Here is a 144,179-nt window from a genome sequence, read left to right as displayed (position 1 = left end):
GTATTCTCCACCTCGATCCGATCAAAGTGTTTTAATACTTTTACCTAGCTTGTTTTCTACTTCAGCCTTGAATTCTTTGAACTTTTCAAATGCTTCAGACTTATATTTCATTAAATATAAATACCCATACCTTGAATAATCGTCAGTAAATGTAATGAAGTAGGTGTGGCCATATTGAGTCCCAACTCTAAATGGTCCACAAACATCTGTATGGATCAAATCCAACAGATTTTGACTACGCTCAGGCTTCCCCTTAAAAGGAGATTTAGTCATTTTCCCTTTTAGACAGGATTCACAAGTAGGTAGAGAGTTAATATCAGACATATCAAACATGCCCTCTCCCACTAGCTTGTTCATCCTCCTTGAGGAAATATGACCTAGCCTAGCATGCCAAAGGTTCGCCGGGTTTTGACTATCGATTTTTCTTTTGTTTGTTGTCGCCGGTTTATCAATATAATTTATTGGAACGTCTTTCAGTTTTAAGTTGTATAGATCGTTTTCAAGTTGTCCATTTCCAATCAAACATTCATTCTTGTAAATATTGCAAATCCCATTCACAAAATTGCAAGAATAACCATCTCTATCTAGCATAGAAACAGAAATAATGTTTTTAATTAAATCCGGAACAAATAAAACATCTCTTAAAAATAACTTAAAACCGTTCTGCAAAATTAAACAAACATCTCCAATGGCTGTAGCTTCAACTCTGGAACCATTTCCGAGCCTCAGCTGGGTCTCACCCATTCTAAGCCTGCGACTTCTTGTCATCACCTGCAAATCATTGCAAATGTGAGATCCACATCCGGTATCCAATACCCAAGAAGTAGTATTAAGTGAAATGTTTATTTCAATATAGAACATACCCTTTGCAGTTCCCAACTGCTCTAGATATTCCTTGCAGTTGCGCTTCCAATGACCGGGCTTCTTGCAGTAATGGCAAACATCCTTGGATTTTCCATTGTTTGAAGCCTTTGTCTTGTGCTTCTTCTCGGGCTCGACTTTCTTGGGTGGGGCAGAACGTTTCTTGCCCTTCGTACTTGGCCCCTTCTTAGTAGAAGATGAGGAGCCCACCAAGAAAGCTGGTTTATCCTTCTTTAGTGTGGATTCATATGTCACAAGCATATTGACCATCTCTTCAAGGGTGGCCTCTATCTTGTTCATATTAAAATTTACCACAAATCCGTCAAACGAAGAAGGAAGAGACAGAAGCAGTAAATCCACGTTGAGTTCATGCTCCAACACCAAATCAAGGGTCGCTAACTTTTGTATGAGCCAAATCACTCGTACCCCATGATCACGGACCGAAGTCCCTTCACGCATGCGACACGTCATTAGCTCCTTAACAGTAGCGAACCTTTCAGCCCTCGATTGAGCCCCAAAAAGTTCCTTGAGTTGAGCGTGAATGTCAGCAGCATTCACGGTGTCCTCAAATCGCCTCTGGAGTTCATCAGACATCGAGGCTTGCATATAGCATTTGATCTTGATGTCATGGTCCCACCATGCATCAAGTTTGGCCAATTCCTCCGGACTTACGTCAGCTGGTGCTTCCTTCGGAGGTGATTTCTCTAACACGTAGAGCATCTTCTCCGAAGTCAAGACAATCTTCAACTTCCGGAACCATTCCGTATAGTTTGCGCCAGTTAACTTGTTTTGTTCGAGGATCGAGATTAAAGGATTACGCGAATTCATCGTATGAAATACTGAAAAGAAAAACAGACATATATCAATGATTGTTTAAGCAATTTACTAAGACATAAAATAGGCGAAATTTAATTTTATGAATCTCACTCCTACTATTTTAACGATTTCACTACCCTCTAGTGAAAATGGGAAACTTTTCCTTAGTGAGAACATGGAGTCCAATTGACAAACTTATGGTCCCGAATAATATCAGCCAACCATAATTCTCAAAAGGTAGAGCCCAATTGCTTCCAAAGCAACCCCCATGTATTTACCTCATGTCCAATAAGGGCCCAATAATATGACGCCGTTTAAAGTGACATGTCAAGATGACCCATCAATATTAAGTTGTGATGGACGGTCGCCATGTGGATCCCCCAATAATATGAGCCGATCCCATGGGAGTTCCACCCAACTTACAACATTTGTCGATCCAATGTACAGCTTTCCGACGGACGGGCCCCCCCAATAATATGAGCCGGACCGTATCCGCGGGTAGCATCACATACATTGATCGTTGATGGAAGGTAGAAACATTTAAACAAATTTAAATTTCCTTTATTTATCTTGATATCAATTTTAAATCATATTTAAAATGAGGGATTTTTAATTATAAAAATATTTGTCTCATCATATTCAATTTATTACATGCTTGCCGGATTCACGCAATTATGTCTAAACATGCATACAATTATAATATCATATATTATTTAGGATGATCGATTCCATTTCTAATTGACCTGTGGTTGCCAATCACGAGTCTTAGTCCAATCCTAGGTAATATGCAGTATGCAATGCAATCCTATTACATGTGCTTCCAATTTACATTTCTTCAGTCTTTATTGTCTGCTGGGCCCACCATCTTCAAATCTTGATCTCCCACTAAATCTAATGTATTTACAATAAATAGCAATGACAAGTAGGGGATACATTTTTAGGGGTGGGAACGGGCCATAAACCAAGCCCACTTTTGTTACATATGACATTCATACTGGGCCATAAACCAGGCCCATTAATAAAACCAACAACAATAAAAACAAATGTAAATTCCTAACATACACCTACAAAATTGGTCATGGCAATCGATCATCCTTATCCAATAACATATTGAAAATTAATTTATTGGATAACATGCAGTGGCAATTCAAATTTAAACAGGATAAAATCATATTTTATATATAAAATCTCATTTTACATATAAAATCATATTTTATCTCTTTATCAAATAAAATCATATTTTATCTACAAAATCCAATTTTATGGATAAAATCATATTTTACTCAATATATTCATAAAATCAAATCTTATCATCAATTGTACCAAAAATAATTGATTTCAAAATTCAATTTAAGGATAAAATATTAAAATTTTCCAAAAATTCAAATTTATCCAAAAATCAATTTTAAAGTTTACGGACTCGAACAATTCGATCCGAAATCTCGTGAACCAATCAAAAACAATTTTTGACCGGACCAAAAATAAAATTTTAACACATTAAAACTAATTTTAAATAAAAATTTAATTTTTCCCGCGGGCCGCTCGGGACACTCCCGGGCCGGCCCGCACACGTGGGCGCGGGCCGGGGCAGCCCGGCTGCCCCTTTAGGGCAGCAACAGTTGCTGCCCTGGCGGCGCCTGGCGCCGCCCCTGGGCGGTGCCGCGCGTCGCCCATGGGCGGCGCCGTGCGCCGCCCTGGGCAGCGCCGAGCGCTGCCCTGGCGGCGCTGAGCGCCGTGCGCCGCCCGGGGCAGCAACAATTGCTGCCCAACCGGGCAGCGATCCAATCGCTGCCCGGGTTTTGCCCCGAAAATTTTTTTTTTTATTTTTATTTAAAAATATTTATTTTGTTTCAAAAACCGAGACTCAAAAATTTTTTTTGTACAATCGATTAATTTAATCGTTTGATCTGAGCAACCTGGCTCTGATACCACTGTTGGAAAACTGGCGTTCAGATCAATCACGATTGATACCCGGTGCAGCGGAAGTTTAAAAATTTTATTATGGAACAATTCCATATTGTGGGTATCAACCGTTCAACGATTAAATTATATTGTGTGTGTAAAATTCAAATAACAATTAATTAAATTTTACCTTCAATCTCGAAGCGAGATTATTGGACACCAACAGAATTAATCTGCTCTTGTTGTCTCTCCCAGGAACTGATGAACTCCTTCAATCAGGTCCACGAATGGGGTTTAAATCCCTCTGATAGATTGCACTAGAAAATCTATCAGAAGTTTTTCTGCGAAGAGATTAAACGAATCTGATTCGTTATTCCTGACTGCAATTCAAAATCACAGACCGGAATTTCTCTGACAGAGAGGGAGGGGTTCGGCCGAAATATGTTTGAGAGAGAGAGGAGGGTTTCGAAAATCCTGTCTCAAAAATAATGACCTGTTGTGTGTAATTTCTGTACTGTAATAACTTATTTATAATGCAGGCCACTAACACCTTAGGGCCCATTAGTCATAAGTTGAGGCCCGACAAGCAAAGCCCGCATGTTCAGAAATTAATATAAAATTCATCGTGACTCCGATTGATAAACCGATTTTACCAATGTGCACAGAAACCATTTCTGCACATTTTAAAGTCAAGATAAATTTTCCTGAATCCGAATTCAGTGGTTTCCAAAAATGTACATCCCTATGTCATTTTAGGAAATCCTACTCCCTTACTCTTATTTAAGAAGTTCAACTTCTTTATTCATTAAATTTAACTCTTTAAATTTAACTATCTCAACGGGGATTAAAACTCCATTACACTGTGTGACCCTCAATGGTTCAGGGATACAGCTAGCCGTGGGCTCACAACTCCTTGTGACTCGGAACAACGATTTCCGACTTGCCCAACGAATCATGGTAAAGCGCCTAGCAACATCGCCCCATGATTCCCTAGGTATCACTGATAGTGCCTACAAGAACCAGTAGATTTTGGTTAGCGTACAGTACGGTCCCTTCATCCATATATCCCGATCGAATCAACAACCATTGGTATATCGAGAGTCGCTCAAGATTCGATAACTATGCAATACATCTTGAAGATCAAATTAGTGACATCGCATGTGCTACTAAGAAACCATTTCTTAAATCACATCAAGTACTCTGGCCAGAGATTCGTCACACTAATATCTCCTCAGATCGCATAGGATATCCACACTCGCAAGTATGTGGTGAATCCTTGACAACAATGCATCGACTCCTATATGTGTTGTAACTGTACCCAATCCCGACACCTGATGACCCCCATAGAGTCGGTAAACGAGTCAAAGCACAGTACTAGCATATAGAGTCTCCATGATGTTTCAAGTAGTAAGGACTAATGGTGTACAACCAAAACCGCGGACTTTATCCACTCGATAAGTGATAACCACTTGGAAAGTCCGGATAGGGTAGTTCGATTATTCATCCTATGAATATCCATTTGCATGCTTCGAACATCTCCATGTTCCCTACCAATGAAACGTGGTACTCCGCATCGCAAATGCTAGTCTCAAACTCGAGCGATCCTTATCCTTATTATCGGACGGCTCAATTGACTAGGAACAGTTTAGAATATACAGTGACTATAAGATGTATTTCATGATAGACATCCCCATGTTCTACCACATCTTACATACACTATAGTATATTCAAGGTCTTTATCAAAACAATAATAGTATATCACAATATAACAATATGAAGAAAGATAAAGTCATTGCCATTAATAAAAGTGTAAATTATATTAAACAAAAGATCGTTTGTACAAAGAGTCATCAAAGCCCATAGCCACAAGTTGGCTCACTGGGCACCCACTCTTTCAGAGAGTTGGTGTTGAGACTGAACGATGAACAAGTAGTTTTTACTATGTCTAAGTCGGCTACTGAGAGCCCAATTTTGAAAGCTTGTTCTGTTATTCATTTGATTGATATGCTTGATGTTGTTGGTGATGCATGTCAGCAAGTGCAGTTGTCTGCAGGAATTGGTCCAATGCATAAAATTTTTAATGATGTAGCATGCAAGTGCAGGACTGATTCGAGTTTTTCACAGACGGTGGATAAACCACCTTGAATTTTTCCACTCAAGAGAGGAGTATAGTCGGGCTATAGACTATAAATTTAGCGCTGACTGGGAGACAACCCAATGTTTTTGCTTTTGTTTTTTATTTTGTTTTTGTTTTGTTTTTATTTGAGTTTTGTTTTTTGTCCTATGCCAGTTGGTCGTGCCTGTCGATATTCTAGAATGCTGATACCGTCCCGAAGGATTCTGTCAAGAAGGAAGAGAATGAATCGAAAACCAAGGGAGTGTTATTTTTGTTTTCTTTGTGTTTTTGTTTTTCATTGCATTGCGTGTTTGTTTGCATTCTGTTCATTGTTCTGGAGCATTGAGGGCAATGCTTTGGATAGGTATGGGGGGGGGGGGGGGGGGGCAGACTAGTTTTGCATTTGTGTGTTTGTTTTGCATCTGTCATGTTCATGTTTGTTTTCATATTGTTTATTTTTGTTTGTTTGTGTTGTCTTGCATGAGTGAGATGAGTCATAATAGCCAATGATGATGAAGTTTATGTTGAAAAAAATTTATTTTTGAAAATTTTTTTTCTTGACTTGACATGAGAAACTGTAGGTTGAATCATGAATATTTATAAGTACTAATGTTAGACCAGTGAATTGTAACGAAAGATTTGATGAAGTTTTTGTCTGTTTGACCATTGCACGGCAATAGGTGGTTTGTGGATCTTAATTGTGTTCAATGAATTTTGATGAGGCTCTAGTAAGACACTTATGATCTTGGGCGCACCTAGAAAAAAAATTATTCAATTCCATCCGGGCTTTTAAAGGATTAAAATCCTATAAAAAAATTAAATTTAAGGCTAAGTATGCGGATTAAATTGGATTGATGCTCCATCCGGGCTATAGACGAGGGGATTAGAAAGAAAAAATAGAATGATTTTTCGCATTCTATCCAGTTATAGCTAAGTCAGCGGGTAATTATTGGGGCTAAAGCAATACCGGGTGCAAAATCCGGAGGTGTGTAATTCATTATCTCAAGAGAGGTGGGTATGTATAGAGGTAGTTGGAAGGAGTGGACACTTGAAAAGTAAAACTTGCACTAAATTGTCATAGGTTGTTAAGCAGTTTTGAAACGAATTCGGTCTAAGTTGTATGAAACTGGAATGACATTTCACACACGCACGTTCACGTTAAACCGAAAGTATATTATGAAAAGTTGAGAGCATGTATGTATTTTTGGTTTTGTGATTGAACTTCTCGGAGGCTGTGCACATTTATGAATCATCCTTACTTATGTTTTTGTGTGCATTTTGTTTTGCATGTCTTGCTCGAGGGCGAGCAAGAGTTAAGTATGAGGGTGTTGATAAGTGAATTTTGCATGCATTAGTTCGTGATATTTTTATGTTTATTTTGTGTGCATTCATATTGTTTTTATGTATTTTTATGTGTTTTAAGTGCATGTGTGTGTATTTCACTTCTCGGGTTGATTTTGTAGGAAAATGGATTTTTAAAGAGTTAATTATGGAGCAGCCTTGATCTAAAAATCATATTTAATTTTAAAAAGATCCAAATCCGATCTCCACAGATCAGAATTAAGTTCAAGATGTTTTGAAGCTGATGTCCAAATTTTAGCTCGATCCGACGGCTAGAACTCAAGATATGAATTTTTCAAAATTATCGCTTGGAGCAGGTTAAAAGTTGCGCTGATGGTGAGTGTGTAGCGCGTTTGCCCTTGTGTTTGGCGCTAACAAGAAATGGTGGAGGCGCTATCGCGCTAAGGAAAGGGAGTTTAGCGCATGAATGAGTGCTAACGCGCAAGAGGAAGAAGGGAACCGCGCATGAAGTCTGTGCGTGAGTTTTTCTCGGGCAGAAAATGTCACGCTCGAGCGAGAGTTGATGCTCGCTCGAGCGAGCGAGACGTGATTTCAAATCCTCGGAGCAGAAGAGTGTTCGCTCGAGCGAGACCCTATTCTCGCTCGAGCGAGCCGCGGGACCAGAGTTTTATTTTTGGAAAATTCTTGCTCGGGAAGGATTTTATCTTTTTAATATTCGGGACCTATAAATATATTTTTTAGCATGAGAATAAGGGTTCCAGTTCCAGATTTTCAGAGGCGGCTATAGGCTAAACGCTTGGGAGAAGATTTCTTATTCTTTCTTTTATTTTATTTTTACTTTTCATGATTAAAAACCTTGCTTGATCATGAATTTATTTATTGAGTAGTTTTCTCTTTCGATCAAGGCCACGTGATTGGGCCAGACAATTTATGTATAAAACTCGTTTGTTTATTTGATATTTCAGACTTGATTGATTTTATTGATTATCGAATTTATATTTGTCTTACAAATTTCTTGGCCAGTTATTTTTTTGCTTGTTAATCGATTCCAAGTCGACAGAGGAGGTTTCGAATTCGATCACTTTGATTTTCAACATAGTGTAAAACTGACTAGAAATAGAATTCAGTTTCATTATGCGGTTTAGGTGTTTACTGAATTTTCACAGTTCGTTATGCATTCAAATTTGATTAGAATTACGAAAGATTAGTTCATCAATATTTGAATAGGTTTGATTGTTCTAGAAATAGTCCTTTGAACAAATTAGGAAAATTCCCGTGAATTAAGATTAAGTCTGATGTCTTAGATCGATTGCTTGTTATATGAATTTTATGGTACCTACGTGAGTCCTTGATCGAACTTTTACCAAATTTGAGAATTTAATTTTATTTGCAATTTTATTTGTTAGTTTATTTTCCAAATTTTCCAACTCCTTTTTAGTTTATTTAATTTTATTTGCAATTTTATTTGTTAGTTAAAAATCTGAAATCATCTTTTTAATTAGTCTAGATTAGGTAGAAATAAATATATTTTGGTAATCATTTTTATACAGTCCCTGTGGGTTCGACACTTGGACCTTTGTCCACTATATTATTACTTGACCTGGTACGCTTGCCAGTTGAATTTATTCACAACGATTAACGCGGTCAGTGATAATCCGACATCTTATGAGACTTTGGTGAACCGTTGCCGTCAAGTGGAGAACAGCAATAGGCGGGCACTGTTGATGATGCCAGGACAGCCTAGTGGATCTCTTGGGCCTAGGGCTCAATCTGTTGTGCAACCTGGACCTATGTCTGCTTCTACTAATACTTCGTCTGGTTCTCATGGTTCACGAGGTACTTTCCGTTTTGGGAAGAAGAAGAAGAAGGAGGAGTTTTGCAGTCACTGTGGTGGGAAGCATCCTGCAGCTTCGTGTCGGAAAGCTACTGGTGCTTGTTATATTTGTGGTGAGCAGGGACATCTGCGGAGATATTGTCCTCAGCGCATGGGTTCTGCTAGTGGATCGGGATCACAGGTTGGATCTCAGGCTTCTACTTTTCCACGTCAGCAGACACCACCACAGAGTTCTTATGGTTACCGTCCACAGACTCAAGGGAAGGTATTTGCTCTGTCTCAGGAGCTGGCTACTGAGGGAAGTGATCGCATGTTGGCAGGTACCTTTTTGTTATGTGGTATTCCTGCACTTGTTTTAATTGATAATGGAGCATCGCATTCCTTTATTTCTAGTCGCTTTGTTAAGAGACATAGATTACTTTATGTATCATTAGATGTGGATTTAGTTGTATCTACTCCGCTGGAGCAGGAGGTAGTAACTAAGCGTCTAGTGATGGGTTGCCTTCTAGAGTTTGAGGGTAATGTGTTATCGGCTAATTTGATGATATTAGCGATGACACATTTTGATTGTATTTTAGGAATAGATATGCTGACTTTGTATCATGCTACTGTGGATTGTTATCAACGTATGGTACAGTTTCATCCGAATGAGGGTGATAGCTGGTATTTTTATGGTGAGGGTGCGCGACCTCCAATGCCACTTGTATCATCTCTGAAGGCATGTCATGTCTTGGAGTCAGGTGGGGAGGGCTACCTCATTTATGAAGTTGATATGTCCACGAGTAGTTCGAGTATTGATCAGCTACCGATTGTCAGCGAGTTTCCTGACGTATTCCCTGATGAGATTCCTGGTTTTCCTCTAGTTCGAGAGGTTGAATTTGGTATTGATCTAGTACTAGGAACGATGCCTATATCCCGAGTACCTTATCGTCTGGCACCGATAGAGATAAGGGAATTGAAACAGCAGTTGCATGATCTGCTAGATAAGGGATATATTCGTTCGAGTGTTTCTCCGTGGGGAGCACCTGTGTTATTTGTCAAGAAGAAGGATGGATCGATGCGATTATGTATTGATTACAGGCAGCTGAATCGTGTCACCATCAAGAATAAGTATCCTTTGTCGCGGATTGATGATCTGTTCGATCAATTACAGGGTACTTCTGTCTACTCTAAGATAGATCTGAGATCTGGATACCACTAGATGCGGGTACGAGACTCAGATATTTCTACGACTGCTTTCAAGACCAGATACGACCATTATGAATTTTTGGTTATGCCATTTGGTTTGATGAATGCACCGGAAGTCTTTATGAATCTGATGAATCAGGTATTTCGAGAATATCTGCATAGATTTGTCATCGTCTTCATTGATGATATTCTTGTCTACTCTCATGACAAGAACGAGCATGCACAACATCTGAGAATTGTTTTACAGATGTTACGAGATAAGCAGCTGTATGCGAAATTGAGAAAGTGTGAATTCTAGCTTGATCGGGTAGTGTTTATCGGTCATGTGATTTCTAGTGAAGGAATATCTGTTGATCCAATTAAGATAGATGCAATTCTGAACTGGTCTCGTCAGACGACGGTTGCTGAGATTTGAAGTATCTTGGGTCTAGCGGGTTATTACCATCGGTTCATCGAGAATTTTGCACAGTTGGCCAGGCCTTTGACACAGCTTACATGGAAAGATGTTTCCTGCATATGGTCCTCGGATTGTGAGGAGTCATTTCACAAGCTGCGTAGACGTCTTACTACTGCACCTGTGCTAGCTCTACCTTCTAGATCAGGAGGTTATGTTGTCTATACTGATTCCTCTGGTCAGGGGTTAGGATGTGTTCTTACACAACATGGACATGTTATTGCCTATGCTTCTGGACAGTTGAAGACGCATGAGAATAATTATCCAGTACATGATCTCGATTTAGCCTCCATTGTATTTGATTTCAAAAATTGGAGGCATTATCTTTATGGCGAGAAATTTGAGATATTCATGGATCACAAGAGTTTGAAGTATTTATTCACTCAGGCGGAGTTGAATATGCGACAAAGACGCTGGATGGATCTTTTGAAGGATTATGATTGTGAAATCAAATATCATCCAGGTTCTGCTAATCTTACTGCTGATGCCTTGAGTCGGCAGGTGAGACTTTATGCACTTCAGACTAGTGAAATATCTCATTTGGTTCAAGAGTGTTGTTCATTGATTTTTACACTCAAGCACAAGAAAGGAAGAAATGGAATTCGTTTGTATACTATATTATCTGAGCCAGCATTGTATTCTCGGATCAGAGATGCTCAGATATCTGATATTAAGACTCAGCGTTTGGCACGTCTAGCCAATGGGGGTAATACATCTGGATTCCATTTTCAAGCAAATGTTTTATTGTGCTTATCAAATTGAGTGGTTGTACTTGATGTTACGGAGCTCAGGAATGATATTCTATGTCAAGCTCACAGGAGTCGATTTTCTGTTCATCCTGGAAGCATGAAAATGTATAAGGACTTGAGAACCAGATTCTGGTGGAAAGGGATGAAACGGAGTGTATATCAATTTGTTTCAAGATGTTTGGTTTGTCAACAGGTCAAGGCTGAACACCGACTACCAGGTGGATTACTGCAGAATCTTGAGATTCCCGAATGAAAGTGGGAGCATGTGACTATGGATTTTGTCACCCACTTGCCTATGACTTCACGTCAGTGTGATGCTATCTGGATCGTTGTTGACCGTTTGACGAAATCAGCACACTTTATTCCTTAAAACCGGGATTATTCTTATGATCGCATGGCACGCTTATATATCCAGGAGATAGTGCGATTACATGGGATTCCAGTGATCATAGTTAGTGATAGAGATCCGCAATTTACCTCACGTTTCTGGGGTAGTTTTCAGCAGGCGTTGGGTACCATTCTGAGTTTGAGCACTGCATATCATCCGGAGACTGACGAGCAGTCAGAGTGGACGATTCGTATGTTGGAAGATATGCTACGTTCTTCTGTCATGGATTTTTTCTTATCTTGGCAGGATCAGTTACCTTTGATCGAACTTGCCTACAATAACAGTTATCATCGTAGTATTGATATGGCACCTTTCGAGGCATTGTATGGTCGACGATGTCGTACTCCGTTATTTTGGGATGAAGTCAGGGAACGACAAGTCGGAGGTCCTGAGCTGGTGCAGCAGATTGTAGACAAGGTAGATTTGATCAAGCGAATGATCAAAGCTTCTCAAGATAGACAATCCAGTTATGCTAATATTCATCGCAGACCATTGCAGTTTGAGCCTGGTGAGTATGTATTCTTACGAGTATCACCTTTCAGGAAGGTGATGAGGTTCGGTGTGAAAGGCAAGTTATCACCTCGTTTAATTGGGCCTTTCCAGATACTGGATAAGATTGGAGATGTTGCATATCGTTTGGCGTTACCGCCATCTCTTTCCAGTATACATAATTCTTTTCATGTGTCGTTACTTCGACAGTACATAGCTGATGAATCTCATATTATCCAGCATACTGATATTCAGCTAGAACCAAATCTGTCTTTTGTTGAATGACCACTCCGTATCCTAGACAAGAAGGAGAAAATTCTTCGGAACAAGACTATACCACTTGTGATGGTACAGTGGCAGCGCCGAGGCGTTGAAGAAGCAACTTGGGAAACCGAGAGCTATATGCGGGATGAATATCCTGAGTTGTTTGTTTTTTACTTTTGATTACCATGTAAAGATGTAATTACAGTTGTTGTAATAAAACATGGTTTGATATTTCATATTGTTATCTTGATTTGTCTTTATATTTTATTTCGCGAACAAAATATCTAAAGGTGGGGAGAATGTAGTAACCCAGATTCCATTTTAAAATAATAATATGTTAAACATGATTTAGGGTTGATAATTAACCAATTCCGGGGCTTAATCAGACTTCAGAATCAAGAATTGGATTTTCTTTTCTGAGCCAGTTCGGACGGTCCGAACTCAGCACACCGGGGGCTTCGAAGGTGAGCTTATTGAATTCTGAGTTAAGGCAAGTTCGGACGATCCGAAGTAGGATCGGACGGCCCGTACTTCACCTGTGCCATGTAGGCAGGATTACTCAGCCATGTTTTTGACAAGTGTCAAATTTAGGACAATTCGAACGACCTGAAGTGGTGATCGGACGGTCCGAACTCGACGTGTCTCGCATGCAGGCAGTGAGTTGGATTGTACGATCCGAACCCCAGTTCGGAGGGCCAGAACTCGACTAGAAATTTTCCTATAAATAGGACTCGTTAGATTTCAATTTGAATTACAAATTTCCGAGTTTCCTTCTACAGTTATATAGTGTGAGTTATACACTTGAGGGCCCTATCGGTTATAATCGAGGTTCTGGAATAACCAAGGTGTGGTTATAGTCATCCGGGACCAGCGACTCCAAAGGGCTATCTACGGACGAAGGTATGGTCCTGGAATCTATTTAAGTTTTTGGAGTACTTATTAGCTTAGTTAAGGCTTATAGAACTTATGTAGTGATACGGTGAATTTTTTAATATAGGCTTGGAACCTAGAATCTACTATACTTGAACTAGCCTAGAGGTACGTACACATTGACTGAGATTGCCAGCGAGTATACATGTTTATATGTTGCATTTATTTGGCATTATTATATGGCATGATATATGATTTATAGTTTTCCATATTCATATGCCTTTCTCCTTGCATAGCTTGACAAACTTATCTGATAAGTATTCCAGCCCATTATCTGTTCTCAAGTGTTTAACTCTTCGATCACTCTTGTTCTCAACTGCCAGCAGCCATTCTCTAAACTTGTCATATGCTGCATCCTTTGTCTTTAAAATGAATATCCATACTCTCCTTGAGTAATCATCTATCAAAGACATGAAGTATCTGCCTCCACCACGAGTTTCTGTCCGAGAAGGACCCCATAGATCTGAATGAATGTAGGCCAATGGTTGCTCAGTTGTGTGACTTCCTTGACCAAACGATAGTCTTTTTGATTTCCCAAGAGCACAACTATCACACAGCTTAAGTGATTCGATCTTATCTCCACCTAACAGACCCTGTTTAGACAGCTCATGTAATCCCTTCTCACTTACATGTCCAAGCCTCAGATGCCATAGCTTGGTTCTGTCTTGCTGTTCCTGAATACTTGCTGTACTTCCAATAATCGTTTCACCTTGTAGTACATACAGGAGGTTCCTCTTGACAGCCTTCATAACTACTAGAGATCCTTTAGACACTAAGATACTGCCTGCTCCTAATTTGAAGGAATATCCCTGAGCATAAAGTGTCCCCAATGATATCAAGTTTCTCTTCAACTCGGGCACATACCTCACCTTGGTCAGTACTCTGTCGATCCCATCATGCATCCTTATTCTGATATTTCCAGAGCCCTTTATTCTGCATGATTGATTATTCCCCAACAGTACTGTGAGACCTCGTTTCTAATCAACTAATATCAGACAACAAGCGATACATAAGCAAGAACCCAAAATATTTTTTTTAAAAAAAGGAGGCTCGTGCGCCCGTGCCGAAGCCAGCGCGCCCGCGCCCTCGCCTTGCCAAAACCAGCGCGCCCGCGCCCTTACCTCGCCAAAAGGCCGCGCACCCGCACCAATATCCACGCGCCCACGCCGTCCTCTCGCCCAAAAATTCAAGGCACCGAAAATAAATCCAACCAAACCTAAACACTTGCATTTAAAGTATCTGAAAAGCCAATAACAATACAAGAAAAGTTTAGGGAAGAAAAACATCCGATTCGGTAGTACCTACATCGATACTTTCTTACAATACAAAACGAGAAGTTCGAATGACAAAACATGTTCGCAAAACATAAACTAGATTGACATGCTGATTCGACTTCTAAACGAGTCTCACTTCTATCTCTTGCTCTTGACGTTAACCAGGTCTACTCTGACTCGGTCCTGCCCCACCTGTTGCCAAGTACACATATAAACACAGACAACAGCCGAATAATCCGGTGAGAATACAATCCCCAGTAAAAGAGACAAATATGCATATCAAATAATATATCAAAACATGATACATATAAACAAGACAAGTAAATTCCAAAAATCATCTCAAAACTTAATTCAAATGCATAATGCAATGCATGTCTTTAAATGTGGGATTATCAAGTCCGGATAATCAAGAAATTGCTGCTTTTGCTCTTGGGGATCCCGAGGATGAGATCACGTAAACAACTCACCGACTCTCCCGATCGAGGTGGTGCTACGTATCTTCATCCTCTAAACTTTGGTGCGACTATAAGGAGTATGCTAACACTAGGTGAAACGGCTACACCCAGGCCACTCGCAATATAGCCCCCAAAACGTCTAACATAAAAGGGCCATCCTGCCCGATAAAATCAAGGATTCTTAGCTCAAGATGAATGCAATGCAAACATAACTCAATCAACTAAATTCGAGTAAAAGCAAATAACATGCAAGTATGTGATTCCTCGGAACACTCGAATCAAGTCGGATTCGAGTCACACGTTCCATTTCAGTCTAAGTCATCTTATACCTCTTTCAAACGTCGATGCTCCAACCTGGAAACAACAACAATTCCTCAATCAAGATTCAATCAAACTTCCTCAATCGATAATAAGAAATCGATAATATACCGGCTACAATCTTCAAAGAGATACAACTCTTGCAATCTAGCAACTCAACGACCTTCAAACAAATCTGTCAAAAGAAGAAATAAAGGCTCGAGATCAAAATACAACTCAATCAAAGACTAGGCTCAAACACTACAAACCGATTGACAAATCCAAAACTCAAACCGGCGGTATAACGGCTGTATTCTGATCAAACCAGAAACGCAGACAGTATAATATCAATCCAAACAACTCTTATCAATCAACATTCTACCATAACAATTCAATCCCAACAAATCATAAAAACTCAACATTTCGAAAATCCCTTCAAAAATCATAACAAATCCGAACGACTCTCTATTTCGAAACCGACAGATAATAAACGATCAGAACTCTGCCAAGAAAAATATACTAGCAACTCAATCGATTCTAACAACATTCCAAAAACGAAACGTATCTGATCGGAGAAATACTTGCGATAGAATGAAGCTCTCTCAGCTGGGATCGCTAATCTGCCTTCTGAAATAAATTCCAACGGACGGATCGAGCTCGGGAAGAAATCTGAAAGCTTGAAGGACATGTTGGGCGCCTTCAATGGAGGGAGAAACATTGGAGGAGAAGAATAAATGAAGGAGAAAGAGTCAACCAAGCCTAAATATCTAATTAAGTCCAAAATTACATTTTAGTCCCTAAAAATTCCGAAATTTGCAAAAAGGACCCTGATCAAAATCAAGTCGGCTCTTGAACTCTGGAATCTCCGATTATCTCAAATAAAGTCAATTAAGATAAAATCGGGGCGTTACAATTCTCCCCCTCTAAGAAAAGATTTCGTCCTCGAAATCAAACACGGTTCCAACGCGAACTGTGTCTCTCAAATACTCCTTCAAGTCCGCCAATCAAAAGTCGACTCATTCTCGTCAGCATAATCCTCATCTGCTCAGTCACAATCCAATCATCTCTGGTTCCAACTCAAATCATAACATCTAAGTTCGACTCGTCTGATCTGGCTGTCTGTCGTTCTGAGGATATCGAACTAAATAAGTTGAAATCAGACAACAAAATCTCATCAAAGTCCTTGCCGAAAGAACGAGTGCATCAAGGATCTCCAACTAAACTAACAGACTTCGGCAAAAACATGACATCTGACGACCTCTGACAAGATATCAATCCTCTAGCCTTGACTGAAAGTCATTCTGTACAGAAAATGGTAGCCGATTCCAATAATCGGTCAATCGAAGTTAGATAGTAGATAAAATAAGAACAGCTCAAAACATCAGTTGCTGCATACAATTCCTCAGATAAAGATTCGCAGTCAGAAATCTCAAACGATCTAATCCTCTTTTCTGCCTCCAAATCAGCTCCAACTATGAAAACAATTACTCCAACTCCCAAATCATAAAAAAGATCACGGAAATCTCTTCATAAGAAAAAAAAAGATAACAGATCCCCAATCAATAAGATCGCTGCGAGCTCGAAGTCCAGATTCAGGCATTGAGTCTCGAGCGTCTTCAGCTGTCTCGATGTCTAGATTATAGCGCGATTCCTCTGAATAAGAATACATCCCAAAATCTCGATAAGAAAAGATCGCTGATCGGCATAAATTCCATCATCAAATCATATAATCGAAGAAGACCATTCGATCCAAAAGAATTCAGACATCGAAGAAAACATACAACTGCTCGGCACAAACATCTGCTATACGATTCTCAAAAGCTCTGAAAGATCAGTACAATTCTCATTCCAAAAAGATAAGAAATGAACGATAAGAATTCCTAGTCTCAACTAATTCTTCTAAAAGTACCGGTTAACAGAAGTTAACAACACTATTGGAGTATTCATCAATTCGAACGATTCAACAATTTAAAAGAGGCACGTTAAACATATACAGCTTCTTCAATAAGAAGGCAAGAGATTCGCCAGTATCTAACAGTCCAATAAGAATAGGAAACTCAATATCGAACATTACCTGATCTGTCATTATCGGGTGCAGCCTGAGTCTGCGGATCCTCAGACATAGCAAAAACTCGTGCCTGCTGTCTGGGAGGCTGGCTTGCATACTGAATACCTTCCTGCACATTCTGTTGTTGAGGTTGGAAAGAGTGGACAGTAGGTGCTTGCTGTTGAGGCTGAGCTGTCTGTCTCGGGAAAATTCCACTCTGAGCTTGCTGAGGAACACGCTGAGGACACGTTCTCGCAAAATGCCCCGCCTGGTTACAAATATGACAACTTCCAAAAATACCTCTACACTGATCACTGGAGTGACGACCTCCGCAGTTGGCACAAGACATGCCTGACTGTCCCGAACTCTGTCCCGATCCATACTGCCTCGAACCACTAGAGCTCGAAGAACTGGTTCCGTGCTTCTTAAACTGCTTTCCTTTCGGATGATAGTAATCCTTGTTGGAAAACTGGCGAGTTCCCAGACCAATTACGATTGATACCCGGTGCAGCGGAAGTTTAAAAATTTTTTCATGGAACGTTTCCATGGTATGGGTATCAACCGTTCATCGATTGAATTACGTGTGTGTGTAAAATTTAAATAACAATTAAATAAATTTTACCTCAAATCTCGCAACGAGATTAATGGACACCAACAGAACAATTCTGCTCTTGTTGTCTCTCCCTGGAACCGATGAACGCCTTCAATCAGGTCCACGAACAGAGGTTTAATCCCTCTGATAGATTGCACTAGAAAATCTATCAGAAGTTTTCTGCGAAGAGAATACACGAATTTGATTCGTTATTCCTTACTGCGATTCAAAATCACAGACCGGAATTTTCTCGGGCAGAGCAAGGGGGCGGCCGAAAACGTTTTTGAGAGGGGCTAGGGTTTCGAAAATCCTGTCTCAAAAATTATGACCTCTTGTGTGTAATTTCTGTACTGAAATAACTTATTTATAATGCAGGCCACTAACACCTTAGGGCCCATTAGTCATAAGCTGGGGCCCGACAAGCAAAGCCCGCTCGTTCAGAAATTAATATAAAATTCATCGTGACTCCGATTGATGAAACGATTTCACCAATGTGCACAGAAACCATTTCTGCACGTTTTAAAGTCAAAATAAATTTTCCTGAATCCGAATTCAGTGGTTTCCAAAAATGTCCATCCCTATGTCATTTTAGGAAATCCTACTCCCTTACTCTTATTTAAGAAGTCCAACTCCTTAGTTCATTAAATTTAACTCTTTAAATTTAACTATCTCAACGGGGATTAAAACTCCATTACACTGTGTGACCCTCAATGGTTCAGGGATACAGCTAGCCGTGGGCTCACAACTCCTTGTGACTCGGAACAACACTTTCCGACTTGCCCAACGAATCATGGTAAAGCGCCTAGCAACATCGCCCCATGATTCCCTAGGTATCACTGATAGTGCCTACAAGAACCAGTAGATTTTGGTTAGCGTACAGTACGGTCCCTTCATCCAAATATCCCGATCGAATCAACAACCATTGGTATATCGAGAGTCGCTCAAGATTCGATAACTATGCAATGCATCTTGAAGATCAAATTAGTGACATCGCATGTGCTACTAAGAAACCATTTCTTAAATCACATCAAGTACTCTGGCCAGAGATTTGTCACACTAATATCTCCTCAGATCGCATAGGATATCCACACTCGCAAGTATGTGGTGAATCCTTGACAACAATGCATTGACTCCTATATGTGTCGTAACTGTACCCAATCTCGACACCTGATGACCCCCTCAGAGTCGGTAAACGAGTCAAAGCACAGTACTAGCATATAGAGTCTCCATGATGTTTCAAGTCGTAAGGACTAATGGTGTACAACCAAAACCGCGGACTTTATCCACTCGATAAGTGATAACCACTTGGAAAGTCCGGATAGGGTAGTTCGATTATTCATCCTATGAAAATCCATTTGCATGCTTCGAACATCTCCATGTTCCCTACCAATGAAACGTGGTACTCCGCATCGCAAATGCTAGTCTCAAACTCGAGCGATCCTTATCCTTATTTTCGGACGGCTCAATCGACTAGGAACGGTTTTAGAATATACAGTGACTATAAGATGTATTTCATGATAGACATCTCCATGTTCTACCACATCTTACATACACTATAGTATATTCAAGGTCTTTATCAAAACAACAATAGTATATCACAATATAACAATATGAAGTAATATAAAGTCATTGCCATAAAAGTGTAAATAATATTAAACAAAAGATTGTTTATACAAAGAGTCAACAAAGCCCATAGCCACACAGTTGGCTCACTGGGCACCCACTCTTACAATCCTTCTTATTACCTCCACTGCTACCACCTTCAGAACTCGGTGGTTGATTCTGAAACTGAGATGGTTGGTTCTGGTATTGGTACGGTTGTGCCTGAAACTGTCCTTGCTGTTGCTGCGGCACAAACTGACCTCCACTGTGTCTCCACAAACCTGCTTCTGCTCCTTTTGCGTGATTCATGACATCCGCAAAATTAGCTGGCCTAACAGTGTTTACCAGCGTGAAGATGTTAGGGTTCAAGCCATTAATGAAATGGTCGGCTTAGCTTCCTCATCACCGGCAATTAGCGGTGCAAAATGCAACAGACTATCAAACTTGGATACGCACTCTTCAATGTTCAGATTCCCTTGCCTCAGATTGGCAAACTCAGCTCCCTTATCCTTACGGTACGAGATAGGGAAAAACCGCTTATAAAATTCAGATTTGAAAAGAGTCCAAGTAACCTCCGTACCTCTACTCTCTATTGCTTTCTTTGTCATGATCCACCAGCTCTTAGCACCACCACGCAGCTGATGAATTACTAACCTGATTCGGCGGTCATCGGTGTAGTCAATGGAATCAAACAACTGATCCATATCATCCAACCAACTCTCACAGTCAACTGGATTTTCTGAACCCATCAACAACGGCGGATTGAACGACTGAAACCTCTTCAGCAAGGTTTCCATAGGAGTCGCTGAAGCATCCAACTGATCAACTTCAGTGCTAGCTTGCTCAGTCATAGGAATAACTGGCGGGGTGTTTCTGTTTATCACTCGACGAGGACCCATCTGATAATCAAAGGTTAGGACACGAGATATCTCAATCGCTACAATCAGTGCCCTTACAACCGCTTGGAATACCGGATACCAGTTGATAACAGAAACAATTATATCTCAAGTAGATCATGCTTTATAAATTAAATCACATAACCATGTAATTCAATAATTCTCAATAATAAAGCATGCTCGCATGGTATTTAAACAAATCAATTTAAATAACTCAATCACATGCGAGAATTCAATTCATACGGACTCGATCTACCCCGCTCACTTCTAAATTCAGTCCAAGAATCTTATCTCTCTGATACCACTTAATGTGAGACCTCGTTTCTAATCAACTAATATCAGAAAACAAGCGATATGTAAGCAAGAACCCAAAATATTTTTTTTTTTAAAAAGGATTCTCGCGCGCCCGCGCCTCGCCAAAACCAGCGTGCCCGCACTCTCAGAACGCGCGCCCGCACCCTTACCTCGCCAAAAGGCCGCGCTCCCACGCCGTCCTCTCTCCCAGAAATTCAAGGCACCGAAAATAAATCCAACCAAACCTAAACACTTGCATTTAAAGTATCTGAAAAGCCAATAACAATACAAGAAAAGTTTAGGGAAGAAAAACATCCGATTCGGTAGTACCTACATCGATACTTGCTTACAATACAAAACGAGAAGTTCGAATGAAAAAACTTGTTCGCAAAACATAAACTAGATTGACATGCTGATTCGATTTCTAAACGAGTCTCACTTCTATCTCTTGCTCTTGACGTTAACCAGGTCTACTCTGACTCGGTCCTGCCCCACCTGTTGCCAAGTACACATACAAACAAAGACAACAGCTAGATAATCTGGTGAGAATACAATCCCCAGTAAAAGAGACAAACATGCATATCAAATAATATATCAAAACATGATACATATAAACAAGACAAGTAAATTCCAAAAATCATCTCAAAACTTAATTCAAATGCATAATGCAATGCATGTATTTAAATGTGGAATTATCAAGTCCGGATAATCAAGAAATTGCTGCTTTTGCTCTTGGGGATCCCGAGGATGAGATCATGTAAACAACTCACCGACTCTCCCGATCGAGGTGGTGCTACGTATCTTCATCCTCTAGACTTTGGTGCGACTATAAGGAGTATGCTAGCACTAGGTGAAACGGCTACACCCAGGCCACTCGCAATATAGCCCCCAAAACGTCTAACATAAAAGGGCCGTCCTGCCCGATAAAATCAAGGATTCTTAGCTCAAGTTGAATGCAATGCAAACATAACTCAATCAACTAAATTCGAGTAAAAGCAAATAACATGCAAGTATGTGATTCCTCGGAATACTCGAATCAAGTCGGATTCGAGTCACACGTTCCATTCCAGTCTAAGTCATCTTATACCTCTTTCATACGTCGATGCTCCAACCTGGAAACAACAACAATTCCTCAATCAAGATTCAATCAAACTTCCTCAATCGATAATAAGAAATCGATACTATACCAGCTACAATCTTCAAAGCGATACAACTCTTGCAATCTAGCAACTCAACGGCCTTCAAACGAATCTGTCAAAAGAAGAAATAAAGGCTCGAGATCAAAATACAACTCAATCAAAGACTAGGCTCAAACACTACAAACCGATTGACAAATCCAAAACTCAAACCGGCGGCATAACGGCTGTATTCTGATCAAATCGGAAACGCAGACAGTATAATATCAATCCAAACAACTCTTATCATTCAAAATTCAAACATAACAATCCAATCCCAACAAATAATAAAAACTCAACATTTCAAAAATCCCTTCAAAAATCATAATAAATCCGAACGACGCTCTATTTCAAAACCGACAGATAATAAACGATCAGAACTCTGCCAAGAACAACATACTAGCAACTCAATCAATTCTAACGACATCCCAAAAACGAAACGTATCTGATCGAAGAAATACTTACGATAGAACGAAGCTCTCTTAGCCGGGATCGCTAATCTGCCTTCAGAAATAAATTCCAATGGACGGATCGAGCTCGGGAAGAAATCTGAAAGCTTGAAGGACACGTTGGGCGCCTTCAATGGAGGGAGAAATGTTGGAGGAGAAGAATGAATGAAGGAGAAAGAGTCAACCAAGCCTAAATATCTAATTAAGTCCAAAATTGCATTTTAGTCCCTGAAAATTCCGAAATTTGCAAAAAGGACCCTGATCAAAATCAAGTCGGCTCTTGAACTTTGGAATCTCCGATTATCTCAAATAAAGTCAATTAAGATAAAATCGGGGCGTTACAAGTACCATTCCCTGATCCGATTCCTCCAATTTTTCAAACTAAGATCTTATAGGACACATGTGAAAGGAGCATCCTGAATCCAGTATCCACTCGTGGTTCTGATCACCTTTAGAAACCACCAATACTTCTGCTGAGTCATATCTATCTGTAGCTATGGCTAGAGTACCATCTTCTTTCAGTTTTTCCTGCTGCTTCCCTTTCCTTTCCGGGCAATCTCTTCGCAGATGTCCAACCTTCTGACAAGCATAGCACTTCATATTACCCAAGTTTCTGTTCTGGTATCTTCCTTGACTCTTCGATCTGGACTTTGTCTTGTATTTCCCACTGGATTTCCTCTTATCACTTATGCCCCTCGCCCTAAGACCTTCTCCATGTGATTCAGTGTTTATGTTTGATTTTCTTTGAATTTTCTTGGATTGAATAGCAGACATAACTTCTTCCAAGGTTATTGTCTGTTCTCTTCCATATAGCAAAGCATCTCTGAAATTTTCATATGCTTTTGGAAGAGCATTCAGAAGTATCAAAGCCCAATCTTCATCCTCAAGCTTTACATCAATATTCTCCAAGTCATCCAATATCTTGGTGAATTTTTCGATCTGGTCTTCAAGGTTCTTCTCATCCTTGATCACAAAGGAATACAATCTATGTTTCATGTACAGATGGTTAGCCAGGGATTTCGTCATGTATAGATTCTAAAGTTTAAGCCATACAGCCGCTGCAAATTCTTCTTTGGCCACCTCCCGAAGAGGTCTATCACCTAGACAGAGAATAATTGCACTGTGTGCTTTCTCGAGCAATTCATCCTTGTTCTTTATCTCATCGGACATCTCTTCCTTCTTCTTAAGAGCTTCCACCAATCCTTGTTGTATCAAGATTGCACGCATCTTAATTCTCCAGAGCGAGAAATCGTTCTTGCCCGTAAAATTCTCAATATCAAACTTCATTGATCCCACCATCTTTGCTTAGTTTACCACAGACGGCGCCACTTGTTAGGAATCAATCCGAACTTTGGTTATCGAGAATTCACCAAGCAAACGAAACACACAGATAAGAACAATAATCTAAAAAAGCAGATAAAACCAACGCACACAGATCAATCAACCAACTCACGCGAAAGCGATTAAACGACGCAAGTATTTACGTAGTTCGGCAATGAATTTGCCTACGTCCACGAGAGAGCAACACAACACTTTTATTAATCACCAACAGAACAACCCAAGCTCAAGAACAGATCTTATTACAGAGATGGACTCAGACAAACTATCAAGATAGATACAGACATGATTCAAGCTATTGATACTTGAATCTTCCCGTTACAATCTACCCTTAGTTTTCTCCTCCGAAATCTCTTCTTCTTCTCTCTCAATATATTCTGAAGAATTTAGATTTTTTGTTATTCTCGTTGCGGCCAGCTTCCATCTGCTTATATAGAGAATTAGACCGACTTTCATCTTGGGCTTTAGGTCAGCAGTAACTTACGACCCAAATATAAAGTCAACCTGCTCCAGCCCGATAAGCCTTCATTCATCAGTCTGATCTGCCCTCGTATTTCGATCTGCATCGTTCTGCCTGCAAGCTTACAGCTTTACGAAAACTTCATCTGACTTCTAACCAAGTCACAATACTCGAGCAATATATCTGCATGAACTCATCCGAAGACTCATCTGACCATCACATCGATCTGATCCCAGTATACGATCTGGGCCATGAACTCATCTGAACACCGAGCTCATCTGATCTGGACTATTCGATCCGATCTCTTATCTATTCCCATTCAATATGATTGAAGCATACTTCAACAATAATCTTGCAAGAGACAGAACCAGAAGGGAGATCAGAGCTCCTAAGAGGTTTGGTGAAGCTAATTTGGCTTGGTATGCACTTACAGTAGCTGAGGAGATGGAGTACTCAGAGCCGAATACATATGATGAAGCTATGGCAAGTAAATACAAGGACAAGTGGACAAAAGCTATGAATGAAGATATGAAATCACTTGAGAAGAATCAAACCTGGACGTTAGTAGACAGATCGAAGCATCAGAAGACATTGGGATGCAAGTGGATCTATTAACAGAAGGAAGGAATTTCTGTTACAGATCAGATCAAGTATAAAGCGAGATTGGTTGCAAATGGTTTTGGTCAGGTAGAAGGGATAGATTTTAATGAGGTCTATTCTCCAATGATCAAACATTGTTCCATCTAGATTATTTTAGCACTGGTGAACCAGCTCAATTTGGAGCTTGAGCAGATGGATGTGAAAATTGCTTTCCTACACAGTGACCTGGAAGAAACTATCTATATGGAACAACATAAGGGCTTCATACATCAGAAAACACATAATAAGGTCTGCTTACGGAGGAAATCATTGTATGGGCTTAAGAAGAGTCCGAGAAAGTGGAACAGGAGGTTTAATGAGTTCATGATTGTTATTGGTTTTCTGAGAAGCCATGACAGATGTGTCTATCTGAAGAAGGATGAAAGGCAGTTTATCTTGTACCTACTGATTTACGTTGATGATATTTTGATTGCAAGTAAAATTAGGGCAGATATATCATCCTTGAAGCAACAGCTCAACTCAGAGTTTGAGATGAAATACTTATTAGAAGCAAAAAGAATTTTGGGGATGGATATAATGAGAAACAGAAAAAGGCAGGAGATTCATCTGAGTAAGAAGAATTATTTGAGGAAGGTAGTTCTGAAGTATAACATGAATCAAGAAAAATCTGTGTTGACCTCTCCGGGACAGCATTTGAAGCTATCTGCGAGTCAGTCACCTAAAAGTGAGGAAGACAAGATGAAGATGGTTGGTATTCCATATGCTAGTGGAGTTGGGAGTCTCATATATGACATGGTGTGTAGTAGGCCTGATCTGGCATATGCAATCAGTTTTGTGTCAAGATTTATGGCTAATCCAGGTACATATCATTGGAAAACTCTGAAATGGATTCTCAGATATCTCATAAACACAACTGGGCAGGGGTTGAAGTTTGAGAAACAACAAGATGAAACTGATCCGGTGGTTGGATATGTGGATTCAAATTTTGCTGGGAACTTAGACAAGAGAAAGTCATTGATTGGATTTGTGTTAATCTTTTATGGCACAACGATCACTTGGAAGTCTAATCTACATTCAGTGGTTGCCCTTTCTACCACTGAGGCAGAATTCATAGTTGTCACTGAGGCCATAAAAGAAGGATTGTGGTTAAAAGGATGATAGCAGAGCTTGATATGAAACAAGATCAAGTTGTAGTACACTGTGACAATCAAATTGAAATACACTTGACGAAACACCAAGTATATCATGAGAGATCTAAACTCATAGATGTGAAGATGCATTTCGTCAGAGATATAATTGAAAAAGGAGATGTGATCCTTGTGAATATAGCATCAGAATAAAACCCTACCGATGTTATGACGAAGTCACTACCATATGCTAAGTTCAAGAAATGTTTGGACTTAGTTAATGCGATGATTGGAGATTAGCCTATGGAGGCTAGATTGGAGAGGAACATTCAATCTGAAAGAATCAAGGTGGAGATTGTTAAGTTGGGCTTCTATCAGCTTGAATGGGAAAGAAGATAAGATCAGATCCAAGAGTACAGATCAGTTGAGTTAAGTGATCACATGAGTTCATGGTCAGATCAAGTACTGGGATCAGATAGAAGTCTTTGGGCAGATGAGTGCTTCGGATGAGTTAAGGCAGATCGATTGCTCGAGTACTGGGACTTGGTTAGGAGTGAGTTGAATTGTCTGTGAAGCTGTAAGCTTGAAGGCAGATCAAAGTACAAGAGCAGATCAGACTAATGTGAGATGACTTATCGGGTTGAACCATGTTGACTTTAAGATTGGGCCGAAGGAAGTTGTTGATCTAAAGCCCAAGAAGAAAAGTCGGTGTATTTTTTCTGTATAAGCATATGGAAGCTGACCGTAACCAAAATAACAAAAAATTAAATTCTTCAATATTCAGAAAAGAGAAGACATAATTCAGAGGAGAGAACTGGGGCGCAGATGGTTACGGAAAAAATTCAAGGATTTAAATCATGAATTGAGTTTGTATCTAGCGTTAGAGTTTTTCTAGTCTGGATTGTAATAAGCTTTGGTTTGAGCTTAGATTTTTTATCTTGTTCGTGATTAATAAAGTGGTTGTGTTTCTCTCCCGTGGACGTAGGTAAATTCCTTGACGAACCACGTAAATACTTGTGTCGTTTATTTGTTTTCGCGTGAGTTGGTGTTTGATCTGCGTGTCTTGGGTTTTATTTGTTTCTAGGATTGTGTTCTTATTGTTGCTGTGTATGTGTTTGTCTGGTAAATATTCTAGGAATATTAAGTTTGTTCTGTTTGATTCCTAACAATAACATTATCTAGTTAAATTTAATAACAATATTGGACTTAAAAGAAATTGAAGCAAAGTGAAAAATTGACTTTTGAGTTTGATTATATACAAATAAATTTCTTTTCAATAGTTCATGTACCAATTTGATATTTTATAATAGTTCATATACCAAAATAATATTTACTTTTGGAATTATTCACGAAAATCAAACGGATTTTCTAGATCAATATAAACAAAAGTTCTGATAATTCAACATGAGCGTTGCTCTGATACCACTCGTTAGAGATTTAATATAAATCATGTGATTGAATAAATATCACAACAACTAAGAATTATATCAAATTAAAAGAAAATAAATAACTGTAAACACATGCATGAATCCATATTGCCTGATCTAGTGTGAGAGTTATGAATCTTCCAAGACAACAGAGAATCGACCACCTTATTATTTCCTGAGATGAGAACCAGGATAGAGATCTAAAATATGTGTGTCGTATATATTTTATATTGTTCTCCGCGTCTCAGGAACTATAACCATATATATAACCTAAGCAGTCTTCCACCTATCATAGAAGACCTAATTGAACTGAGTTCTACATATAAGGTGGACCATACCAATTTATTTAATACATTAAAAATCCATAATTAATTAGATCATCTTATTGGGTTCTTTATTATATAGCAGCCTATGTACAATTAATTAATTTATGTGAGCTCACAAAAATACTTCCAACATTGAGAACACATATTTATGAAAACATGCATACACATGCGCTGAATGTTTAATTATATGAAGATGCATATGTTCAAAATTTGAAAACATATATTTTTAATAGATAATTTTTTTCACGACGGGTTTTTTATAATATCATGATTTCACATAATTTATGGATTCAATTTTTTAAAAAAGTGTACCAAAATGGATGGACGGTAAAAATCCCACGTATCAACATTTACTTGCACATGTTTTTCTTTTCTTTGGGTTTCGTGTGCATGTTCAGATTTATTTACACATGGATGGTAGCTAATTTATTTTTTTACATAGTTTTTTTTTTTAAAATTAATACATCATTCTCACATAGAAATACATCACAATTCATTTATTATCATTTGTACCGTCATTAAGATTAATTGCTCACCCCATTAGTCGTAAGAACATGCGAGTGGGGACAAAAATCTAACGTATTCGATTTCCACCACCAACATAATTTCGGTCTCATAATGCTTATCTAGTGTTGTTCATCCGAGCAACGTGATTTGCACGCCATTGTATTAAGTCTAAAGATTAACAAAGTGTGCAAGTGAAAGATAACAACAACAAATTATTCTCATAAAATAAAGTGTAGATTAACTAATTTTTCACAAAAAAATCTTATGAAATTATTGTAGGGTTCAATTTTATAAAATAAACCTCCGACATAACTCAAAGTCATGGAAAAAAAAAATTCACTTTTCAAGTCCAAGTATTACTTTTCTTAACAATATTATCTAAGCCTTCCCGAAAAAAAAGAAAAACAATATTATCGAGTTTGCCTACTAAAATAATGCACAAATTAAAACACCACACCGCATGATCTCCAAGAAGCTGCTACAACTAGCTAGCTCCTCGTTAAAAAATGGCCGGCAATCCCACCGGAGACCAACCGGATTACGACCGATCCCAAGAACTGAAAGCTTTCGACGAGAGAAAACCGGCGTCAAAGGTTTAGCCGACGGAGGCATCACCAAAATCCCAAGAATCTTCATCCAACGTCCTCCGGATCAATATTCTCCAAACCCGGCGACTCAAAACCCCATTTTCCCACTAATAAATCTGGAATCCATCCGCGAAGATCCCGTCAAACGCAAGAAGGTGATCGAAGAAGTCCGAGTGGCATCGGAGACGTGGGGTTTCTTTCAGGTGATCAACCATGGGATCTGCCATGGAATTTCGCATGAAATGCTCGATGGAGTGCGCAGATTTTACGAGCAAGATGATGAAGTGAAGAAGGAGTGGTATACGAGGGATTTGAGCAAAAAGGTAATTTACAACAGTAATTTTGATCTCTTCAGCGCTCCTTCAGCTAATTGGAGGGACACTGTTTACTGTCAAATGGCTCCCAATGCTCCTAAACATGAGGAATTGCCCCAGGTTTGCAGGTAATTTTTTAAAATGCTTTCATTTTAAAAATAAAATAAAATAATCGACAATGAATAAAGGTTGAAAAATATATATATTTTTTAAAATTTTAAATAGAAACACGTTAAAATAACCAAATTTCTAATATCTATAAGAACAATTGAATGAGTGTTTTCTTAAAAATTGTATCAGTAACCAACTCTATATATATATCTTTAGAGAAACATTTTTCTTCGATTGAATAATTCAACTAAGGCAAACACTTGTATGAGACTGTTCTACGGGTCATGTTTGTGCAACGGATCCGGGTCGGATTAACCCATGTTTTAAACCCGTGAGATTCAAGTCTTATTATTTACTCTATTTTCTCCCAATTTTTCGTGTCGGCTTTCATGATTTTGAGATTCCGCATTTGCCTACTTTCAATCGTCAAGATCGCTGCTATTTTCCCATCTCAGCTTCTCAATCGCATGTTTTTGATACGATGTCACTGCAATCTCTACTCTGAATTCGCAGTCGCACCGAGGAAATTTTGATCGATCACTTGGCAGCCGAAAGGAGATCGAATCTATTTTGCTTTCGTGTTGGGGATTTTGATCCGACCATCCTTCATCAAGCCATGAGTTAGTTGTCGTCTGTCGAGCGGTGATAGTTTCTGCTACTTTTTTCGTGCAATCATATGAATTTTTACTAATTTGCCTTTAAATTGTTTCCCACTGGGATGATCTTGAAGACTTGAACTGCATTATGATTTTCATATGAATAGTCAAGTTTAACAATTAACATTACTGTAGCCAATCGTATGCCCTTTCTCTTGACAACTAATGAGTTTTTTTTGGGTTTTCTTTTGCTTTGTTAGTCTTTGATTGTTTGATTCATTCAAAGAAGTGTGCGAGAATGGGCTATGCATTTGTTCTTCTTGATGAAACATCTAAGAAAATATTGGTTTGCTAACCTTTAGCTTATGACCTGTTTTGATACTCCTTAGAGATTCTTCTCCTATTCTGTTTGTGGCCTTCACTTCTATATGCTACATTTCTCTCAATGAGTCCAACTATCTACTAACAGGTTCGCAAATTTACCCTCATCATGCCAACATAAAATGCAGCCACCGTTGATTATTGCAGGTTAAAAATCATTCAAACATGAGATTGAAACTCATTAATCATAAATTCTCAGAAACTATAAATGGAATGAACATCATAGATAACTTAATCTAAAAGAGAGAATATCTGAACAGAAATAAGCTACATATGCCCGTGAAGATAGTAGCAGAGGCAAATGGAATGAACATCATAGATAACTATAAGTGGCTGGATTTTACTTATTGTTTTAAAATATGTCATGAGACTGCACATGTTTTTATTTTCCTTTTGTTTCTGTTGTATGCTTCTATTATTTGTATTTCTCGGATTGTGTTTGTGTGGTTATGTAGATTCTCATTTGTTTTTGTGCCACATCACAGCGTGTGTTTTTCTATTTTACTTTTTTGCACCAGATCCTCCTATTTTGATTGAAAATCCAAGCAGTTAACTGCAGGTACCACCAGTCCTTGCTTTTCAGAAATTCTGCCGTTTATGTTCAAAATGAAAGTGATTTTTATCCTTCTTGTTTCCTTTCCTGGTTGATTTGGTTGGAAATGATCTTTTTTCAGATTGATTGCACAAAGAAAATTTTGGTTGATTTGTTTCTATGTCATTAGAAAGGGCTAGATCATCTCAGCGGCTGTCATACTTTTTCTAGTTTTCTTGTTGGATAATTAAATTCGGATATGGAGAATGAAGCTGAAACTCATAATCAAGAAGGTAATTTTTTTTCATTTTAACAAACTATTTAACTTTTTTAAATACAAATGTTTTTGTTTATATTGAAAATTTGTTACTTTCATTTGTTGTAAAGAATTGAATTATGTTTCCAGAGCATCATTTTATTTTAGTTTACACAAACATTGCACAAAAAACATTACCTTTTAAATTATATTTTAATGCTATTTTTTTAATTATTTTGTCATTGTAGGTCAAAATTTAAATTCTATTGTCGTTGTTTCTAGCGATGAAAATGAGACAGACATAAATAAAGGTAAGGTTGACATAACTTATGTGAGACCTCGATTCTAATCGGCTAATAACGAATAATTAAACGTCATTAATCAAGAGCCAAAAGAAAAAGAAGGAAGAATTTTATTTTTTAAACGGATGAATAGGCTTTATTTGAGATAATCAGAGATTTCCGAAAATTGTAAAATAGTCCCTGATAAAAAACGAATCGGCCCTCAACTTCTAAAATCTCTTATTATCTCAAATAAAGTCCATTAAGAAAATTTTGGGGCGTTACAACTTACGAAGTGTATTATGTTTATCAAAAAAAATAAAATAGATTTTCATTTTAGTTGTTTCTTGTAATAATATTTGACACTTGTTTGAATTTAATGTAAATGAAGATGTTGATCCGGCAGCTAGTAGTGAACAAAATATGATTCCAGCCAGTGAAGGTAACATTTCTCAAATTAATGAGAAATATTTGGTTTTGGTTAAAACGTATTAGTTTTTATTAATGCTAGATATATGTTTTGAAATTATTACAGATGACAATACATATTCTGTTGATATAACTGGTTCTCTGATTGGTTTGACGAAAAAAACAATTGATGAAATGTATCAATTGTATTCTAACCATGCAAGGGCCATTGGTTTTAGTGTTCGTAAATCAACCACGAGGTACTGTAACAATCAAAAAGTTGTAATAGAGAAATATTTTCTCTGCTCTTGTTCTGGAACGAAGAAAATAGAAGATTCAAATCCAGATAACTTAAGTGGTGGATCAGTGGGAAAGATAGGAAAAAGATCTTGTCTGACACGAACATGATGTAAAGCTTTATTGAGAGTTAAATTGAATGACGAATGCCTTTATGAAGTTGTGTCCCATGTGATGATACATAATCATGCATTCACTAGGATAGAATGGAGTCATCATCATCGATCAGAAAGGAGAATTTCAAATGTGAAGGGTAAAGCTATTGAAGATATGATATCTTCTGGGATGAGAGCTACTGATTCTTATCGTTATATGGTACATGAAGCTGGTGGAGAGGAAAACGTTGGTCATACTTTGATGGATCACATGAATTTTGTGAACCGTTGGAAAATGAATGCAATAGAAGGAGGAGATGCACAGAAAGTAATTGAAATGTTACAACAAGAAGATGCTAAAGATAATGACTTTTTTTCAGAGTCAAATTAGATGATGATGGGAGATTGTGTAATGTATTTTGGAGGGACTCGATGATGAAAGAGGATTATGACATATTTGGTGATGTAATGGTTTTTGACACAACTTATCGCACTAATAAGTACAATTTGATTTGTGCTCCTTTCGTGGGTATCAATCATCATTGGAAAAATGTGATGTTTGGTTGTGCATTTTTATCTGACGAGAAGGTCGAATAATTTCAATGGCTCTTTGAAGTTTTTAAGAAATCGATGGGAGGGAAATGTCCTGTCAGTTTGTTCACCGACCAAGATCAAGCAATTTCAAATGCAATAGAAAAGGTCAATAAATTTTGAAATATATTTGTTGAATTTTTATTTTGATGTAGGTTTTTTATGTGAATTACACATGTGAATATAACAAGTATTTCTTATTTTGATGTAGGTTTTTCCGGAAACAAGACATAGGCTATGTCTTTGGCACCTTCATCAAAATGCTGTAAGTAGGTTTGCAAAGTTGAGAAGTCAAAATTCTTTTAAAGATGCATTTAAGAAATGCTTGTCAGGTTGTGTTGATGAAAATGAATTTGAAAGCTGTTGGAGTTCTATGATTTCAGACTACAAACTAGAGAATCATCCTTGGTTTAATCGTTTGTATGGATTAAAGGAAAAATGGTGCACTGCATTGAGCAAGGATTTATTCTCTGCTGGAATTCTGTCTTCCCAAAGAAGTGAAAGCACTAACCATGCCATTGGATTCAGTGCAAAGAAAAACACAAGCTTGACTGACTTTTTTGGAATTTTCAAGGAAATGTTAAAGAATTGGAGGAACAAAAAACAAAAAGATGAATTCCAATGTTCAAGATCAATACCTGAATCTGCCTTACCATTGACTGGGATGTTGAAGCATGCTTCTGAGGTATACACATTGACACTTTTTAGAGATTTTGAGGCTGAATTTTTAAAATCAATCTCTAGTTCTTCTACTCTTATTCTAGTTGAAGACAGAATGATGGTTTATAATGTTTCATCACATGATAATGACGGGCTATCTCATCGTGTCATATTTGATTGTTTGAGTAATCTAATCACGTGCTCTTGCAAGAAATTTGAAGAGTGTGGCTTCTTGTGCTATCATTGCTTAAGGGTCCTTCATATAAATTCGATAGTTTCCATACCAGAGTCTTATATTAAGAAAAGATGGACAAAGTTTGCTAAATCAGAAATTTGGGACAAGTTCAATAGTACAGTTGGGAGGTCAGAGAAGTTTAGGGATTGCATCCCTTGGCGTCATGAAATGGCACGCAAGTATTATAATTTGGTGTTGCAATGTCAAGAAAATAAGGAGGCTCGGATGATTGTTGAAGAAGGATACAACAGAGATTCTGTAGCTATTAATGCTCTGATGAGTTCATTGACTATTACAGAGCAGTCAGATACTTCCATTCATTCAAATTCTTCTCATATTGTTCAAGATCCTACTCATTCTGTTACAAAAGGAAGAAGTCAAAGGATAAAAGGACACTTTCAGAAAAGCAAGAAGAAGAAAATTGATGCATCAAATTCAATTCAAGCGAAGGAATTTGGTTCCAAGACTCCAAATATTCATTTATTATAGTGAGATTTTTTTTGGTCACATACTTTCATAGATACTATTAAAGTTTACATGAATGAAGTTTACGAAGTTTAATTTTTACTAACATTTTTTTTTTGTCACATACTTTAGAAAAACAATTGTGTCTTGCTAAAAAGGGTTTTATTTATAAATGTTGATCTAAAAAAAATTATTTATAAATATTTCCTGAACCATATTGATTTATTTTTTGAAAAGTGAATTGTTTTTAGGTAGTGTTTGCAAACCTCTAAAAATTAGTGATTATGAATTTTTTTTTTAAAATTATTTATAAATATTTCCTGAACCATATTGATTTATTTTTTGAAAAGTGAATTTTTTTTATTAACAATTTGTCAAAAAAAAGTCCATAATTTTGAATAAAGTCTATACAATAGTGTGTATTGATTTTACCTTAATAAATCATAATTAAGAGCACTTAACAATTTAAGAACCGGGACCAAATTATAATGCAACATATAATATTTAATAAAATCAATACATGAATGTGTAAAATCCCCCTTTGTGGATGGGAAGATGCACCATATAATTTTAAATAAAAGCAATACAATAATGTGAAAAATCCCCACTTTGTGGATGGGAAGATGTCACTGCAAAAGCAAGAGACATTGCTACAAATTAACATAATATATTTAACACCACACCATTTATTATCTAACTAAGCCATGAAAGAAAAACAATTGATGAAACTTTATTTGAATTAAAATAAAAGTAATTGAGTACTAAAATTCTTCAAACCCAAACAACTAAGCTAACTAACTTGCGAATGGATATTAAATTCGACATAAATCTAAACTGCTGCAAATGAAATCTGTTCCACAATGAAGGAGCTTAATCAAAATAGTCATAAAAACAAACTAGTTCATTTCTTTTGTTTTTTTCTCCTCATATTTTCTGCTCCATCTCTCTTCAAATCTGAAACCTTGGCTTGAAGTTCAGGCTTTTTTAGTAGAAATCAAACAACAAATTTCCAAGCCACCATTTTTTGCCGATTCTTTTCTTGTCTTTAACTGAATAAACAACAAGAAGTAACATTAGTTCCTGTCAGCTCACATGCAGTGTATCTGCTATGATTAAAAGCAACATAGCATAGTTTTTAAAATTAAAAACAAAAGGTTTTCCACCATAATCAATATTCACTAAAGCAAGAAATCTACTCATCACACAAAATTATAACTACATCAAACAAATACTTGGTCGTGTCGTGTATCCCAAATCGGTTTCACAACAAAAACTAGAGTGACTAATAAGCTTAAAAAACTCTCCCAACTAAAAAGGCAGGATTTTTTGTACTTGAATCAGAAGAGAACACCATCGCTCCATGAGTCATATGTCTCATGTTGACATTACATGCTGAACAGAGTGCATATGCTGAACACTGAGCTGAGTAAAAAACCATCTAGAACGGCTAATGGGCGTGAGGATTCAACCAAAAGTCTACTCTGTGGGCTTAATACAGACTCTAGTCCTTATAGTTCTATTCCACTTCCCTACATATACGGTGGCATAAAAAGATTTCATTAAAACATTACACCAAACAGTTTATCGTCCCCACATACATTCTCCAAGTTCGGCTTCTAAACCATGCAAGAAATTGTAAAAAAAAAAAAAAAAACCCATGTCAAATGGGCACGCAGGAGCGAATCCTTGTACATTAATCTACCGACACTTGGCAGAACAAGTGCGTACTTTTAAAATAATAACTAATATTTATCACATAAAATCTAATACCTATTACATAAAAACTAATACTTATCACATAAACTCTAATCCTTTTCACATAAAAACACATTCCACAAATAATTTTTTCAAAAAAAGATTTTATTTATTACAAATTAGCAAACAAAGGAACTAATACTTTTAATATGATAACTAATACGTATCACATAAAAACTAATACTTATCATATAAAAACTAATACGGTTAACAGAAAAACCATTCCACAAATAACTTTTTTCAAAAAAATATTTTACTTAACAGAAAGATTTTTTAACAGAAAAAACTAATACTTTTTATCGAAAGAGTAACACTTTTTACAGAAAAAGTAATACAAACACTTTTTAACAGTTTGATCAAATCCAACTGGTATGTCCCGATAGGTGTGATATTCAATCAATTCTAGTCTTTGAACTACACACACATAAGAAATTTGTAGAACCACGAGAGAAGGTTAAAAAAAATATAAAAATTTATAGGGGTTCACAAACTTTTCTCCACAACCCACAAAGTAGTATGCCACCAACATATTTGGGCACTAGCAATAGCAAATTATCTTAATCTTAAACAATAAATTCATGGTGAATAATAGATAGGCAGGAGAAACAAAAATATAACAACAAAGCCATCAGGATTTGTCAATCACTAGAAAAAGTACAGTTGCATCCAAGAAGCACTAAAAATTATGGGGAAAGGAGAAAGAACATAGGGCTTACGATCATGGACACCGCGAACTAGTTCATTTATTTTGTTTCTTCATCCTCCTATTTTCTGCTCCATCTCTCTTCAAATCTGAAATCTTGGCTTGTAGTTCAGGCTTTTTTTTTGTAGAAATCAAACACTTTGCTCAGCACCTCCAGCCTCAAATTATTGACCTTACTAAGCACAATGGTTGCACAGATTTCATCTCTAATTACTCGTCTTACAACAGCCTAGAGTCAATAAAACAAAAAAAAAATAATTATAACTCAGGATTTATAAAGAGAAATTTATTTTACAATCTCATTCAAAATTTCATACCTTTGACAAATCTGGAGATGAGTATACTATACCCTCAAAATACTTCATATGATGCATCAAGTACACACCCCCATCAACATCTCTCTTTCTTGTTTGCCAACTTAAAGCAACATTTTCAAACTCATACATCAAAACCTCATCTGCTTTCACATGCTTTTTTTCTTTCAAAAACTTGGACATTTGATTATGCTACAAATTGAAAACATACAAGACAATGAAAACGTAAAAGAGATATTTTAGATTTATTAAAATTATATTAGATACTTTACCACTATTTGGGCAGCATGAAAGAAAGAATTTTCACCATCCTTATACTTCCTGTTATTCAAATATTGAATTTTTCCTTGGTCCAAGTTTATAACAACAGAAGCAAAGTGATCATCTAAATGGAGTGGCACAAAAATCTATGTTTCCAAAAAATAAGATAACTTCCAATTAGTGAAACATTATTATTTAATTATATTAAATTTCAAATAAAATTTAATTCTTTTTACCATGTCCACAAAGCTCAAATCACCACCATGTTCACTCAACCATGAACTCCAAATATTTCTCATAGCAGCTTCATTGGTTTGCAAATCAGAATCATCATGAAGCAGCTTATGTAAATAAGTCTATTGGAAAGCAAAAAATATACTATAAGATTAACAATAACATATTAAAATCAAGAATCAAATTAAAAATATTAAAAACTTACAGAATGTGCGAGGTTGAAACAAAAACACATATGCTGTGTGTTTTTTGTTTTTTCTTCTTGATTGATTAAGAGACACCATGCATCAATGATAGAAACATATATGTTTGAAAAACTCAATGAAATGATGTCCTTCCTTTGAATAGGACACATAAGATGATGGTGAAACAAAATCTCCCTAATTGTAGCAGAAAGAAGAAAATCAAATCATCAAAAGAGAGACAAACTAAATTCAGATATAAAAATATAATATGAATTATGGTTCATAAACACTTACTCTTGATTCAAAGCTTCATAAACAAAGAAACAGTAATCTATGATCTCTTTGTGTTTTTGATCCATATCAAAGACAATGTCCTTGTTTGCCTTCATGAAGTCCGACACATATCCCATTTCTTCATCAAGCCGCCAATATTCATTTGATAAAATAGCTTTACTTACTTCTTGGTCAGACAAGACATCATTAGACCTCTCTTCATTATTTTCTGCAAGGACATTTCTTTGTTCCGGTGTCAAAAGATCAAAAGAAGGAAACTCTTCAGCCAACTTTTTCATAGCCAAAAAATTATCAACCACATCATCTATATACTTCTGAATTTTTGGCTCACAAAAGAATTTCTGACTCTCCGATAAATCAGGAGAAGCTGCAGCACGTTTCTCTTCCATTTTTTTCTTCATTTTCAACAACCTCTTCATGTGATGATTGGACACTACAGAGATATCCCTCTTAAACAACAAGAGTGTTTCATGTACATCCTAAAAATTATGAGATAAATTAAAGAAATATAATGATTAGTGACTTTACACATCGTAAAAATAAATACTATTGAAGAATATGGACAAAGTAACTTACATCTTCTGTCATCTTCTATATATCTGAATCAGTAGGTTCGCTATCAGGCAACTTATATCTGATATACCTTGAAGTTTCATGCACTGCATCAAAACTTAATTCATTCTTCTCTACACTTTGATTTTCTTCTTCTTCATATTTTTCTCCCACCATTGTCCTATCATTCAAACCAGTTGGATAGATCCCGACAACCCATTCCCCTTGTCCATAATCCCCAGCTTCTCTCTCTTCTCTAATTCTTGTTCGGATCCTCTCACTTGTCCAATGTTGAATCAAAGGTGGCATACATGGTTCAACAATATCATGCCACTTCAGCCTATGGAAGTATATAATTTGCAACAACAAGACACACCCACTAACATTCTTCAACTTTAAATTGGAATTATATTTTTTCACAGCTTTACAAAGCTTGTTTAGGACATAACTACACCAATCATACTTTGATATCTTATCAACTTCAACTAACGATTTTAAGGTAATAAGATCAATCAAACGATTTGAAGTTGGAGTTAAAAATGATGACAAACTATAAATAACAAATAGTATTTTGAAATCATTTTCTCCATCTATCAACTTTGTGAGAAAAAGGTCCTTCAAAGAACTCAATGTTGAATTGTAGTCAATATCATAATCATTTTTCAGTTTTTCCAGCAAACAAAGAGTAGTTTCATCACATACCAACTTTAACTCATTCCCATCATTTCTTGGAAGTGGAAACACATCCCTAACATCGTCTGAAGTTATGACAAAGCTTTTGTTGTTGTTAACTATAAACATTTGACTTGCTCCATTGAAGTTTTTCACCAACCATCTCAACATCGTATTTGGTAAAGATGTAACACGCAGATGGAGCAAGCCACCAAAACCAATGCTTCTAACTGCCTGCTTTTGTTGTTCATTCAATTGTTCCACAAGTCTACACAGACCTTGTGGTCTACATTGGGTAACGAACCCTCTAACTTCACTACAAAAAATAAAATATATATTTATATATGAAATAACCCAAAATTTAAATTTAATTGCATGTTACATTAACATCAAAAAACAATTAAGACATTGACAAGATAATACAAAATATAATACCATTGACAAGAAAAGCAATACTTTTTTTTGTCAAATTAGCACACTTTAGAAAAAAAAAATTTTAACAGAAAAAACTAATACAAAAGATCACAAAAGTAACACTTTTCACAGAAAAAATAATACGAAATTATATAAAAAAAGACTAAGAACGTAATACATTTTGTCACATTAGCATACATTAGAACTAATACTTTCCCCTACACAACTAATACTTTTTATTGAAAATGTAATACTTTTCATGGGAAAAGTAATACCTTTTAAAACAATAACAAAGAAACTAATACTTTTAAAATAACAAAAGAACTGATACTTTTAAAATAATAACTAATACTTATCATATAAACTCTAATCCTTTTCACATAAAAACACATTCCACAAATACTTTTTCAAAAAAAGATTTTATTTATTACAAATTAGCAAACAAAGGAACTAATACTTTTAATATGATAACTAATACGTATCACATAAAATCTAATAGTTATCACATAAAAACTAATATTGTTAACAGAAAAACCCATTCCACTAATAGCAAATAAAGGAACAAATACTTTTAAAATGATAACTAATACTTATCACAAAAAAATTAATACTTATCACATAAAAACTAATATCTTTTTACATAAAAACTCATTCCACAAATAACTTTTTTCAAAAAAATATTTTACTTAACAGAAAGACTTTTTAACAGTAAAAACTAATACTTTTTATCGAAAGAGTAACACTTTTTACAGAAAAAGTAATACAAACATATATAAAAAAATAAATGCACATATTATCATCAGCATAATTCTATTCATTGAATCAAAGTTCAACAAACTAACCATATTCCTTGTTAGTTTGTTTTTCTGCTTCAACATTTTTAATAATATTAGCAAGCTGTTTTCCTTTATCTTTATCTTTCTCCTTTTCCTTCATCTTTATTTTTCCTCCCTTATTTTTCTTTTCAGGAGGCTTCCCGGAAGTTCCCTCATTCTCCTCCAGGGAAATAGTCCTCTTTTTTCGAACCGGCTCTTTCTCCTTCATACTTGTATCCGCCTATAAATTTTCAATCATTTTTAACACTAAACAACCATATATTTCATTTTTAACAGTAAAACAACCATGTTATTAAAATCTGTAATTAAGATGGAAACTTGTAGAATTGGCCCACATTATTATCTAAACCATATTAGTTTGCAGTTAATGATTCTCACATTCTTGAAAGGGTTAAAACTTAAATGAGATAGATGCTAAAGTAGATTTTTGAAACAATAAGAACAGATAGATTTTTTTAACCAAAATCTATAGGACCCCATGAAATTGACAAAACAGAAGCTTCGTGTTTCTAAGCTTTATTTACAAACTGTGTCCCCAAATACGTAAGAATAAACAAATTCAGAAGATAAACTTGTTCACCTGTCAAATGATAAAAACCAGAACACAAAAGTTTATAAATGTATTCCAGATTCCAGAAAGCAAATTACTCAATGAAAGATTAAAGAACAGAAAACCAACGAAACTAAGAACATGGTGGATTGGTATTTCGTTCATGAATTCCTTCGAAATTAATCAATTTTTTTACGATTCGAATACAAAAAACACAAACCAGCGAAACCGAAATCAAGAGAACTCTGAACTTTCACCTTATTTTGCATGAAAAATTTGTGGAAACGTAGTAACAGCTACGATATATAACTCAAAACTCTGAAATCGAATTTGAAACTAACCGGAGAAGAAGCTACCAATATCAGTCGCGACAACACTTCGATCGAACGGAAATGCCTCAAATCAGTAGATCTTTGGCTCAAAACGAAGACTCTTTTGTGTGGAACAAAACCTATAAACAGATTTGTTGGATTCGTCGGATAATGAAATATCGAAGAACCCTAGTAAACCGAACTTTGTTGAGTTTAAGCCCAATTAAAGAATCCGCCCAATAACAAGGATCCGATTGCTAGCTTGGGTATTTGAATTTAAAAATTGGGTTGACCCGTCTCCTGTGAGACAGTCTCACAGGAGAGTTACTTTTCAACTAAACGCACCCGATGAAATAAAATTGTTTTACATGTTCAGTCTTCTAAAAAATAAAATAAAATTATAAGACAATTAATATTTTAATGTGTGGATGCAAATTAAAGTTTTAATGTTTAGATATTAGAATGGAGGGATATGGAAATCTGATCCAAACAAGGTGAGTGGTATGGTACCTATTCACTAGCTAGATTCGTGTTGGCTTGTTGACCTTAGGGATGTAAATATGTAGATTCCATTTGAGACATTAAAAACTGGTTGGTACAATATTGAATTTAAGATTTTATTTAAGAATAATAGGAATAAATATTGCAATCAGAAAATTTGAACCTGGTCTAATACCTAATTAAAGTCAGATCAAAGGGATCGTCTTTATAAGACATATGGGGTTCATGTATTTTTATAGCAGACCCATGTATATTTTGCATATGATGACGTCATATTCACACATACATATATACATATACATATACATATACATATATATATATACATATACATATACATATACATATATATATATATATATATATAATCTCAGTTGTCTGTTACATTTTAAATGTCTGTTATCGTTTTCATGAGATGTCAACCCAAACATCTTGTGAGAAATACAAATTTTTGTGACATGTTTGCACGAACGAACATCTCATCAACCTCATGACATATTAAGGGTCATGAGCAAATTTAGCTGTGGAATAAAAACCAAGTGGTGAAATTTAAATTACAACTTTACAAAGCATTCACAATTCATATTATATTTGTATATTTTAAAAACATCTAAACATTTCTAGAAAAAGTTTACTTATTTATTTATTTTATCCTGAGAAAATTGAATTTTGAAAGAGTACTTATTGAAGGCTTGATATATGAACGGCTTTATGCTTCTCTTGCATTACTACGAAAAAACATGCATCCTATTATGAGAATGTTCAGTGCATGGGAATAATAATCATCTCTGTTCTGAGGGCGATCAAACAAACATGGTGCATAAGATATGAGTTATATGCATCAAATTTTTTTTTCTGAAATATAAAAAATGTATATTTGACGAAAATTAAATAGGTGTCTTAATCTTTGACTTTTTATAAAAATGACACGATTTACCCTTGTTAATTCAATTTTTGAATATGTGTCTATGTTACGGCTAAAAATAAAAAATTTGAATATCAGGTTGAATGCAATGTTCTAGAAAGCGGTGGGTGGTAGGCAGACGGTCACCCACCGCCTAGCGCCTAGACTCTTAGGCGGCCGACTCGACGAGATTAGACACTTTTTTCTTTTTTATCCTGAATATCTAATTATTCTTGTCCAATCTATTAATATTTCTCCAATAATTCTGTTTTATCTAATTTATCTGCCTAAGTGGTGTTTTTTAAGGTCTAAATATCTAATTATTCTTGTTCATCTTAATATTTCTCCAATAATTATCGTTATCGAATTCAACTTGAAATACATGACATATTTCTCGTTTGTCCGATACAAATTGATGGAAAAATATGTCAAATAATTTTTTTTTAAAAAAATTAAAATTAAGAAAATATAAAATATTATATGTTAATCTAGGCGGATTTTGAGGCGTCTAGGCGATGATTAGGCGAATTAGATGGTCAATTAATGTAATAACTCCCAAAAACTTCAATTGTCTAAAAATCAATGCGATGGGCAATCGCCTTGCGTCTAAGCGCCACCTAGGCTGTCCTAGGCATTGCCTTTTCAAATACTGGTTGAATGTGATCAGGGTTGGTTAACATAATAGTACTAAACGACAAGTGAATTGTGTGTATCAGATATTGATGTGTTGTATGCGATGTTGTAACATCTACGACAACATGAAGCGGAATAAATAATTTAACACACAAAATACTTTACGTAAATAAACTAGGACACGAATGATCATGCACTAGCATGTAACATTTGTGTGATGTCTTAGAGCAAAATATTTTTTAGAAAATATATTAAGTTTACGCAAAAATGAATACTAGTGGAAGACTAAAAACTAACTTCCTTAACAAGTTAAGAAAGTATATTGCATTCTAAAATTAAAGCAGCAAAAATAACCAAATAGAAACTACACATGCAAATTATGAGTAAAACCAAAATTAAGATCCACGAGCAACTCTTCAAACAAAACTTTATAAAAGTGTTGTCTTTGAGCGTCTTCAGCACTTCACGAAAATGGAACAAAAACATTGATACTCGACCACTCGAGTTCTTTAGAATAATCTTCACGCTTCTGATCCCTCTTTCTCCGTTTATGCAGCATCTACTCTTTAATATATATAGCCTTGTTTTGACCTAGAATGTATTCCTTGAATAGATACCTACAAAACAAAGGAAAGAAGAGTTTCATAGAAAATAAATTCTTTTAAATATAAGAGATCAAATATTGAGTTAATAATATTAAAATTATAGAAAGGCAAAAATCTTATGCAAAATCTTATCAAAAAAGAAAAGAATTTAAGAGATAAATGATGTCTTGCATGCCAAGATACGTTTTCTTTTAATCTCCCCCTTTTGCCTTTCTATACAAAATAAGCACAAACATGTCCATGCATCCCCCCTAGTTAAAGGCACATCTCTCCTCGATTTTGACCATGTTAGATACGATGTTGCTAGCATTGTCATCAAAACAAGTAGAAAAACATTCATCATTTAATAACTAACAAAACATGAAACATTCTGTTCAAAAAAAAAAAAAAAAAAACAAAACATGAAACATTACCAGCAACATCATACTAGTAAATTAGACAAACTAAAAAAAACTAAGGAGTATCACCAATCACTGTCAGTGTGAGCATCTTTTTCCTCAGTATCTTGAGCATCTTCTTCCTCGGTATATCCTTAGGACAACCACATTCAGAAGTAGTCTATACTCAAACACTTGGGCTTTATAGTGAGTAATTAAGTCCTTGGCTTGCAAAATCTGTTTAAGCACGAAATCAATTTGCACTTGCAGAGCTGGAGGGTTGATCTGAATAAATTTAGAAGAGGAGGACATGTTTCCATTTGTGATATAGGATGAAAAATATTTGTGAGATATTTTTAACACCACTAAACCATTAGAGATAATAATTATTAGAACTTTGGCAAATAGGTTTCTCCATGTGTTATTGATGACAAACTTATAGCACCCTAAGCAAGAGAGATTCACAATATGATTTACATGAAAACCATAATGATGCGTAAAACATAATATAACATTTAGAGAATGAGAACAAAACGAATAACATGTGATCATATTGTGAGGTGTTTGTCATTGATGTTGGAAACATCTTCCAGCAACACTTCCATTACTGAAATATATTTTGAGAGATTTTCTCTTGCACACTAATAAACCACTTAAATTGCATTATTACTTAGAAGTGACAGCTCACACACTAGAAGAATGGTCTTCAACGAACTTTTCTAGGTAGATTTTTTCATTTCTTTTGATTTATTTTTGGATTGAAATTATTGACAGATTGGCCAATTAAGCTTCTCATATCATACTTTGCTTAGATTTTTCTAAGTCACTTTCAGATAGGTTAAGACCATGAAATATACGAACATCCTTCAACTACTTTGTGACTTAATTAGAGCATATACAGTGGCCAAGTGCATTGATTGAAATTTAATGAAAAACTAAAAGTACACTAGGTGATAGCCAACACAGAACAAACATCACACTAGACAAAATAGATGAATAAATGCAAGATGTCTTATCTCCTACAAATGCATATGCATGATGGGTGTTGTGCTTTCAACATCTAAGACAACATGCGTTAGTGATCAGAATGCACACATGCTAACAGACTTCGTAAGAATGGAGAATCTCTCTAAATTTAATGTCTTTGTGAAAATATCCATCAATTGCTTATTAGTCCCAACAAATTCCTTTTGGATTAGCCTTTTTTTCTACCAAGTCTCGTATAAAATGATGTCTAATTTCATTGTGTTTTATGCAAAAGTGTTGTACTGGGTTTTTTGAGATGTCAATTCTCTAATTATCACGGTATACGATGAGTCTCAGTCTGAAAGCCATAATCCCATACCATTTGGTTCATCCACAAAAGTTGTGAGAAACAACTCCTAGCTGCCACATATTCAGATTCAGCAGTTGAGACTGATACACAATTTTTCTTCCTGCTATACCATGATACAAAGTTATTTCCAAGATAGAAACATCATCCTGTAGTACTTTTTCTATCATCTAAATCTCAAGCCCAATAAGCATATCTAACCCCACCAAATTGGTATTAGTTTCCTTAGTGTATCATAATCCTAGATCTAGAATTCCTACTATGTATCGTAAGATACATTTCACAACCTTCAAGTGAGTGATCTTAGGATTAGCTTGATACCTCGCACACAAACATACACTAAATATAATGTCAAGATGACTTGAAATCAAATACAAAAGACTACCAATTATTATGCGATATAGGGTGCTGTCAACACCTTAAGCAACATCATCCTTGCACATTTTTTCACTAGACCCTAATGAAGTTTTCATGTGCTTAGTTCATTGCAGAGTTTTTTAACTAAATTTTTTTCATATTTACTTTGAAATAGGAAGATACAATCATGCAGTTGCTTAATATTCTATCCAAGAAATAAAGTCAACTCACCTACCATACTTATTTCAAATGTGGAAAACATGCATTAAACAAAATTATCAAAATGTTTTTGCGAAGAAGCATCCAAAAATAATATCATCCACATAAATTTGGCATATGAGTATACCATTTTTCAACCTTTGAATAAAAATGGTTTTGTTAACCTCATTTCGTTTGAATCCAATTTTGAACAGATAGTCAGTTAACCTACAATACTATGCACGTGGGGTTTGCTTCAATCCGTAAAGTGCCTTATTAAATTTTTAGACATTGTCCAAGTGACGTGGATCTTCAAATCTTTTTGCTTGTTTCACATACATTTTCTCACTTAAAATGATAATTAAAAAAATACTTTTCACATCCATTTGATAATTTTAATCCTCATATATGCAATGGCTAGCAGAAGCCACACTGACTCAATGCAGGCTACAAGAGAAAATCTTTTATCGAAATCAACCTTCTCAACTAGTGTATGCCCTTGAGAAACCAACCATGATTTATTCCTAACAATATTTCCCGACTCATCAGTTTTGTTCTTAAAAATCCATTTGGTTCCAATCACATTAACATGTTCAGGTGTTGGAACTAGATACTACACTTCATTCCACACAAATTGTTCAAGTTCATCATGCATATCATTGATCGAGAATTATTCTTTCAAGGCTTCATTAATGTTTTTCGGCTCAATGTTGGAAACAAAACATGAGTGTCTTACCCAAGAGTATACATAACTCATGCATACTAACCCAACCATCTTTCTATTGATCAAATTTTCCTTCCATCGCATTTGCACGTCTCCGTGTGCATCTCCTATGATTTGAGATGAGGGGTGGTCCTTTTGGATTTTGTTGAGAATTCATTCCATTATTGTTCACACTATCATCATTTAATGTATGATCACTTCTTTGATCATCCTCATATATGTCAATCTCAGTGGAAATTTTGTGCTAGGTGTGACAAAATCTGGTACAACACTTGAATTTTCAAATGGTATGGAAACTTCCAACAGATCATCTACGTCATATTCGATCGTTTTTCTTCCAATATCTGCAAGGTCATCAAACACAACACTAATAGATTCCATGATTGTCCTAGTCCTTATATTAAACATTCTATAAACATGTATGTTAGTTGAGCATCCAATGAATATGAACTTATCACTCTTAGTCTCAAACTTGGCTAGGTAATATCGGCTATTCAACACAGAACATTCATCCAAAAACAAGAAAATATTTTAGGTTTGGACTCTTTCCCATGATAATCTCATTGGACGTCATAGTTGAACCACTCCTTAAATATATACTATTTGAAATATAACAAGCTATGTTTATGGACTCATCCCAAATGCGTTTTGAGATATTTTTGAACTTAACATCACCCGAGCCATCCCCTGCAAAGTTCGGTTCTTCCTTTCGGAAATACCTTTTGTTGAGGGGTTTTTGAGGCAGAGAAGTCATGAGTTATATCTTTTTTACGACACAAAGATAAAAAGTGAGAGTTCTTAAACTCGTTACCGTGGTCAGTTTTTATTTTCAACCCTAAAATTGTGCATATTGGTAATATTGACAAGTAATTTCTTAAATGCATCAAAATTATCTGACTTTTCTATAACAAAACTAACACATTCAAATCGTGAAAAGTCATCAGCACATACAAATGAGTATTTTTTACCTCCAATTTTTTTCACTTTCATTGGACCCATAAGATCCATATGTAATAGTTCAAGGCAACATGTTTCTCCAAAGTGCTGTAACACTTTATGTGACAGACAAGTTTTCTTACCTTTGTGACATGCTACACAAACATATGGTGTTCCTGAGGTTAGATTAGGCATACCTCGCATAGTATCATATTTTACCAGATTTTTTAGTGCCTTGGAGTAGGCATGTCCCAAATTTTGATGCCATAAATCCAGTTCACTCACTTTTTTATGTGTGCAGGCATGATCCTCTCCTAGTTGATAGCGGTTGTTGGTAGATCTTGTACTTACCATAACACGTGCATTATTTTTATCAAAAACTTCACAATATTTTTATTTATCAAACTTAACATGCAAGTCATCATCACATAATTGACTAATTTTTACTAAGTTTGAGTTGAGTGCCTCGATATGTAGCATTTTGTGTATCATATGGTGTCATTCCACATATCTTGATGTTGAAGCGTTCTGGGGTGATCTTAAAACTTTGCTAGCCAATTTCTCATTTGAGATCGATAACCAAGACTTTATGCTTCATTAGCAATTTCACGTAGATGGTTATCATAAGGAAGTAATGGTCTTTGTCTCTTCCATTCTCAAATTTTCAAATTCGGTGGTTAGCATCCTTACCTTGGTTTTTCGTACACTCATAGATCATTCACAATGTTTTTGAATGATTTAACATGCATATTTTGCAGAGACACATGTTAAGATCGAATAGTGTGTAGAGGTTGGGGGTGAATATACCACTATAAATTTTCTTCGACTTTACAGATAAGTTCAGTCGTGATCACAATTTAACTACTTGCTTCTTTCTTGGTTTTCGATGTTAATTAACCAACAGATAATATGTGCGTAATGAGGAAAATTGACATATTGAATACTAATGCAGAAACTGGACTGAAATAAGAATGACTGTTGCGTGTTTTTCACTCGCAAGCGTACAATGTCAAGTTTTAATGCAGAAAATGAGTCCAAGTCGATCCCACAGAAAATGAAAAAAATGATATTATATTAAATACTTGCAACTAATAAAATCCTAATCCTATGTAGAGCTACGAATATGGTTTGGGTTTAATAAAACTAAAATGTTGCAAGAAATAAAATTTAAATAACAACGAATTTTCAAGATGAAAATTCAATAAGAGATGAATGCTAGAGGTTCGACTTCATTTGACTGTCCACCATAATTTATTTATAATGATTGTTTAATTATAAATTTTTCTAGTTTATTAGTCAATAATCCCTATTATTTTCTACTACCTCTGTGACGCCCGGGGCTGAGGAGGCGGGGAGTGATCGCCGGTGCCAAGAGGTTGCATGGACAATGAGCGGCTCCTGAAAGGCTTCTAGACGGAGGGAGACATGAATGAACCGATTCTGCCGGAATGAGAGGGATTCTGAGACTGTGTAGGTATGGGACTGCATAGTTGAGGAGAGCTTAAAAGATTTCATATGTGCTACTCATATCAAGAAGGTGCATCTTCTTTTCGGAAGCTCATCACATTAGAACTCCAAAGTTAAGCATGCTTGACTTGGGAAAATTATAGGATGGGTGACCCCCTAGAAAATTTCTCAGGGTGCGTGTGAGTGAGGACAAAAGCACGCTGAAAAGACCCGTCTTGATACAGTGGGTCGTTTCAAATGGTATCAAAGCCGATCTCTCTTAGTACGGTATGGTTCGGGGACGAACCAAGCGGAAGCTGGTGGGCATGTGACGCCCGGGGCTGAGGAGGCGAGGAGTGATCGCGATGCCAAGAGGTTGCGCGGACAATGAGCGGCTCCTGAAAGGCTTCTAGGCGGAGGGAGACATGAATGAACCGATTCTGTCGGAATGAGAGGGATTCTGAGACTGTGTAGGTATGGAACTGCATAGTTGAGGAGAGCTTAAAAGATTTCATATGTGCTACTCATATCAAGAAGGTGCATCTTCTTTTCGGAAGCTCATCACATAAGAACTCCAAAGTTAAGCGTGCTTGACTTGGGGAAATTATAGGATGGGTGACCCCCTAGGAAGTTTCTCAGGGTGCGTGTGAGTGAGGACAAAAGCACGCTGAAAAGACCCGTCTTGATATAGTGGGTCGTTTCAACCTCTCTCAAGTGTCAAGCAGAAATTCGTATTCAATAGCAAACTCAATATCTCTATCTAAGCTCAACAATTAAATCTGCTAAATCACACAATGATTCTTCTAACGAATTTTATGGAGTTATATGCCTCTCGAACAATATAAACACCAAAGATATATTTTTCTATGTCGTATTCAAAATCCCCTCTCTCGAGTGATCGATTCCAAATAAAATATCATTCAATCTATGGCCAGTAAATTGAAAGAATTAAAATAAGGAAAACACAAATAAACTGTGCGAAGAATTCAGATATATAAATCAAAATATCCAAATCATGTTTTTCAGTCAAGATCCGTCTACCTCTAGACTAAGAAATTAGTCCATGATAAACTTAAAGATCAAATAAAACATGTTTTTCAAGCATTCCATCAAACTAGAAAAATAGAGTTTCAAAGAGAAACTAGAACGAAGTAGAATTAAGCTTCTCCCTCGCCGGATGCCGCCGTCTTCTTTCTTCGTACCGAGTTCTTGAGCTCTTGTGCACTCCAAAACTCTCAACAGCCGTTCTTTTCTTTAGAGAAAGTCTCTAAACCCTCGTAACACCTCAATCAAGTCAAGAAATCTCCTTAAAAATCCTTCTAAAAAACTTTCCAATTTTAACACACAAGACAGCGCGGGTGCGCTGTGGACACGGCGCAGGAGCGCCTATCGATGCATAAATTCTTCGGAAATGTACTACAGGGCGTGGGTGCGTCTGGATTAAATTCATCTTTTCTTGTTTCAATTCCTTATTCCTTCATTTTTGCTTCATTTTCTGAAGAAATTGATTGTTACCTAGATTCCTGAAACTACACAAACAACAAGAAAATATGCATAATATCGCTCGATACATAACAAAAGCCAAGTCAAATCTTATAAAATATAAGTGCAAAATTTGCACTTATTAAATCCCCTCAAACTTAATATTTTGCTAGTCCCGAACAAAACAAAACAATTAAACAAATAAAGAACTAAACAACACACAAGAAAGGAATAAGACTTTAATAAATCAACCGGCCTCAGATGTTCAACAATTAATCTATGTGTAGCTAATTTTCTCAAGAGTTCTCGTGTGTGTATGATTAGCCAATCTTATCTATCTACCTAACTTTCGATCAAATTGTGCAACCAGTAAGCCTTAAAGAGTCATTAACCCCGCCTTCTAGTTTCAAAATACTCTCCACCATGTTCGACTTCTACTTACTAAGATCAAAATGACTTTTTTTACTTATCACAGCTTTTTCATAAAACCACCGGATTTTTCATCCGATTTTTATTTAGCCCCATAAATTACCTGCAGACTTAGCTATAACTAAAGATAGGATTCGGATTTCAATCCCCTCGTCTATATCCTGAATGGAGCATCAACCCAATTTATCCGCATACTTAGCCAAGGATTGGTGATTAGGATTTCAATCCATTTTCCAGGCCCGGATGAAGTAGTAAAAAAAAATTCTTTTTCTTTTGAAACTTTTTAGTTACTCATTTTTTTTCAATAAAATTTCCTAAATCATTTCTATGCTTGTATTAGTCTACCTTGGTCTTGAGTATATATTACTAAAGTCAAGAGTCAAATTATCCAATCCACTTACAAAATCCTCATAAATTTTTCTACTTGTCAGGAGTATCGACAGTCAAGGCTATAGTGCATAAAATGTGAGAACTCAAGGTACAATGTCGCCAACACTAGATTATATTCGCTTCTCTTTTTCCAACTTGTAATGCCCCGATTTTATTATAATTGAGTTTAATCGAGATAATCAGGGTTTTCAGTGATTGAGGATTGTTTTGTTATTTAGCAGGGGGTTACTTTGTAAGATTGGAGAAATAAAGGACTGAAATGCAAAAGTGGGATTTTTATATATTATCCTTGCAAGTTGCCTTTTCCCCCCATCACTTCACTCTCCATCCCTCTCCCTCCTCCTCCCATTTTGTACGTACTGAAGAAGCCATGGGAAACGCCATTTCAAGCTTTCTCTCCGCTCGATTCGCTCGATCCGACCGTTAGATTTCATTTCCGAGTTGAGATTCGCGATCACCGCGACGAGGGCTCCGTTTAGACGTAAGTTTTGCTTCGATCTCTCGAACTTCGATTTTGTTGAGTTGTTAGATTTTGATAATACTCGAGTATGTTGAGATTGGAAGTCGGTATATCGTGTATTCGAAGTCGGTTCGGAGTTTGGAAGTCGTTTGAATTTTATATGATTTTTGGAGTTAAATTCGAAAATGGGGTTGTGAGATTTTGTTGGATTTTGATGGTTTTTGTTTTGTTTTGTTGATTGAGGAGTTGTTTTGGATGATTTGGGATTGTTGGTTGTTATCAGAGATTTTTGGTTTGACCGATTATAGCCGTTATGCCGTCGGAATCGAGTTTGGATTATTGGTCGTTTTGTTTCGGTTTGACTTTCGGGTTTGATTGAATTGTTAGATTGTTACCGAATCCGTATATTCTTCATTTTCAGATTGGATTGGAGTCTTGGAATTGGATTGAACTTGGAAGTTGAGTCGTGTCGAGAATTGAAGACGGTATATTGATTGAATTTCCTTGTTATGAAGTTTTGTGATTCGATTGATTATTTATTTGAGTTCGTTATTATTTTCAGATTTGAATCTTCGACGGACTCGAAAGGTAAAAGATGACTTTGAATTGAATGGGGTTGAATACTCGAGTTCGATTGATTCTCGAGCCCCGAAAATCACATACTACATGTTTATTTGCTTGTGTGAACTTGTTTGAGTATCTTGTTACACTTGTATTCATATTGAGCCGATTATTCAATTCGTTTGAATTTAGACGATTTAGAGAGCTATATTGAAGTGGGCTTAGATTTCGAGTTTTTCTAAGTACCAGAATACTTCTTATAGTTGCTCTGAAGTCTAGGGGTTGAGTTGAGCGACATTCACCCCGAATGGGTGTGTCGGTGAGTTGTTGTGAATACTTAGCCCCGGGATCCCAACCGAGTATCGATTGACATTTCGATTATCTGATTTGATAGTCCCAAGTTTTAAAGTCATGCATACATCCCTTTTCTTTGAAGTTGTTGATGTTTGTGGATTTTGATACGAGGTGTTTATTTGATATTGCATGCCTGTCTCTTTTACTTAGAAATTATATTTCTAACCGGATTATTCCGGCTGTTGTCTTTGTTTTGTATGTGTAACTTGGCAACAGGAGGATCAGGAGCTGGACCGAGTCGTCTTGGTTAGCTTGAGGTGAGATGGATAGAAGTGAGACTCCGCGTCGTAGGGTCGAGTCTTTTGAAATTGTATTAGTTTTGTTGAGTCGTTGGAACTCTGATTTTAGAACTCGACTTGTTTTGTATTGCGGGAAGGATTTAAAACTTGTGGTACGTTCTGATTTCATGTTGTATTGTATGTTAAAGCTTGTATTTGATTTGATTCGTGTTTGGCTTGATTTTCTCCAGGTTCCCCTGTTTTCTGTCCGTTTGGCCTGCGCGCGGGCGAGGCTTGTCCTCGCGCGCGCGCGAGCTTCCTGGAGTGGTTCGGGTATTTTTGCCCGCGCGCGCGCGAGCCCCTTCCTCGCGCGGGCGCAAGCTTCCCTCGAGGCCACTGGCCCTTTTGCCTGCGCACGCGCGAGGCGATAGCTCGCGCGGGCGCGAGGCTTGTATTTTAAAAAAAAAAAAAAAAAATTCTGATTTGTTCCCGCGACTTACCGTGTTCGATTATGTTTAATTATTTCGAGTTTAGAATCGGGGTCTCACATTAAGTGGTATCAGAGCGATAAGATTCTTGGAGTCGAACTAGAGTGAGCGGGGTAGATCGAGTCCGCATGAATTGAATTCTCGCATGTGTTTGATTTATATAAATGATTATTTTAAATACGTGCGAGCATGCTTTATCGATTCTTGAATTAATTAAAATTACATGAGTTGTGATTAAGTTATAAAGCATGAATTTCATGAGAAATATTTGTCCTTGTGCTATTATCCGTTTTCGAATATTGTTGAGATTCTTGGGTACTCAGAGCAGAGTTTTGGACACCGAGGTTATGTGTTTGAGATTGTGTTTGAGATTTTGTGTCCTAACCCTTTGGTATCAGATGGCACCTCGACGATCTTTGAGAAGGAACCAACCACCTTTGACTCCTCCTTCGACTGAGAATCCGCCGCCAGTGATAACTCCTCCGAATGATCAGGACAGTACAGGAATGGATGAGTTTGATGCTACTGCAACCCCGATGGAGACTCTTTTGAAAAGATTCCGATCGTTTCGACCGCCTACCTTGACTGGTACCGAGAACTCCATCGACTGTGAGAGTTGGCTAGATGACATGGATGAACTCTTCGATTCTCTTGACTACAACGATGACCGCAGAATCAGGTTAGTAAGTCATCAGTTGCAGGGTGTTGCCAAGAAATGGTGGACTACGAACAAGAGGGCGAACGAGAACCGAGGCACCGTGATTACTTGGGGTGTATTCAAGACTGAGTTCTACAAGCGGTTCTTTCCTGTCTCGTATCGTAAGGAGAAAGGTGCCGAATTTTCGAATCTGAAGCAAGGAAATTTGAGCATCGAGGACTATGTGAGCAAGTTTGACAGCCTTTTGAGGTTCGCACCTCATGTCGCCAATAACGAGGAAGCCAAAGCCGACCATTTCATTAATGGCTTGAACCCGGAGATCTTTACCTTAGTCAATACCGGGAGACCCAACAACTTTGCAGATGCCATGGATCAGGCGAAGGGAGCCGAAGTTGGGATTTTGATGCAACGAGGAAATCAGGCAACTCCTCAGCAGCAGCAGAGATCTTTTCAGAATCCGCCTGTTCAGTTTCAGCCTCAACAGTCTCAGTATCAGTACCAACCTCCTCCGCAACCGAATCAGTCTCAGAGGGTTGATGGGGGTAGCAGTGGCAGAAACCGGCGAGATCAGTATCGACCGAAGGGGAAGACTTTTAAGAAGTCTGGGAACAGTTCCTCGAGTTCCAGTGGTTCTAGACAGTTCAGTTCTGGGCAGAGTTCAGGGTTCTCTGGAGTATCATGCAGCAAGTATGGAGGGCGCCATCCATCGGATCAGTGTCGTGGTGTGTTTGGTAGTTGCAACATCTGCCAGCAACCGGGTCATTTTTCTAGAGTCTGTCCTCAGCGGGGATCCGATAGAGCTCAGAACGGTGGTTCTTCCCGACCGTCTGCTCAGCCCGAGAGGTCATCTTCTGCAGTTCATTCCTTTCAGCCCCAGCAGCAGACTCGTCAGGGAGGTAATCAAAATCAGAACCAACCTCCTCGACAACAGGCTAGAGTGTTTGCATTGACAGAGGATCAAGCCAATGCAGCCCCGAATGACGTGATAACAGGTAACTGTTCGATTTTTGGTTATCCTGCGTTTGTGTTGATTGATACGGGAGCTTCTCACTGTTTCATTTCTGAAAGGTTTTTCTTGATGCATGATTTATTTGTTGAGCCTTTATATGATGTTGTTTCTATTACTTCACCTTTGGGTGGAGGAATTGTTTCGGTGAGATTAGTCCGTAACTGCATCTTAGAATCCGAGGGGAATTCGATTGAGATTGACTTCATTGTACTTGGGTTATCTGATTTTGACTGTATCATTGGGATTGAAGCACTGACCAAGTACAGGGCAACGGTAGATTGCTTTCAGAAAGTAGTCCGATTCAGACCTGTTATGGCAGACGAGTGGAAGTTTTTCGGTAAGGGTTCTCGATCCCGAATCCCTTTGATTTCTGCTTTGTCCATGACTCGTTTGTTACAGAAAGGAGCAGAGGGATATTTGATCTATGCAGTGGATGTTATGAGGTCTAGCCCTGAGTTGACAGAGATACCAGTGGTTAGCGAGTTTCCTGATGTCTTTCCAGAACAGATTCACGGATTGCCGCCGATTCGAGAGATCGAATTCAGCATTGAGCTTGCATCAGGTACTCAGCCTATTTCCAAGGAACCTTACCGAATGGCTCCTTTAGAATTGAAAGAGTTGAAGGAACAGTTGGAGGATCTGATTTCCAAGGGATACATCCGACCTAGCGTATCGCCTTGGGGTGCCCCAGTCCTTTTTGTGAGAAAGAAAGACGGTTCTATGCGACTTTGTATCGATTATCGCCAGTTGAATCAGGCTACCGTTAAGAACAGATATCCTCTCCCTCGAATTGATGATCTTTTTGACCAGTTACAGGGTTCTGAAGTGTACTCGAAGATAGATCTGAGATCAGGGTATCATCAGCTGAGAGTTCGCGACGAGGATGTGCCTAAGACAGCTTTCAGAACAAGATATGGACATTTTGAATTCTTAGTCATGCCTTTCGGTTTGACGAACGCTCCAGCGGTTTTTATGGATTTGATGAACCGTGTCTTCCAGCGGTATCTAGATGAGTTCGTCATTGTCTTTATCGACGATATTATGGTCTATTCGAAGAACCGTTCAGATCATGCCGAGCATTTGAGGACTGTGTTGCAGATTTTGAGATTCGAGCAGTTGTTTGCGAAGTTATCAAAGTGCGAGTTTTGGTTGGACGAGTCGTCTTTCTAGGCCACATTGTATCAGGAGATGGAATATCTGTTGACCCCAGCAAGATCGAGGAAGTTATGAATTGGCCGAGACCGACATCAGTGCCAGAGATTCGCAGTTTCATGGGTTTAGCAGGGTATTACCGTCGATTTATCGAGGGCTTCTCTTCCATTGCAAAGCCGATTACCCAGTTGACCCAGAAGAATGCACCGTTTGTTTGGTCCGAGCAGTGTGAGGCCAGTTTCATTGAGCTGAAGAAGAGATTGACCAGCGCTCCGATCTTGTCTATTCCATCAGGTACTGGAGGTTTCTCCGTGTATTGCGATGCTTCTCACCGTGGTCTTGGATGCATTCTGATGCAGAGGAAGCACGTCATAGCTTATGCGTCAAGGCAGCTGAAGCCTCACGAGACTCGTTATCCAATCCACGATCTTGAGCTAGCTGCAATCGTGTTTGCTTTGAAGACTTGGCGCCATTATCTGTATGGCGAGTCGTTTGAGATATTTTCTGACCATAAGAGCCTCAAGTACTTGTTTTCCCAGTCCGAGCTGAACATGAGACAGAGGAGATGGATGGATCTGCTGAAGGATTTTGACTGTGAGATCAAGTATTATCTTGGAAAATCGAATGCAGCTGCAGACGCTCTTAGTAGGAAGCTTTGTTCTTTATCTCTTTCTACGATTGATGTCTCTCGTTTGATTGAAGATTGTTGTACTTCTGAGTTGGAGTTTGAGACCGATAGGAGATCCATCAGAGTTTTTGCGATTCAGGCCGAGCCGGAGTTGTTTAAGTTGATCAGAGAGGCACAGAGGTCAGATCCGAGTATTCAGAGTTCGATAGAGAGAGTTCGATCAGGCCACCAGTCCGAGTTTCAGGTCAGGGATGATGTTCTGTTTGTGAATAGCCGTATTGTTGTGCCCGATGTTTCTGAGTTGAGACAACGTATTCTTCGAGAGGCGCATTGCAGTCGGTTCAGTGTTCATCCTGGAGGCCGAAAGATGTATAACGACTTGAAGACTCAGTTTTGGTGGAAGCAGTTGAAGGAAGCCGTCACGAGGTTTGTGTCCCGTTGTCTGAATTGTCAACAGGTGAAAGCCGAGAGGAAGAAGCCCGGAGGTTTATTGCACAGTTTGCCTGTTCCGGAATGGAAGTGGGATCACATCACTATGGACTTCATCACGAAGCTACCACGTTCATTCAGAGGTTGTGATGCAGTTTGGGTAGTGGTTGACCGGTTGACGAAGTCTGCTTGTTTCATTCCGCACCGCATGACGTACCGCCACGACCAGACGGCCGAGTTGTATGTTAGATAGGTGGTGAGATTGCACGGTGTGCCGAAGTCGATCGTATCAGACAGAGATCCGAGGTTCACTTTTCACTTTTGGCACAGTCTTCAGGCGGCGTTGGGTACTCGTTTGCACTTGAGCACAGCGTATCACCCTCAAACCGACGGTCAGTCCGAGCGTACGATCCAGACTTTGGAGGATATGCTTCGAGCCGTGGTACTTGATTTTGGCTCAGGATGGCAGGATTGTTTGCCTTTAGTAGAGTTTTCGTACAATAACAGTTTTCAGACGAGTATTGGGATGGCACCGTTTGAAGCTTTGTACTGGAAGAAGTGCAGATCTCCGTTGTTCTGGGATGAGATTTCAGAGTCACCTGAGTTAGGTCCCGATATGATTCGTGACATGGCCGATCAGGTGAAGATTATTTAGATGAGGATGAAGACATCCTAGGATCGGCAGGCCAAGTATGCGAATGTTCGACGTCGACCTCTGAGTTTTGAAATAGGAGACCGAGTTTTCTTGAAGATCTCTCCTTTTCGAGGTACTGTCAGATTCGGGAAGCGAGGGAAGTTGTCGCCTCGTTTTATTGGTCCTTATGAGATTCTGGAGAAGTTAGGCGATCTTGCCTAAAGATTGGCTCTTCCCCCTTCTTTGTCCGGAATCCACGACGTGTTTCATGTTTCCATGCTTCGTAAATATCATCCGGATCCGTCCCACGTTCTTCAGCCAGATGAGGCCGAGTTGGATGAGACTCTGAGTTACTTCGAGAGACCGATTCAGATCCTTGACAGAAAAGAAAAGCAGCTCAGAAACAAGTCAATTCCGTTGGTGAAGATTCATTGGAGTCGTCACGGAGTTGAAGAAGCAACCTGGGAGACCGAATCCGATATGAGGCAACGTTTTCCCGAGTTGTTCGATTGAGGTGAGTTCGTCTTCAGTTTGTTCTTACTTGTTTCAGTTTTGATCTGTCAGATTTCGAGGACGAAATCGAATCTTAGAGGAGGAGAATTGTAATGCCCCGATTTTATTATAATTGAGTTTAATCGAGATAATCAGGGTTTTCAGTGATTGAGGATTGTTTTGTTATTTAGCAGGGGGTTACTTTGTAAGATTGGAGAAATAAAGGACTGAAATGCAAAAGTGGGATTTTTATATATTATCCTTGCAAGTTGCCTTTTCCCCCCATCACTTCACTCTCCATCCCTCTCCCTCCTCCTCCCATTTTGTACGTACTGAAGAAGCCATGGGAGACGCCATTTCAAGCTTTCTCTCCGCTCGATTCGCTCGATCCGACCGTTAGATTTCATTTCCGAGTTGAGATTCGCGATCACCGCGACGAGGGCTCCGTTTAGACGTAAGTTTTGCTTCGATCTCTCGAACTTCGATTTTGTTGAGTTGTTAGATTTTGATAATACTCGAGTATGTTGAGATTGGAAGTCGGTATATCGTGTATTCGAAGTCGGTTCGGAGTTTGGAAGTCGTTTGAATTTTATATGATTTTTGGAGTTAAATTCGAAAATGGGGTTGTGAGATTTTGTTGGATTTTGATGGTTTTTGTTTTGTTTTGTTGATTGAGGAGTTGTTTTGGATGATTTGGGATTGTTGGTTGTTATCGGAGATTTTTGGTTTGACCGATTATAGCCGTTATGCCGTCGGAATCGAGTTTGGATTATTGGTCGTTTTGTTTCGGTTTGACTTTCGGGTTTGATTGAATTGGTAGATTGTTACCGAATCCATATATTCTTCATTTTCAGATTGGATTGGAGTCTTGAAATTTGATTGAACTTGGAAGTTGAGTCGTGTCGAGAATTGAAGGCGGTATATTGATTGAATTTCCTTGTTATGAAGTTTTGTGATTCGATTGATTATTTATTTGAGTTCGTTATTATTTTCAGATTTGAATCTTCGACGGACTCGAAAGGTAAAAGATGACTTTGAATTGAATGGGGTTGAATACTCGAGTTCGATTGATTCTCGAGCCCCGAAAATCACATACTACATGTTTATTTGCTTGTGTGAACTTGTTTGAGTATCTTGTTACACTTGCATTCATATTGAGCCGATTATTCAATTCGTTTGAATTTAGACGATTTAGAGAGCTATATTGAAGTGGGCTTAGATTTCGAGTTTTTCTAAGTACCAGAATACTTCTTATAGTTGCTCTGAAGTCTAGGGGTTGAGTTGAGCGACATTCACCCCGAATGGGTGTGTCGGTGAGTTGTTGTGAATACTTAGCCCCGGGATCCCAACCGAGTATCGATTGACATTTCGATTATCTGATTTGATAGTCCCGAGTTTTAAAGTCATGCATACATCCCTTTTCTTTGAAGTTGTTGATGTTTGTGGATTTTGATACGAGGTGTTTATTTGATATTGCATGCCTGTCTCTTTTACTTAGAAATTATATTTCTAACCGGATTATTCCGGCTGTTGTCTTTGTTTTGTATGTGTAACTTGGCAACAGGAGGATCAGGAGCTGGACCGAGTCGTCTTGGTTAGCTTGGGGTGAGATGGATAGAAGTGAGACTCCGCGTCGTAGGGTCGAGTCTTTTGAAATTATATTAGTTTTGTTGAGTCGTTGGAACTCTGATTTTAGAACTCGACTTGTTTTGTATTGCGGGAAGGATTTAGAACTTGTGGTATGTTCTGATTTCGTGTTGTATTGTATGTTGGAGCTTGGATTTGATTTGATTCGTGTTTGGCTTGATTTTCTCCAGGTTCCCCTGTTTTCTGTCCGTTTGTCCTACGCGCGGGCGAGGCTTGTCCTCGCGCGCGCGCGAGCTGCCTGGAGTGGTTCGGGTATTTTTGCCCGCGCGCGCGCGAGCTTCCTTCGAGGCCACTGGCCCTTGTGCCTGCGCACGCGCGAGGCGATAGCTCGCGCGGGCGCGAGGCTTGTCTTTTAAAAAAAAAAAAAAAATAAATTTCTGATTTGTTCCCGCGACTTACCATGTTCGATTATATTTTAATTATTTCGAGTTTAGAATCGGGGTCTCACACAACTCATCATCATAGCCCTTTTTCTTTTTCTTTTCTCTTTTTTTTATAAAGAGACAAACACACAAATGAACAATAAGACTGACACAAAAACGCAACATGAAATAAACACAATACGAACTCGAAAAAATAAAAACATGACATAGCTGCAGGATCCGGAAAACAATTCCATTAAAAAGCAACATCACATACTGACCAAACAAAATAAAATTAACACACAAAATCCCCCCAAACATAGATTCGTTCATTGTCCATAATGTACACTGAATCGATAAAAGAACAAGGGAATACATGTACCTATGGCGACGACCTTCAGTCTTCATCGCCCGCATCATCATCATAGGGCTCGGCTGGTGGTGGGTACTGTGGAGGCCAAGCAGGCTGTTGAGGAAATGGTGCGGCATCAGGTGATGTGGTTGGAAAGTGCTGCTCCAAAAATGATGTGAAACCCATCATACAGTCCATGAATACATCAGTCCGATAGCGAAACTGCTCCATATCTTGCTCCAGTCGAGTGAGTCGGGCAGGAATAGTTTGAGGAGACGTTGCAGGTGCGGCTCGTGGCTGTCGTACCAAAACAGGCTACTCTGGTGCTGGGTCATGGGTAACAGAAATGGCTTCTTGAGGCTTCAGTAACTCCTCGGTATCATCCCAGGTGACACCAGCAAGGCAAAATATGTAGTGACCCTTACCCAGATCACCTACTAACAGAACTTAGGCATGCAATTAACTTAATTAATCAGATATCAGAATAAAACTGCGAAAACCAAAAACATTATACAATCCCAAGTAAAGGAATCTGTAATTTATCCAAATAATATACAACCAAATCGAATAGCTGTATCAACCTCAAAACATTAGAAATAAAACCTAAACGAAGCTCCAGCTGGTCAACCACTGACTAGCCCCTCTTGGATCCACCCGCCTCGTCCAATCGCAAACCTGCCCCATGGAATAGGGTGTCCAGAAACACAGAGTACGAGACGTGAACATAAAACTCTCAGTACGAGAGTATGAGTATACATGCATGCAAAGTGAACTCCCTATAAACTCGAGGTCAAGGATAAGATAACAGAGACAGACCGGGCCCTGGTATGTAGAACGCTGTGCCGTCTCTTCAGGAGGTGGCTCCCATACCATAATACAAGTGGATATGCCAGACCCAAATCGATGGAAGTCCAACCACTAACAGGATAGGGAAAAACCCTACTAACAGACATCTCGAAGGAGATAGCTCAGTATGCAAATGAATGCAGCATAAATCAATGACATATAAACCATGCAGTCACATAATACATGCATACTCAGTCAGGATATCTCGAACAGTACTTTCGTACCTCAAAATAGTGCAAGCTCTACCAACTCTAGGTCCACGCCTATAGTCTGCTCTACACTGCCAAATGATACTACTATCATTAAAGTGCTCTAAAAGCCTTAAATAAGCTATTGCATACTCCTAAATATTTATAGGAAGCAAAAGTTATACCTTCGTCCGTTGTTAGCCCTTTGATGTCGATGCCTCCAGAACTTGGGAACAACTCCTCTACGACTATCGAACGCCTCGACAACTCCCGGGTCAAGCCTTAGAAGGCTAGAACAACTCGAATACGACTAGAGTAGAGAGGAAATCCGGAATTGGCTATTGAAACTGAATTCTCGGCCTTCTATTTATAGACAACGATCAAAGCTTCCGATCCTCGATCGGAACGTCCGAACCTCGATCGGAACGTCTGATCCTGCCATCGGAGCTTCCGAAGATCCTGATCTGCCACGTGTCAAAATATCACTTGTTGACTTCGGATAGGGGTGATCGGAGCTTCCGATCCTGATCGAAGCTTCCGATCTTGCCACACGTCATGCCTGACTTAATACCATCGGAGCTTCCGATCCTGTTCGGAACTTTCAAACTTACCTTCGGAGCTTCCGAACTCTATCCAAGTAATTATGATTAATTCCTTAATTACTGATTTTGGTTACGGGCTACTACATTCTCCCCCACTTAAGATATTTCGTCCTCGAAATCAGATCTTAAGTACTGAATGTAATACAGAAATCCGAAACATTCTTTATTCAAATCATACGTTTACAGAGTTTGCAACTGAATACAACTTAAGAATGAAATCAAAACAACTCAGGATGGTCTTCACGCATCCTGTCCTCAAGCTCCCAAGTAGCTTCTCAGTGCCTCGGCGCTGCCACTGAACTAAAACCAAAGGAATGACTTTGTTCCGTAAAACCTTATCCTTATAATCCAAGATACGAATAGGTTTCTCAACATAGGTCAAATCCTTGTTCACCTGAACCTCAGACCATTGCAGAATATTAGTTTCATCCGCCACATACCGTCGCAACAGAGATACGTGCAACACCTCGTGAATACTGGATAGATGCGGTGGTAAAGCTAGTCGATAAGCCAAATCGCCAATGCTCTCCAAGATCTCAAACGGACCGATAAACCTGGGAGATAACTTGCCCTTAAGGCCAAATCTGAGAATCTTGCGGAAAGGTGACACTCTCAGAAACACTTTCTCCCCGACATCGAACTGCAAAGGCCTACGCTTGATATTAGCATAGCTGGCCTGACGATCCTGTGCAGTCTTAATCTGTTTCTTGATCTGATCAACAATGTCTATCGCCTGCTAGATAAACTCCGGTCCCTCAGCCTGTCTCTCCCCCACTTCTTCCCAGAAGAGTGGAGTACGACAACGTCGCCCGTACAACTCCTCAAAGGGTGCCAATTCAATACTAGTATGATAGCTGTTGTTGTACGCGAACTCGATCAATGGCAAATGATCCTGCTAGGCTGAACCAAAATCCATGACGCACGCTCTAAGCATATCCTCCAAAGTACGGATAGTGCGCTCTGACTGACCGTCAGTATCCGGATGATAGGCAGTACTCAAACTGATAGTAGTACCCATCGCACGCTGAACACTCCCCCAGAACCTAGAAGTGAACCTGGGGTCCCGATCGCTGACAATGCTCACAGGCACTCCATGAAGTCGAACGATCTCCTGAATGTACAACCGTGCCATACGATCCATATTGTACTCCCGGCTATAGGCAATGAAATGCGCTGACTTGGTGAGTCAGTCCACCACAACCCAGATAGCATCACAGTTCATCGGGGATACCGGCAAATGGGTCACAAAGTCCATTGTGATAAACTCCCATTTCCATTCAGGAATAGGCAGACTGTGAAGCAATCCTCCAGGTCGTCGGTGCTCTGCCTTGACCTGTTGACACACCAAACATCTCGAAACAAACTGATAAACACTGCGTTTCATTCCCTTCCACCAGAAACGAGTACGTAGATCCTTGTACATCTTGTTGCTCCCAGGATGAATACTCAACTTAGTGCGATGTGCCTGAGACAAAATCTCCTCTCGCAACTCTTAATCCTGCGGAATCACAAGCCTACCAGACAAACATAGAAAGCCATCTGACTGATAATGAAATCCAGACGAGCTACCCTCGTTAGCTAGACGAGCTAAACGCTGGGTCTTCGAATCAGACATCTGAGCATCTCGGATCCACGAATACAAAGCTGGCTTAGATAATATCGCAAACATCTGGATACTCTGCATACCTTTCTTATGCTTGAAGGTATAACCTAAAGTACAATAGTCACTGATCGCACTAGACATCGAAAAAGTCTGAAGTGCGGATAGTCGCACCTTGCGACTCAAGGCATCAGCGGTGCGATTAGCAGCTCCCGGATTGTACTTTATCTCGCAATCATAGTCCTTAAGAAAGTCCATCCAACGTCTCTGCCTCATGTTCAACTCCGCCTGAGTGAACAAATACTTGAGACTCTTTTGGTCGGTAAAGATCTCAAATTTCTCGCCATACAGATAATGACGCCAGATCTTAAAAGCAAACACAATGGCTGCCAATTCCAAATCATGGACTGGGTAGTTGTCCTCGTGAAGCTTCAGCTGTCTAGAAGCGTATGCGATCACATGCCCATTCTGAGTCAGAACACAATCTAACCCCTGAAGAAAAGCATCAGTGTATACCACATATCCTCCAGATCCTGACGGTAATGCCAACACCGGCGCAAAAGTCAACCGCCGTCGAAGCTCACAGAAATTCTCCTCACACTCGGAGGACCACTCGAAATCCACAACCTTGCGGGTAAGCTGCATCAACGGTCGAGCTAACTGAGAGAAGTTCAGAATGAAGCGACGATAATACCCTGCTAGACCCAAAAAACTACGGATCTCAGCAACTGTCGTCGGACGCGACCAATTAAGCACCACTTCAATCTTGCTTGGATCAACAGAAATCCCCTCCCTGGATATGATATGGCCAAGAAAGACCACTCTATCCATCCAAAACTCACACTTGCTCAGCTTGGCGTACAACTGCTCATTTCGAAGAGTCTGCAGTACCAACCGCAAGTGAGAAACATGCTCTTTCGTATTACGCGAATACACCAAGATGTCGTCAATGAAGACCACGACAAACTTGTCCAAATCCCTCTGAAGACACGGTTCATAAAATCCATGAATATAGCCGGCGCATTAGTCAAACCAAATGGCATCACTAGGAACTCGTAATGCCCATAGCGAGTACGGAATGCAGTCTTGGCTACGTCCTGATCACGGAATCTCAACTGATGATACCCAGATCTCAAGTCAATCTTGGAGTAAACTGACGTTCCCTGCAGCTGATCAAACAAGTCATCAATACGAGGCAACGGATACTTGTTCTTTAAAGTGACTCGATTCAGCTGCCGATAGTCAATGCACAACCGCATCGACCCATCCTTCTTCTTTACAAAGAGAACAGGAGCTCCCCAAGGAGATACACTAGGACGAATGTACCCCTTGTCCAAAAGATCCTGTAGCTGATTCTTCATTTCACGCATCTCTGATGGAGCCAGAAGATACGGTGCTCGAGAAATAGGTGAAGTACCCGACATCAACTCTATGCCAAACTCGACTTCCCTAACAGGAGGAAAACCCGGAATCTCATCAGGAAATACATCTGGAAATTCATCCACAACAGGAATGCTCTCTATCCCAATACTTTCAGCAGACAAATCAATTGCATAGATAAGGTAGCCTTCCCCGCCAGACTCTATAGCTCGACAGGCCCTCAAAGTTGATACCAAAGGCATCGGGGGTCGCGCTCCCTCACCATAGAAAAACCAGCTCTCACTCCCCTCCGAATGAAAGCGTACTAATCTCTGATAGCAGTCCACTGAAGCTCGATAGGTAGTCAACATATCTATTCCCAGAATGCAATCAAATTCGTCCATCTCCAGGACCATGAGATTCGCTAACAAAATGTTACCCTCAAACTCTAAAGGGCAACCCATCACTAGACCCTTAGCCAAAGCAGATTGGCCCGTCGGAGTAGAAACAGACATCACTACGTCTAGTGCAATGCATGGTAACTTATGCCTCTTAAAAAAACGTGCAGAAATGAAGGAATGAGATGCACCAGTGTCAATAAGTACAAGAGCAGGTATACCAAAAAGCAAAAATGTACCTGCGATGACTTTCTCATTCTCCTCCACTGCCTGATCATGCCTCAAGGCAAACACCTGGCCAGAAGCTCGTGACCTCAAATGAGAACTCCCAGCAGGCTGTCCCTGTGACCTCTGCTGAATGGTGGCCTGAGAACCAGATCCTAAACCAGAACCAGAACCACCTTCCCCAGATAGTGGACAATCCCTCGAGATATGACCAGTCTCTCCACAACGGAAACAAGCTCCAGAAGCTCTATGGCCCTTGTCGGATGGATGGTTCTTCCCACAGTGATCACATATGTCCTTCTTACCGAAACGGACAACACCAGCAGAGCCAGAGGAAGAAGAAGTAGATCCAGACTTCTTGAAAGATTGGGCACGGGGACCCAAAGAACTAGCAGGCCTTGACTGAGGGAAAGACCTGTTCCGCCGAATGCTGTCCTCTGCCTGGTGACAACGGCTCACCAAATCCTCGTAGGACATGTCGTCGCCAACCACCACACGGTCATGGATCTCAGGGTTAAGGCCCTGAAGGAACAGATTATACTTCATCCCAGAGCTGTCAGCAATCTCGGGGCAATAGGATAGCAGATCAAAGAACTTCTGCTGATACTCATCGATAGACATGGCTCCCTGTCACAGACTCAGTAGCTCGCCTGCCTTCGACTGACGGAGTGCAGGAGGAAAATACAACTTTTGAAAAGCTGTGCAGAACTCGGCCCAGGTGGCCACTCCTCTCGCCGCAACAAAAGGTGCAGAAGTAAACCTCCACCACCTGCGCGCACGTCCATCCAGAAGATAACCCAGGGTCTCTATCTTCTGCTCCTCGGTGCATTGGAAAGTCTGAAAAGTCATCTCCATGCGGTCTAACCAGTTCTCCGCATCTTTCGGAGACTCACCTCCAACTAAGGGCTTAGGACCCATAGCTAAGAATCGACGCACAGTGAAACTCTCGTCGTCATGATGACGATGACGCCGTTCTCGATGATGCTCTCGGTCGGCATCACCCCAACGTCCACCAATACTGCCATGCGAACTCTGGTCATCACGATCTGCCATCTACAAAAATACCTCACGATAAGACTAAATCCCAAGAATACTTTTGCATGCTCTGATACCATAAATGTAGTGACCCTTACCCGGATCACCTACTAACAGAACTTAGACATGCAATTAACTTAATTAATAAGATATCAGAATAAAACTGCGAAAACCAAAAACATTATACAATCCCAAGTAAAGGAATCTGTAATTTATCCAAATAATATACAACCAAATCGAATAGCTGTATCAACCTCAAAACAACAGAAATAAAACCTAGACGAAGCTCCAGCTGGTCAATCACTGACTAGCCCCTCTTGGATCCACCCGCCTCGTCCAATCGCAAACCTGCCCCATGAAATAGGGTGTCCAGAAACACAGAGTACGAGACGTGAGCATAAAACGCTCAGTACGAGAGTATGAGTATACATGCATGCAAAGTGAACTCCCTATAAACTCGAGGTCAAGGATTAGATAACAGAGACAGACCGGGCCCTGGTATGTAGCACGTTGTGCCGTCGCTTCAGGAGGTGGCTCCCATACCATAATACAAGTGGATATGCTGGACCCAAATCGATAGAAGTCCAACCACTAACAGGATAGGGAAAAACCCTACTAACAGACATCTCGAAGGAGATAGCTCAGTATGCAAATGAATACAGCATAAATCAATGACATATAAACCATGCAGTCACATAATACATGCATACTCAGTCAGGATATCTCGAACAGTACTTTCGTACCTCAAAACAGTGCAAGTTCTACCAACTTTAGGTCCACGCATATAGTCTGCTCTACACTGCCAAATGATACTACTATCATTAAAGTGCTCTAAAAGCCTTAACTAAGCTATTGCATACTCCTAAATATTTATAGGAAGCAAAAGCTATACCTTCGTCCGTCGTTAGCCCTTTGATGTCGATGCCTCCAGAACTTGGGCACAACTTCGCTACGACTATCGAACGCCTCGACGACTCCCGGGTCAAGCCTAGGAAGGCTAGAACAACTCGAATACGACTAGAGTAGAGAGGAAATCCGGAATTGGCAATTGAAACTGAATTCTTGGCCTTTTATTTATAAACAACGATCAGAGCTTCCGATCCTCGATCGAAACGTCCGAACCTCGATAGAAATGTCCGATCCTGCCATCGGAGCTTCCGAAGATCCTGATCTGCCACGTGTCAAAATATCACTTGTTGACTTCGGATAGGGGTGATCGGAGCTTCCGATCTTGCCACACGTCATGCCTGACGTAATACCATCGGAGCTTCCGATCCTGCATCGGAGCTTTCGATCCTGTTCGAAACTTCTGAACTTACCTTCGGAGCTTCCGAACTCTATCCAAGTAATTATGATTAATTCCTTAATTACTGATTTTGGTTACGGGATACTACAAAAGAAATCGATGATAATCAATGGGTGCATGAGTTCTCCTGTAGTAGAGCCGATAGTGCAGTGAATAATGAATTCCTGGATTATGTGTCTGATACCCATGTACTTGTCTGTAAAAATCGAATATACCAATGTAGCCCTCTCCTGTATGACAGTGGTGGTATGATCGGACGGTAGAAGCCTAGCTTCCACAAAAGAATAACACATTTTCTCGATACCCAGCAAATCAGCCTTGGCGAAGTACATTTTTACCTTCGAATTCACCTTCCATTTTGCATCATCACGACATAGACGCTCATATATGTCTTCAAACTCCTGCTGGTCACTAGTATACTTCGCATACTCGTCGTGCAAAAACATGGGCAAGGTATACAAATTATTGATTGTGTGCGCATTAAACGCCACCAACTTAGCTTTTACCAACACACGCAAATGTCCATTCATAAATTTCAAATTTGTGTAGAATTCTCTAACCACTGGGACAACCGCATCCCTCGGTTGTTTCATGAAATTAAGCCATTGTCGTGCCTCCCCCATCTCTCTCACAGCATGAACACTCCTACTTAGATCAAAATCTTGTTCCTTCACCAATGATTTTGCCAACAACATGGTATAATGAGCGGCAGTCGCCTCATCCCAGAATCTATTATCCGCAACATCCACCGATGAAGATGAGGCAACTTGCTTTTGTTTTCTCTTAGGCCCAATATCAAACCCCCTATAAGAAAATGCTCAAAACACAATTTTTCAATTCAAACTTGTAAATTTCACACCCCCTGCAGCAGTCACAAAACGACAATCCTTCCCAAAGCACAATCACACAAAAAATTACACCAATTCCAGAAAATAAACGCAAGCACTGCCCGACTAGAAAGCGGAATCCGACATTTGCAAATTTTCAAATTATGAGAGATCAAGCTAAGTACCTCACGTGGTGTTGGAGTAGGATCCTTGAAATCGACTGGAACGCCCCCTGGAAGATCAAGCCCAAAATTTGACCCAAATGTTTTTTATTGTTTAGAACCCTAGACTCGAATTGTTCCTCAAATTAGATATCAAAGAGGTGGAAAACTCGAAAATGGTAGAGGTGATGATGTGAGATGATCAATTTCGGTCTTAGAAGATGAGGAATGGGAATTTGGGAAGCTGCAACCCACGATGGAGAAGAGAAGACAAAAAAATATCTGTCAAAAAAATGACAGAAGGGCATGTTTAAATAAAAGAGAGCGTGGGCGATTGAATTCAAAAGAGCCAACTTTTTTCCGAGTCTAGCGCGGGTGCGCTGTATCTTAGCGCAAGTGCGCCGCGTCTAAATCACAAAGAGCGCGGGTGCGCTACCCCTATAGCACGGGTGCACTACGTAAAATCAAATGAAGTCAATTTTCTGCCAATTCCAGTGCCGGTGCGCTGTATCCTAGCGTGGGTGCTCCATCCCGAATAAAAAGTCACCAAAGTTTCTGCCACTTTGAGCACGGGTGCGCCCTCTTGAAGTGCGGGGGCGCCCTGGAAAATTAAAAAAATTGAGAAAATAATTAATCAATTAAGAAATTATGATATCGATAAAAACTAAAACTAAAACGACATAAAAGTAAAAATAAAAGTAACGCGATAATAATAAAATTTTTTGTTGCCTCCCAAAAAACGCCTTTGTTTAACGTCGTTAGCTTGACTTTCCCGGTGCTTTTACACAGGCTCGATCAATGAAACTTTCTCAATGTTCCGCACTTTATTTCCAAAATAATGTTTCAACCTCTGCCCATTGACATGAAAGGTCTGTCCATCATGACAACTCAGTTCAATGGCTCCATAGGGATGCACTTTCACCACGGTGAATGGACCAGACCATCTCGATTTCAACTTATCTGGAAATAATATGAGATGATAATTAAATAATAATTCATGTTGGCCAGGCTCGAATACTCTCCTTAGTAATATTTTGTCATGCAACGTTTTGGTAATTTATTTGTAAATCTTGGAATTTCGTAAGAATGATTACGAAACTCATCTATCTCATTCAACTGCAATAGTCGCTCTTCGCCAACAGCTTTCATATCCAAATTCAACTTTTTCACAACCCAATACGCTCGATGCTCTAAATACACTAGAAGATGATATGCCTTCCCAAACACCAACATATATGGAGACAATCCAATCGACATTTTGAATGCAGTTCGGTAAGCCCATAGTGCATCATACAACTTAATTGTCCAATCCTTCCGGTTAGTTTTGACATTTTTTTCCATAATTTGCTTGATTTCCCGGTTGAATATTTAATATTGTCCATTTCTTTGTGGATGGTATGCACATTCCACATTATGCCTAATACCATACTTTGTCAGTAATGAATTAAAAATATTGTTGCAAAAATGCGTACCTTCATCACTGATAATGGCCCTTGGAGTTTCAAACCTCGTGAAGATATTTTTTGAAAGAGTGGGTGCCCAGTGAGCCAACTTGTGGCTAAGGGCTTTGATGACTCTTTGTATAAACAATCTTTTGTTTAATATAATTTACACTTTTATTAATGGCAATGACTTTTTCTTTCTTCATATTGTGATATTGTGATATACTATTGTTGTTTTGATAAAGACCTTGAATATACTATAGTGTATGTAAGATGTGGTAGAACATGGAGATGTCTATCATGAAACACATCTTATAGTCACTGTATATTCTAAACTGTTCCTAGTCGATTGAGCCGTCCGATAATAAGGATAAGGATCGCTCGAGTTTGTGACTAGCATTTGCGATGCAGAGTACCACGTTTCATTGGTAAGGAACATAGAGATGTTCGAAGCATGCAAATGGATATTCATATGATGAATGATCGAACTACCCTATCCGGACTTTCCAAGTGGTTATCACTTATCGAGTGGATATAGTCCGCGGTTTTGGTTGTACACCATTAGTCCTTACTACTTGAGACATCATTGAGACTCTATATGCTAGTACTGTGCTTTGACTCGTTTACCGACTCTATTGGGGTCATCTGGTGTCGGGATTGGGTACAGTTACAACACATATAGGAGTCGATGCTTTGTTGTCAAGGATTCACCACATACTTGCGAGTGTGGATATCCTATGCGATCTGAGGAGATATTAGTGTGACGAATCTCTGGCCAGAGTACATGATGTGATTTAAGAAATGGTTTCTTAGTAGCACATGCGATGTCACTATTTGATCTTTAAGATGCATTGCATAGTTATCGAATCTCGAGCGACTCTCGATATACCAATGGTTGTTGATTCGATCGGGATATATGGATGAAGGGACCGTACTGTACGCTAACCAAAATCTACTGGTTCTTGTAGGCACTATCAGTGATACCTAGGGAATCATGGGGCGATGTTGCTAGGCGCTCATACCATGATTCGATGGGCAAGTCGAAAATTGTTGTTCCGAGTCACAAGGAGTTGTGAGCCCACGGCTAGTTGTATCCCTGAACCATTGAGGGTCACACAGTGTAATGGATTTTTAATCCCCGTTGAGATAGTTAAATTTAAAGAGTTAAATTTAATGAACGAAGAAGTTGGACTTCTTATTTAAGAGTAGAGGAGTAAGATTTCCTAAAATGACATAAGGATGGCCATTTTTGGAAATCACTGAATTCGGATTCAGAAAAATTTATCTTGCCTTTAAAAGGTACAGAAATGGTTTCTGTGCACATTGGTGAAATCGGTTTATCAATCGGAGTCACGATGAATTTTATATTAATTTCTGAACATGCGGGCTTTGCTTGTCGGGCTTGAACTTATGACTAATGGGCCCTAAGCTGTTAGTGGCCTGCATTATAAATAAGTTATTGCAGTACAGAAATTACACACAACAGGTCACAAGGATTTTTCAAAAACCCTAGTCTATTTTTTAAAGGTGGCCGTCCCCCCTCTCTCCCTCTACTCGAGAAAAATCCAGCCTGTGATTTTGAATTACAGTCTGGTTTAACGGATCAAATTCGTTAATCTCTTCGTAGAAAACTTCTGATAGATTTTCTAGTGCAATCTGTCAGAGGGATTAAATCTCTGTTCGTGGACCTGATTGAAGAACAGTTCGTCCATCAGTTCCAGGGATATACAACAAGAGCAGAGAAATCTGTTGGTGTCCAAAATCTCGATTCGAGATTAAAGGTAAAAATTTTATAATTGTTATTTGATTTTTACACACACAATTTAATCGTAAGGTTGATACCCATTATGGAATCGTTCCATACAAAAATTTTAAACTTCCGCTGCACCGGGTATCAATCATAATTGATCTGAACGCCGCGTTTACCAACAGTGGTATCAGAGTCAGGTTGCTCAGATCAAGCGATTAAATTAATCGATTGTACAAAAATTTTTAGGCCTCGGTTTTTGAAACAAAATAAATATTTTAAAAATAAAAATTTTTTTCGGGCAAAAACCTGGGCAGCGATTGGATCGCTGCCCGGGAGGGGCAGCGATGGTCACTGCCCCGGGCAGAGCACGGCGCTGGGCGCTGCGCAGGGCAGCGCACGGCGCTGCCCTATGGGCAGCCGGGCTGCCCGGCCCGGGAACGTCCCGGGCGGCCCGCGGGAAAAATTATTTTAATTTTTTAAATTAAATTTTAATATGTTAAAATTCTATTTTTGGTCCGATCGAAAATTGTTTTGATTGGTCCACGAGGCGTCGGAACGAATTGTTCGAGTCCGAAAATTTTAAAATTGATTTTTGGATAAATTTGAATTTTTGGAAAATTTTAATATTTTATCCTTTAATTGAATTTTGAAATTAATTAATTTTTGGTACAATTGATGATAAGATATGATCTTATGGATATATTGAGTAAAATATGATTTTATGTATAAAATTGGATTTTATAGATAAAATATGATTTTATTTGATAAAAAGATAAAATATGATTTTATATGTAAAATAAGATTTTATGTATGAGATATGATTTTATTTTTTTTAAATTTAAATTGCCATTGCATGTTATCCAATAAATTAATTTTGAATTAAATGTTATTGGATAAGGATGATCAATTGCCATGACCAATTTTGTAGGTGTATGTTAGGAATTTACATTTGTTTTATTGTTGTTGGTTTTATTAATGGGCCTGGTTTATGGCCCAATATGAATGTCATATGTAATAAAAGTGGGCTTGATTTATGGCCCGTTCCCACCCCTTAAAAATGTATCCCCTACTTGTCATTGTTATTTATTGTAAATACATTAGATTTAGTGGGAGATCAAGATATGAAGATGGAGGTGGGCCCAGCAGACAATAAAGACAGAAGAAATGTAAATTGGAAGCAAATGTAATAGGATTGCATTGAATACTGCATATTACCTAGGATTGGACTAAGACTCGTGATTGGCAACCACGGGTCGATTAGAAATGGAATCGATCATCCTATATAATATGTGATATTATAGTTGTATGCATGTTTTAGACATAATTGTGTGAATCCGACAAGCATACAAAATTTTAAAAATGATGAGACAAATTTGTATAATTAAAAATTCCTCATTTTAAATATGATTTAAAATTGATATCAAGATAAATAAAGGAAATTTAAATTTGTTTAAATGTTCCTACCTTCCATCAACGATCAATGTATGAGATGCTACCCGCGGATACGGTCCAGCTCATATTATTGGGGGGGCCCATTCGTCGGAAAGCTGTACATTGGATCGACACATGTTGTAAGTTGGGTGGAACTCCCATGGGATCGGCTCATATTATTGGGGGATCCACATGGCGACCGTCCATCACAACTTAATATTGATGGGTCATCTTGACATGTCACAATAAACGGCGTCATATTATTGGGCCCTTATTGGACATGAGGTAAAAACATGGAGGTTGCTTTGGAAGCAATTGGGCTCTACCATTTGAAAATTATGGTTGGCTGATATTATTCGGGACCATAAGTTTGTCAATTGGACTCCATGTTCTCACTAAGGAAAACAGTTTCCCGTTTTCACTAGAGGGTAGTGAAATCGTTAAAATAGTGGGAGTGAGATTCATAGAATAAATTTCGCCTATTTTATGTCTTAGTAAATTGCTTAAACAATCACTGATATTTGTCTGTTTCTTTTCAGTATTTCATACGATGAATTCGCGTAATCCACTTTTCTCGATCCTCGAACAAAATAAGTTGACTGGCGCAAACTATACGGAATGGTTCCGTAAGTTGAAGATTGTCTTGACTTCGGAGAAGATGCTCTACGTGTTAGAGAAATCTCCTCCGAAGGAAGCACCAGCTGACGTAAGTCTGGAGGAGTTAGCCAAGCTTGATACATGGTGGGACCATGATATCAAGACCAAATGCTATATGCAAGCCTCGATGTCTGATGAACTCCAGAGGCGATTTGAGGACACCGTGAATGCTGCTGACATTCACGTTCAACTCAAGGAACTTTTTGGGGCTCAATCGAGGGCTGAAAGGTTCGCTACTGTAAAGGAGCTAATGACGTGTCGCATGCGTCAAGGGACTTCGGTCCGTGATCATGGGGTACGAGTGATTTGGCTCATACAGAAGTTGGTAACCCTTGATTTGGTGTTGGAGCATGAACTCAACGTGGACTTACTACTTCTGTCTCTTCCTTCTTCGTTTGACGGATTTGTGGTAAATTTCAATATGAACAAGATAGAGGCCTCCCTTGAAGAGATGGTCAATATGCTTGTGACATATGAATCCACATTAAAGAAGGATAAACCGGCTTTCTTGGTGGGCTCCTCTTCTGCTACTAAGAAGGGGCCAAGTACGAAGGGTAAGAAACGTTCTGCCCCACCAAAGAAAATCGAACCCGAGAAGAAGTACAAGACAAAGGCTTCAAACATGGAAAAATCCAAGGATGTTTGCCATTACTGCAAGAAGCCCTGTCATTAGAAGCGTAACTGCAAGGAATATCTAGAGCAGTTGCGAACTGCAAAGGGTATGTTCTATATTGAAATAAATGTTTCACTTAATACTACTTCTTGGGTATTGGATACCGGATGTGGATCTCACATTTGCAATGATTTGCAGGTGATGACAAGAAGTCGCAGGCTTAGGATGGGTGAGACCCAGCTGAGGCTCGGAAATGGTTCCAGAGTTGAAGCAAAAGCCGTGGGAGATGTTTATTTAATTTTGCAGAACGGTTTTAAGTTACTTTTAAGAGATGCTTTATTTGTTCCGGATTTGATTAAAAACATTATTTCTGTTTCTATGCTTGATAGAGATGGTTATTCTTGCAATTTTGTGAATGGGATTTGCAATATTTACAAGAATGAATGTTTGATTGGAAATGGACAACTTGAAAACGATCTATACAACTTAAAACTAAAAGACGTTCCAATAAATTATGTTGATAAACCGGCAACAACAAACAAAAGGAAAATCGATAGCCAAAACCCGGCAAACCTTTGGGACGCTAGGCTAGGTCATATTTCCTCAAGGAGGATGAACAAGCTAGTGGGAGAGGGCATGTTTGATATGTCTGATATTAACTCTCTACCTACTTGTGAATCCTGCCTAAAAAGAAAAATGACTAAATCTCCTTTTAAGGGGAAACCTGAGCGTAGTCAAAATCTGTTGGATTTGATCCATACAGATGTTTGTGGTCCATTTAGAGTTGGGACTCAATATGGCCACACCTACTTCATTACCTTTACTGATGATTATTCAAGGTATGGGTATTTATATTTAATGAAATATAAGTCTGAAGCATTTGAAAAGTTCAAAGAATTCAAGGCTGAAGTAGAAAACAAGCTAGGTAAAAGTATTAAAGCACTTCGATCGGATCGAGGTGGAGAATACTTGAGTACCGAGTTTTTGGACTATCTAAAAGAGAATGGGATTCTCTCTCAGTGGACTCCTCCTATGACACCACATCTTAATGGTGTATCGGAGCGTCGTAATCGAACTTTGTTGGACATGGTTCGATCCATGATGAGCTTCACTAAGCTTCCACCTTCGTTTTGGGGCTATGCGCTTGAAACGGCGGTATTGTTGTTGAAAAACGTCCACACTAAAAAAGTGGACAAAACACCGTACGAGTTATGGAATGGCAAAGCTCCTAAGTATTCGTACTTGAGGATTTGGGGATGTCCTGCTTACGTGAAGCGGACAGTGGGAGATAAGTTGGATAGTCGATCCAGCTTATGTTATTTTGTAGGGTATCCGAAGAATTCAATCGGATATTATTTCTATTATCCTGCTGAAACAAAGGTGTTTGTTTCAAGGAATGCCACCTTCTTGGAGAAGGAGTTCTTATTGGATAAGAAAGGCGAGATGATGGAACTCGAAGAAATTCGAGAAGAACCCAAAATACAAAATAACGATCCTACACCTCTGGAACCATTGCTGGACACGCCTGTACCTAGAAGATCCGAGAGGACTTCTAGACCTCCTATTCGATATGGTCTTCTTCTTGAAGGGGATCAAGATGAACCCGATGTTGGATGTGATCCAAGAAACTTCAAGGAAGCAATTTCTGATGCGGATTCAAATTTATGGCTTGAAGCTATGCAGTTGGAAATAGATTCGATGCATACAAACCAAGTTTGGTCTTTAGTAGATCCTCCTGATGGAATTGTTTCAATAGGGTGTAAATGGATCTACAAGAGAAAGCTTGGGCCTGATGGTAAGGTATTAACCTACAAGGCGCGATTGGTGGCGAAAGGTTATACTCAAAGACAAGGAGTTGACTATGATGAAACCTTTTCACCAGTTGCAATGTTCAAGTCCATAAGAATCCTTATTGCCATAGCTGCATGGTATGACTATGAGATATGGCAAATGGATGTGAAGACTGCTTTTCTTAATGGAGACATTAAGGAAGAGATCTATATGAAGCAGCCTGAGGGGTTCACATCCATGGGAAGCGAGCATAAGGTATGCAAGCTTCAGAGATCAATTTATGGTCTAAAACAAGCATCAAGAAGTTGGAACCAAAAATTTGATGAAACAATAAAAGATTTTGGTTTCATCAAGAATCCGGAGGAACCATGCGTGTACAAGAAAGTAGTTAAGGATGTTGTGACATTCTTAGTACTTTATGTTGATGACATCCTACTCATTGGGAATGATGTAGGGATGTTGCAGTCAACAAAGATATGGTTATCAGGTAGATTCTCGATGAAGGATTTGGGTGAGGCATCCTATATTCTTGGGATACAGATCTATAGAGATAGATCTAAGAGAATGATAGGACTCACTCAATCAACCTACATCGACACCATATTGAAACGGTTTTCAATGGATGGGTCCAAGAGAGGACATCTACCCATGTGTCATGGAGTTTTTCTATCCAAGTCTATGTGTCCCAAGACGGATAAAGAGATAGAGAAAATGACACATGTACCATATGCGTCAGCCATAGGTAGTATCATGTATGGGATGATATCTACCAGACCGGATGTAGCATTTGCTCTGAGTGTCACGAGCAGATATCAAGCTAATCCCGGTCAAATGCATTGGAAAGCCGTGAAGGACATTCTTAAGTACTTACGAAGGACTAAGAATATGTTCATGGTATATGGAGGAAGAGAACTAAAATTGGAAGGCTATACCGACTCTAGCTTCCAAAGTGACGTGGATGACTCGAAGTCAACCTCTGGATTTGTGTTCATGCTCAATGGCGGTGCTGTCTCTTGGAAGAGTTCCAAGCAGGACACCACAGCGGATTCCACCACTGAAGCTGAATACATTGCAGCATCAGCTGCTGCTAAAGAGGCCGTTTGGATGAGGAATTTCGTCCAAGAGTTGGGCGTCATTCCTGAAGTTGTTGGTCCAGTCCCGGTGTACTGTGACAACACGGGTGCCATTGCTCAGGCAAAGGAACCAAGGTCTCATCAAAGATCCAAACACGTACTGAGGAAATACCACATCATCCGGGAGATTGTGAAAAGAGGAGACATCACTGTCGAAAGAGTGGCCTCTGCAGACAATATCGCTGATCCACTTACTAAGCCCTTGCCAGGACCATTATTTGACAAACATCGCGAAGCAATGGGTCTACGTAGTATGACTAGTTGGCTTTAGGGCAAGTGGGAGATTGAAAGAGTGGGTGCCCAGTGAGCCAACTTGTGGCTAAGGGCTTTGATGACTCTTTGTATAAACAATCTTTTGTTTAATATAATTTACACTTTTATTAATGGCAATGACTTTGTCTTTCTTCATATTGTGATATTGTGATATACTATTGTTGTTTTGATAAAGACCTTGAATATACTATAGTGTATGTAAGATGTGGTAGAACATGGAGATGTCTATCATGAAACACATCTTATAGTCACTGTATATTCTAAACTGTTTCTAGTCGATTGAGCCGTCCGATAATAAGGATAAGGATCGCTCGAGTTTGAGACTAGCATTTGCGATGCAGAGTACCACGTTTCATTGGTAAGGAACATAGAGATGTTCGAAGCATGCAAATGGATATTCATATGATGAATGATCGAACTACCCTATCCGGACATTCCAAGTGGTTATCACTTATCGAGTGGATATAGTCCGCGGTTTTGGTTGTACACCATTAGTCCTTACTACTTGAGACATCATTGAGACTCTATATGCTAGTACTGTACTTTGACTCGTTTACCGACTCTATTGGGGTCATCAGGTGTCGGGATTGGGTACAGTTACAACACATATAGGAGTCGATGCTTTGTTGTCAAGGATTCACCACATACTTGCGAGTGTGGATATCCTATGCGATCTGAGGAGATATTAGTGTGACGAATCTCTGGCCAGAGTACATGATGTGATTTAAGAAATGGTTTCTTAGTAGCACATGCGATGTCACTATTTGATCTTCAAGATGCATTGCATAGTTATCGAATCTCGAGCGACTCTCGATATACCAATGGTTGTTGATTCGATCGGGATATATGGATGAAGGGACCGTACTGTACGCTAACCAAAATATACTGGTTCTTGTAGGCACTATCAGTGATACCTAGGGAATCATGGGGCGATGTTGCTAGGCGCTCATACCATGATTCGATGGGAAAGTCGGAAATTGTTGTCACAAGGAGTTGTGAGCCCACGACTAGCTGTATCCCTGAACCATTGAGGGTCACACAGTGTAATGGATTTTTAATCCCCGTTGAGATAGTTAAATTTAAAGAGTTAAATTTAATGAACGAAGAAGTTGGACTTCTTATTTAAGAGTAGAGGAGTAAGATTTCCTAAAATTACATAGGGATGGCCATTTTTGGAAATCACTGAATTCGGATTTAGAAAAATTTATTTTGACTTTAAAAGGTACAGAAATGGTTACTGTGCACATTGGTGAAATCGGTTTATCAATCGGAGTCACGATGAATTTTATATTAATTTCTGAACATGCGGGCTTTGCTTGTCGGGCTTGAACTTATGACTAATGGGCCCTAAGCTGTTAGTGGCCTGCATTATAAATAAGTTATTGCAGTACAGAAATTACACACAACAGGTCACAAGGATTTTTCGAAAACCCTAGTCTATTTTTTAAAGGTGGCCGTCCCCCCTCTCTCCCTCTACTCGAGAAAAATCCAGCCTGTGATTTTGAATTACAGTCTGGTTTAACGGATCAAATTCGTTAATCTCTTCGTAGAAAACTTCTGATAGATTTTCTAGTGCAATCTGTCAGAGGGATTAAATCTCTGTTCGTGGACCTGATTGAAGAACAGTTCGTCCATCAGTTCCAAGGATATACAACAAGAGCAGAGAAATCTGTTGGTGTCCAAAATCTTGATTCGAGATTAAAGGTAAAAATTTTATAATTGTTATTTGATTTTTACACACACAATTTAATCATAAGGTTGATACCCATTATGGAATCGTTCCATACAAAAATTTTAAACTTCCGCTGCACCGGGTATCAATCATAATTGATCTGAACGCCGCGTTTACCAACATTTTTCTGCACAAACTTCACCACTACACGAGTATCATTAGTGGGGGTGGCGATTGCTTCCACCCATTTCGAAACATAATCAACAACCAATAAAATATAATATTGACCAAAAAGATGGGAAACAGTCCCATAAAATCAATACCCCAAACATCAAAAAATTCATCTTCTAAAATATTTGTAAGGGGTAATTCATGACGCTTAGATATATTTCCCATCCTTTGACATCTATCACATGATTTTACCAAGGTATAATTGTCTTTAAATAGAGTTGGCCAATAAAAACTAGATTGAAGTACCTTGGAGGCTGTCGTGAGACTCCAAAGTGACCGCCATACAGTGTAGAATGACATTTTTCCAAAATTCTCTCGCTTTGGCCTCATCCACACATCTCCTTATCACTTGATCCGAACACTTCTTGTAAACAAAAGGATCATCCCACAGATAAAACTTGGCATCATGGAAAAATTTCTTCCTTTGGTGATGATTAAGATCTGGATGCAAAAAACCACAAGAAAGAAAATTAGAAAAATCAGCGAACCAAGGTAGTTTAGAATTTACCTCAAAAAGGTGCTCATCAGAAAATTGTTCCTTGATGAGTTCATATTCAATTTTTCTTTCCATTCCAAACGAGACTGATGATCCGCCACTAAATTCTCGCTTCCTTTCTTGTCTCTAATTTCAAAGTCAAAATCTTATAATAAGAGTATCCACCGAATCAATTTTGACTTGGAAAAGAGATAGCGAATTACTACATGGTCAGTATAAACAATTAATTTTGAGCCAATGAAATATGACTTGAATTTATCGAATGAGAACACCACAGCCAACATCTCTTTTTCAGTAGTAGTGTAATTCTGTTGTGCTCCATCAAGAGTGCGGCTGACATAGTAAATTGCTCGAAACATCTTATCTCTTCTTTGCCCCAAAACTACTACCACATCATAATCGCTGGCATCACACACCACTTCAAATGGCGCTTTCCAGTCTGGCACAATCATAATAGGCGCATAATTAATGTCTCCTTGATCTTGGTAAACACTGCAAACACGCATCATCAAAAATAAAATATGTATCTTTTTCTAATAAATTACACAATGGTTTAGTAATTTTAGAAAAAATCTCTAATAAAGCGACGATAGACGTGTCCCAAGAATCTTCTAATGGATTTCACATTATTTGGCGTTGGAAGATTTTCAATCGCAACCTGATATGAATCTAGATGAGTATGATTAGCAAACACGATTAAAATTTGAATCACACCCTCTAATCAATAAACAAAAGATCCAAAGTGTTGCCCAATCCTTGAATCAAGTAAAATTGATAGGATTTTGGATTTTCACCTTTAATCGACGGTACGATTAACAAAAGAAATCACGACAATTGAAACCAAAGAAAACCTTCTGATAACTTGTATCTGACAATCTTCAGTGAGAAACAATCGACAAACGCTTCCAAGTAATTAAACCGGAAAAATTTTGATTTGAAAAGCCAAAAAAAAGCTTTGAATATAATTCTAGAGAGAATTTCAATAATTTGTGTATAAACTGAATCTGGATTATTATTAATGAAATAAACAAAAGTATTTATAGTTTACAATCAAAAATAAAAAATAATGCAAAACATAGCCTAAAGATATCAAAGATATCACCTAGAAAGTTTCCTAGTATAATTAAAACTCTCAAAAATAGGAAAATAACATCAAAATATCAAAATCCCGAACACACACACAACACGCCGAAGTATGTGTAAATTTCCGGAAAAACTCGCTCGCTCGAGCGGATGTGCATGTTCGCTCGAGCGAGGAAGACTCTGCCTCGCACTTGCCCCTGCGCTCGCTCGAGCGGACGTGGGTGCTCGCTCGAGCGAGAAACAATCTGCCTGAAACTTTCAATGCGCTCGCTCGAGGGAGATTTGGTTGCGCTCGAGAGAGACCTCTTCTGCCTCACTTTGATTTTCTTCACTATTTTTGACTCCCAACACTTCAAGAACACATAGGAAACTTCCAAATTGATCTTCAAGTGCTCCTATAGTAGCGCAGTTCCAATCTACAAGATTAAATGGTTAATTATGTTTAGATCTATCAAATATTTTATTAACAAGAACACAAGTCAAGATCAAGAACAAATGGAATGAGAATGAGCAAGGTTTGATGGATTTGACCATGGACTCGGGTCAGTCATGAGTAGCTTTGGTCGGTCATGAGTAGCTCGGGTCGATCATGATGGAAACCAAGGTAGTGTTCGGTCATGGGAAGAGCACATGGTGTTCAGGTCGGGAAGGAACACGTGGCTGGAGCTAAGGCACGATTAGTTTCCTGCCAGGTGTCATGCACTCGATTGAAACCTGTCCCGGTTCATCCTCTATAAATAGGAGTCGAGGGTTTGGTCATTTTTACACCATTTTCATCTCACTTCATAGTTCTACTCGGACCGAGGAGTAGCTCGGGAGTTCGGGAAGGAGTAGCTCGGGGCATGACCAGGAGCAGTTCAGGTTGGGCTTGACAAGGTGCAGCTCAGGTCGGACTTGACCAGGAGCAGTTTAGGTCGGGATTGACAAGGTGCAGCTCAGGTCGAACTTGACCAGGAGCAGTTCAGGTCGGGCTTGACAAGGTGCAGCACAGGTCGGACTTGACCAGGTGCAGTTCAGGTCGGGCTTCAAGGGAGAGACCAGGTCGGGTCAGTCTTGAGACCAAGTCGGGTCAGGGCTTGGACATAAGACAACTAGGGGTTGTCTTCTTGCAGCTTAGTTCAGACTTCGGTGTGAGGTACGAAAGTACTGTTCGAGATATCTTGACTGAGTATGCATGTATTATGTGACTGCATGATTTATATGACTTGATATTATGCTGCATACATTTGCATCTTGAGTTGTCTCTTTTGAGTTGTCTGTTAGTAGGGTTTTTCCCTATCCTGTTAGTGGATGGACTTCCATCGATTTGGGTCCGGCGTATCCACTAGTATTTCGGTATGTGAGCCACTTCCTGAAGCGACGGCACATCGTGCTACATACCAGGGCCCGGTCTATCTCTGTTATCTATTCTTGACCTCTAGTCAGTAGGCGGTTCACTTGAATGCATGTATACTCATGCTCTCGTGCTGAGCGTTTTATGCTCACGTCTCGTACTCTGTGTTTTTGGACACCCTATTCCATGGAGCAGGTTTGCGATTGAACGAGGAGGGTGGATCCAAGAGGGGCTAGTCAGTGATTGGCCAACTGGAGCTTCGTCTAGGTTTTATTCTATTGTTATTGGGTTTAAACAGCTTTCGATTTGGTTGTATAATATTTGGGTATTTACAGATTCCTTTCCTTGGAATTGTATTTTTGATTATGGTATCCGCATCTTATTTTCTGATTACTGTTTAATTAAGTTAAATGCATGCCTATGTTCTATTTAGTAGGTGATCTCAGTAACGGTCACTACATTTATGGTATCAGAGCATGCATAGTATTCTTGGGATTTAGATTCTGCATAAGATAACCGGGAGGTAATTTTTGTAGATGGCGGATCGCGATGATCAGAGTAGTCACAGCAGTATTGGTGGACGTTGGGGCGATGCCGACCGGGAGCGTCGTCGGGAACGCCATCATCGTCGTCGTGATGAGGATCGTTTCAGTATGCGTCGATTCTTACAGATGGGTCCTAAACCCTTGGTTGGAGGTGAGTCTCCAGAGGATCCGGAGAACTGGTTAGACCGCATGGAGATTACTTTTCAGACTTTCCACTGTACTGAGGAGCAGAAGATGGAGACACTTGGATATCTTCTGGATGGGCGAGCCCGAAAGTGGTGGAGATTCAGTTCTGCACCTTTTGTTGCGGCTAGAGGAGTGGCCACCTGGGCCGAGTTCCGTACAGCTTTTCAGAAGCTGTATTTTCCTCCTGCACTCCGTCAGTCGAAAGCGGGTGAGCTACTGAGTCTGCGACAGGGACCTATGTCTATTGACGAGTATCAGCAGAAGTTCTTCGATCTATTATCCTATTGCCCCGAGATTGCTGACAGCTCTGAGATGAAGTATAATCTGTTCCTTTAGGGCCTTAACCCTGAGATACATGACCGTGTGGCGGTTGGTGATGACATGACCTATGAGGGTTTGGTGAGCCGTTTTCACCAGGCGGAGTATAGCATCCGACGGAACAGGTCTTTCGCTCAGTCGAGGCCTGCAAGTTCTTTGGGTCCCCGTGCACAGTCTTTCAAGAAGTCTGGATCTACTTCTTCTTCCTCTGGTTCCGCTGGTGTTGTCCATTTTGGGAAGAAGGACAAGTGTGATCATTGTGGGAAGAACTATCCGACCGACCGATGCCGCAAATATTCTGGAGCTTGTTTCCATTGTGGAGAGGTGGTTCATCTCCGGAGGGATTTCCCACTATCTGGGGGAGGCGGTTCTGGTTCAGGATCGGGTTCTCAAACCACCGTTCAGCAGAGGTTGCTGGAACAGCCTGCTGGGAGTTCTCATTTGAGGCCGCGTGCTTCTGGTCAGGTGTTTGCCTTGAGACATGATCAGGCTGTGGAGGAGAATGAGAAGGTCATCGCAGGTACTTTTCTACTTTGTGGTATACATGCTCTTGTACTTATTGACACTGGTGCATCTCATTCTTTCATTTCTGCATGTTTTGTTAAGAGGCATAAGTTACCATGCATTGCACTAGACGTAGTAGTTTCTGTTTATACTCCGACAGGTCAGTCTTCTTTGGCCAAGCGTCTAGTGATGGGTTGCCCTTTAGAGTTCTAAGGTAACATCCTGTTAGCGAATCTCATGGTTATTGCGATGGACGATTTTGATTGTATTCTGGGGATAGACATACTGACTACCTACCGAGCTTCAGTGGACTGCTATCAGAGATTAGTTCGCTTTCATCCGGATGGGAGTGAAATCTGGTTTTTCTATGGTGAGGGAGCGCGACCCCCGATGCCTTTGGTATGCGCTTTGAGAGCCTGTCGAGCTCTAGAGTCTGGCGGGAAAGGCTACCTTATCTATGCAGTTGATTTGTCCGCTGAGAGCATTGGGATAAAGAGTATTCCTGTTGTGGATGAATTCCCTGATGTATTTCCTGATGAGATTCCGGGTTTTCCTCCTGCTAGGGAAGTCGAGTTTGGCATAAAATTGATGCAGGGTACTTCGCCTATTTCTCGAGCACTGTATCGTCTGACTCCGTCAGAGATACGAGAGTTGAAGAATCAGTTACAGGATCTTTTGGACAAGGGGTACATTCATCCTAGTGTATCTCCTTGGGGAGCTCTTGTTCTCTTTGTGAAGAAGAAGGACGGGTCTATGCGATTGTGCATTGACTATGCTGAATCGAGTTACTATGAAGAACAAGTATCCTTTGCCTCATATTGATGACTTGTTTGATCACCTGTAGGGCAATTCAGTTTACTCCAAGATTGATTTGAGATCTGGGTATCAGCATATGAGAGTCCGAGATCAGGACATAGCCAAGACTGCATTTTCTACTCGCTATGGGCATTACGAGTTTCTAGTGATGCCATTTGGATTGACCAATGCGCCGGCTATATTTATGGATCTGATGAACTGCGTTTTCATGGAGTATTTGGACAAGTTTGTCGTGGTCTTCATTGACGACATACTGGTGTATTCGCGTAATGCGGAGGAACATGTTACTCATTTACGGTTGGTACTGCAGACTTTTTGGGATGAGCAGTTGTACGCCAAACTGAGTAAGTGTGAGTTTTGGATGGATCGAGTGGTCTTTCTTTGCCATATCATATCCAGGGAGGGGATTTCTGTTGATCCGAGCTAGATTGAGGTTGTGCTTAATTGATCGCGTCCGAAGACAGGTGCTGAGATCCTTAGTTTTCTGGGTCTAGCAGGATATTATCGTCGTTTCATTTTGAACTTCTCTCAGCTAGCTCGACCGTTGACGTAGCTTACCCGCAAGGGTGTGGATTTCGAATGGTCCTCCGAGGGCGAGGAGAATTTTTGATGGCGGTTGACTTCTGCGCCGGTGTTGGCTTTACCGTCAGGATCTAGAGGGTATGTGGTGTATACCGATGCTTATCTTCAAGGGTTAGGTTGTGTCCTGACTCAAAATGGGCATGTGATCGCATACGCTTCTAAACAACTGAAGCTTCTTGAGGACAATTATCTAGTTCATGATTTGGAGTTGGCAGCTATTGTGTTCGCTTTAAAGATCTGACGTCATATCTGTATGGCGAGAAATTCAAGATCTTTACCAACCATAAAAGTCTCAAGTATTTGTTCACTCAAGCGGAGTTGAACATGAGGCAGAGACGTTGGATTGACTTACTTAAGGATTATGATTGCGAGATTAAGTACCATACGGGAGCTGCTAATCTCACTACTGATGCTTTGAGTCGCAAGGTGCGACTTTCCGCACTTCAGACTTGTTCTATGTCTAGTGCGATCGATGATTGTTGTTCTTCAGGGTACACCTTCAAGCACAAGAAAGGTATGCAGAGTATCCAGATGTTTGTGATATTATCTGAGCCAACTTTGTATTCGCGAATTCGAGATGCTCAGATGTCTGATTCAAAGACCCAGCGTTTGGCTCGTCTAGCCAACGAGGGTAGTACGTTTGGATTTCACTATCAGTCAGATGATTTTCTGTGTTTGTCTGGTAGGCTTGTGATTCCGCAAGATAAAGAGTTGCGAGAGGAGTTCTTGTCTCAGGCACATCGCACTAAGTTGAGTATTCATCCGGGAAGCAACAAAATGTACAAGGATCTACATACTCGGTTTTGGTGGAAGGGGATGAAACACAGCGTGCATCAGTATGTTTATAGATGTTTGGTGTGTCAACAGGTCAAGGCAAAGCACCGACGACCTGGAGGTTTTCTTCACAGTCTGCCTATTCCTGAGTGGAAATGGGAGTTTATCACGATAAATTTTGTGACCCATTTGCCGGTATCCTCGACGAATTGTGATGCTATCTGGGTTGTGGTGGACCGACTCACCAAGTCAGCGCATTTCATTGCTTATAGCCGAGAGTACATTGTAGATCGTATGGCTTGTTTGTATATTCAGGAGATCGTTCGATTTCATGGAGTGCTTGTGAGCATTGTCAGCGGTCAAGACCCCAGGTTTACCTCTAGATTCTGGGGGAGTGTTCAGCGTGCGATGGGCACTACTCTTAGTTTGAGTATTGCCTATCATCCGGAGACAGATGGTCAGTCAGAGAGCTGTTGGAGAACGATAATCAGATCAATCAGAATTGATACCCGGTGCAGCGGAAGTTTTAAAAATTTTATATGGAACAATTCCATATCATGGGTATCAAAACTTTACGATTAAATTGTGCGTGTAAAAATTAAATCACAATTAAATTTTTACCTCTAATCTCGAAACGAGATTATGGACACCAACAGATTACTCTGCTCTTGTTGTATATCCCAGGAACTGATGGACGAACAATTCTTCAATCAGGTCCACGAACAGAAATTTAATCCCTCTGATAGATTGCACTAGAAAATCTATCAGAAGTTTCTACGGAGAGAATTAACGAATTTGATCCGTTAAACCAGACTGCAAATTCAAAATTCACAGGCTCGAATTTTTCGAGCAGAGAGGGGAGAAGGGGGGGGGGGGCGGCCACCTTTAAAAAACACAGCTAGGGTTTTCGAAAATTGTGACCTCTGTTGTGTAATTTCTGTACTGCAATAACTTATTTATAATGTGGGCTGCTAAAAGCTTAGGGCCAATTAGTCGTAAGTTCAAGCCTGACAAACAAAGCCCGCATGTTCAGAAATTAATATAAAATTCATCGTGACTCAGATTGATAAACCAATTTTACCAATGTGCACAGAAACCATTTCTGCACCTTTTAAAGTCAAGATAAATTTTCTGAAACCGAATTCAGTGATTTCCAAAAATGCCCATCCCTATGTCATTTTAGGAAATCTTACTCCCTCTACTCTTAAATAAGAAGTCCCACTTCTTTGTTCATTAAATTTAACTCTTTAAATTTAACTATCTCAACGGGGATTAAAAATCCATTACTTGTGTGACCCTCAATGGTTCAGGGATACAGCTAGCCGTGGGCTCACAACTCCTTGTGACTCGGAACAACAATTTCCGACTTGCCCATCGAATCATGGTAAGAGCGCCTAGCAACATCGGCCCATGATTCCCTAGGTATCACTGATAGTGCCTGCAAGAACCAATAGATTTTGGTTAGCGTACAGTACGGTCCCTTCATCCATATATCCCGATCGAATCAACAACCATTGGTAAATCGAGAGTCGTTCGAGATTCGATAACTATGCAATGCATCTTGAAGTTCAAATAGTGACATCGCATGTGCTACTAAGAAACCATTTCTTAAAACACATCATGTACTCTGGCCAGAGATTTGTCACACTAATATCTCCTCAGATTGCATAGGATATCCACACTCGCAAGTATGTGGTGAATCCTTGACAACAAAGCATCGACTCCTATATGTGTCGTAACTGTACCCAATCCCGACACCTGATGACCCCAATAGAGTCGGTAAACGAGTCAAAGCACAGTACTAGCATATAGAGTCTCAATGATGTTTCAAGTAGTAAGGACTAATGGTGTACAACCAAAAACGCGGACTTTATCCACTCGATAAGTGATAACCACTTGGAAAGTCCGAATAGGGTAGTTCGATCATTCATCGTATGAATATCCATTTGCATGCTTTGAACATCTCTATGTTCCATACCAATGAAACGTGGTACTCGGCATCGCAAATGCTAGTCTCAATCTCGAGCGATCCTTATCCTTATTAACGGATGGCTCAATCGACTATGAACTATTTAGAATATACAGTGACTATAAGATGTGTTTCATGATAGTCATCCCCATGTACTACCACATCTTACATATACTATAGTATATTCAAGGTCCTTATCAAAACAACAATAGTATATCACAATATAACAATATGAAGAAAGATAAAGTCATTGCCATTAATAAAAGTGTAAATTATATTAAACAAAAGATTGTTTATACATAGAGTCATCAAAGCCCTTAGCCACAAGTTGGCTCATCGGGCACCCACTCTTTCAATCTACCACTTGCCCTAAAGCCAACTAGTCATACTACGCAGTCCCATTGCTTCGCGATGTTTGTCAAATAATGGTCCTGACAAGGTCTTAGTAAGTGGATCAGTGATATTGTCTGCAGAGGCCACTCTCTCGACAGTAATGTCTCCTCTTTTCACGATCTCCCGGATGATGTGGAATTTCCTCAGTACGTGTTTGGATCTTTGATGAGACCTTGGTTCCTTTGCCTGAGCAACGACACCCGTGTTGTCACAGTACACCGGGACTGGACCAACAACTTCAGGAATGACGCCCAACTCTTGGAAAAAATTCCTCATCCAAACGGCCTCTTTAGCAGCAGCTGATGCCGCAATGTATTCTGCCTCAATGGTGGAATCCGTTGTGGTGTCCTGCTTGGAACTCTTCCAAGAGACAGCACCGCCATTGAGCATGAACACAAATCCAGAGGTTGACTTCGAGTCATCCACGTCACTTTGGAAGCTAGAGTCGGTATAGCCTTCCAATTTCAGTTCTCTTCCTCCATATACCATGAACATATTCTTAGTCCTTCGTAAGTACTTAAGAATGTCCTTCACGGCTTTCCAATGCATTTGACCGGGATTAGCTTGATATCTGCTCGTGACACTCAGAGCAAATGCTACATCCGGTCTGGTAGATATCACCCCATACATGATACTACCTATGGCTGACGCATATGGTACATGTGTCATTTTCTCTATCACTTCATCAGTCTTGGGACACATAGACTTGGATAGAGAAACTCAATGACACATAGGTAGATGTCCTCTCTTGGACCCTTCCATTGAAAACCTTTTCAATATGGTTTCGATGTAAGTAGATTGAGTAAGTCCTATCATTCTCTTAGATCTATCTCTATAGATCTGTATCCCTAGAATATAGGATGCCTCACCCAAATCCTTCATCGAGAATCTACCTGATAACCATATCTTTGTTGATTGCAACATCCCTACATCATTCCCAATGAGTAGGATGTCATCAACATAAAGTACTAAGAATGTCACAGCATCCTTAACTACTTTCTTGTACACGCACGGTTCCTCCGGGTTCTTGATGAAACCAAAATCCTTTATTGTTTCATCAAATTTCTGGTTCCAACTTCTTGATGTTTGTTTGTGACCATAGATTGATCTCTGAAGCTTGCATACCTTATGCTCGCTTCCCATGGATGTGTATCCCTCAGGCTGCGTCATATAGATCTCTTCCTTAATGTTTCCATTAAGAAATGCAGTCTTCACATCCATTTGTCATATCTCATAGTCATACCAAGCAGCTATGGCTATAAGGATTCTTATGGACTTGAACATTGCAACTGGTGAAAAGGTTTCATCATAGTCAACTCCTTGTCTTTGAGTATAACCTTTCGCCACCAATCGTGCCTTGTAGGTCAATACCTTACCATCAGGCCCAAGATTTCTCTTGTAGATCCATTTACACCCTATTGGAACAATTCCATCGGGAGGATCTACTAAAGACCAAACTTGGTTTGTATGCATCGAATCTATTTCCGACTGCATAGCTTCAAGCCATAAATTTGAATCCGCATCAGAAATTGCTTCCTTGAAGTTTTTTGGATCACATCCAACGTCGGGTTCATCTTGATCCCCTTAAAGAAGAAGACCATATCGAATAGGAGGTCTAGAAGTCCTCTCGGATCTTCTAAGTATAGGCGTGTCCTCTGAAGACTCTTGAGGTATGGGATCATTATTTTGTATTTCGGGTTCTTCTCGAATTTCTTCGAGTTCCATCATCTCGCCTTTCTTATCCAATAAGAACTCCTTCTCCAAGAAGGTGGTATTCCTTGAAACAAACACTTTTGTTTTAGTAGGATGATAGAAATAATATCCGATTGAATTCTTCGGATACCCTACAAAATAACATAAGGTGGATCGACTATCCAACTTATCTCCCACTGTCCGCTTCACGTAAGCAGGACATCCCCAAATCCTCAAGTACGAATACTTAGGAGCTTTGCCATTCCATAACTCGTATGGTGTTTTATCCACTGCTTTGGTGTGGACGTTGTTCAACAACAATACCACCGTTTCAAGCACGTATCCCCAAAACGAAGGTGGAAGCTCAGTGAAGCTCATCATGGATCGAACCATGTCCAACAAAGTTCGATTACGACGCTCCGATACACCATTCAGCTGAGGTGTCATAGGAGGAGTCCACTGAGAGAGAATCCCATTCTCTTTCAGATAGTCCAAAAACTCGGTACTTAAGTATTCTCCACCTCGATCCGATCGAAGTTCTTTAATACTTTTACCTAGCTTGTTTTCTACTTCAGCCTTGAATTCTTTGAACTTTTCATATGCTTCAGACTTATATTTCATTAAATATAAATACCCATACCTAGAATAATCATCAGTAAAGGTAATGAAGTAGGTGTGACCAAATTGAGTACCAATTCTAAATGGACCACAAACATCTGTATGGATCAAATCCAACAGATTTTGACTACGCTCAGGTTTCCCCTTAAAAGGAGATTTAGTCATTTTTCCTTTCAGGCAGGACTCACAAGTAGGTAGAGAGTTAATATCAGACATATCAAACATGCCCTCTCCCACTAGCTTGTTCATCCTCCTTGAGGAAATATGACCTAGCCTAGCATGCCAAAGGTTTGCCGGGTTTTGACTATCGATTTTCCTTTTGTTCGTTGTTACCGGTTTATCAACATAATTTATTGGAACGTCTTTTAATTTCAAGTTATATAGATTGTTTTCAAGTTGTCCATTTCCAATCAAACATTCATTCTTGTAAATATTGCAAATCCCATTCACAAAATTGCAAGAAAAACCATCTCTATCAAGCATAGAAACAGAAATAATGTTTTTAATCAAATCTGGAACAAATAAAACATCTCTCAAAAGTAACTTAAAATTGTTCTGCAAAATTAAATAAACATCTCCCACAGCTTTAGCTTCAACTCTAGAACCATTTCCGAGCCTCAGCTGGGTCTCACCCATTCTAAGCTTGCGACTTCTTGTCATCACCTTCAAATCATTGCAAATGTGAGATCCACATCCGGTATCCAATACCCAAGAAGTAGTATTAAGTGAAACATTTATTTCAATATAGAACATACCCTTCGCAGTTCGCAACTGCTCTAGATATTCCTTGCAGTTACGTTTCCAATGACCGGGTTTCTTGCAGTGATGGCAAACATCCTTGGACTTTTCCATGTTTGAAGCCTTTGTCTTGTTCTTCTTCTCGGGTCCGGTTTTCTTGGGTGGGGCAGAACGTTTCTTACCCTTTGTACTTGGCCCTTTCTTAGCAGAGGAAGAGGAGCCCACCAAGAGAACCGGTTTATCCTTCTTTAAAGTGGCTTCATATGTTACAAGCATATTGACCATCTCTTCAAGGGAGGCCTCTATCTTGTTCATATTGAAATTCACCACAAAACCGTCAAACGAAGAAGGAAGAGAGAGAAGTAATAAGTCCACGTTGAGTTCATGCTTCAACACCAAATCAAGCGTTACCAACTTCTGTATGAGCCAAATCACTCGTACCCCATGATCACGAACCGAAGTCCCTTCACGCATGCGACACGTCATTAGCTCTTTTACAGTAGCGAACCTTTCAGCTCTCGATTGAGCCCCAAAAAGTTCCTTGAGTTGTACGTGAATGTCAGCAGCATTCACGGTATCCTCAAATCGCCTCTTGATTTCATCAGACATCGAGGCTTGCATATAGCATTTGGCCTTGATATCATGGTCCCACCATGTATCAAGTTTGGCCAACTCTTCCGGACTTATGTCAGCTGGTGCTTCCTTCGGAGGAGATTTTTCTAACACGTAGAGCATCTTCTCCGAGGTCAAGACAATCTTCAACTTACGGAACCATTCCGTATAGTTTGCGCCAGTCAGTTTATTTTGTTCGAGAATAGAGAATAGTGGATTGCGCGAATTCATCTTAATGAAATACTGAAAAGAAACAGACAATAATCAGTGAAGGTTTAATTAATTTACTAAGACATAAAATAGGCGAAATTTATTTTATGAATCTCACTCCCACTATTTTATCGATTTCACTACCCTCTAGTGAAAACGGGAAACTGTTTTCCTTAGTGGGAACATGGAGTCAAATTGACAAACTGCAACGACCCACTGTATCAAGACGGGTCTTTTCAGCGTGCTTATGTCCTCACTCACACGCACCCTGAGAAACATCCCAAGGGGTCACCCATCCTATAATTTCCCCAAGTCAAGCACGCTTAACTTTGGAGTTCTTATGTGATGAGCTTCCGAAAAGAAGATGCACCTTCTTGATATGAGCAGTACATATGAAATCTTTTAAGCGCTTCTCAACTATGTAGTCCCATACCTACACAGTCTCAGAATCCCCTCTCATTCTGGCACGGGATCGGTTCATTCATGTCTCCCTCCGCCTAGAAGCCTACCGAAGCCGCTCATTGTCCGTGCAACCTCTTGGCACCGGCGATCACTCCCTGCCTCCTCAGCCCCGGGCGTCACACAAACTATGGTCCCGAATAATATCAGCCAAACATAATTTTCAAAAGGTAGAGCCCAATTTCTTCCAAAGCAACCTCCACGTTTTTACCTCATGTCCAATAAGGGTCCAGTAATATGACGCCATTTATTGTGACATGTCAAGATGACCCATCAATATTAAGTTGTGATGGACGGTCGCCATGTGGATCCCCCAATAATATGAGCCGATCCCATGGGAGTTCCACCCAACTTACAACATGTGTCGATCCAATGTACAGCTTTCCGACGAACGGGCCCCCCCAATAATATGAGCCGAACCGTATCCGCGGGTAGCATCTCATACATTGATCGTTGATGGAAGGTAGGAACATTTAAACAATATTTAAATTTCCTTTATTTATCTTGATATCAATTTTAAATCATATTTAAAATGAGGGATTTTAATTTTGAAAATTTGTCTCATCATTTAAAATTTGTATGCTTGCGGGATTCATACAATTTAGTTTTAAACATGCATACAACGATAATATCATATATTATTTTTTAGGATGATCGATTTCATTACTAATCGACCCGTGGTTGCCAATCACGAGTATAAGTCCAATCCTAGGTAATATGCAGGTATGCAATGCAATCCTATTACATTGAGCTTCCAATTTACATTTCTTCAAGTGTCTGCTGGGCCCACCTCCGTCTTCAAATCTTCATCTCCGACTAAGTCTAATGTATTTACAATAAATAATTATGACAAGTAGGGGATACATTTTAAGGGGTGGGAACGGGCCATAAACCAGGCCCACTTTTATTACATATGACAATTCATATTGGGCCATAAACCAGACCCATTAATAAATCCAACAACAATAAAAACAAATGTAAATTCCCTAACATACACCTACAAAATTGGTCATGGCAATCGATCATCCTTATCCAATAATATTTAATTCAAAATTGATTTATTGGATAACATGCAATGTCAATTAAATTTAAAAGGATAAAATCATATTCCATATATAAAATCTTATTTTACATACAAAATCATATTTTATCTTTTTATCAAATAAAATCATATTTTACATATAAAATCCAATTTTATACATAAAATCATATTTTACTCAATATTTCCATAAGATCATATCTTATCATCAATTGTACCAAAAATAATTAATTTCATAAAATCTGATTTAACGGATAAAATCTATAAATTTTCCAAAAATTCAAATTTATCCAAAAATCAATTTTAAAATTTTCGAACTCGAACAATTCGATCCGACGCCTCGTGGACCAATCAAAAACAATTTTCGATCGGACCAAAAATAGAATTTTAACATATTAAAATTTTAATTTAAAATAAAAAATTAATTTTTCCCGGGCTGCCCGGGACGATCCCCGGCAGCCCGCGCCCCAAAGGGGCTCGGGCCGGGCAGCGACGATCGCTGCCCTGGGCAGCGCCGTGCGCTACCCTGGGCAGCAATCACATCGCTGCCCATGGGCAGTGCCGTGCGCTGCCCCGGGCAGCGATCCAATCGCTGCCTGTATTTTGCCCGAAAAAAAAAATTTTTTTAAAAAAAATTTATTTTGTTTCAAAAATCGAGTCTTAAAAATATTTGTACAATCGATTAATTTAATCGCTTGATCTGAGCAACCTGTCTCTGATACCACTATTGGAGAATGGTGATCAGAACAATCAGAATTGATACCCGGTGCAGCGAAAGTTTTAAAAATTTTATATGGAACAATTCCATATCATGGGTATCAAAACTTTACGATTAAATTGTGCGTGTAAAAATTAAATCACCATTAAATTTTTACCTCTAATCTCGAAACGAGATTATGGACACCAACAGATTACTCTGCTCTTGTTGTATATCCCAAGAACAGATGGACGAACAATTCTTCAATCAGGTCCACGAACAGAAATTTAATCTCTCTGATAGATTGCACTAGAAAATCTATCAGAAGTTTCTATGAAGAGAATTAACGAATTTGATCCGTTAAACCAGACTGCAAATTCAAAATTCACAGGCTGGAATTTTTCGAGCAGAGAGGGGAGAAGGGGGGGGGGGGGGCGGCCACCTTTAAAAAACACAGCTAGGGTTTTCGAAAATTGTGAACTCTGTTGTGTAATTTCTGTACTGCAATAACTTATTTATAATGTGGGCTGCTAACAGCTTAGGGCCCATTAATCATAAGTTCAAGTCTGACAAGCAAAGCCCGCATGTTCAGAAATTAATATAAAATTCATCGTGACTCAGATTGATAAACCAATTTTACCAATGTGCACAGAAACCATTTCTGCACCTTTTAAAGTCAAGATAAATTTTTTGAATTCGAATTCAGTGATTTCCAAAAATGCCCATCCCTATGTTATTTTAGGAAATCTTACTCCCTCTACTCTTAAATAAGAAGTCCCAATTCTTTGTTCATTAAATTTAACTCTTTAAATTTAACTATCTCAACGGGGATTAAAAATCCATTACTTGTGTGACCCTCAATGGTTCAGGGATACAACTAGTCGTGGGCTCACAACTCCTTGTGACTTGGAACAACAATTTCCGACTTGCCCATCGAACCATGGTAAGAGCGCCTAGCAACATCGCCCCATGATTCCCTAGGTATCACTGATAGTTCCTGCAAGAACCAATAGATTTTGGTTAGCGTACAGTACGGTCCCTTCATCCATATATCCCGATCGAATCAACAACCATTGGTAAATCGAGAGTCATTCGAGATTCGATAACTATGCAATGCATCTTGAAGATCAAATAGTGACATCGCATGTGCTACTAAGAAACCATTTCTTAAAACACATCATGTACTCTGGCCAGAGATTCATCACACTAATATCTCCTCAGATTTCATAGGATATCCACACTTGCAAGTATGTGGTGAATCCTTGACAACAAAGCATCGACTCCTATATGTGTCATAACTGTACCCAATCCCGACACCTGATGACCCCAATAGAGTCGGTAAACGAGTCAAAGCACAGTACTAGCATATAGAGTCTCAATGATGTTTCAAGTAGTAAGGACTAATGGTGTACAACCAGAACCACGGACTTTATCCACTCGATAAGTGATAACCACTTGGAAAGTCCGGATAGGGTAGTTCGATCATTCATCGTATGAATATCCATTTGCATGCTTTGAACATCTCTATGTTCCATACCAATGAAACGTGGTACTCGGCATCACAAATGCTAGTCTCAATCTCGAGCGATCCTTATCCTTATTAACTGACGGCTCAATCGACTATGAACTGTTTAGAATATACAGTGACTATAAGATGTGTTTCATGATAGTCATCCCCATGTACTACCACATCTTACATACACTATAGTATATTCAAGGTCTTTATCAAAACAACAATAGTATATTACAATATAACAATATGAAGAAAGATAAAGTCATTGCCATTAATAAAAGTGTAAATTATATTAAACAAAAGATTTTTTATACATAGAGTCATCAAAGCCCTTAGCCACAAGTTGGCTCACCGGGCACCCACTCTTTCAAGAGCACTATCCGTACTTTGGAGGATATGCTTCGAGCTTGCACTATGGACTTTGGTATAGCCTGGCATGATCATTTGCCATTGATTGAGTTCGCGTACAACAACAGCTATCATACTAGCATTGGGATGGCACCTTTTGAGGCATTGTACGGGCGACGTTGTCGTACTCCACTCTTCTGGGAAAAAGTGGGGGAGAGACAGGCTGATGGACCGGAGTTTATCCAGCAGGCAACATATGTTGTTGATCAGATCAAGAAACAAATTAAGACTGCATAGGATCGTCAGGCCAGCTATGCTAATACTAAGCGTAGGCCTTTGCAGTTCGATGTTGGGGAGAAAGTGTTTCTGAGAGTGTCACCTTTCCGCAGAATTCTCAGATTTGGCCTCAAGGGCAAGTTGTCTCCCAAGTTTATCGGTCTGTTTGAGATCTTGAAGAGCATTGGCGATTTGGCTTATTGTCTATCCTTGCCACCTTATCTATCTAGTATACACGACGTGTTCCACGTATCTCTATTGCGAAGGTATGTGGCAGATCCGTCTCATATTCTACAACGGTCTGAAGTTCAGGTGGATAAGGATTTGACTTATGTTGAAAGACCTATTCGTATCCTGGATCATAAGGATAAGGTCTTGCGGAATAAAGTCATTCCTTTGGTTTTAGTTCAGTGACAGTGTCGAGGTACTGAAGAAGCTACTTGGGAGCTCGAAAGCAGGATGCGTTCAGAACATCCTGAATTGTTTTGATTTGTATTCAGTTGTAAACACTGTAAATTTTTTCTTTTGAAAATAAGAATGTCTCTACATGTTGTTTTACATTCAGTACTTAAGATCGGATTTCGAGGACGAAATATCTTAAGTGGGGGAGAATTTAGTAGCCCAGTTCCAATCTACAAGATTAAATGGTTAATTATGTTTAGATCTATCAAATATTTTATTAACAAGAACACAAGTCAAGATCAAGAACACATGACATGAGAATGAGCAAGGTTTGATGGATTTGACCATGGGATCGGGTCATTCATGAGTAGCTCTATTCGGTCATGAGTAGCTCGGGTCGGTCATGATGGAAACTAAGGTAGTGTTCGGTCATGGGAAGAGCACATGGTGTTCAGGTCGGGAAGGAACACGTGGCTGGAGCTAAGGCACGATTAGTGTCCTGTCAGGTGTCATGCACTCGATTGACACCTGTCCCGGCTCATCCTCTATAAATAGGAGTCGAGGGTTTGGTCATTTTTACACCATTTTCTTCTCACTTCATAGTTCTACTCGGACCGAGGAGTAGCTCGGGGCTTGACCAGGAGCAGTTCAGGTCGGGCTTGACAAGGTGCAGCTCAGGTCGGACTTGACCAAGAGCAGTTTAGGTCGAGCTTGACAAGGTGCAGCTCTGGTCGGACTTGACCAGGAGCAGTTCAGGTCGGGCTTGACAAGGTGCAGCTCAGGTCGGACTTGACCAGGTGCAGTTCAGGTTGGGCTTCAAGGGAGAGACCAGGTTGGGTCAGTCTTGAGACCAGGTCGGGTCGGGGCTTGGACCTAAGACAACTAGGGGTTGTCTTCTTCCATATTAGTTCAGACTTCAGTGTGAGGTACGAAAGTACTGTTCAAGATATCCTGACTGATTATGCATGTATTATGTGACTGCATGATTTATATGACATGATATTATGCTGCATACATCTGCATCTTGAGCTGTCTTTTTTGAGCTGTCTGTTATTAGGGTTTTACTCTATCTTGTTAGTGGATGGACTTTCATCGATTTGGGTCTGGCGTATCCACTAGTATTTCGGTATTGAAAGAGTGGGTGCCCGGTGAGCCAACTTGTGGCTAAGGGCTTTTATGACTCTGTGTATAAACAATCTTTTGTTTAATATAATTTACACTTTTATAATGACGTTTACTTTATCTTTTATCATATTATTATGTTGTGACATACTATAAGATGTTTAGATGAAGAACTTGAATATACTATAGTGTATGTAAGATGTGGTGGCACATGGGGATGGCTATCATGAAACACATCTTATAGTCACTGTATATTCTAAACAGTTCCTAGTCGATTGAGCCGTCCGTTAATAAGGCTAAGGATCGCTCGAGATTGAGACTAGCATTTGCGATGCCGAGTACCACGTTTCATTGGTATGGAACATAGAGATGTTCAAAGCATGCAAATGGATATTCATACGATGAATGATCGAACTACCCTATCCGGACTTTCCAAGTGGTTATCACTTATCGAGTGGATAAAGTCCGCGGTTTTGGTTGTACACCATTAGTCCTTACTACTTGAAACATCATTGAGACTCTATATGCTAGTACTGTACTTTGACTCGTTTACCGACTCTATTGGGGTCATCAGGTGTCGGGATTGGGTACAGTTACGACACATATAGGAGTCAATGCTTTTTTGTCAAGGATTCACCACATAATTGCTAGTGTGGATATCCTATGCAATATGAGGAGATATTAGTGTGACGAATCTCTGGCCAGAGTACATGTTGTGTTTTAAGAAATGGTTTCTTAGTAGCACATGCGATGTCACTATTTGATCTTCAAGATGCATTGCATAGTTATCGAATCTTGAACTACTCTCGATTTACCAATGGTTGTTGATTCGATCGGGATATATGGATGAAGGGACCGTACTGTACGCTAACCAAAATCTATTGGTTCTTGCAGGCACTATCAGTGATACCTAGGGAATCATGGGGCGATGTTGCTAGGCGCTCTTACCATGATTCGATGGGCAAGTCGGAAATTGTTGTTCCGAGTCACAAGGAGTTGTGAGCCCACGGCTAGCTGTATCCCTGAACCATTGAGGGTCACACAATTAATGGATTTTTAATCCCCGTTGAGATAGTTAAATTTAAAGAGTTAAATTTAATGAACAAAGAATTAGGACTTCTTATATCAGAGTAGAAGAGTAAGATTTTCTAAAATGACATAGGGATGGACATTTTTGGAAATCACTGAATTCGGATTCAGAAAATTTATCTTGACTTTAAAAGATGCAGAAATGGTTTCTGTGCACATTGGTGAAATTGGTTTATCAATCTGAGTCACGATGAATTTTATATTAATTTCTGAACATGTGGGCTTTGCTTGTCAGGCTTGAACTTATGACTAATGAGCCCTAAGCTGTTAGCAGCCCACATTATAAATAAGTTATTGCAGTACAGAAATAAAACAACAGAGGCATAATTTTCGAAATTCACTAGGGTTTTTGAGACCTAGTGGCCGCCGCCCCCTCTCCCCTCTCTGCTCGAAAAATTCCAGCCTGTGAATTTTGAATTTGCCGTCTGGTTTAATGGATCAAATTCGTTAATTCTCTTCGTAGAAACTTCTGATAGATTTTCTAGTGCAATCTATCAGAGGGATTAAACTTCTGTTCGTGGACCTGATTGAAGAATTGTTCGTCCATCAGTTCCTGGGATATACAACAAGAGCAGAGTTATCTGTTGGTGTCCATAATCTCGTTTCGAGATTCAAGGTAAAAATTTTATTGTTATTTAATATTTACACGCACAATTTAATCGTAAAGTTTTGATACCCATGATATGGAATCGTTCCATATAAATTTTTTTTTAAAACTTCCGCTGCACCGGGTATCAATTCTGATTGATCTGAACACCGTTTTCCAACAGGTATGTGAGCCACCTCCTGAAGCAACGGCACATCGTGCTACATACCAGGGCCCGGTCTATCTCTGTTATCTATTCTTGACCTCTAGTCAGTAGGCGGTTCACTTGCATGCATGTATACTCATACTCTCGTGCTGAGCGTTTAATGCTCACGTCTCGTACTCTGTGTTTCTGGACACCCTATTCCATGGGGCAGGTTTGCGATTGAACGAGGAGGGTGGATCCAAGAGGGGCTAGTCAGTGATTGGCCAACTGGAGCTTCGTCTAGGTTTTATTCGGTTGTTATTGGGTTTAAACAGCTTTCGATTTGGTTGTATAATATTTGGGTATTTACAGATTCCTTTCCTTGTAATTGTATTTTTTATTATGGTTTCCGCAACTTATTTTCTGATTACTGTTTAATTAAGTTAAATGCATGCCTAAGTTCTGTTTAGTAGGTGATCTCGGTAAGGGTCACTACATTTATGGTATCAGAGCATGCATAGTATTCTTGAGATTTAGATTCTGCATAAGATAACCGCGAGGTAATTTTTGTAGATGGAGGATCGCGATGATTAGAGTAGTCACAGCAGTATTGGTGGACGTTGGGGCGATGCCGACCGGGAGCGTCGTCGGGAACTCCATCATCGTCGTCGTGATGAGGATCGTTTCAGTATGCGTCAATTCATACAGATGGGTCCTAAACCCTTGGTTGGAGGTGAGTCTCCGGAGGATGCAGAGAACTGGTTAGACCGCATGGAGACTACTTTTCAGACTTTCCACTGTACTGAGGACCAGAAGATGGAGACACTTGGATATCTTCTGGATGGGCGAGTCCGGAAGTGGTGGAGATTCACTTCTGCACCTTTTGTTGCGGCTAGAGGAGTGGCCACCTGGGCCGAGTTCCGTACAGCTTTTCAGAAGCTGTATTTTCCTCCTGCACTCCGTCAGTCGAAGGCGGGTGAGCTACTGAGTCTGCGACAGGGACCTATGTTTATTGACGAGTATCAGCAGAAGTCCTTCGATCTATTATCCTATTGCCCCGAGATTGCTGACAGCTCTGAGATGAACTATAATCTGTTCCTTCAGGGCCTTAACCCTGAGATACATGACCGTGTGGCGGTTGGTGATGACATGAACTACGAGGGTTTGGTGAGCCGTTTTCACCAGGCAGAGGATAGCATCCGACGGAACAGGTATTTCTCTCAGTTGAGGCCTGCGAGTTCTTTGGGTCCCCGTGCACAGTCTTTCAAGAAGTCTGGATCTACTTTTTCTTCCTCTAGTTCCGTTGGTGTTGTCCGTTTTGGGAAGAAGGACAGGTGTGATCATTGTGGGAAGAACCATCCAACCGACCGATGCCGCAAATCTTCTGGAGCTTGTTTCCGTTGTGGAGAGGTGGGTCATCTCCAGAGGGATTGCCCACTATCTGGGGGAGGCGGTTCTGGTTCAGGATCGGGTTCTCAAGCCACCGTTCAGCAGAGGTTGCAGGGACAGCCTGCTGGGAGTGCTCATTTGAGGCCGCGTGCTTCTGGTCAGGTGTTTGCTTTGAGGCATGATCAGGCTGTGGAGGAGAATGAGAAGGTCATCGCAGGTACTTTTCTACTTTGTGGTTTACCTGCTCTTGTACTTATTGACACTGGTGCATCTCATTCCTTCATTTCTGCACTTTTTGTTAAGAGGCATAAGTTACCATGCATTGCACTAGACGTAGTAGTTTCTGTTTCTACTCCGACGGGTCAGTCTGCTTTGGCCAAGCGTCTAGTGATGGGTTGCCCTTTAGAGTTCGAAGGTAACATCCTGTTAGCGAATCTCATGGTTCTTGCGATGGACGATTTTGATTGTATTCCGGGGATAGACATACTGACTACCTACCGAGCTTTAGTAGACTGCTATCAAAGATTAGTTCTCTTTCATTCGGATGGGAGTGAAAGATGGTTTTTCTATGGTGAGGGAGCGCGACCCCGATGCTTTTGGTATCCGCTTTGAGAGCCTGTCGAGCTCTAGAGTCTGGCGGGGAAGGCTACCTTATCTATGCAGTTGATTTGTCCGCTGAGAGCATTGGGATAGAGAGTATTCCTGTTGTGGATGAATTCCCAAATGTATTTCCTGATGAGATTCCGGGTTTTCCTCCTGCTAGGGAAGTCGAGTTTGGCATAGAATTGATGTCGGGTACTTCGCCTATTTCTCGAGCACCATATCGTCTGGCTCCGTCAGAGATGCGAGAGTTGAAGAATCAGTTACAGGATCTTTTGGACAAAGAGTACATTCGTCCTAGTGTATCTCCTTGGGGAGCTCCTGTTCTCTTTGTGAAGAAGGACGGGTCTATGCGGTTGTGCATTGACTATCGACAGCTAAATAGAGTTACTATGAAGAACAAGTATCCTTTGCCTCGTAACGATGACTTGTTTGATCAGCTGCAGGGTATTTCAGTTTACTCCAAGATTGATTTGAGATCTGGGTATCAGCAGATGAGAGTCCGAGATCAGGACATAGCCAAGATTGCATTCCGTACTCGCTATGGACATTACGAGTTTCTAGTGATGCGATTTGTATTGACCAATGCGCCGGCTATATTTATGGATCTGATGAACCGCATTTTTAGGGAGTATTTGGACAAGTTTGTCATTGTCTTCATTGACGACATATTGGTGTATTCGCGTAATCCAGAGGAATATGTTACTCATTTAAGGTTGGTACTGCAGACTCTTCGGGATGAGCAGTTGTACACCAAACTGAGTAAGTGTGACTCACATACAACGCTTTCACATGCTCAAACCCCAAAAATTTAGAATCTAAAGTAGTTATGAGCACATACCTTCTTGACAATGCATCCGCCACTACATTCTCCTTACCTTGCTTGTACTTGATTACATAAGGAAAAGTTTATACGAACGTTACCCATTTGTCATGTATTTTGTTCAAATTTTGCTGCCCCTTGAGATGCTTCAAGGACTCATGATCCGTATGAATCATGAACTCTTTTGGCCTCAAGTAATGTTGTCATGTCTCGAGTACCCTCACCAACGCATAAAACTCCTTATCGTAGGTAGGATAATTCAAAGATGCTCCACTCAATTTCTCACTGAAGTACGCCACTGGCTTTCCCCCTTGCATCAAAACGCCTCCAATTCCTACACCTGATGCATCACATTCAATTTCAAACGTATTAGTAAAATTAGGTAAAACAAGTAAATGAGCATTAATCAACTTTTGCTTAATGATATTAAAAGACTTCTCTTGCTCTTCGCCCCAATGGAATGGAACGTTTTTCTTGATGACTGCGCCGCCAATGTGCTAAAATCCTTCACGAACCTCATGTAAAAACTTGCAAGCCCATGAAAACTCCGGACTTGACCAATCGATGTAGGTGTCGACCAATCTCGAATGGCACTTACCTACTCTTCATCAACCCTCACACCTTGTGCACTCACAACAAAACCAAGAAACACGAGTTCGTTTGTACAAAACACGCATTTCTTCAGGTTAGCATATAAATTTTCAACACGTAATGCGATTAAAACAACTCTCAAGTGTTCCACATGATCATCTAAGTTTTTGCTATATACCAATATATCATCAAAATAGACAATCACAAACTTCCCAATATATGCACGCAAAACATGATTCATTAAACGCATGAAAGTACTAGGTGCATTAGTCAAACCAAAAGGCATAACCATCCATTCATACAACCCATATTTTATTTTAAATACAGTTTTCCACTCATCTTCCTCTCTTATCCTAATTTGATGATAACCACTTTTAAGATCAATTTTGCTAAACACACAAGCACCATGCAATTCATCTAACATATCATCATGACTAGGAATAAGATGCCTATACTTAATGGTAATGTTATTTATAGATCTACAATCAACACACATACGCCAAGATCCATCCTTTTTAGGTACTAACAACACAGGTACAACACATGGTGATATCGACTCAAGAACAAATCCTTTATCTAAAAGCTCACTTACCTGTCGTAGATTAATACTACTACGTCACTAGTAGAAAAATCGCGTAAGACTTCGGTTAATAACCGAAGTCGTAGGCACTTAATTACCGAAGTAGTGTCACGTGAAGTAATAGGGTACTTTTTTACTTCGCTGAATCACCGAAATCTTATACCTTAAATTACCGAAGTCTTTGGTCATTTTTTGGAGGCAGAATTGGACCGGTGCCAAAGTAAAAACATATATTTTACTTCGCTAATTTCATAAGTTACGAAGTCAAATATATTCTTATACTTCGTTAATTAATGAATTTGCCGAAATAAAAACTATGATTTTACTTCGGGTTTTGGACGAAGTTAAATATTGTCTATTAATTCGTTAATTTCGTATATAACCGAAGTAAAATGTATTCTTTTACTTCGATTTTTAATCAAATTTTCGAAGTTAAATATTGTCTTTTACTTCAGTAATTTCAATAATATACAAAGTGAAATAATGTCTTTTACTTCGTTAATTTTCTATATTACCGTATTAAAATGCATTCTTCGAAGCAATAGAACACATTTTCTAAATTAAGATTTAGATACAATAATGTCATAAATATATTTTTGAAACTTAAAAGTACACTAATAATATTAATTAATCCATCCCAAAACGACACATACATAAATCAACAAGTACTCTATCCACCAAAATATACTAACAATTTGAAATGACATATTCAACCACCAAAACGTGTACACATCCGCACGTATTTCGTAAGAACTGCTACCTAACTAAGAGTAGGAATGTCGTAAACTGGATTCTATCTTGCCATAGGTCCCCTGCAGTTGCTCTCTGTGACCACTGGTGAAGTCCTGCATTACATAAAGATAATGTCCACCTCATTTTTTATCTTTAGATAACAACAAGGCCATTTGTATGTATAGTAACTTCCTTACGTTTACTACTTCAAGGCAATATTTAAACCAAATTGTTATCAAAATCATATCAACTTAGTTTCTCAGCCCCTATTTGGGGATTTGAAATTTAAGGCCAAAGCACCAAAGTTTATGATCATGAATTCATGATCAGACTAGGAAAAAAGCCATTAAAAAACCGAAGAGACTTGAACCTGAATAAGTTGCTGGGCTAGTTGAACTTGTGAAGAGGTGCCTTTTATCTCCACGGTGATTTCATCAGGCAGACCCCTACTCTCTTGCGCAGTTAGAATGGCACCACTAGTGCGTTTAATGCAACCCATGAGATCAACCAAAGACTGTTTGAAAGGATGGGGAGGCTTACTAAGAGCTGCTAAAATCTAAAAATACAACTAATGCTAAAAAACAATTTTGTAATACCTAAGGAAAATAAAAAGTGTTTGCCCTCTTAGAGAACAAAAACTTTACCTGATTCCTAAGCTCCATGATGCGAGGTTCTTTTTCCAGATTCTCTCCATTCATTTCGAATTAATGATGTGAAGTCATATGCTATTGATGCACGGAAGTCCACCAAGTATAAAGTTTCGATCGCTTTTCCTTCGTGAGATATTTTCTTGGTGTTAGATTGAAACATGCAAATTTTGTCTTCTGCTGATGATCAGCCTCATTTCACAAAAAAAGACCAAAAATATTGTGGGTCTAATACCTTCTAATATACGAATTCAATATTTGTCACTTAAGCTCAAAAAATGGCAGATATCCAATTGGTATAACAACAATTGTTTTATCAAGTAATATACAATATTTGAAATATGTTTAGTATTTGAAGTGCTACAGTAATAAAATTGTGATACCGATAATACAAAAATGGAGATGTCATACTGATGAGTTGATTCGAATCATTGGACTTGATTTCATACGGGTAGAGCATACTGCAGCTGCCACTTCATGATAATTGACTCTGAGTTTCTGATAGGTAACAAAATGTGTTTCAGTTAACATTTTATTTGTCTACCTCGAAAAGAGGACTCGGTCACAAGGACCAAACATTAAATTTACCTCTACATCTGCGCAGCAAAACTGGACATGGTTACATAAGTTACATAGGAGATCAGTCGAAAATTCCAAAACCAAGCTCTTTAGGATCTGTTTCGACCATCCATGGAGCCCTGTGAAATGACACTACAGAATTAAACAAGTTAGAAACGTGCGACGGAAGTTCAAGACTGCTAGAAAAAATTCCTACTTATTCATCACGAAATTGATGGTCCCTTGTGCAGCACGATTAAGAAGAGTTTTCGTTGCCTCAACTGCGATCCCTTCAGGCTAGAAACAGAGGAAGAAGCTTTGATCAAGTAAAGTTTACACATAATTTCGAAAAAATGCAAGTTTTTGCCCCATCCCCCTCCTTCCAAATTCAATTTCTACCCCTGGTACTAGAGTGTACCTCTTCTGGAAACCAAACTCCGGGGCGAGTGCTTCCCTCAAGAATGGCTAGGACAAAAGCAGCTGTTGAAAATCCCAATGACCTGAAATCACAAAGATACAATTAAAAATAATAATTATAACCATTTGCATGGTTTGAACAAATAATAAAAAATAATTACACAGATAGTTTCTTGTGGCTGAATATCCCGATTCTGTGGTATCCCTCGGAGCACTCCAAATCAACCTGTTAATATTGAAAGGGGAAATATGTCAAAACGATCATATGGAGCAAAATTGAAACAACATGAGATATACTAAAAAAGTAAGCGTACTCGCATCGACACCTTCTCTCCAGCAAATCCATCTACTGCCCTCACTAAAGGGTCAAATAGTTGAACTAATTGCTGGACTTTACTTTTGTCTCTCAGGAATTCCTGCAGATTATACAAATCTTGAATAAATGCATTCAATTTAGATAATCTTACATCATCAATAACATTACACACAAAAAACTATTTTAAGTTGAATAATATCATATACCATTTGGGAAGCAAACTTATCATGACTGCCGAAATATAATTTTACATCAATCCATGTAAAATCTCAATTTTCAGAATTTGATAAACATACAGGTGGAAGAAAATCTGTCATTGCTCCCATTCCCCAATTCCAGAAGAAAGGTGAAGTTCCAAACCGAGCGCTAACATTTGGAACTCCAAAGACCTCGTGAATGTTCCTGCCCTCAGGAAAATTTCTGAAAGAATATATTCTTTTAACTGACTAATGATTGTCTCTTCTTGGTAGAATTTAGTATAAAAATAATAAAATCGCATGCATTCTAATACAATAACAGGATAGTAATTTCCTGAATAAGCTTTTTCAAAATCCAGAATAAAATGATTTTCCAGAAACTTACAAGAGAAAAACATCCTTCTTTCCAATTCCAAGTCCAAAATTAATGTTAAGCATCCCGCTATAAGGTTTTAATTTGACCTTCTCTCTTGTCAATTAAATTACTAAAATCAGTTAAATATTTAAATGCATAAATGGTGAAAACAAGAACTCATATTTGATCATCAACCTTTGTTGTATGCAAGAACTTCCTCTCCCAGAAGTAAAAAGCTTGTGGATAATATAGTCGGGCCAGCACCCCCAGAGCCAGCTGTGTAGTAGTAGAACCTAAGAACAAGTAACAAAAATGACATTACCAAAAGTAACAAAACAGAATGGCTTTTATGGAAATTTGAAGGATATAATTGTAGGTTCACGAAATAGTTACCTTAGTTTCTCTGGCTCACCTTCGGTTTCAAATTTTGATGCATGAACTAGCTCTGCTGCCATAACTAAGGTAAACAAGAAGCAGAAAGCATTAGTATTTGAGAGCAGAATAACTCATTGTTTCCGGCACCGAGATCAGATAAATCTTCGATGCGATGCAGACAACATCTGAAAATTTGGAAAATGGTGGGGCTCTACTGGAAGTTGTCTTATACTTCGAATACAGACTAAAGATGGTTTGAAACACCAAAATCAAAGCTGGAATCATCGAAAAATCGCAGGTGAAACAACGTGAAGGAAACAGCTCGCAAAAAGGCTCGGTGTCGGCACTAACAAGCATAAAAAACAGTGATTCATAGCCCAAAACGAAGCTACTGATGTAAGGAAGAAAACCGTCAAACCGTTTGAAATTTCGTCTCCGGATGAAAGAGATACGAGCCAAATATTGTGGCTGCTCGGGTACTAGCGAAAAATACAGAAAATGAAAAACAAGAAATAGATCTCTGGCTATAGACATCAAACCTGGAGGAACCGGCCAGTGCTGCTAGGATTCAGACCTTGGGCTTTCCAATTACGACATTGACGAGCAGTTCCCAGTGGTGGTGGACGGCTGGAGATGCAAAGCGGCGGCCGCTAGGGTTGAAGAAGAAATAAGATCGATGGCGATGGGTTTTTTTCACTGTACGTACGATAGAAAATATATAAGAAAGTTAAAAGGTGAATGGGAGATTAAGGATCTGTTCATCTATTTACTTCAGCAAGTATCATTATATTTTTATTTTTTAACCATTATACTTCATCAAATATAATATGCCGAAGTAAAATATGACACAAAATTATTAGTGAAGCCCGGGTTTTTTAAAATCCGAAGTAAAATGTGTGTTTTTACTTCGGCAGTCTAATTACTGAAGTGTATTGTTACATATTACTTCGTAATTATTAATTGACGAAGTAAATGGTGGCAAAGTAAAAGCTGAAAATTCTACTAGTGCGTCACCCCTTATTTCTCTTGGAAGGATTCACTAGAAGGTTTGAGTAAAAAAAAATTTTTGTACGTACCTAATTCAGTTAAGGACTTAACACTGCCTTTGATTGAAACTCCTAGTACTCAATAAAATACAATCATCGATTAGTTATACAAGTAAGAATAAAAAACTCTAATAACTTAGCACAAAGTGATCTTTGATGATTAAATATGAACTTGAATGAGTGTGTTATTTCAGTTGTCGTGAACTTGTGATATTTGAAAGTGCGACTGAAAACTTGATAGCTTGAATGTATGACAAGAGTGTTCTTCAAATGATGTTCACTCCTATTTATAGACATGATCTTGCAACGGTCATAAATTCATATAACGGTATCCATTCCTCACAATAAAATCCCGTTGCCTTGATTTGTAAGTCTTGGAGACAAATTCTGTAATATCATACAACTCTGTGCACTACCACTGTTGCGGCATCTACTATGTGTTTTGTCTTTTTCGATAAACGGTGAAAACCAACACTGAAGAATTCTGATGGTTCTTGATTATCCAGATGAGTGCCAGTCATCCTAGCTTTCAATCGTGCAACCTTGACTAGTCGAGATAAACTTTCAGTCATGGTTCAGTCAATGTGCTAAGTTCAGTCGCCGTCTTTAGTATTTAAATACTCTACTATATTCAATCTTTGATCTTTTGATAATTTCAGTTGTCTAGCTCAGTCATATAAATCCAGTTTCTGCATGAAGCCTAGTTGACTATCCTCGACTGACTTGCCTAGTTGAGTAACTCAGTTGTCCAATTTTGTCTAGTTGAGTTACTTAACTTAGTCATGTATTTTTCCTTTAGATATTTGTTTAACACCAAAAATTGATAATGTATTTCCCAACAACATAGTTGATGATTATACTGAACATGTTTATGTCAACAGAGGTGAAGATAGAATTAAGTGCCTTTGAATTGTAGTTCGAAATTTGGAATTCATCAGTCATCCATTCATTTTCTAGTTTCATCAAACTGTCACCATCTTTATCAATCATTTTTGGCGGAGCACGACAATCGAAACCACATTGTCATGTTCTTCATCTATGAATTTAATGTATACTCTCATCTTGAATTTCCAAAGAGCATAGTTGGTTCCATCTAGAACTGGTAGTCATAGTGCAGTTTTGACAAGTGGCACGTCCATAGTACTTTATCTTGTTAAGCACAAATAACCAAAATCTCACTTAGTAACATCAAGAGTTGGCTCTTGATACCACTTGAAAGGGTAGGTTAACATAAAAGTACCAAATGAAAAGAGAATTGTATGTAACTTAGATATCATTGTTTTGTGCGGTGGTTTTACACCTAGACGCACAATATGTAGCATAATGAATAATTTAACACATAAAATACTTTACGTAAATAAATTAAGACACAAATAATTTCACTCTTGTCCGATGTCTCAAGGAAAAATATTCACTAGAACATATCCCTGGTTTACACAAAAACGAAAACTAGTGAAAGACTAAAAGCTAACTTAACATGTTAAGAAAATAACTTGCATCCTAAAATTAAATCACCAAAAATAACCAAATAAAAACTACAAATGAAAATTCTATGTAAAACCAAAATTATCCACGAGCAACTCTTCAAACAACACTTTACACAAGGTGTTGTCTTTGAGCGTCTTCAACACTTCACGATAACACAGCAAAAACAACGATACTCGACTACTTGAGTTTTTCAGAATAATATTCACCGCACGTTCACGCTCTCTCTCTCTCTATATGTGCTCTCTCTGTTTATGCAGAATTATTTTTGAATATATATATATATATTGTCTTGACCTAGAAGAGTTTCTTGAACAGGTACCTACAAAACAAGGAAATAAGAATTTCATAAGGAAATAAACTCTTTTAAATATAATAGATCAAATCTTGAGTTAATAACATTAAAATTCAAAAAATGCAAAACTCTTATGCAAAATCTTATCAAAAAGGAAAATAATTTAAGAAAAAAATTATGTTTTGCAAGGGAAGACATGTTTCCTTTCAGAATGTACAAAATATCCTTTTATTGATCTATAATTTTTCTTCAGATCTACATAATACATCAATCAAAATATAATTTTCCCGACCCACTCATCAAGATCGAGCAACAAACCATGGAATCTTCAAGCAAGATTCCACGATTTCTTTTATGGGAAATCTCAACTCAATGTTTGGCTTCACGCTGGTGTCTTAGCCACAACACGAGCACGTATTCAAATATCATTAGCAAAGTTATATTGTTCAATTTGTATAAAATTTCAAAGACTTATACTCTTATTTAATTTTCATAGGGTTAAAATATGTATTTTTGATATATATATTTATATATTTATGAAATTTTTATATTTCACATGCGATTTTGATGCAAATAACTCGGTAAGCTAATATATGATTTATAATAAAATACTTTATGTCAGACCATTACTATGAGTCATTATGTTTTCTAGTTAAACGACAAGAATTCTGTACTATATTTAGGAGGAAATATATCTATAATCTGTCAACATCTCCTTATATTAATGAAATATTTCTTTTTACATGTTTAGATCGATATTATATTCGAACTGCCATTCAAAAATACCGATGTAGAGATATATATATTCTCAATCAATTTACTTGATTATTTAATTTCTACAGAGATATAATGATCGAGTACACGAGCCAAGTCCTAAATCTTGGAAAAACTTTGTTCCAATTATTATCAGAGGCACTTGGCCTCAATTCGCACCATCTTGATGAAATGGAATGTGGGGATGGGCTTGCACTTTTGTGCCATTATTACCCTTTGTGCCCCCAACCAGAATTAACACTTGGTACAAGCCAACATGCAGATAATGACTTCCTAACTGTGCTCTTGAATGATGGAGTGGATGGGCTTCAAGTTCTGTATCAAAATCAATGGGTTGATGTCCCCTTTGTGCATGGAGCTTTGGTGGTGAATATTGGGATCTTCTTCAGGCATGTTTAATTTTTACGAAGGTTTTTTTTTTTAAAAATTCTAAAAATCATGCATCCACTATTTAATTTTTGTACTTGGATCGTTTCTCATCAGAATTCTCTTAGGACACCGGTTATATTGTAACAATTGTCTCACATCGAATAATAAAACTAATAAGAGTGATTTATAAACCCATAAAGTTACATCATTCAATTGACAAGCTTTTTTTAGATGAAAGAACTCATGAGATTATACGCTAACATTGGTGCTCTAGTTGAGAGTCGACCTAGCGAAGAAAAAGGTTATCATCAGATGAGTGTCAATAACGAGATGTAGCTCGACCGAAACTCGGGTTGGCTCATGCAGAATTGTAGCATTAATTGTTTCGCAACACATGAAAGACACACACACACACACACATATATATATTTGCCGATCATATTCTATTTAAGATCATTTATTTGATGGTGCAGCTTGTGTCAAATGACAAGTTCAGAAGTGCAGAACATAGAGTGCTAGCGAACAATGTGAGTCCAAGAATATCGGTCGCATGTTTCTTAAGGGGTAATTTATCGATGGCGGACACGAAACTCTATGAGCCAATCAAAGAACTCTTGTCTGATGATGATCCACCAAAATACAGGCCAACAACTGTGACAGAATATGTGACCTACTTCAATAATAAGGGGTTGGATGGAACTTCTGCTCTATCACATTTCAGGGTGTGAATATATCATATAAAATATATACTTGCTCTGAATTCGGGTTCTATAGGTTTTGTAAGTGTGTTTTGAGAACACAATTATAATCTATTACTATAACTTCTGCTATTGTCTTGAATACCCTTAATTTTTTTTTTTAAATTTCATCTCTTGTTTAAACGTGTAAAGATTCATAGTTATTCTTAAAATTATTCAAAATAATCCATCATTTATAATTTTATTTTATTTTTTTCTAATATATATGCTTATAGTAATAATTTTTTTCCCAATTTAGTTTAGATCATAAAAAGTTTAAAAAAATATGAATTTAAATATATATTTTATATAAATTTATAACAGCTTTAAGCATGCAATTAACTTAATAAAAATATAAAAATATAACAGTGGAAACTTTAATCATAATACAACCCCATTGAAGACTGAAACTGATATTAACCAATGTTATAACCATATAGAAATAACTATGCTAAAATCCAAAAAAAACATGAACCAGGAATGTCACTCTCGACACTGCTACTTGACCGACAAAATCAGTTGGGACTAGCAAGTGCACTAGGTCAAATTATAATAAATCGGAATTGAGTTCGGATCATCCCACAGAGACCTATAGTTGATTAACAAGATTCAATTATTATAATTAATTTAGACAATGTAATAAAAGGAAATGTGATGAATTTAATAGAGATTAAATTAATGCGTAAAAAAATTAGTTTAAATGAATAAATAGCTAAGAAAATATCATGCAACTAGGGCTCAAAGAGAATCTCAATTCAAACAAAACGACCAAGACACAAAAAGGTACCGAAGTAGTCCATGCATTCACGTGGTACAAGCTAATAGGTGTTTTTAATTATTCCTATGACGGTGAATCTTCATATTTTATTGAACACTCTATTTCTATACTCGTTAAACCTATTCAATTTGGACAAATTAATTATTTCTAATTAATTCTAATCAAACTCAAATGCATTAAATATCTACGAAAATTCAGTTTTTCATCCGAAACTGCACAATAATATCGAATATTATTTCTAGTCGATTTAGCCTTATGTTAGTTGTTGAAGTGAGACTAAAATCAATTCCTAATATTTCGACTTAGAATGATCAGTCGACAAATCATGCAAATAATAGGCCAAATCATTCACAAGAACAATATGAAAGTTCAGCAATTATGGATTGAAAATAACCAAAATATCTTAAACATGAAACCACGTGTCAAATATAAATTAGTCTCGGCCTAATCTCGCGGCCTTATTCGAAAAAAAGTCTACTCAATAAACATAAACATACCTATAGCAATGTTTTTAAAATTCATGAAATAATTAAGGAACGAAAGTTGTAAGAAATCTCAGCGTTGTTCAAGAGTGTTCTCTCCTCCTAGCCCTAGCCGCTAAGCAATTCTGAAAGTATCTTTCTCCTCTGTGTAATTTTTCCTCTTTTATTCTCTCCAGAACCCTTCCTTTTGTCTTTCCTTTCAAAATATGCGGAAAAGATAACTTTCCTTATCGTGGATGTGCTGGAGCGGATTTTTCTGTTATGCGAACTTAAATTTCCTCCAGGTGCATTGGAGCGTGAGATGCTCTGTTTGCATTCAAGGTTTTCCACCCGAGCATGCAGGGGAGCGCAGAAGTACAGGCTGGAGCGTGCCATTTTCTGTTTCTTGCTCCGAGAATTCTTCTTATCACCTACAATTAACCAAAAATAGTGAGGAGTAAACCGAATGCATGAATGACAAAATAATCAAATGTAAGTGACCCTAACAACATAAAAATCATGCAAAAAAAAAAAACTCAAAAAAATCACAAAATAACACATAAAACAACACTTATCAACCTCCCAATACTAACATTTTTCTCACTCTCGAGCAAAATAGGTTACAAAAGAACACAAAACTAAGAAAGATAATTATGAATGACCAAATTGCGGATGATTCCATGGATGGTGTTCGAGCCTCAGCGAATTCAAACACACTTTTCAGCTGTTAAAAACATGCTTCAGTATGTTGTACACCCTTAAAATTTTCACAATACATCTCTTGATTGAATTTGAACATGTGTGTGTAATGTTATTCCGATGGCATGTACCTCAAGCAGAATCCGTTTTCATGAGTACAAGATGACTAAATTAACACTTCGGTGCAAGTATATCTCATATGTATCCTACTCCTCCTAGTTACATCTAGCACACACAAATCCCCCGGATGTATCAAAATTGAACAAGGCTTAATGTGTTTCAAGGTTAAAGACTTGGACTGGAGAGGAAGTACGAGTGATCCACATTTTGTATGCACCCCCAGATTTTTCAGCTGGATTATTTCAACTCCATACATTACCCTCTGATAATTAGCCTTGAATTTGGTTGGATTAAAATTTCAATCCCCATTTCCAAGGCCTCCTCTCACCTTAGTTCTCCTTTCTTCGGATTGTTTTTTACAAGAAACCAGTATTCAACTGGTGCCTATATGGATCAACATAAACCATTTTTTTCGAAGGGATAATAACAATATTGTAGGGATTAATGAGGGTATGCTAAAAATTTCCAGTCTCTGATAGTTTGGAAAATTTATAGTAGAATAAAGAGGATGTGCCGATATCATATTAGTGCTACTAGTACGTAACAAGAAATCACAGGATTACACTTGAGTTCATTAAGAACCTAGTGCAGTGCAATAGTCAAACAACTCACAACTTCATCACTTTTGGTACAATTCACTGGTTAATGTGCATAAAAGTATTCACAGAGCAATCAGATACTTCTCGATTCAACTCAGGTGCATACCAAAAAGTGCATCTACGGACAAGTTCAATATATGTTTGACAATTTTCATATTCATCATAGGTGAAAGCTGCCACTTTATCATCCGAATTTAGTATGCAGGTGACTTGACATGAACTAATGCATGCAAGATGGATAAAAACATATGAACTCAAAAGTAATTACTCCTCCTCCCCATACTAAGCTAATGAAGTGTCCCCAATGCAATAAACACACAAACAAAGCAAAATGCGACCACATAAGTATACAATGCAAGAAAGAAAGAAACATAATGCAAAAACAAGAAAAATAACAAGACAAAAAAAGATAAAAAACACTCTCCTGGTCAATTGTCCTCGTCCTCCTCTGGGGGTTGTACACCATCATTAGGATCCAACTATGGAGCGGCGTACTGGAAATAGAAGGGAAGCAGATATGATGGCATTTGTGGATAGTGTAACGCCCCAAAATTATCCTAATGGATATTATAGGAGATTATTATTGACAATCAGAGTTTTTGAGATTCGAGGATTGAATTGATATTTGATCAGGGACTGAAGTGAAATTTTTGAAGAATTCAGGGACCAAAGTGTGAATTACCTATTTTGACTTCCTCTTTAGTATAAATAGAATTTGAGGCGTTTAGGTGGCTTATTTATCTCCTTCTTCTTCCTTCCTTAGCCGATCCACCATTGAAGTGCCATCCCCAAGCTTTTTTCTTCCGGTCTTGCACGATCCGTTTGAGAGAAATTAAATCCGAAGGTATATTCACGATCACGGCATCGAGAGCTCCATTCTACAGTAAGTATTTCTCCGATCAGTCATACTTCATTTTTTGGACGTTGTTAGAATCGTATGGTTTTCGGATATGTTGTTCTTGAGCTAGCTTAGATCGTATATTCGAAGTCGGATCGGAAAAAGAACGACGTTCGGATTTGTTATGAATTTTTAGGCATAATTAAAAAATGCGGAATTATATTTTGTTGGGTTTTGATGTGTTTTGGATGAATTATTGATGTTGGGAGTTTGGTTGGATTGATATATTTCTGTCTGTGGTTTTCGGTTGATCAGATTATAGTCGTTATGCCACCGATTTGAGATTTTAAGAATTTGGAGAAATTTGATTAGATTTTGGTTTTGATTTGATTGGTTTGATTAATATTGAATTCTTCTACGTCTCCGTATATATTGGTTGAAGATCGTGGAGTTCAAAAGTGGCAGAATCCGAATCGTTGAAGAATTGATCGAGAATTGGTAACGAGTTTTCCTTAATCGTTGAATTACGATTGAATTAAATTTTGATTGGAAATTCTTATTCTTGTAGCTTGTCCATATTTCAGCTACATCGAATCGTGGAAAAAGGTAATAGATGACATCGAATCGAAAAGGGACGAATACTCAAGTTTAGACTGATTCTCGAGTCCCTAAATCACATACATGCATGATTACCTATTATGATTGATTACTTGATTGTATTACGATTTCATTTGCATTAATACTGAACTAGAATGATTGATTTGAAAGGGCCGAGTCGCTCAAGTTTTAGTTAGATGTTTTGGGGACTACAATCGAGTGGCATTGGCCGTCGAGTTACTCCATTAGCCCGAGGCTCCTTATAGTTGCTCCAGAGTCTAGAGGATTGAGATATGCATCATTCACCTTGATCGGGAGAATTGGTGAGTTGTTGTGATATCTTGACCTCGGGATCCCAAAAGAAGAAAACTGATTCTTGATTATCTGAGTCGATAATCTTGTTTTAAAGAAATGCATTGTATTTTATTGCATTTCAAATTGAGTTATTGTAATTCATGTTGCTGATATACTTCGTGAAATTACATGTCTGTTTGTTGGTATATCATGTTTTGATATATTAATTGATATTGCTTGTTTTGTCTCTTTTATTGAGAATTTTATTCTCACCGAATTACCCGACTATTGTCTTGTCTTTGTATGTGTGCTTGGCAAGAGGTGGGACGAGTTCGATTCAGAGGCAGCATTACTAGATCGAGTGGGGAATGATAGAAGTGAGGGCTTGGTTTTAGAGTCATTTGTATTTCGAACTCGTTGTATCATGTACTGTATTTGAATTGTAGAACCTAGAGTTGTTGTATGTTCTACCTTCCGAATAGTTGATCAACCTTAGAACTATCATGTACTGTATTTATGCGAGTTGTAATGGATTTATGCATGCTGAAATGAGGATTTTTGGAGTTGATATTGTGGTTGCATTATCTGCAGCCTTCCTTTTATTTTACTGATATTGCAGGGCACGGACCCCGTGCACACCCCCGTGCCAGGGTACGGGTGTACTATGCCTCTGATATATGTTTTGTGTTTGATATGCACGGACCCCGTGCCACCTTCGGGTAAGGGTTCGTGTTTGTTCTAATTTTGAATTCTGCGTGCATGATATGCACGGACCCAGGCACGGAGGGTGCACGGGGTGTGTGTATTTTCGTGGACTTGTTTCTTGTGGCTACAGGTTAATGCACGGACCCGGGCACAGAGGGTGCACGGGGTCCGTTCATGCTTTTAAAAAAAATAAAATTTTACTTGTTCTCACCTCGATTTTTTTTATTGATTGCACGATTATGTTCGATTAGATGATTAGAATCAAGGTCCTCATATTAAGTGGTATCAGAGAGATAAGTTCTTGGACTGTATTAGAAGTGAGCGGGTAGATCGAGTCTGAATGAATTGAATTCTCGCATGTGATTGAGTTATTTAAATTATTATTTAAATTTCATGCGAGCATGATTTATTATTTCATGAATTATTTGAATTACATGATTTTGTGATTTAAATTACGAGGCATGATTATTTGTTAAATAATAAAGCATGTTGTATTAGTAATGCAGATTTGAATATTTTTGAGATGGAATGAAATTTTTGAATAGAGATTATGGACACGAGATTATTGAATTGATACATGGTAGCGCTTATCGTGTATGCCCAAATTACCCGACTCACTCAGGTAAATAAAAACATGCAGTAGTGTGAGTAGGGATCGTTCCCACGAGGAAAGATAAAATTCCGTGTTCTTTAAAATACGAAAATAGTAAAAAGGGGATTTTTGGTTTGAAATTTATCCACTAAAATTTAAAAACAATTATGAATGCAATTCTATCAATTACCAAGCACAATTAAATCACAACGGAAAATTCAATAAGAGACAAGCCTTGGTTTTGGTCAACTACACCCTAGATTTCATTCGTTCGATCATCGATTATATAAAAATATTTAATCCTGTTGAATATTCATCATTGGAAATTAAATTCCTGTTTCACCTCAATTGTAGTTAACTAGACACAAGCGTTCTAAGATAACCCTTACCAATGAATTAGCCTAATACAAGAGATTAGATTTAAACCCACGATAGCATGCAAACTAGTGAAACTGATAAATCTAGACAACTCATACACAAGCGGATGAATTTAGCCTAGTCAATTATTATCCCTACAATTCCTAATCTCACAAGCGGACGATTATTAATTGCAGTTGCTTCGCAAATCAGATAATTCAAACAATTACGGATTCAAACTCCAATTTAGCAATAGATTTTATATAAAAATTATCAGGTGATCAATCTAATAATCAAATATACAATCATGAAATAAATCAGAATAATCATTGATACTCAACAATAATCAAGCTCTGTAAAACATAAATCTCATGAATAAATTAATCAAGGGCTTCGTCTTCCTTAACCAAGTATTAAAAACTTGCCAACACAATTCATGAAGAACAAAATAAAAATAATAATAAAAAGCAGAATTCTAGAATTCTCAGAAAAAACCTAGTCTTTGCAAGAGATAAATCTTCAACTCCAACTCCAAGTCTGCGTTTTTCTTCTGCTAAACTTCATAAAATACTTATATCTTGGCAACAAATTGTCCAAAAATAGGCCTAGAAATTAAAACAAGAGTTTCCAAAACATAAAACTCTTCCAAAAATAAGTCTGCGCACGATGGCGCGGGCGCTCAATAGAATGGCGCGCGCGCGCAGCTTCCTCGCATCTTGCATTCTTCAGAGTGGCGCGGGCGCTCCACTCCCACGCATAAATTCATTGTTTGCTACTGACCATCTCGCGGGCGCTCGGTATTTGTAGTAGCCCGTACCCTAATTGAGTAATTAAAGCTAATTAAATAAATTAGGTATCGGACGGATCAGAAGCTCCGAAGGCACGATCGGAGGCTCCGATCAGGATCGGAAGCTCCGATGAGCGATCGGAGGCACCGATGATATTACGTCATCCATGACGTGTGGTTGGATCGGAAGCTCCGATCAGGATCGGAAGCTCCAATCACCCCTATCTGAAGTCAACAAGTGATATTTTGACACGTGGCAGATCAGGATCTTCGGAAGCTCCGATGGCAGGATCGGACGTTCCGATCGAGGTTCGAACGTTCCGATCGATGATCGGAAGTTCCGATCGTTGTCTATAAATAGAGGGTCGAGGCTTCATTTCCAATTGCCAATTCCGAGTATTTCCCTCTCCTTTCTATTCTATTCGAGTTGTTCTAGCCTTCATAGGCTTGACCCGGCGGTCGGCGAGGCGTTCGAAAGTCGTAGCAGAGTTGTGCCCAAGTTCTGGAGGCATCGACATCAAAGGGCTAACGACGGACGAAGGTATAGCTTTTGCTTCCTATAAATATTTAGGAGTATGCAAGAGCTTAGTTAAGGCTTTTAGAGCACTTTAATGATAGTAGTATCATTTGGCAGTGTAGAGCAGACTATATGCGTGGACCTAGAGTTGGTAGAGCTTGCACTGTTTTGAGGTACGGAAGTACTATTCAAGATATCCTGACTGAGTATGCATGTATTATATGAACGCAGGGTTTATATGTCATTGATTTATGCTGCATTCATTTGAATACTGAGCTATCTCCTTCGAGATGTCTGTTAGTAGGGTTTTTCCCTATCCTGTTAGTGGTTGGACTTCCATCGATTTGGGTCCGGCATATCCACTTGTATTATGGTATGGGAGCCACCTCCTGAAGCGACGGCACAACGTGCTACATACCAGGGCCCGGTCTGTCTCTGTTATCTGATCCTTGACCTCGAGTTTATAGGGAGTTCACTTTGAATGCATGTATACTCATACTCTCGTACTGAGCATCTTATGCTCACGTCTCGTACTCTGTGTTTTTGGACACCCTATTCCATGGGGCAGGTTTGCGATTGGACGAGGCGGGTGGATCCCAGAGGGGCTAGTCAGTGGTTGACCAGCTGGAGCTTCGTCTAGGTTTTATTTTAGTTGTTTTGAGGTTGATACAGCTATTCAATTTGGTTGTATATTATTTGGATAAATTACAGATTCCTTGACTTGGGATTGTATAACGTTTATGGTTTCCGCAGTTCTATTCTGATATCTGTTTAATTAAGTTAATTGCATGCCTAAGTTCTGTTAGTAGGTGATCCGGGTAAGGGTCATTACATTTATGGTATCAGAGCATGCAAAAGTATTCTTGGGATTTAGTCTCATCATGAGGTATTTTTGTAGATGGCAAATCGTGATGACCAGAGTTCTCATGGCAGTATTGGTGGGCGTTGGGGTGATGCCGACCGAGAGCATCATCGAGAACGGCATCATCGTCATCATGACGACGAATGTTTCACTGTGCGTCGATTCTTAGCTATGGGTCCTAAGCCCTTAGTTGGAGGTGAGTCTCCGGAGGATGCAGAGAACTGGTTTGACCGCATGGAGACGACTTTTCAGACTTTCCAATGCACCGAGGAGCAGAAGATGGAGACCATGGGTTATCTTCTGGATGGACGTGTGCGCAGGTGGTGGAGGTTTTCTTCTGCACCTTTTGTTGCGGCGAGAGGAGTGGCCACCTGGGCCGAGTTCCGCACAGCTTTCCAAAAGCGGTATTTTCCTCCTGCACTCCGTCAGTCAAAGGCAGGCGAGCTACTGAGTCTGCGACAGGGAGCCATGTCTATCGATGAGTATCAGCAGAGGTTCTTTGATCTGCTATCATATTGCCCCGAGATTGCTGATAGCTCAGAGATGAAGTATAATCTGTTCCTTCAGGGCCTTAACCCTGAGATCCATGACCTTGTGGCGGTTGGCGACGACATGTCCTACGATGGTTTGGTGAGCCATTGTCACCAGGAGGAGGACAGCGTTCGGCGGAACAGGTCTTTTCCTCAATCGAGGCCTGCTAGTTCTTTGGGTCCCCGTGCCCAATCTTTCAAGAAGTCTGGATCTACTTCTTCCTCTGGTTCTGGAGGTGTTGTCCATTTTTGTAAGAAGGACAAGTGTGATCACTGTGGGAAGAACCATCCATCCGACAAGTTCCGTAGAGCTTCTGGAGCTTGTTTCCGTTGTGGAGAGACTGGTCATATCCGGAGAGATTGTCCACTATCTGGGGGAGGGGTTCTGGTTCTGGTTCAGGATCTGGTTCTCAGGCCACCGTTCAGCAGAGGTCACAGGGACAGCCTGCTGGGAGTTCTCATTTGAGGCCACAAGCTTCTGGCCAGGTGTTTGCCCTGAGACATGATCAGGCAATGGAGGAGAATGAGAAAGTCATCGCAGGTACATTTCTGCTTTACGGTATACCTGCTCTTGTATTTATTGACACTGGTGCATCTCATTCCTTCATTTCTGCACGTTTTGTTAAGAGGCATAAGTTACCATGCATTGCACTAGATGTAGTGATGTCTGTTTCTACTCCGACGGGCCAATCTGCTTTGGCTAAGAGTCTAGTGATGGGTTGCCCTTTAGAGTTCGAAGGGAACATTCTGTTAGCGAATCTCATGGTCCTGGCGATGGACGACTTTGATTGCATTATGGGAATAGATAAGTTGACTACCTATCGAGCTTCAGTGGACTGCTATCAGAGATTAGTACACTTTCATCCGGAGGGGAGTGAGAGCTGGTTTTTCTATGGTGAGGGAGCGCGACCCCCGATGCCTTTGGTATCAGCTTTGAGAGCCTGTCGAGCTCTAGAGTCTGGCGGGGAAGGCTACCTTATCTATGCAGTTGATTTGTCCGCTGAGAGTATTGGGATAGAGAGCATTCCTGTTGTGGATGAATTTCCAGATGTATTTCCTGATGAGATTCCGGGTTTTTCTCCTGCTAGGGAAGTCGAGTTTGGCATAGAGTTGATGTCGGGTACTTCACCAATTTCTCGAGCACCGTATCGTCTGGCTCCGTCAGAGATGCGTGAGTTGAATAATCAGCTACAGGATCTTTTGGACAAGGGATACATTCGTCCTAGTGTATCTACTTGGGGAGCTCCTGTTCTTTTTGTAAAGAAAAAGGATGGGTCGATGCGGCTGTGCATTGACTATCGGCAGCTGAATCGAGTCACTGTGAAGAACAAGTATCCGTTGCCTCGTATAGATGACTTGTTTGATCAGCTGCAGGGCACGTCAGTTTACTCCAAGATTGACTTGAGATCTGGGTATCATCAGTTGAGAGTCCGTGATCAGGACGTAGCCAAGACTGCATTCCGTACTCGCTATGGGCATTACGAGTTCCTAGTGATGCCATTTGGTTTGACTAATGCACCGGCTATATTCATGGATTTGATGAACCGTGTCTTCAGGGAGTATTTGGACAAGTTTGTCGTGGTCTTCATTGACGAAATCTTGGTGTATTCGCGTAATACGGAAGAGCATGTTTCTCACTTGCGGTTGGTACTGCAGACTCTTCGAGATGAGCAGTTGTACGCCAAGCTGAGCAAGTGTGAGTTCTGGATGGATAGAGTGGTCTTTCTTGGCCATATCATATCCAGGGAAGGAATATCTGTTGATCCAAGCAATATTGAAGCGGTACTTAATTGGTCGCGTCCGACGACAGTTGCTGAGATCCGTAGTTTTCTGGGTCTAGCAGGGTATTATCGTCGCTTCATTCTGAACTTCTCTCAACTAGCTCGACCTTTGACGCAGCTCACCCGCAAGGGTGTGGACTTCGAGTGGTCCTCCGAGTGTGAGGAGAATTTCTGTGAGCTTCGACGACGGTTGACTTCTGCACCGGTGTTGGCATTACCGTCAGGATCTGGAGGGTATGTGGTATACACTGATGCTTCTCTTCAGGGGTTAGGTTGTGTCCTGACTCAGAATGGGCATGTGATCGCATACGCTTCTAGACAGCTGAAGCTTCATGAGGACAACTATCCAATCCATGATTTGGAGTTAGCAGCCATTGTGTTTGCTTTGAAGATCTGACGTCATTATCTGTATGGCGAGAAATTTGAGATCTTCACCGACCATAAGAGTCTCAAGTATTTGTTCACACAGGCGGAGTTGAACATGATGCAGAGACGTTGGATGGACTTTCTTAAGGACTATGATTGCGAGTTAAAGTACCATCCGGAAGCTGCTAATCTCACCGCTGATGCTTTGAGTCGCAAGGTGCAACTATCCGCACTTCAGACTTGTTCGATGTCTAGTGCGATCAGTGACTGTTGTACTTCGGGATATACCTTCAAGCATAAAAAAGGTATGCAGAGTATCCAGATGTTTGTGATATTATCTGAGCCAGCTTTGTATTCGTGGATTCGAGATGCTCAGATGTCTGATTCGAAGACCCAGCGTTTAGCTCGTCTAGCTAACGAGGGTAGCTCGTCTGGATTTCATTATCAGTCAGATGACTTTCTGTGTTTGTCTGGTAGGCTTGTGATTCCGCAGGATGAAGAGTTGCGAGAGGAGATTTTGTCTCAGGCACATCGCACTAAGTTGAGTATTCATCCTGGGAGAAACAAGATGTACAAGGATCTACGTACTCGTTTCTGGTGGAAAGGAATGAAATGCAGTGTTTATCAGTTTGTTTTGAGATGTTTGGTGTGTCAACCGGTCAAGGCAGAGCACCGACGACCTAGAGGATTGCTTCACAGTCTGCCTATTCCTGAATGGAAATGGGAGTTTATCACAATGGACTTTGTGACCCATTTGCCGATATCCCCGAGGAACTGTGATGCTATCTGGGTTGTGGGGGACCGACTCACCAAGTCAGCGTATTTCATTGCCTATAGCCAAGAGTACAATGTGGATCGTATGGCACGGTTGTACATTCAAGAGATCGTTCGACTTCATGGAGTGCCTGTGAGCATTGTCAGCGATCGGGACCCCAGGTTTACTTCTAGATTCTGGGGGAGTGTTCAGCGTGCGATGGGTACTACTCTCAGTTTGAGTACTGCCTATCATCCGGAGATTGATGGTCAGTCGGAGCGCACTATCCGTACTTTGGAGGATATGCTTAGAGCGTGCGTCATGGATTTTGGTTCAGCCTGGCAGGATCATTTGCCATTGATCGAGTTCGCGTACAACAACAGCTATCATACTAGTATTGGGATGGCACCTTTTGAGGAGTTGTACGGGCGACGTTGTCATACTCCACTCTTCTGGGAAGAAGTGGGGGAGAGACAGGCTGAGGGACTGGAGTTTATCCAGTAGGCGATAGACATTGTTGATCAGATCAAGAAACGGATTAAGACTGCACAGGATCGTCAGGCCAGCTATGCTAATATCAAGCGTAGGCCTTTGCAGTTTGATGTCGGGGAGAAAGTGTTTCTGAGAGTGTCACCTTTCTGCAAGATTCTCAGATTCGGCCTTAAGGGCAAGTTGTCTTAGGTTTATCGGTCTGTTTGAGATCTTGGAGAGCATTGGCGATTTGGCTTATCGACTAGCTTTGCCACCGCATCTATCCAGTATTCACGACGTGTCCCACGTATCTCTGTTGCGACGGTATGTGGCGGATGAATCTCATATTCTGCAATGGTCTGAGGTTCAGGTGAACAAGGATTTGACCTATGTTGAGAAACCTATTCGTATCCTGGATTATAAGGATAAGGTTTTACGGAACAAAGTCATTCCTTTGGTTTTAGTTCAGTGGCAGCGCCAAGGCACTGAAGAAGCTTCTTGGGAGCTTGAGGACAGGATGCGTGAAGACCATCCTGAGTTGTTTTCATTTCATTCTTAAGTTGTATTCAGTTGCAAACTCTGTAAACGTTTGATTTGAATAAATAATGTTTCTGATTTCTGTATTACATTCAGTACTTAAGATCTGATTTCGAGGACGAAATATCTTAAGTGGGGGAGAATGTAGTAGCCCATACCCTAATTGAGTAATTTAAGGATTAATGCTAATTAAATAAATTGTGTATTGGACGGATCGGAAGCTCCGAAGGCACGATCGGAAGCTCCGATGAGCGATCGGAGGCACCGATGATATTACGTCATCCATGACGTGTGGTTGGATCGGAAGCTCCGATCACCCCTATCCGAAGTCAACAAGTGATATTTTGACACGTGGCAGATCAGGATCTTCGGAAGCTCCGATGGCAGGATCGGACGTTCCGATCGAGGTTCGGACGTTCCGATCGTTGTCTATAAATAAAGGGCCGAGGCTTCATTTCCAATTGCCAATTCCGAGTATTTCCCTCTCCTTTCTAGTCTATTCGAGTTGTTCTAGCCTTCCTAGGCTTGATCCGGCGGTCGGCGAGGCGTTCGGAAGTCGTAGCAGAGTTGTGCCCAAGTTCTGGAGGCATCGACATCAAAGGGCTAACGACGGACGAAGGTATAGATTTTGCTTCCTATAAATATTTAGGAGTATGCAATAGCTTAGTTAAGGCTTTTAGAGTACTTTAATGATAGTAGTATCATTTGGCAGTGTAGAGCAGACTATAGGCGTGGACCTAGAGTTGGTAGAGCTTGCACTGTTTTGAGGTACGGAAGTACTGTTCGAGATATCCTGACTGAGTATGCATGTATTATGTGACTGCATGGTTTATATTTCATTGATTTATGTTGCATTCATTTGCATACTGAGCTATCTCCTTCGAGATGTCTGTTAGTAGGGTTTTTCCCTATCCTGTTAGTGGTTGGACATCCATCGATTTGGGTCCGGCATATCCACTTGTATTATGGTATGGGAGCCACCTCCTGAAGCGACGGCACATCGTGCTACATACCAGGGCCCGGTCTGTCTCTGTTATCTGATCCTTGACCTCGAGTTTATAGGGAGTTCACTTTGCATGCATGTATACTCATACTCTCGTACTGAGCGTCTTATGCTCACGTCTCATACTCTGTGTTTCTCGACACCCTATTCCATGAGGCAGGTTTGCGATTAGACGAGGTGGGTGGATCCCAGAGGGGCTAGTCAGTGGTTGACCAGCTGGAGCTTTGTCTAGGTTTTATTTTAGTTGTTTTGAGGTTGATACAGCTATTCGATTTGGTTGTATATTATTTGGATAAATTACAGATTCCTTGACTTGGGATTGTATAACGTTTATGGTTTCCGCAGTTCTATTCTGATATCTGTTTAATTAAGTTAATTGCATGCCTAAGTTCTGTTAGTAAGTGATCCGGGTAAGGGTCACTACAGTATTACTGCGCGGGTGCGCCTGATGTACGCTTTTCACAATATTCAGAGCGGCGCGGGCGCGCGATATTGTTGCGCAAACGCGCCTTCGCTTCGTATTTTCTTCTTATCTTCATCTTTCATGTCTTGATCTTTGATTTTTCTTTCATTCTTTCTAGCTTAAATCCATCAAATCAAATCCAAGGCTCTTCTTGCCTTCATCCAACAAAAACAACATAACATCACATAATACCTGTAGTAGCCCGTAACCAAAATCAGTAATTAAGGAATTAATCATAATTACTTGGGTAGAGTTCGGAAGCTCTGAAGGTAGGTTCGGAAGCTCCGATCAGGATCGGAAGCTCCGAACAGGATCCGAAGCTCCGATCGGAATTACGTCAGGCATGACGTGTGGCACGATCGGAAGCTCCGATCAGGACCGGAAGCTCCGATCACCCCTATCCGGATTCAACAAGTGATATTTTGACACGTGGCAGATCAGGATCTTCGGAAGCTCCGATGGCAGGATCGGACGTTCCGATCGAGGTTCGGACGTTCCGATCAAGGATCGAAAGTTCCGATCGTTGTCTATAAATAGAAGGCCGAGGCTTCACTTTCATTTGCCAATTCCGAGTTCTCCTTTCCTTTCTAGTCCTTTTGGAGCTGTTTTAGTCTTTTTAGGCTTGGTCCGGAGGTCGGCGAGGCGTTCGGTAGTCGTAGCGGAGTTGTGCCCAAGTTCTGGAGGCATCGACATCAAAGAGCTAACGACGGATGAAGGTATAGCTTTTGCTTCCTATAAATATTTAGGAGTATGCAATAGCTTAGTTAAGGCTTTTAGAGCACTTTAATGATAGTAGTATCATTTGGCAGTGTAGAGCAGACTATAGGCGTGGACCTAGAGTTGGTAGAGCTTGCACTGTTTTGAGGTACGAAAGTACTGTTCGAGATATCCTGACTGAGTATGCATGTATTATGTGACTGCATGATTTATATGCCATGATATTATGCTGCATTTATTTGTATCTTGCTGTATCTCTTTCGAGATGTCTGTTAGTAGGGTTTTACCCTATCCTGTTAGTGGATGGACTTCCATCGATTTGGGTCCGGCGTATCCACGGTTATCTCGGTATGGGAGCCACCTCCTGAAGCGACGGCACAGCGTGCTACATACCAGGGCCCGGTCTGTCTCTGTTATCTGATCCTTGACCTCGAGTCTTTAGGGAGTTCACTTTTCATGCATGTATACTCATACTCTCGCACTGAGCGTTTTATGCTCATGTCTCGTACTCTGTATTTTCTGGACACCCTATTCCATGGGGCAGGTTTGCGATTGTACGAGGAGGGTGGATCCAGGAGGGGCTAGTCAGTGGTTGGCCGGGTGGAGCTTCGCTTAGGTTTTACTACTGTTGTTTGGGTTTATACAGCTATTCGATTTGGTTGTATATTATTGGATAAATTACATATTCCATTTCTTGGGATTGTATTTTTGTTTATGGTTTTCGCAGTTTTACTCTGATATCTGTTTAATTAAGTTAATTGCATGCATAAGTTCTGTTTAGTAGGTGATCCAGGTAAGGGTCACTACAATACCTACCAATCAAACACAAGATTCAAGCTAAATACTAAGCAATATAAGCGCATAAAATGCACTTATCAAATTCCCCCAAACTTGAACTCTTATTCGTTCCGAACAAAACAAAATATCTAATAAAAATAAGTATACACAATATAAGAGAATCATCAATAATTATCCTGTATCAATAGCCTCAGCAACGAAATCACAATTTTTCAACTCCAATCACATCACATCCTCCTAACATTGGAAAATTGTTTAAGCAAGAAACATAGCTCAACCTCATAGAATTTTAGACTCCACAACTCACGTTCACAACATTCTCCCCCAAACTCAATTCAAACATCTATAGATCATGAGGACTTTCAAGGTAACTCGGGATCAACATGAAGGGTATTCAATCAAAAACTCTCACAATGAAATTAGCTCAAGAAAGAATATAGTGTGTGCGTATTTTGATCAAGATTCATATTCATCAAAAATGTCAATCGACAATCCATAAGCTAAACACTCACAACCTCTCTCCACTAGTATATTAGGCGACTGTGACTCGGTCCATAGGTCTTATTCGTCTTATAATGTAAGGCTGGGCTTATGGCTACAAACGAAGAAAAGAATTCAAAGAGGTAGTAAAATATGATCTTATCCCTTAAATCCACTCCTTTTCATTCACATGGCAAACTCTATTCATTCTTTCAACTCCATTTTTTTTTCTTTTTTTTTTTCATTTTCAAATTCCTTCCTTCCACCCACTCTATTTCTTTCTTTTATTTCTCATCCCCTCCACTACTACACTTCTTTCGATTTTTTCGTTGCACTTCTCAACACACTATCCATTTATTAGCATTCAAATCAAGAGTATAAAAATCAAACATGCAATTACTCCCTAAGGGTAGAAAATAGTGTTTAAGCTGTAGGTAGTAGTTGTAGGACCTTGAAATAATGTCGAATGGGGGTTTATCACACGTTTTCATGCATGCCATTCAGTTTCAATTAGGCTCAAAAGAGATACTAGGGACACAATGTATTAAGGATGGCTTGAAAGGCTCAATATAATTCAGAAAAATTGTCTATCTCATTCATAAGTCACAGTATACCCGTATTGCGCCTCGAGGGATGTTCAAGCTAGTTCTAGATTAATCTCTCTCCATAATTAACTCACATGAATTCAACCAGTGCAGAAAAAGAAGAATCACCAACAGTAAACGGTGATTTTGCACAACAAATACTCAACAAATGCACCTCATGTGCTCATGTATATGTGAAAGCTCAAAGGGAAACTAAGGATATTGCATGAATTAATCAGTAAAGGCCCAAATGATCCAAACAACGTCTCAATCCTATCTATATCTGTCTGTTTCAAACTCAGGATCAAACAAAATTCATAGAGTATATGGGAGTTTGAAGTCCACTTGGTCAAAGTTTCAAAAAAAATTTCGTAGGGAGGCAGATATTCCAGGAGTCAAATTTTTTTTTTTTTTTTTTCAATTAACACAACTAAAAATCATCATCGGCTATATTTCCACTTCTTAATTTTTTTCTCAAAAGTTATGCAACTCTTAAAACTCAAGCAAACAAACTAACTAACTAACTCGACACATAAAAACAACCACACTGACACTCAAATAAACAAGACAAAACACCATAAAATCCAACAACCTACTGAACTCCCCCCAAACTTAGGTACATACATCTTCCTCAATGATATGACAGTATAAAAGAACAGAAACAGGACATGTACCTCGGGTGATGACCGTCAGTGGTCACCACCATCACCATTAGGATGTGGATCAGTAGGAGGGTCAGTCGGGCCAAACATGGGAGGCCACTGTGGTCGCGGAGGTAGGAAGCTGGCACCATCAGGAAAGTAGTGCGGGAGAACAGCTGCAGAGAGGTCCATCATATAGTTCATAAATACGCCAAACGTCTACTGCATAGCTCGAATCTCCTCTCTCTGCTGCTGCTGCTCCTGTCGTGACAGTCGCACCTCCTCCTCTAGTCTAATCAATCGATCAGTCGCAGAAGGAGCCGACTGATGCTGGGGTGCCTGTGCTCTACGTGCTGCAGCTCTCTCTTCTCTCGGCTGCTTCTGCGCTGGAGTTACCAAGCGGGTGTTGCAGTCAAATGAAATGGAGGCGATGGGCTTCAAAATCTCCTCCGTGGGGCTCCAATCCACCCCGGCCTCCTCACAAAGATCAGAAATAATAACAGGCAAGGCAAGACCACCACTCGTCTTTCCTTGCACCACGTGCAGAATAGTCTCCTGAAAAAATAGTCCCAAATCAATGAACTTCCCCTCCACAATGCAATAGAGCAATAGAGCTCGATCCCGTGTAACCTCGTGCTCATGGTCGGTCGGATTCAGGCGAGTGCAAATAAAGTTATACCACAGATTGACCTCATATTGCAGTTCAGTATTTTTCAACTTTGATGGCATACCATCACGCCCATAGCGCCACTCAGCCCCCGGTCAACAGATGCGACGAATAACAGCTTCGTAATCAATGTCACTGTTTTTGAATTCCAGATATTCATCGTGATACACCGGGGGAATCTTAAAAAGAGTATTGATGGAGTGAGAGTCAAATGGGACCATCTTCCCATGCACGAGTCCCTTCAACTGAACATGTTTCACTTTTAGGTTGGCGTAGAACTCTCTAACCAAAGGAACAACTGCGTCCTGAGGTTGCTTCGCAAACTCCTGCCATTTTTGGGCAACAATTTCCTGACCAATACTCATCGTAAAAGCACTTGGCTCAAAACCAACAGATGCGTCGAATCCTCGCTCGGCTAGGATGTTTTTCCCAAGCCATTCTTGATAATATGTAGCAGCCTGGGCATTCCAGAAATGCCTATTAGCTTCGGTAGGAGCGGGAAAAGAAGAAGAAGAAGCAACAAACTTAGTTTTCTTCTTGGGCGCCATCTATCAAACACTTGGGGTGCACTCCTGTAAAATTATTCAAATATGCCAATATACCACTCTTTTCTTCCCTCTAAACTTCAACAATACACACTGCACAACTTCACCACAATCACCAACCAAACAATTCACAAATAATATTCCCCCCAAACTTCAACAAAATCCACACTTCACAACTTCACAATATTAATTTCGGCTTGAAGAAGAGCTTCAAACCCAGAGATGAAAGCCAACACTTACCCAATATAAGATAGAACTCGATGTCCGACTTTGAAAAGCTCCAAACAATTCCCACGAACGAGATGAGAAACTCGACCCAAATTCACGCATCTTCGATGGGTTGAGAGAAATTGGGGAAAGAATTTGGTGATAGGGATGTGGGATTTAGTAGACAATTTCTCAAAGAAGGAAACGATTTGGAGAGGAAGATTGAGTGAGAGTGGGAGGGTTTTAGGGATTTAGGGCTTTAGAATGTAGGATAGATGAGAAAGTGAAGATTGTATCGATCCTCGGATTCTTTAAAAACCCGTTTTGCGGGTGCTCAGTGTAGTGGGGCGTGCGCGCTTGCGCATCGCATAAATTTTTATTCCGAGAGGTTGGATCGCGCGCAGTGTAGTGGGGCGCGTGCGCTTGCGCATCGAGTTTCTAAGAATTGGTGCCCAGGACTCGCGCGGGCGCTTGGTGGAATGGCGAGCGCGTGCCTGCTTGACGTCTTTTATAAATTCCGGAAATGAGAAATCACGCGGGCGCGCGGTTTGGTCGGGCGCCCGCTCCTGGCCTTCGCAAAAAGTACGTTTCCTGACTTTGAAGCTGCACGAACGCCCAGTGGAATGGGGAACGCGCGCCTGGGCTTCGAATATGCCCAATTTTGTGTGAAAAAATCTGTGGAAAGTAAAACCAAATCAATTCTCAGGTCACGCAAAATTAGTACAGCAAAAACTAAAAAAAAATTACAAAAGAAACGAAAGAAACAGAGGTGCAAAGACGAAAAAAAATAAAGATTTGGGTTACCTCCCAAACAGCGCTTGGTTTATAGTCGTCAGCCCGACTGGATGCTGTGAATTTAATCAATCTGTGGCAGATCATTGAGTGTGAGATCATGCGCATCCTCTTCCGCATTCGCTTGGACCCCTTCAAAATAATGCTTCAATCGTTGGCCATTCACCTTGAATGTTTTTGTAGTTTCCAAGATTTTTATTTCCAATGCACCATGAGGAAAGACATCAGTGATAACAAACGGGCCAATCCATCTAGAACGCAACTTACCTGGGAATAATCGAAGTCGTGAGTGATAGAACAAAACTTTTTGACCGACTTCAAACACTCTTCTAGAGATCATCTTGTCGTGGAACGCCTTTGTCTTTTCCTTGTAAATCTTTGAGCTCGCATATGCATCATTGTGTATCTCTTCTAGTTCTTGAAACTGCAGCTTTCTATGCGCTCCACTCTCATCCGTCTGCATATTGAAATTTTTAATATCCCAGTAGGCTCGATGCTCCAATTCGACAGGCAGATGGCATGGTTTCCCAAAAATCAATCGATATGGGGACATCCCAATCGGTGTCTTGAACGTGGTTCTGTATGCCCACAGTGCAGCATCCAAGCGCAAACTCCAGTCTTTCCTAGTAGGATTCACTGTCTTTTCCAAAATGGATTTGATTTCTTGATTTGAGACCTCGGCTTGGCCATTAGATTGCGGGTGATACGCAGTGGAGAGTTTGTGAATCACATGATATTTCTTCAATAAACTAGCCACAGTCCGGTTGCAGAAGTGCGTTCCTCTATTACTAATGAGGGCTCTTGGAATTCCAAACCTAGAGAAAATATTATGCTGAATGAATTCTGCAACCACTTTAGAATCGTCAGTACGGGTGGCCTTGGCTTCCACCCATTTCGAGACATAATCTACATCAAGTAATAAATAAATAAATCCATATGAACTAGGAAAAGGCCCCATGAAGTCGATGCCCCATACATCAAAGATTTCACATATTAAAATGGGTTGCTGAGCAATATCCTTACGCTGGGATATATTACCTGTCTTTTGGCATTGAGCGCATGACTTACAAAACATGTAAGCGTCTTGAAATATGGATGTCCAGAAAAATCCACAGTCCAATACCTTCCTAGCTGTTCTTTTTGCTCCAAAATGGCCACCACAAGCATATGAGTGACAAAATGCGAGAATTGGGATTACCTCGCTTGCAGATACACATCGTCGTATGACTTGATTAGCGCAGTGCTTCCACAAGTATGGATCATCCCACACATAATATTTAGCATCACTTCGGACCTTATCTTTCTGTGCTTTAGAGAATTCAGAAGGGAATCCATTAGTAACTAAATAATTCACAATATTTGCGTACCATGGTATTTCCGTGCTGATTGAAAATAACATCTCATCAGGAAATTCTTCACGTAACTTCAGCTCTTCTTCAACATGAACTAGTCGACTCAAGTGGTCAGCCACTCGATTTTCGGTCCCTCTCTTGTCCTTATTCTCCACATCAAATTCGCTCAGCAGTAGTATCCATCTTATCAGTCTTGGTTTTGCCTCCTTCTTCGCCATCAAAAAACGAAGAGTTGCATGATCAGAATAAACAATAACTTTAGCACCAAGTAAATATGAATGAAATTTCTCTAAAGCAAAAACTACTGCTAAAAGCTCCTTTTCAGTAGTGGAGTAGTTTCGTTGGGCATCGTTCAGAATGCACAAAGCGTAGTAGATAGCGTGTGATGTCTTCCCAACTTTTTGTCCTAATACCGCTCCTACGGCATAGTCACTAGCTTCACACATGTTTTAAAATGGCTTGGTCCAGTCCGGTGGTTGGATGATTGGCGCTGAATTCAATGACTCCTTGAGTTTATCAAAAGCAGTTTTGCATGGCTCATTGAATTCAAACGACACATCCTTCTGCAGCAGTTTGCAAACAGGGGATGCAATCTTGGCAAAATCCTGAATATATCTCCTGTAAAAACCTGCATGGCCAAGAAAAGAGCGCACCTCCCGCACAATTACGGGGTAAGGTAGAGACTGAATAATATCAATTTTAGCTTTATCTACCTCCATCCCCTTAGATGAGACGACATGACCCAACACTATACCTTGCCCAACCATAAAATGACATTTTTCAGAATTAAGAACCAGGTTGGTTTCGACACACCTCTTAAGAACTAGAGCAAGATTAGACAGACAGTCTTCGAAAGAGTCACCAATGACAGTAAAATCATCCATGAAGACTTCTAATATGTGCTCTACAAAATCAGAAAATATACTAATCATACACCGTTGGAAAGTAGCCGGTGCATTGCATAGACCAAAGGGCATGCGTCGGTATGCAAAAGTTCCAAATGGGCATGTGAATGTCGTCTTCTCCTGATCTTCCGGTGCAATCGCAATATGAAAATAACCAGAATAATCATCAAGAAAACAATAGTAAGGATGACATGCTAACCTTTCAATCATTTGATCAATAAAGGGAAGAGGGAAGTGGTCCTTTCGGGTTCCTGCATTCAGCTTCCTATAATCAATACAAACTCTCCACCCATTTTGAATACGGGTGGGAACCAACTCATCATCCTTATTTTTCACCACAGTAATTCCGGTTTTCTTGGGTACCACTTGAACCGGACTGACCCACTGACTGTCAGAAATTGGGTAGATGACCCCAACTTCAAGTAACTTCAGAATTTCCGCTTTGACCACCTCCATCATTGGTGGATTCAATTTCCTCTGCGGTTGACGTGAGGGATTCGCCCCATCCTCCATCAGAATTCGATGCATGCATGTAGACGGGCTAATTCCCTTGATATCTGCTATGGTCCACCCAATAGCAGTTTTATTCTCCTTCAGAACCTTGACCAGTTGTTCTTCTTGCTCGGCTTCCAAGCTGTTGGAGATGATGACAGGTAGTGTTTCTCCTTCTCCAAGGAAAACATACTTAAGGTGGCTTGGAAGCGTCTTTAGCTCGATCACTGGCGCCTGCAAAACAGATGGAAGACACCTAGTATTAGAGATTGGTAAAGATATGTAAGAGACATTACCTGACTGAGGTAGCTCAGGTGAACTATTCAGAATTTTATCAATCTCTTCCACTTCTTGACTGCATCGAATCCCATCCTCTGTCTGCATAATGGGTGCTAGAATAGCCACCTCTAAATCATCTTATCCTGCATGCTCACAAAAATCTTGTGCCAAGAAATCCACAATGTCGACAGAAAGCACACAATCATCACTATCAGGAAATTTCATGGCATCATAAATATTAAATTTCACAACCTCGCCATCAAATTCCATAGTGATTGTGCCACTGTGAACATCAATTTTTGTCATGGAAGTTTTCAAAAATGGTCTGCCTAACAAAATAGGACTATTATGATCACCGTTTTCCATGTCCACATAAAAATCGGCAGGAAAAACCAACTCATTCACTTGCACTAACACATCTTCGACTACTCTCCTAGGATATGCATTATACCTATCAGCTAATTGTATGAAAATTCCAGTCTTATTCAATGGGCCAAGTTTCAAGGATGCATAAATAGAGTATGGCATAACATTAATTGATGCTCCTAGATCTAACATGGCTTTTTCAAGTCTAATATTTCCTATAGTACATGGGATGGAGAACATACCTGGATCCTTGCATTTGGCGGGTAATTTTCTTTGGATCACTGCAGATATATTCTCACCTAATTCCACTTTCTGACAACCCTTCAATGTCTGTTTCCTCTTTGTTGTGCACAACTCCTTCAAAAACTTTGCTTATCGAGGTACCTGTTTAATAGCATCTAGCAATGGAATATTAACATCACATCTACGAAAAGTTTCATAGAGCTCCTTAATTCCCTCACCTTTCCTAGAGTCCTTAAGTGCTAAGGGAAAAGGGGCAGCAGGTTTATATTCAGATAAAGGAGGGAACTTACCTCTTGGCGCTTCATCCTTGGATGGTTTTTCTTCACTTACCTTTTGCTCTTCTTCTTCTTTTTGCTTCTCTTTGGGCTCAACCTCAACTTCTTTCTCCTTCACCTTCAATTCCTTCCCAGTTCTTAGAGTTATTGCACTTGCGTTCTCTCTTTGGTTCACCACAGTTTGAGATGGTAGACTGCTGGAATTTTTTGCTTCCAGCTTGTTGATTGCTGTAGCGAGCTGTCCCATTTGAGTAGTTAAGTTTTGGATACTTGCCCGGGTGTACTGTTGGAAAGTCAAAGTGTTAGTTGCAAGATCCTTAACTATCTTTTCAAGAAACTCACCTGGTGTAGGAATTTGAGGGCGCTGCTGTTGTGGTTGAAAGGGTGGCCTAAAAGCTTGATTTTGCGGTGGAGCCTGAGGTCCAGGTTGATTTTCTTGTTGATTCCCGTATATAAGATTGGGATAATCCTTCCAACCAGGATTGTACGTGTTGGAATACGGATCATACTTCCGTTGTGGTGGTCCAGGAAATCCGCCAGTAGGGTTTACCTGTTCAACTGAGTCCTCTTGAAGTGTAGGACACATATCAGTGGCGTGTCCTATTGCAGTGCAGATGCCACAAGCTTCGCAGTCTGTCCATTCCCTACAGCCATCTGACACACAAGAGTCGTTAATTCAATTAATTGCTGCTCAAGGGAAGAGACATTTATCTCGTTTTAAATTCGAATTTATTTAATTTGATATTAATTTAAATTTATTTAATTTTAATCCGAGTATATTTAATTTGGGAATATTTAGAGTTTCGATTTAAATTCTAATATTCTTAAATTATTTAGGATTGAAATTGAATTAAAATAAGGTCCGAGGACCAAATTGCAATTATTGAAAAGATGAGGGACTAAAGTGCAATTTTGGTTGAAAGTTATCAGATTATTTTGCATGTGCAACGTGTAAGACTCATATATTGTTCAGCATAATTCAGAATTCAAGAACAGAGCCCTTCCTTCATCGTTTTTTTTCTTTGAAAGTTCGATTTTCGATTTGCCGTAACTTTTGAATCGGTTGTCCGATTTGGATTCCGTAAATTGTTCTGGAATCCTTACAACGAGGGCTTAGATTTAGTGTAAGTGTTTATATCTTTCAGTATGGTTTGAAGCTCGAAAGTTGATAGAAATCAGATGTTGAGTTTTCGATTATGTTTATCGACGTTTATGCGATTCTATATCGAAACCGGATTGATGAGTTTGTGTTATTCGTATCCAATCTTGATTCCAGCATGTTAATCAATTTTTATAGCTATTGAGATGAAGTTTTGAATGATATATCAGCTGGTTTTCTTCATTGAGAACACGTACATATGGTTTGAATAAAAGAAATGGTTTCGGGATTACGTCGGTTACCGATTGTCAAATGCTACGCTGTTTAATCGAGTTTTTGGACTGTTTTGTTATTCGATAGCTAAGCTGAAACACTTATCTTGATGATGTGAACGTTATGGAATTTTATTCTTCCGTTTCAGTCGAGTTTGGAAGGCCAACGACTCGAGACAACAACTTTGAACCGAAGAAGTTGGATTGAGGTTTGAAATGAGTTTAAACGATGATCTTATGTTGTTTTCGACTCGTTTTTGATATGATAGATTGAAATGAAGTTGATATATGTATTTTGGTTGTATCTTTCAGATTTGGAGAGTTCAGAATCAAAATAAACGAAGGTATAATGACGACATTGCGAAGTAGGGACTTTGAAACTCAAGAACGACTATTTTTGAGTTGGCCCCCAAAAACCACATACTTCTTTATGTTTTTGATTTGATTGTGATGTTGTCGATCCATCTCAGGTAGTGGATCTTTAAATTTGAGTTGATATGATGCTATATTGAATTGATTCTATGCCAAGGTTGCTGTTAACCTTATTTGAGAGTCGGTTACGAACTCGTTAGATGGATATCCATGTCAAGATCAGCTATGAATCTTGATGGCTTTGAAGTTATGTGAATCAATTCGTTTTTAAAGCATTTACGTACTCTATTTGTTGAGTCGAGTTTAAATAGAGTCAAGTTGATGTATTTAACGCTTTCTCTATGTTGGTTATACTGAGAATTGTTTCTCACCAGAGTTTATCCGGTTGTTGTCTTGTTTTGTATGTGTGCATGACAACAGAAGGGGCAGGAGCTAGTCATCGACGTCATTGACAGCTGGGAGAGAGTCTAGCACGTGAGGACTCGGGTTGTAGATGATGTCTTGAACTTTAGAAGCACTAAACCTTAGTGATGTTGGTTTTGGAATACATGTACAAAGTTTGAGATAATTGATGTCGTTTACGAGCTTTAGCGACTTGTTTTATGTAATGAAATGCATGTATAAATGCTTATGACCTTGTTTATGAGTTTATGCATGTTTTGGACTTGATATATCATGATTTGTATCGAATTTGGTGATTGGAAGTGATAGTGCTCGAGTTTGACACCAAAAAATTTTCTGCTGAATTTCTGGAAAATTTGTCGTGCTCGATCCGCAGAAGTTGGCGGATCTAGCCAGCCCTGATTTTTCCAAAACAGAGAAGCTGATGAAAGAGTGGGTGCCCGGTGAGCCAACTTGTGGCTAAGGGCTTTGATGACTCTTTGTATAAACAATATTTTGTTTAAATATAATTTACACTTTTATTAATGGCAATGACTTTATCTTTCTTCATATTGTTATATTGTGATATACTATTGTTGTTTTGATAAAGACCTTGAATATACTATAGTGTATGTAAGATGTGGTAGAACATGGGGATGTCTATCATGAAACACATCTTATAGTCACTGTATATTCTAAACTGTTCCTAGTCGATTGAGCCGTCCGATAATAAGGATAAGGATCGCTCGAGTTTGAGACTAGCATTTGTGATGCAGAGTACCACGTTTCATTGGTAGGGAACATAGAGATGTTCGAAGAATGCAAATGGATATTCATATGATGAATGATCGAACTACCCTATCCGGACTTTCCAAGTGTTTATCACTTATCGAGTGGATAAAGTCCGCGGTTTTGGTTGTACACCATTAGTCCTTACTACTTGAAACATCATTGAGACTCTATATGCTAGTACTGTGCTTTGACTCATTTACCGACTCTATTGGGGTCATCAGGTGTCGGGATTGGGTACAGTTACAACACATATAGGAGTCGATGCTTTGTTGTCAAGGATTCACCACATACTTGCGAGTGTGGATATCCTATGCGATCTGAGGAGATATTAGTGTGACGAATCTCTGGCCAGAGTACATGATGTGTTTCAAGAAATGGTTTCTTAGTAGCACATGCGATGTCACTATTTGATCTTCAAGATTTATTGGATAGTTATCGAATCTCGAACGACTCTCGATTTACCAATGGTTGTTGATTCGATCGGGATATATGGATGAAGGGACCGTACTATACGCTAACCAAAATCTATTGGTTCTTGCAGGCACTATCAGTGATACCTAGGGAATCATGGGGCGATGTTGCTAGGCGCTCTTACCATGATTCGATGGGCAAGTTGGAAATTGTTGGTCCGAGTCACAAGGAGTTGTGAGCCCACGGCTAGCTGTATCCCTTAACCATTGAGGGTCACACAGAGTAATGGATTTTTAATCCCCGTTGAGATAGTTAAATTTAAAGAGTTAAATTTAATTAACAAAGAAGTTGGACTTCTTATTTAAGAGTAGAGGAGTAAGATTTCCTAAAATGACATAGGGATGGGCATTTTTGGAAATCACTGAATTCGGATTCAGAAAAATTTATCTTGACTTTAAAAGGTGCAGAAATGGTTTCTGTGCACATTGGTGAAATCGGTTTATCAATCGGAGTCATGATGAATTTTATATTAATTTTTGAACATGCGGGCTTTGCTTGTTGGGCTTGAACTTATGACTAATGGGCCCTAAGCTGTTAGCGGCCTACATTATAAATAAGTTATTGCAGTACAGAAATTACATACAACAGGTCACAAAATTATTTTTGAAAAACCCTATTTTTCTAAGTGTGGCCGCCGCCCCCCCTTCCCTCTGCTCGGAAAAATCCAGTCTGTGAATTTTGAATTACAGTCTGGTTTAACGGATCAAATTCGTTAATTCTCTTCGTAGAAACTTCTGATTGATTTTCTAGTGCAATCTATCAGAGGGATTAAATATCCGTTCGTGGACCTGATTGAAGAACAGTTCGTCCATCAGTTCCAGGGATATACAACAAGAGCAGAGCAATCTGTTGGTGTCCAAAATCTCGATTCGAGATTGGAGGTAAAAATTTATAATTGTTATTTAATTTTTACACACACAATTTAATCGTAAAGTTTTGATACCCATTATGGAATCGTTCCATATAAAATTTTTAAACTTCCGCTGCACCGGGTATCAATTCTGATTGATCTGATCGCCGCGTTCTCCAACAGTGGTATCAGAGCCAAGTTGCTCAGATCAAGCGATTAAATTAATCGATTGTACAAAAAAAAAATTTAGCCTCGGTTTTTGAAACAAAATAATTTTTTTTAAATTAAAAATTTTTCGGGCAAAAACCACGGGCAGCGCACGGCGCTGCCCGGCCCGAGCCCCTTTGGGGCGTGGGCAGCCCGGGAGTGTCCCAGGCGGCCCGCGAAAAATTAATTTTTAATTTTTAGAATTAAAATTTTAATATGTTAAAATTCTATTTTTGGTCCGATCGAAAATTGTTTTTCATTGGTCCACGAGGCATCGGATCGAATTGTTCGAGTCCGAAATTTTTAAAATTGATTTTTGGATAAATTTGAATTTTTGGAAAATTTAAATATTTTATCCGTTAAATTGAATTTTGAAATTAATTATTTTTGGTACAATTGATGATAAGATATGATCTTATGGAAATATTGAATAAAATATGATTTTATGTATAAAATTGGATTTTATATGTAAAATATGATTTTATTTGATAAAGAGATAAAATATGATTTTGTATGTAAAATAAGATTTTATATATGGAATATGATTTTATCCTTTTAAATTTAAATTGCCATTGCATGTTATCCAATAAATTAATTTTGAATTAAATGTTATTGGATAAGGATGATCGATTGCCATGACCAATTTTGTAGGTGTATGTTAGGAATTTACATTTGTTTTTATTATTGTTGGATTTATTAATGGGTCTGGTTTATGGCCCAATATGAATTGTCATATGTAATAAAAGTGGGCCTGGTTTATGGCCCGTTCCCACCCCTTGAAATGTATCCCCTACTTGTCATTGTTATTTATTGTAAATACATTAGATTTTGTGGGAGATGAAGATTTGAAGACGGAGGTGGGCCCAGCAAACAATAAAGACAGAAGAAATGTAAATTGGAAGCACAATGTAATAGGATTGCATTGCATACTGCATATTACCTAGGATTGGACTAAGACTCGTGATTGGCAACCACAGGTCGATTAGAAATGGAATCGATCATCCTATATAATATGTGATATTATTGTTGTATGCATGTTTTAGACAAAATTGTGTGAATCCGACAAGCATACAAAATTTTAAAAATGATGAGACAAATTTTCAAAATTAAAATCCTTCATTTTAAATATGATTTAAAATTGATATCAAGATAAATAAAAGAAATTTAAAATTGTTTAAATGTTCCTACCTTCCATCAATGATCAATGTATGAGATGCTACCCGCGGATACGGTCCGGCTCATATTATTGGGGGGGGCCCGTTCGTCGAAAAGCTGTACATTGGATCGACACATGTTGTAAGTTGGGTGGAACTCCCATGGGATCGGCTCATATTATTAGGGGATCCACATGGCGACCGTCCATCACAACTTAATATTGATGGGTCATCTTGACATGTCACAATAAACGGCGTCATATTATTGGGCCCTTATTGGACATGAGGTAAAAACGTGGAGGTTGCTTTGGAAGCAATTGGGCTCTACCTTTTGAAAATTATGGTTGGCTGATATTATTCGAGACCATAGTTTGTCAATTGGACTCCATGTTCTCACTAAGGAAAACTGTTTCCCGTTTTCACTAGAGGGTAGTGAAATCGTTAAAATAGTGGGAGTGAGATACATAAAATAAATTTTGCCTATTTTATGTCTTAGTAAATTAATTAAACAATCACTGATATTTGTCTGTTTCTTTTCAGTATTTCAAAGATGAATTCGCGTAATCCACTTTTCTCGATCCTCGAACAAAATAAATTGACTGGCGCAAACTATACGGAATGGTTCCGTAAGTTGAAGATTGTCTTGACTTCGGAGAAGATGCTCTACGTGTTAGAAAAATCTCCTCCGAAGGAAGCACCAGCTGATGTAAGTCCGGAAGAGTTAGCCAAACTTGATACATGGTGGGACCATGATATCAAGGCCAAATGCTATATGCAAGCCTCGATGTCTGATGAACTCCAGAGCCGATTTGAGGACACCGTGAATGCTGCTGACATTCACGTACAACTCAAGGAACTTTTTGGGGCTCAATCGAGGGCTGAAAGGTTCGCTACTGTAAAGGAGCTAATGACGTGTCGCATGCGTGAAGGGACTTCGGTCCGTGATCATGGGGTACGAGTGATTTGGCTCATACAGAAGTTGGTAACCCTTGATTTGGTGTTGGAGCATGAACTCAACGTGGACTTACTACTTCTATCTCTTCCTTCTTCGTTTGACGGATTGTGGTGAATTTCAATATGAACAAGATAGAGGCCTCCCTTGAAGAGATGGTCAATATGCTTGTGACATATGAATCCACTTTAAAGAAGGATAAACCGGCTTTCTTGGTGGGCTCCTCTTCTTCTGCTAAGAAAGGGCCAAGTATAAAGGGTAAGAAACGTTCTGCCCCACCCAAGAAAATCGAACCCGAGAAGAAGTACAAGACAAAGGCTTCAAACATGGAAAAGTCCAAGGATTTTTGCCATTACTGCAAGAAGCCCGGTCATTGGAAGCGTAACTGCAAGGAATATCTAGAGCAGTTGCGAACTGCGAAGGGTATGTTCTATATTGAAATAAATGTTTCACTTAATACTACTTCTTGGGTATTGGATACCGGATGTGGATCTCACATTTGCAATGATTTGCAGGTGATGACAAGAAGTCGCAAGCTTAGAATGGGTGAGACCCAGCTGAGGCTCGAAAATGGTTCCAGAGTTGAAGCTAAAGCTGTGGGAGATGTTTATTTAATTTTGCAGAACAATTTTAAGTTACTTTTGAGAGACGTTTTATTTGTTCCAAATTTAATTAAAAACATTATTTATGTTTCTATGCTTGATAGATATGGTTTTTCTTGAAATTTTGTGAATGGGATTTGCAATATTTACAAGAATGAATGTTTGATTGGAAATTGACAACTTGAAAACGATCTATATAACTTAAAATTAAAAGACGTTCCAATAAATTATGTTGATAAACCGGCAACAACAAACAAAAGGAAAATCGATAGTCAAAACCCGGCAAACCTTTGGCATGCTAGGCTAGGTCATATTTCCTCAAGGAGGATGAACAAGCTAGTGGGAGAGGGCATGTTTGATATGTCTGATATTAACTCTCTACCTACTTGTGAAT

The 144,179-nt window shown here is 39.2% G+C and overlaps 2 protein-coding genes and 1 pseudogene across 4 annotated transcripts; 2 read left to right on the top strand and 1 right to left on the bottom strand.

The window, feature by feature from the left end:
* The first annotated feature begins 28,585 nt into the window (after positions 1-28,585).
* LOC140889380 (1-aminocyclopropane-1-carboxylate oxidase homolog 1-like) lies at positions 28,586-113,170 on the top strand (annotated as a pseudogene).
* LOC140889362 (uncharacterized) lies at positions 29,801-33,207 on the top strand. Of its 3 annotated transcripts, XM_073297077.1 has the most exons (6): positions 29,801-30,707; positions 30,823-30,973; positions 31,185-31,247; positions 31,609-31,659; positions 31,753-32,716; positions 32,820-33,207. In XM_073297077.1, the coding sequence occupies exons 2-5, from the start codon at positions 30,940-30,942 to the stop codon at positions 32,031-32,033; spliced, it is 429 nt and encodes a 142-aa protein (XP_073153178.1). In that variant the 5' UTR covers positions 29,801-30,707; positions 30,823-30,939; the 3' UTR covers positions 32,034-32,716; positions 32,820-33,207. The 3 variants fall into 3 exon arrangements, with proteins under 3 accessions (XP_073153178.1, XP_073153190.1, XP_073153184.1); XM_073297089.1 differs by lacking the exon at positions 31,185-31,247; XM_073297083.1 differs by lacking the exon at positions 29,801-30,707 and having other exon boundaries at positions 30,726-30,973.
* Positions 106,528-108,553, bottom strand: LOC140889354 (uncharacterized). Its single transcript, XM_073297071.1, has 10 exons — positions 108,492-108,553; positions 108,294-108,391; positions 108,129-108,210; positions 107,843-107,966; positions 107,545-107,646; positions 107,392-107,456; positions 107,232-107,313; positions 107,031-107,110; positions 106,844-106,953; positions 106,528-106,753 (listed from the first exon to the last, which is right to left on the bottom strand). Exons 1-9 carry the CDS (start codon positions 108,551-108,553, stop codon positions 106,896-106,898), a joined length of 753 nt encoding a protein of 250 aa, XP_073153172.1. The 3' UTR covers positions 106,528-106,753; positions 106,844-106,895.
* Positions 113,171-144,179: the final 31,009 nt, after the last annotated feature.

Source organism: Henckelia pumila, chromosome 1 (genome assembly GCF_033568475.1).
Source record: "Henckelia pumila isolate YLH828 chromosome 1, ASM3356847v2, whole genome shotgun sequence".
In the NCBI taxonomy this organism is placed as follows: Eukaryota; Viridiplantae; Streptophyta; class Magnoliopsida; order Lamiales; family Gesneriaceae; genus Henckelia; species Henckelia pumila.
This window is presented reverse-complemented; position numbering and strand designations above follow the sequence as displayed.

What these genes read in the sequence shown, in the direction of transcription:
- LOC140889354 (XM_073297071.1), bottom strand. Translation starts at nt 108,553, where the DNA reads ATGGCAGCAGAGCTAGTTCATGCATCAAAATTTGAAACCGAAGGTGAG. An exon ending in GGTGAGCCAGAGAAACTAAG is followed by an intron (nt 108,392 to 108,491) that starts GTAACTATTTCG and finishes ACTTGTTCTTAG; the next exon opens with GTTCTACTACTACACAGCTG. An exon ending in AAGAAGGATGTTTTTCTCTT is followed by an intron (nt 107,967 to 108,128) that starts GTAAGTTTCTGG and finishes ATATTCTTTCAG; the next exon opens with AAATTTTCCTGAGGGCAGGA.
- LOC140889362 (XM_073297077.1), top strand. Translation starts at nt 30,940, where the DNA reads ATGGAGAATGAAGCTGAAACTCATAATCAAGAAG. An exon ending in TGAGACAGACATAAATAAAG is followed by an intron (nt 31,248 to 31,608) that starts GTAAGGTTGACA and finishes ATGTAAATGAAG; the next exon opens with ATGTTGATCCGGCAGCTAGT. An exon ending in TATGATTCCAGCCAGTGAAG is followed by an intron (nt 31,660 to 31,752) that starts GTAACATTTCTC and finishes AAATTATTACAG; the next exon opens with ATGACAATACATATTCTGTT.